The 118015-nt window shown below is 37.4% G+C and overlaps 3 protein-coding genes across 9 annotated transcripts; 2 read left to right on the top strand and 1 right to left on the bottom strand.

Annotated features, from left to right (window-relative positions):
- Nucleotides 1-359: 359 nt before the first annotated feature.
- On the bottom strand, nucleotides 360-16855 carry KCTD18 (potassium channel tetramerization domain containing 18). Of its 4 annotated transcripts, none has more exons than XM_016131121.2 (7): nucleotides 16734-16855; nucleotides 14135-14370; nucleotides 12542-12753; nucleotides 10139-10332; nucleotides 9020-9114; nucleotides 4448-4550; nucleotides 360-2249 (listed from the first exon to the last, which is right to left on the bottom strand). In XM_016131121.2, the coding sequence occupies exons 2-7, from the start codon at nucleotides 14292-14294 to the stop codon at nucleotides 1757-1759; spliced, it is 1257 nt and encodes a 418-aa protein (XP_015986607.1). In that variant the 5' UTR covers nucleotides 14295-14370; nucleotides 16734-16855; the 3' UTR covers nucleotides 360-1756. The 4 variants fall into 4 exon arrangements, with proteins under 4 accessions (XP_015986607.1, XP_015986606.1, XP_036092873.1 ...); XM_016131120.2 differs by having other exon boundaries at nucleotides 16678-16836; XM_036236980.1 differs by lacking the exons at nucleotides 12542-12753; nucleotides 16734-16855 and having other exon boundaries at nucleotides 14135-14249.
- Nucleotides 16856-27405: 10550 nt separating this feature from the next.
- SGO2 (shugoshin 2) lies at nucleotides 27406-60347 on the top strand. 4 transcript variants are annotated; one of them, XR_004955713.1, is made up of 10 exons: nucleotides 27406-27522; nucleotides 33965-34099; nucleotides 35920-36095; nucleotides 36970-37047; nucleotides 41772-41857; nucleotides 45364-45611; nucleotides 46588-49779; nucleotides 51877-52027; nucleotides 59995-60121; nucleotides 60248-60347. XR_004955713.1 is itself a non-coding variant. In XM_016131124.2 (9 exons), the coding sequence occupies exons 2-9, from the start codon at nucleotides 33967-33969 to the stop codon at nucleotides 60008-60010; spliced, it is 4080 nt and encodes a 1359-aa protein (XP_015986610.2). In that variant the 5' UTR covers nucleotides 27406-27522; nucleotides 33965-33966; the 3' UTR covers nucleotides 60011-60347. The 4 variants fall into 4 exon arrangements, 3 of the variants coding, with proteins under 3 accessions (XP_015986610.2, XP_036092835.1, XP_036092834.1); XM_016131124.2 differs by having other exon boundaries at nucleotides 59995-60347; XM_036236941.1 differs by lacking the exon at nucleotides 27406-27522 and adding an exon at nucleotides 27576-27659 and having other exon boundaries at nucleotides 59995-60347.
- Nucleotides 60348-62126: 1779 nt separating this feature from the next.
- Nucleotides 62127-117545, top strand: LOC107503132 (aldehyde oxidase 1-like). The gene is given in 33 exon segments (XM_036235841.1): nucleotides 62127-62219; nucleotides 63097-63372; nucleotides 73668-73725; nucleotides 75610-75706; nucleotides 78715-78823; nucleotides 80361-80502; nucleotides 80716-80721; nucleotides 80820-80863; nucleotides 81782-81871; nucleotides 82523-82603; nucleotides 83165-83368; nucleotides 84031-84123; nucleotides 87167-87336; nucleotides 87486-87725; nucleotides 87727-87793; nucleotides 90464-90586; nucleotides 92460-92556; nucleotides 97652-97776; nucleotides 99446-99569; nucleotides 100016-100119; nucleotides 102934-103023; nucleotides 103850-104053; nucleotides 105829-106056; nucleotides 107710-107887; nucleotides 111631-111682; nucleotides 112858-112926; nucleotides 112928-112958; nucleotides 114474-114545; nucleotides 115600-115702; nucleotides 115705-115787; nucleotides 116430-116451; nucleotides 116454-116596; nucleotides 117495-117545. Coding segments are annotated over 33 exon segments (3669 nt in total).
- The last annotated feature ends 470 nt before the right edge of the window (nucleotides 117546-118015 follow it).

Raw genomic sequence — 118015 nt, 5'->3', positions numbered from 1 at the left:
GTGCCACAGCCCCATAGTTATTCCAAAGTCTCTTCTTGTAAAGGTTATGTGCACTAAAGAGACGATCTCTTAAACGACCCGATGCAAAGAAATGCAGGCTGTTGACTGAATCACTCATGATAAATCAACATTTCTTTTCCAGATAAATGTTTATTATGTATAAAATACACATTATTTATTAATTGTATAAAATTTTCTTATTGAATCAATTCAAAATATCCTAGATCAAGCAATACTTAATATCTGAATTGGAAGTTCTCAAAATTCACTACGGTCTTTGATTTTCGAAATGCCTGAATTCTTTATATTTTTTCAAATGTAACTGAATATTTTATATATTTGACAGGGGAATGTCATTCATGACTCTTCGGTTAAACATTCATTTTTTTTTTTTTTTTTTTTTTTTTTGGCCAAATAAGCCACCTATTCTAAAAGGCTGCTGGTATTTGGATATCTACCCAAAATTGGTTTAATTATCTCATATATTTCCTCTACAGGAAAGCAATTTTGTAAGCAGAAATAGATAATGTATATAAATTGACAAGTTTTCAAACTATTAAAGAGCTCCGAGGCTTAAGAATAAGTAAAATAACAGAAAGTGTCACTTTTTGTGGAAGTTTTACTTTATTTTGTAAAAAGTAATGTTTTGAATATATTTACTTTACTCTTTCAAAGCAATGAAAGTACAATGATAAGTACTGAGTAAAAAAGTACCCTGCTTTATGAACTTATTTTTAACACATTGAAGGCATAGTTACTCGCTGAAGGCAGAAAAATGTAATCCAATTATAAAACATAACAGTATGAGTAAACACACACAACTGAATAGCTGTGAAAAAATAGAAGATTAATCAAAATATTCTTTTTAAAAATAGTAAATTCAAGTTGTGTGGAAATTTTATGTATAAAAAAATCATACTGTGTTGATCAGAGTAACTCTTTAATGGTCATTTCTGAAAAACAAAATTTAACTCTTCTTTTTCAAAGTACTTTCAAAACTTCACTATTCAAATTAAAATAAAAGATTTTAACAATTTATTCCAAAGACATGTTATATAGCTTTTATCCCAAGAAATCGTCTTGTGATATATAAATAAATCTGTTAATGTAAGGAGTAAGAAAAGCCAATCTAGGAAAGAAAATAGTTCGATTAAGTGAGAGTCAAACAGTGATCTCAAATTATCTTTATTTTCCTCCCCATCATTTCTTTTCATGTTGCCTTTGGAGACTGAGAGAAATCTGAAGGGAGTTTGCCTTGATCTGTGTTTTCTCTCAAATCCCTCTTGGCTCTGGTGTAGCACAGGGAAGCACTGATCTCACCCTCCCTATTTCACCAGACAGGAATATCTAAGCCCGAACTCACTCCTATCCCTGGGCTGCAATGAGTAGTATTAGAAAAGTGCCTAGCCTAATTATTCCAGCAACGAAGTAAACTTCTCTAGTGACGATTCTGCTGTACTGTTTTGTTGCCTTAATAGCAATTAACTACTTGAAAAAAAAAAAAACTATTAAAAATCTGAAATTCAAACTGTCCATAGACAAATTATCATTTAAAAGTTGGGAAAATGAGATGTAAATATAGACCTAACCACCTAAAGTCTCCCCTCCTCCATTCCAATATTTATTTTTCCCATAATTATCCTGAATAGAAACATTAAGTTTTCACCTCAACTGCATCAACGAAGTATCACTTATTCATATCAAACAGACTGGAAGCTCTGGGAGGCAAACGGGACATCTGAGGCCACCGTTTCCATCAATCAGTCTTGCCCTGTCCGTGTTTGGTCCGCACGTTTTCCGGGCTGGGCGGATTCGGGGCCCCCGTGGGCCTCGCCGCTGTGCAGGCGGGCGGGGAAGGGCCAGTGGCGCACAGTGGTGTCCGCTTCAGTTTTATTACTCGGTGCGGCGTGGCCTTCTTGTCCGAGAGCAGAACCTTAGCCGGAAGTGGGTGTGTGGCTCCGTTTTCAGTGCTCCCGGTGCGCCGGGAAGCCAGGGAATGCCCGGGTACCCCAGTGCCCAAGGGGGATGGGGCTTTTGACCCAGCAGAGCGCTGAGCTGTCATTCCACCTGGAGACTGGTTTGCCATTGCCGGGGACCAGGCCTGGAGGGGACTAGCTGGAGACACCCTGATTGAAGCCGAGTTCTTGACTTTAATTTGGGTGCTGGTGGAAGGGCCCAAAAATCTGACGGGCTTAGGACCAATCTTACAGTTCACACCTTCTTCCTCCTCACTGAACGCTATCAGTCGCCTATAAATACAGAAGAACGTCACTGTCAGCAGTTACATTAACTAATGAAAAGTCTCCAAAGTTTACCTTCAAAGTCAACAAAAAGTTTTTCATCAAGAATTTGAGTCAAGAGGTTTATAAGTATCAACATATCTCACCTCTCATCTCTCTCCACGGTCAAAAAGTTAGTTAGCAAATTTACAAAAGATTGTTTCAACTTGAATACAAACTCTTTTAAAATCACACATAATACTAACAAGTTAAAATTTGTAGTTGAGATGTTATATGAGAATTACACAACATATCACTCTTTTCCCAAGAATCCTGATGTGATCCACAATGTGTGTTAAATGCTTAGTTAAGATGAAAAAGGAATTAAATTTGTGGTGGAGGACATGAACAGAAAACATTTTCTACCTGATGGCAACACGTCGTGACAGAAAGCACTGAGCCTATACGAAGACTTCAGCAAAGATCCCCTGAAACGAGTGACACCAAGCCATGTACTACAAGTAATGGATGGTTACACAAATTCAGGAATAGGTCTGCACTGAAAAATATAAGAATTACTATAGAAGCTGCATCTTCCAATGAAGAACTTGCTGCCACATTTCCAGCAGAGTTGAAAAAGTTGATTAAGGAAAAAGGATACTATCTAAAACAAATCTTCCATTACGATGAAACTGTATATATAGGGTTTGGTACTATCTGCGGTTTCAGGCATCCACTAAGTATCTTGAAACATGTCCCCCACAGATAAGGGGAGTCTGTTGTATAATACATTCAACCCTAAAACTATTGAACATAACTAAATTTCTTCTGGTGAGTCAGACAGTTTTGAGACCTCACAGGTGCTTCTAATTCATCATTATCCTGTCAATGCATCAAAAATGATGTTTAATAAAATCCCAGAGGAAAGACGATGAACACAGAGAAGAGTCTCCATAACACCATTCCTGCTGCTTTGTTTTCTGCCCACATCTTCCACTAGACTGTAGATCAAGGTTTCTCAATCTTGGCACTATTGCCATTTTAGGTCGGATAATTCTTTGCTGTGGGGCTGCCCTGTGCATTCTAAGATGTTTAAACAGCATCCCTGGCCTCTACCCACTAGATTCCAGTAGCAATCCCCACTCCACGGTGTGACAACCAAAAATGTCTCCAAAAATTGCAAAATATCCCCTGGGGAACAAAATCACCCCCAGTTGAGGACCATTGCTCTAGACCCAAATAATATTTGCTAACTAGAGGCTCAATGGACAAAATAAATAATGATAACAAAATGAAACCCTTAAAGAAAAAATACCTGTTTGAACAAGAGATCATTAACTACTAAAAACTGAATAAACTTCTTTGCATTTCTATGAAAGACCCAGAGGTCACAGTAAGAGAGCATTCTGAAATTTCACATGGGCATTGAATCAAATTCTAGAGCAGATGATCAAGAAACCAGAATGTCTGAAAGCCATGAATAATATTCAGACAATAAAAATAAAGATGATTTTAAATGTACTTAAAGCATAGTAAAAGACACAGATGTGGAGTGAATTTAAAGCTAACAGTTTTATAGAATGCAAGAAAATACCATTAAACTAAAATGTTATTTGTGGCAATGGGAAGGAGAAAGAAATTAAGAATAAGTCACAGGAAAGGAGGTCAAATATGCGACAGAAAGAAATCTAACTATGAGGTGAAAACACTGTGTAAATAAATAAATATTTAAATAAATATGTGTGTGTGTGTGTGTGTGTGTGTATACATGCGCCTTACTGTTAAAGCATACAGCTGAACCTTACTGAATTTTGTTAACCAATGCCATCATTAAAAAATAAATAAATAAAAAAAGAATAAGTCACAGGAAATTTCAAATACTAAGTCTAATAAAATTTTTGACTATTCCCAATAAAGCCTGGATTTCACTTTTGTGAGGAAAACTACTTACCACAGCATTCCCACTGTGTCCACTAGTAGTTTTAGAATCACACTCTTCCCCCCAAAAATACTGTAAGTCAGTTTTAGAGAATTATTTGTACTTTTTACATAGTTTGGTAACTTTGCATTTGTCGAGATTTACACTTTGATGGCAAGGCAGAATATAGATGATTAATAAGCTTAGTAAGGTCAAGAACTATTATTCACGTCTCCAATAAAGACAATAAAAACATAAGTCAGACAAAGAAAAAGAAGAAGTCAAAAAATATCAACAGAGCACAGATAACCTCTTTCGAATTGGGGCCATGTGACGCAGGCTTCCAAGTAAGGGCCGCTCTTCCAGTGTCCAACACTCTATCAGCTCATGAGGCACCCGCCAGTAGCTAACACCTGAAAGATAAAAAGACATAATTAAGGAGGTCATTATCTACTGCAAAATGGTCAGAAGCACTCTTTCATATAAGACCAGCCAGAAAGAGCCTGAGGTCCTTGCCTCCCATTTGACGAAGTGAGGGGTATACAGAAAATGCTCCCACGAAGAGCCTGGGCAGTAGTGGCACAGCTTATGGCCCGGGTCTAGGAATAGCTGACTAACAGCCCTGGCTCTGCTGCTAACAACCAGCAGGTCACTATGTGGGCCCTGGGCAACTCTGTTTGCTGGTTAAAGGACGCAGACTCTGGCGTCCTTTAGCCTGGCACAGATTAAGCACTCCAGACATATTAGGTGCCTTTATTATAAGTCATAGAGTTGGTAGTAGTGTAAGGATTGGGCAGTGAGGACGAACACTTGCCTTGTCTACCTCATTTGGTTCCTATGATAATCAAATTAGGTAAATTTTATGAACCACTCTGTAAGAGGCAATCACTATACGAATATGAGATACCACTATCCTATCAGCACCTTTGCAAACAAGAATAATCTGAGTTAATGTGTTAGGCTGCAATTCCAGTCAAATTCATTTTAATTTTTAAATCCAGTATGTTCCTGACTAAAAGCTGAAAATATATTCTTACGAACCCTGAAAACAGTATGCTAAGTGAAAGTAGACAGACACAAAGGTCACTTACTATGAACAGGCAAATCCACTGAGAGAGCGGACTGGGGGCCACCGGGCAATGAGAGGAGAGGCAAATGAGAACTGATTCGTGAGGACTGTGGCTCCTTTTGGGGTGATGAAAATGTTTTGGAACTAGTAGAAGTGGTGGTTATACAACACTGAAATGTATAATTTAATTAATTCTTTTATGTGAATTTCACCTCAAAAAAAAATTAAAAGTTATATATAGATATATAAAGGCTTAAAAATGAGGTTAAATAAAAATTGCCTGGCACTAAAACAAAAACAAAAACAGCACTAAGTCCCAAGGACAAACTTGGTGTCTTCTTTTTTGTCATTAAAGGTCTGGTAATAATAACCAACTTAGCAAGCTGGGCATGTAAATTATTATACATAATAAATACTTTCAAAACTCGAAGAACTCTATCAACCTCATTTTAAGACAATAACTTTCTTTAACTGCTTTATAACTCTCCCAAACCTACTTATGCTACAAAAACATTCCCAAATCTCATCCATTAAGTTTTTTTTTAAGTTATTTGTTGATATAATTTACATACAGTAAAATTTACCCTTTTCTAAGTACAGAATTCAATGAGTTTTGACGAATGTACAGTCATGTAACCATGGCTACAATAAAAATAGAACATTTCTATCACCCCAAAAAGGTCCCACTGCTCTATCCCCTAGTTTTGCCTTTTCCACAGTGTCATATAGATGGAATCATACAGTATGTAGCCTTTTGTGTCTGGCTTCTTTAGCATGACGCTTTGAAGATTTATCCATATTGATATATGTATCAATGATCATCTTTTTATTCTTGAGTAGTATTCCACTATATGGATATACCACTATTTGTTTTAAAAACTTTGTTATTTTTCCTGCCTATAAATTAATTCACATTCATTGTACAAGACTTGGAAAATAGAGAAAAGTATATATAAGAAAATCAAAATCACTGCTAAACCAAAAATTAGAAATTATGATTCATGATATTTTGATGTATTTCGTTTTTTTTCTATTCATATGATATACCCATAATTAAAAACACTTTTCTTTCTGCTCTTGATTTTTTTTTTTATCATGGCCATTCACTTATGTAAAAAGTTACTAAAAATAATTTTAACAGTTATGTTATCACATGGATATGCCAAAATGTATTTAACCTTCTATTACAGGCTTTTAGATTGTTTTGCATTTTTTACCTACTGTGAGTAATGCTTAAGTAAACATTTCTAGAGGTTCATAAACCTTTCCCTGAATTTTATGTCCTTAAGGTGGATTCCTAGAGGTAGAATTACTGGGTCACAGAAAATGAACAATTTGATGCTACTGATATGTACTGATAAATTATTTTCCAAACAAGTAATATTAATTTTTACTACTCCTGCCAAAAATGCATGAGATCTTTACTAATCTGGTACCTAAAAAATAGGCCTCATTTAACATATATTTCACTGATAATTGAGTTTGAACTTCCTGCCACATCTTCCTCTTCTGAGAATTTTATGCCCATGAACCTTGCACATCTATTTGTAGTAGGGATGGGGTTTATTTTCTAATTAATTTACATAAACCTTCTCTACCTTCTCTATATAAGGATATTCTTTTTCTAGTTAATATAACATTATTTATCCCAGTTTTTTTATTAGTCTTTTAATTTTATTTATTTTTTGTTTTAAGGTTCTTAAGACTTTAAATATCGTGTAATCAAATTTATTAAGCTTGGTCAATTTATTTTAGGCTTATCATTTCTTCCCTACTAAGAAATCAAATTTTTCCTTATTAGTTTCATTTTTCATTCATAAATCCACCTGTGATTATTTTGATAAATGATGTGAAGTTAAAGTTCTGTTTTTCTTCCAAGCATATGTCTCAATTATTTTTTAAATAATCTTTCCTTTTTTCATTAATATTTTAGTGAATCAACTATGTGACTTTCTTATGATAATACTTTTATTCTTATAATTTTATTGAGCTTTACTCTTGATATCTGCATTTATTCTTATATCAGAAACATGTTTTTTATTATTGTAAATCTACCCCATGTTTTACTATCAAACAGAGTTAGACTCATCCCTTTAAGGACTTCTATTTCCCAGAATGTTCTTGGCTATTTTACCTGTTTATTCTTTTAAAGAAATTTTAAAATCATTTCAAGATTCCCAAAGAGTTCTATTGCTATTGTGGTAGAAATTACGTTAAATTTATAATTTAATCTGAAGAGAACTGATATCTTTATAATATCCATATTTCTTATTCAGGACCATGATATGTCTCAGCATAGTCTTCATGTCTTCTTTTTTATAGGTGGATGAATGGATAAATACATTTTAGCACTTTTCTTCATAAAACACTCAAATATTTCTTGGTAGGGCAGTCTTAGTTATTTTATTTATTGCTACTGTGAATGGGATTCCCCCTATAATTTCTAATTAATTTATCATAAGTAAACTGCTGATCCTCATTTACTTACACTTTGTATCCAGCTAGTTTAGTCTAGTAAACTCATCGTTTAAAATACCCTTATTCTTTTGAGTTTTCTAAAAAAAGTGTAGTCCATAAATAATGTCTTCTTCCTTCCAAGAGGTCTTTCTCTTAGTTGTTTCCTGTCTTATGACTTGCCACAGGCCTTCCAGAGCACTATTAAATAACAATGATACTCCATTACATACTTCCTAAAAAGTTGAAATCAGTCGAATGTCTTGAAAAGCCAGTGATCCCAGCTCTCTGTTCCAGCTTCCTAAGTCAGTGGAAAAAGAAGTCCAGCCATGCCCTCCCAAAGCCTCGTGAGCAACCCACCAGTCCACAGGCACGAAAGGAGACACAGAACACCAAGGGGTTTGTTCCTCAACTTAATCCCAAGTATCTCAAAATCAATTAAATCTAAAATAATAAGCTTAAAGAAAACAGCACTTCTTTCATTATATTTCATCCTCTCTGCTTGAGGAGTATGAAAAGAAAAAGGAGAGAAAATGAGTGGGGCAAAGTTGAGCAAAGAAGGAAGGCTTAGGTACTAGCACCCTGCCTGAAGGAGAAACAGCTAATGTAGTTTTTAAAAGCCTCTTCCTCTCCTTTTATTCATTTTTATGTGACTTGCAATGGCTGTCTCTACCAGCTTTTAAGATCATTTAAAGAATCAGACGTGTCTTATTTATCTTTGGACCAATTTTAGGACTTACTATAGTGCTTGCACTTAACACTCAATAAATGCTTGTTAATTGAGGGGGGAAAAAATTAGGCATAGAACAGTTAACCCTCTGTGATCCTTAAGCCAGAGGCATGGCCCCTCTGAGATTCAGTTTTCTCATGCATAAAATGGAAAATAGCTTAGGGGTTGTTTTAGGACCAAGAAATACCGAATATAAACTATTTATCACACTGGATATTAAATAGCATTATTATTATCAACTCTCAGATAAATATTTCCAAAGTATATATTTAAAGATTATTTTCATTGCTTTATAAGGGCTCTTTAGACATCTTCCCCAGCATTATTTTCATTTCCTCTTTTTTTAAATTATACATTTATGCTTAATTTAGAGATATAATCTACTAGGAAAATGCTGGGTACACAGTAAGTACTAAATAAACTCTTGTTTAATTGAACTAAATAAGCAACTCATGGCATTTAAAGATTTGTAAGTAAAATGTCCCAGTGTTACCATGATGTGACAAATACCTGGTTCCGCACCAAAAAAAAAACTTTCCCAAAAAAAGAAATGCTGTATCTGAGCTTACTTTGTCTTATCAAGGATATAAATCTACCTTCTGTCATGAAATAAAAGAATTATACTGTACCTTTTCCTTCCCAGGCATCAAAGGCATCCATCATTTTCTTCAATTCTGCTACTGAATAATAGCTCCATATGTACTGAACATTATTTCCCGCCTCTCTAGAAATATTGCAAAAGGTAATGAAAATGTTCTACCCAGGTATATACATGTGTATATGTGCAAATATATATATGTATGTATATACTAGACAATAAGTGCTTATTAAGGAAAAAATATGCAGGCATTGAATAGTTGTTCTGTGACCTTTAAATGTATATATATATACTGTATACTATATATGAGTATACTAACCTACATTTGGTCTTTTTACTGTAGTAAAGTACCACAATATAGACTGTGAACAAAAATCAACAAATCTTTAAGATAGTTTTCCAAAAAAAATCACCTAACTCTAGTAAAATTAGAAAAGACTCAACTTTGATTAAAACTTTCCTAGCACTATGCCAGGTACCTATGTATCTTATACAGAAACATTCCTGCCTTTAAAGAATTCAGGAAATGATGACATATTTAATAATTTAAGAAACAAGCTCATATGGTCATACATTAATCACTAATACATGATCCGATCCAATCTCCCAGAGAATTTCTTCAAAATTGTGCTAAATGAATTGACCAGTATCAATAAGATTACAGGGAAAATATTTAAAGAATAACCCTTAAGAATTTAACGTGTTCAAGTTATATAATTTTAAAGCTGGGAGGAGGGACCAGGGAAGTCTTTCATTATTTCTTAAAACAGGACACCAAGGCACAGGCCAGTCTTGGGTCACTCAGTGGGCCTGTTAAGTTCTAGGCCAGTGCTTCTGATCCTAGACTATGGTCAAGGGGAGATACCTAGGCATGTGGCTTTGCTTTTCTTTTTTTTATAAAGCCCCATAAGAGATTCTGATGCTTACTCCCAGTTGAGAACAAATGTTCTAGACCATGTAGATGGCCCATCGCTTATATATATGTGAAATGGTCTTAATTATAATCTCCCCATGAAACAGGTTCCACAGCTCCACAGGTTCATTCAGTCTGTTGGGAGGTGTTGATGGTCTTTTTTAGTCAATCACACATTCCATTCGGTAAGACCAAGACTTTATTTTGTTCCTTTTTCATTCTTAAATATGGACATACCTTTTAAAAATGCTTTTACTGTGAATTCTTCCTCCCAGCTGCTTATCAATAGCATCTGTTCCATCAGTTTTAGTGGAGTATACACCAATAATTCTACTCTCACAGCTTGCACCAGATGTGTTAAGATAGTGGAGAACCCAAACCGTTGGTTTATTGCAAACTAAACCATACGAATCACAGAAGTCTGTTAAAGCCTAGAGCAAAAAAATATATATATATCAAATTTAAATTTAATTCTGAAAAGTAAGTTTTTAATTAAAAAATTAATTTGTTCTGTTACTTTCATGTAAAGCTATAATGTTAGTTGTTCATAAGGGAAATAAAAAGATTATAAATTTCAGCCTAGTCTTTATGCCTTTAAAAACCAAACATACACTTGTTGAATTTGGGGTGAGGGGCAAATCACAGAAAGCACCACCCAAAAATTCAACACCATTTTATCTAGAGAATTCTTTTCCACATGGAAATTATATTTTATTTCTTCCCTCTTTAGCTTCACTACCAACATCATTTTTAATTTGAAAATCTTCATGTAATAACTAAGAGTTAGACTTTCTTACTTTTCCCTTTATTCTCCCCCCAAATTTTTCATTTGACTCAATCTTCCTTTCACTTTCTACCAACTAGCCCCATGGTTGATCCTTGCTTTTAACTCCAAATCCAATCATGGATTAAGCAGATTAACCTGTTCTTTTTTACACTGAAAGATACTACAAATATATGAACTGAATACCTACTGCCTAAACACATTTGGCACCTCTCTACCTATTCTTTCATTTATTTGAATATTAAGTACCTACTATGTGCTGAGCACTGTCTAAGGTCCTGGAGATAACATGGTAAGCAAGAGACAGGACCCCAGCCCTCCTAGAGTTTACAGCTAATGCAGAAGACAGACATTAAATTAGCCATCAGCACACAGTGTAGCAAATGCTACCAGGTGAGCCTACAAGGCACTGAGGGGCACAAAGCAGGAGGGCTTTGCCCAGTAGAGCGGCAAGGGCCCTCCCTGGGAGAGATGGCATTATTGTTATGAGTGTCCTGAGGATAAGCACTTTTGTCAGTTTTGTTTCATATGCCAAGTGCCTGGAATAGTGCCTGATGCAAAGGAGATGCTTAATATTTACTGACTCGGTGAATGAAATGAAGACCCCACCACGTCTTGCATTTTCATTTAATACTGCTACCTAACTCCTGTATTGGTTTTTAACTTTACTTACACATCTATAAGAATTCCCAACTATATTATAAACTTCAAAGGCAAACACTATATGTTGTACTTCTTTCTGTCCCACACAGTCCCTAGAATAGCGCTCCATATGCCAAAAACATTTGAAAAAAATATGTATCAGCAGACAGAATGAACGCACACATGCTATGTCCCTTTTGCGTACTAAAATAAGTATGTGTCGGCGGACAGAATAAATGTAGCATGCTATGTCCTTTTTGCATACAAACCAGGAATAAAAGACTATAGAGATGGGACTTCAGCAGATGAATGTTAACCAACCCCAACCTTCCAGTCAAGCTTTTCTGGCCCCATTCTGCAGATGTGGCAAACAGCACCAAAAGACTAACAACTCAATTTATAAATAACTTCAGTAGCAGAATCCATACAACCACGCAAATTTCTAAAGGGGATCTGGAACCAAATCAACTTTCTCTTCACGCTGCACTAATAGCCATGCCATCAGCTTGCTCTCCTAAACGCTGACATCCAAATTAAAAAATTCAATTAATTCAGATCCGTTTTCACTATTAACAATTATCTAGGAAAAATATTTTCTTTAGATATCCAAAGGTGCTAATAGCAAACCTAATACTTACCAATAAAATAAGACAATGAAGCTTTTTAAGTCATGTAAAGATCTTTAAAATGTGATTTCAAATAGAAGCATATTAAGAGACTTAATAATCTCAAAATGAATTAATCAAACTGACGTTTTAACTTAGTAACAAACTGCTACATTCACTAAATCAGGTAGGAGATTTTATACAATCTTTTATTTATCATGACCATTCTTTTAAAAAATCATTTTTGTAAACGAAATATTACTACACCCTCACATACCACAGTATTGCTCTTAATTTAAACACAACTTCAAGAGAAGAACAGGTCTATAAGACACTCATTAGAAAGTGTTAAATCCTCAATGAGAAATAAAAACTCCATAAACCTTTGAGTGGCAGTATAATACACTTTCCGAGAATATAATTTCGACCTTAAAAATGACTACTAGTAATTTAGAAATGTGCCTTCAAAAATCATAAAAAAATAAAACTATCTCATGTTTGGTTTATGTGACAACATAGGCTATGAAAAATAACACACGTTTTGTGCATAATAAGTAAATATGTGTGTGTGTGTGCATATATATTTTAAAACTTAAGAAAAGCCAAGACCTTTTTAAGTTCTATATTTGACCTTAAAGAATATGTCTCCATTTCATTGGCCAAGTGGTCAGACAGGCTGTACGGGTAAGGGATGCCAAAGTAATCAGCCTCTTCCTGTAGAGCAACACGAGTTTGCTCATCAGTGGGAATGTGAACTTCTCCATGAAGATAATCCAAAAGGTATTTAAAGAGATGTCCATCACGGTCAATAACACAAGCTCCTAGAAAACATGCAGTTCAAAAATGATTGCACAGATAACATATGACCATTAACATATGACCATTTCAACATGTCAAACTAATATCAGACTAAAGTTAGAAATGTTTCTTTCTCACAAGAAAGTTAACATCTTTAGTCAACAAGGTTTAGTTAACAAGGTTTAGTCAAATTTGGTGATCCTTTGCATTCTCACTAACTGTATTTGAAAATGTATTCTGAACTCCATGTGGAATTTTGGATGCAATGACCATATTACCACAACGGCCACTGCAAAAGCCATTGAGACCTTAGACTACTAGTAGGAATGGAAGCGTACCCGTAACCTCAGCCCAGGTGGGCCAGGAAAGGCTTTGGAGTTCCTCTCTAATGAGCATTTGCAGGGTGTTCATTACTATGCCCAATGCTTGTGGTGACATATAAACTCAGGGTTCCTAGCTCTAAGCATGCCATATACTTGGATTTATTAGATTAGTCCCTTTGTACTAGGAGAATCTAAACTTCAAAAAAATAAATGCTATGCTGGTACTACTTGATAATAAGAGACCATTCTTAGATCATTTATCAGAATTAAAAAAAAAAAACACTTCTGTATGAGGTTACTCAACAATTCTTTTTCTCCCTTGATTAATTTAGAAAAGAAGAGATAAAGAAGGTAAAACTTTGGGACAGAGAAAAAAATTCTGTCTCTGCTTATCATCTGTTCACCAGTAACCTTGCTGTCCCGATGGACATCAAGCCCTGGGCACTGACCATCAGTGTTTTCCATTCTTTCAACTGCCATTCAGCTGGCAAAGCAATCTCTCAAGACCGAGGGTTACTAATAGCCCCTCATGCTCAAGACTCCTCAATCCTTCTCTTCTAACACAGAATCAAGAGTGGGTTCTGTGACCCCCAGAACCACTAAGATGTGCAAAAACCCTGCTTGCTGCTAGACTAAGTGACAAGTTTAATGCTCATTCCACACTAACAATGACTGCCCTGTCAGTGATGAGGGCAACTGCTTTCTCCAGATATATATATTTTTTAACTTGAAAATCATAGAAAAGCTAATATATTTAATCAGCCTCCATACCCTTACCCATGGAATTGCATGAATGTAACAACTTTCAATATATAATTAATCCCCATAATTAGGTCGTGATTGGCCTTTATACACTCTAATTTTTTTTTGTCAACTCTTAGCAACAGCATCACAGATTCTAGAAACTGGTATTTAATTTCTCCATTTATTCAATAAATCTCCATGTAGTCCTAATGATCTCACTAATTAGTAAATTAATCTAATATATTCTTTTGTAATTAGGAAAAAAATCAAAGGGAATTTAAAGTAGATTCTTATTTTAATGAATATTCATGATCATGCTTATAGACTAATTATTTACCTGATTCATCTGTTTTTAGAGGGAAACGACCACTGAACATGGATGCCAGCATGGAGTCCTTAAAGCGGCACAAGGACTCACGCCTGGCTGTATAAATACAGCCACCCACGTTCAGTTGAAGAATATCTAACATCTCTTCATCTGCTTTGTGACCTTCCATTGCTCCCGCCAACACTTGAATTTTTGCCTTGAAACACTTTCAGAAGCTGTAAAACAGTGGTGGTCCTGGTGCCCCTCTGTAAAAACAAAGGACTATCACCATTGACATTTCCAACAATACACTAAATAGATAATAAAATAAATACATTTTAACCCAATTTGGCAATATTGAAGGATTTTACATGAGTGGAGTTTAAGATTGCTGAGAAGCTGAAAAACTCTGGCTCAGAGTATTTGTAGATGATAATAAACTATTACTGACCAAATCATAGCTGTTGAGATGACTATTTAAAGAATTAAATAACGGATTGTCTGTCATATATAAAGCAAAGCTAAAGTGTGCTTATGATCTTCAATATTCACATCTTTTTAAACCACAGTAAGTCTGGGGGAGCTGTCTAGAATGCAGAGATCAGTGTACAGCATGGGCTCTAACACTTACTCCCTAGCTCTGGCACCTCATGGCAAATCTTTACCTTCCTCAGCCTGTGTCCTCATCCAAAGTGTTGGTAGGGATGATACCTACCTCAAAGGACTACTGGAGGAATAACTGACAAACATAGAACAGTCTCTGGCTCAAAGTCAGTACTCAATAAGTAATAAATATCACCTATAATGATACATTAACTTTACCATAAGATGTATTCTGAGGGGTTTGATATGGGCTTTGGGGATTTAAAGAAACAAAAGAGCTGAGCTTATTAATAATGGTAATTGCAATTGCAATTCTTAAGTTATATATGATTAAAGAAAATATAATTTATCAACTGAGATCAGAATTCTAAGTAAACCAGTAGCCAGACTGGCATGGAAGAAGAGTAACACCTCTAACTCATCTGGCTTCTTCGCTCTAAAATGGCTGAAGCTTTAGGGTAGTTTCGAGTACATGATTTCTTAATCCATCCTGGGGATTGATGAACCACAGGCAACTGTGGCATTTTTATGGCACCTAAAACAATACTGTGACAAAAAGGGTACTCCCAATATTGAGATCCGCCATATGTGCACATTTCATAGCAAGTGTAAGATTACTGCCAAGAGTTTCAACTGCATCCATAGCAATTTGCTTTGTGATCAACTAAGGTCCTTTTGTAGATGCTCCAATTTAGCCAGTCTCCAATGAAATAAGAGACCATTAGTCTGAGGAAAACCATGTGTCAAACATGACCAGCAGAAAGAAATTATAATGGAACAACAGTCTGGCCTTCAAAAACACTTATGGATGTGTCTTCTTGCACCACCTGTAAGACCTAGGAGCAGGCCCCCAATGATCTGTGTGAGAGAACCACCTCTGAGGCATGGGATGGAACTGGTTCGTGCTGCCCTAGTTACCAGCTCCCTGGAATCGTGTCTATTCCTCAAAGCCCCAGGCAAACCTCATTACTTGCATAACCTTCCCGAGCACCTCCAAGTTAAAATCTTTGCACAGTTCTCCAAATATACTTTGTACCTCTGTCCACATTTTATCCTACTTGGTTAATCCCTAGTTTGGAGGACTAAAAGCCCCTGGAAAGCAGGGCCTGTGTCATTCTTACTAATTCCCATTTCCTATATGCTTACTATGTGCCAGCCACTACTGGAGACACTTGACAGACATGACCTAATTCACACAAAAGCCCTACTGGGTAAGAACTGTGCCTATTTACAGATGGGGATACTGGGGAAAAGAACAGAGATGTGTGCAGGGTCCACACTAAGCCTGCCCTGCTAGTAAGTGATGGAGACAGCCCCAATCCAGTCAGCACAACCAACTCCCAAGTTCTTCCTGTTGCACCCCACACTGCCTTCTTCAGCACTTTTTCGCCCCTGAGGCTCCTGACCCAATCAGGCACTTCGCTGAGCACCTGCCCATCTCAAGACTCCTGTTGGTGGCAAGTGGAACACAGCGCACCCTGAGTGCGGGTATTTAAGAGTCCCCCCTGCCTCGGTCAGTCTCTCCTAAGGCAGAGGACCAATACCATTTCAAGGCCAGTCATGATGCCCCATGCTCAAATGCACCGCTTAGGCTCCCTGCTGTGACGGAAGTGCCCTGCCCTCTGAGGAAGTATCCCTTAAGTGCGGTCCTGTGACCACCTGATTCAAAACCATCGGGAACGCTTGCTGAAATGCAGATGCCCGGGCCACCGCAGAGTCCGGTTCAGAAAGTCTGAGGCGGCGTCAGGAGTCCGCCCAAGGATCTACTTTGAGAAATGCTGCTCTAGGGACTCGCACCCCTCCCACGAGGTGGGAGGAAAGGGGCTGGGACACCACAAAGCCCCACCGGAGTCTCCCCGCAGCCCGGGGACCCGGAATCGGCCCGAGCCAGCAGCCCGGGCCGCCCGAGTTATAGCGCGGCCCCGGCCCTTCCTCGGGCCGCCCCGCCGCCTCCCGGGCCCGCGGCCCACCTGGAGCCCAGTTCCTCCGCACGGGCGGGGCCGGGTAGGCAGGCTCCCCGACTGACCTGCGACCGGCCCGGCCCTCGGCGCGGCCGCCAGACACCGCCCGGCCGGACGCGGAAGTGAGTGCCTCCACGGCCGCTCAGCAACTCCTGAAGCAGCGCGGCCCCAGCGGCGCCCCCGTGCGGCCCGGCTCCGCAGCGGCGACAGGAGGCACAGAGGCTCCGCCCGGGACACGCCCCGCACCACCCCACCCCACCCCTCCCGCGCCCCGCCCCTGGACTGGCCCCGCCCCGCGCTCGGACTGGTCCCGCCACGCCGGTCCTCCTCTGCCTGCCAAGGGAGCCGGCGCAAGTCAGGGTTCTTGGTACTCCTGCAGGTAAAAGAAAGGCCCGCAAAGAGACATGGGTAGGACCCCGAGGGACAGTCTTGTCCTTTCAGAGGCTACTTTTAAATATGAAGAAAAGAAACAATACCGAAGTTGCGATTGTTCAGGGTCATCTAATGAATGGTAAGAGAATAAGTTAGATCTTTGCAACCCAACGTCAGGGCCCGTCCTCCCAAACAGGGCTGCTCAATGTCAAGATTTATTAATATATTGCACTTGGTTAAGTCCATTTGGATATATTTGTGGTTTACAAAGCTGTTTAACACAAAGCATTCTTGTTTGATCTGTGAGACAACCCCGTATTTTTATTTCTTTTACAGCAAGGAAAATTGAGGCAGGAGCAAACATTTACTGAACATTTCTCTACACTCCAGGTTCTGCCAAGTCCTTTGCACGAAGTATTTAATTTCCTCTTAACAATAACCCCAAAAGAGTTCTTTCATTTTCCAGGTGTACTCTACCTTGTGCAAGAGACTTCGTACGTATTTCAAGGAGAATAAAACACAGTCCTATTTTCAAGGTACTTTCCCAGAGTCCATAATAATTGGTTCCTAATTTCTCTGAGTGGGTCTTAGCCAATGAGAGATAAATCCCCTACTGCCTCAGATAATAGCCAGGTGAGAGAAAGGAGGTTTGTTCAACCTGTTTATTGATTATTATGGACTAGGCACTGGGAGTGAAGGATTGAACAAGACAATGTACCTACCTGACCCATGACATAGTTTAATAAAGTCACAATTCACGATGAATATATAACAGTTATGAATTCTATTCACCAAATAATTCAGTAACACATTTATAAAATAGCAAAAATCATAGGACATGCAAAAAAAAACATTGATAGAAATATACCAGTGGCAGGAAACTTTAATATGCCACTTTTAGTACAAACAGACCAAGTAAACAAAAAATAAGCAAAAATATAAATATAAATGTAAATGACATAATTAATAAGATATCTTACGGATATATTCATTTTATACCTTGAAAATAGAGAATACAGTAACAAAGAAGATAAAATGTTTCAGAATAAAGTTACCAAGAAATGTGAAAATCTTATATGAAAATACTTTAAAGCACCCTGAAAGATATAAAAATGGACTTGAGCAAATGGAAAGATATTATATAACATCATAAAGATATGTTTTCTTTAAGTTAATTTATAAATTTAACAAATACCAATAAAAATACCAACAAGATTTTTATGGAGCTAGACAAGTTTATATTAAAATTTGTATGAAAAAATAAGCATGTGAAAATAGCCAGGAAACAATGAAAAAGAAAAGTTTATGAGGAGACACTAGCCCTACCAGTTATTAAAATACACTAAAAAGCTGTTTTGTTTATCTACTCATGGTCCTAGTGGACAAATAGGCCAGTGGAATAAAATACAAAGGCCCTGAAATAGATCCGAATACATGTGGAAATTAATATGTGATAAACATAGTACCTCAAATCGTTTGGGAAAGATGAACAATTTAATGAATATTGATGGAACACCTGGTTTACCTTTTGGAGAAAGATAAATTTAGAACAAAATCTCACACTTTAATAACAAATGTTAGGATGAGGAGAAAAAGGAATTCTCACACACTGCTGGCGGGATTGCAAATTGGTACAGCCACTATGGAAAACAGTGTGGAGGTTCCTCAAAAAAACTAAGAATTGATCTACCATATGATCTAGCAATCCCACTACTGGGTATTTACCCCAAAGACTTAAAAAAACTCATATCCAAAAAGATATTCGTACACTGATGTTCATAGCAGCATTATTCACAGTAGCCAGGACGTGGAAGCAACCGCAGTGTCCTACAATAGATGATTGGCTAAAGAAGCTGTGGTACATATATACAATGGAATATTACTCAGCCATAGGAAGAGATGAAATACTGCCATTTGCAACATGGATGGACCTTGAGATAATCATGCTAAGTGAAATTAGCCAGACAGAAAAAGTTGAAAATCACATGATATCACTTATATGTGGGAAATAAACCTAAAAGCAACAAATGAACAGGACAAACAGAGACTCATGGACATGAACAATAGACTAGTGGTTACCAGAGGGTAGGAGGGAGGAGGAGGTGACAGAAAGAAATCTAACTATGGGAGGTGAACACACAGTGTAAATATATATATGCCTTACTGTGAAAATGCACAGCTGAAACTTACTGGATTTTGTTAACCAATGTCACTGTAAAAAATAAATTAAAAATAAAATTAAAAAAAAAATCTCACACTTTAATCAAGAACGAACTTTCTCTACAACCTAATATAGAAAAAGACTGTCTATGACTCAAAATTCAGACCCGATAAAAAATAATATTGATAAATTTGTTTAAACAATTTTTGAACAACAATAAACAAAGACAAGAAAAATTATTAACCAAAAGACGATCTCCCCCCACCACACACACATTTCTCACATAATTCTCAAAAATATAAAAAGGTATTCAAACTCATTCAAACATGAAATGCAAATTAAATTGACCCTGATGATATTCCTCTAAAAGTATGACAATTCTATGCACAAAGTTAATCATTGTAGTATTGTTTATAATTGCTAAATATCAGGAAAACACTAAATTCCTATGCATAGGAGAGCATGTATATAACCTATAGCACATTCATACAATGGAATACTATAGTGCTATAAAAAAGAATAAGGACATTTTCTATGAACTAATGTAGAGTGACATTCAGGATATTTTGTTAAGTGAAAAATGCAAAATGTAAGAGTGTTAATAGTATGTCACTTTTGTGTAAGAAAGAGTGAGAAGTAAGAAAAATACATGTATCTAATCATTTGTGCAAACAGAAACACAGGAAGCATAAACGAAGAAGCTATTAAGATTAGTTGCCTACAGTTGGCTGAATGACTACCTAAAATATACAGGTCCTAATTCCTGGAACTTGTGAATGTTACCTTATATAGGAAAAAGTTCTTTGTAGATATCATTAAATTAAGCATCTTGAGTTGGAGAGATTACCTGGGATCATAAGGGTGGGTCTCAGATGTAATCACAAATGTCCTTATAAGAGGCAGGCAGAGGGAGATTTGACTACAGGCAGCATAGAGACCATGTAATGGAAACAGAGGGAAGCAGAATCAAAAATATATATATATATATATAATGCTGCTGGTTTTAAATATGAAGGAAGGGACCCTGAGTCAAGGAGTATAAGGAATGCAGCTCTAGTCACCTGGGAAACGGATTCTTAGAGCTTCCAGAGGGAGAACATTGCTGCTGACACCTTGATTTTAGCACTGTAAGACTCATTTCAGACTTCTGGCCTATCACAAGATAAATTTCTGTTGTTTTAAACCACTAAATTTGTGATAATTTGTTTCAGCAGCAATAGGAAGTTAATAGAGCTGGTAAGGAATTAGGAGTGGGAAAGGAAAGAAGAAAGGAAGAGAGAAGTGATGCTTTTGAATACACCAATTTATAAAGCTCTGACTTTTGAAACTAGTTACTGTTTCACATAGTTAAATACGCATCCGAGTATAAATATATATGCACATACAGGTATGGAAAAAGTAAAACTATATACAAACAGACATAAGTAAACCTAAACATAATTCAAATGAATAACATAGTCACACTGAAGGAAAAGGGGAAAATTAATGAAGGCAAGGAACTTTAGATTACAGTATTAAGTGAAAGATATTTTAAAAAATGGTAAATATTCAACTCCAGTTAGTCACATTTTCACAGTTATGGGTTAGCAATTTGGAAGTTACTTTCTGTATGTTCTAAGACTGAGCAAAACTAAATATATTATAGATAATAGGAATCAAATTTCTCAAAGTTGGAGACCTAGTTACATTGAAAAGGAAAATGCTAGAATGAACTCTAGGATTTTGTTTGCAATTGGAAGTATCAGTGTGAATACATAGGTTTTAAGGCAGATAAATGATGAGTAGATGATGGTGGCGATGATGATAATGATGATGATTGATGATAGATAGATAGATAGATAGATAGATAGATAGATAGATAGATAGAGAAAGAGAGAGAGAGAGAGAGATGTTTATATACATGCATGCATGTATATGTAAATGTAAATAGATTTTCAAGCTCTGTCCCCTGAAAGAGCCTAGAAATAATGACACTCCAAAAGCAATGGGAACATCAAGTGCCCAGATTTTGGTTTCTAAACCCATTCTCCCCCACCCCCACCCCATTCTCCAGTGCTTCTTGGTGAAATGGCCGATTAACCAATTCCTGGGCTAAAGCTGAGAAAGTACAAAATGAGCCAGAAATATCCTGCTGTTCCAGAAAGTAGAGAGGTGATCAATGAATGATGAGGACTATCAAAGGGACACAGAAATCATCTTAACAGGACTACCACTGGCCTAATATGGGACAATTTGCTCATCAAAATTAATTCTGATAGTAATAGATTATAATCTATTGATAAAATAAGAATCTATAAGTCCATACTGATAGATACTAATAGATGATGATAAATACTGACAGATGAGTCCATACTGATAAATAGGTAGGTAGGTAAATAAGAGTTAGGAGGAAAGTTCTTGCCAACCAACAAATGTAAAAGAAATGGTAAGATTAGAAAGATCACCTTTTGGCAACTATCACATAAATAATTGATTCAGGAAAGATATATCAATAGATGTTAAAACTAGTGAGTAAAAAATTTGATTAGTAGAAGTTACATACGCTCAACATATCTCCCCATAATATTCTTATTAATTATAAAGGAAATAATAGTAATTCTACAGTGGAGAAACCTGGCAGATACCACCTTAATCAAGTGATCAAAGTTCATATCACCAGTAACGGTACAAACCAACATTATGTGCTCAACTCACATCACTTCCATAGTAATTTTGTCCAAAATCAAAACTTGAATTTCCTCCTGAGGAAACATCAGACAATCCCAAATAGAGTGACAGTGTAACTTAGTTGGCCTATACTCTTAAAAAATGTCAAGGTCATGAAAGAAGAAAAAAGATTTTGTAAATATTCCAGGTTAAAGGAGTCTATAGAATTTGAAATGGTCAAAATAAAAAGTATTATAATAAAAATATAAGGAATTTATTTTATTATATAAAGTAAAACATATATGTAAATACAATTCTATGTTGGGGGCTGTGTAGAATTTATATAGGTTATCTGTAAATTATTCTAGCAAGTCCAGAAGACTTTTCACAAGATTATATATATATATATATATAAAAATATATATATATACACACATACACACATATCATATATATGTATAACCCTGATTATGTCCCTTTTCTGATCAAAAATTTACCTGTGTCCTCATTGCCAAATAACTGCCCCATCCTTCCTTTCTTACGTAGCCCTTTATATTTATATTATACCTGAAATGAGCTATTCATTAGAAAATTTAACCATTTTTTTTCCATTTTATTGCCTTTATCACACCCTTCTCTCCAAACAAAATGCTCCTTTCCACATACTGCAGTTCTCATCTAGTGAAACCTTACTCATCCTTCAAGACCACTGTACTAGTTTTCTGAGGCTACTGTAGCAGATTCCCACAAACTGGTGGCTTAGAAGATAAATTTATCTTCTCACAATTCTGGTAGCTGGAAGTTCAAAATCAAGCTGTGTAGATTTTTACATTGGAAAAAATTTGTTATCTAGCGTATCTATCTTTTCTCTCAAATTCTACAGTGCTTTGGTCAGCAGACACCTCAGTTTGAAAACAATGGTTTTCCTATTTTTTTCTATGACTAACTATATCTTAATAGGCCATAACTTTGTACAATGGTCGATAAAATAACAGCCAAGAGTTTTAGGCACAAGCTAATCATTTCTTTTCATTTACAGAGTTTGAGAAAGTTCGGTTCATGTCTAAATAACGTCTCTGGCCTTAGTTTTTACAAAATTAAAGTATCAAAAAAATTTTTAATGTAGAAATGTTTTTTTTTTTAAGTAAGTAAATGTTTTAAATAAAATGATAGATAATAGTGTGGATTTGAAAGTTTACAAAGCACTTTTGCTTTCGAACTCATCTGTGTCTACAATATCTGGTCTTTCATTCTTTCTTCCTGCCTCAGAGAAAGGAGCAACATTTTAGCCCATGGCTTAGCCCTTGTTCCAACCTCTGTAGCCACAGGACTCTGCTCCACCACTGCTTACTTCTTTCCTATATCATCCACTCTCCCTCTTTACATTTGCCCCAGTCTATTAAAAAAATACAAATCCTCCCACTACCCTATATTCTCTGTAGCTATTGCCACTTCCCTTGCTATTCTCAAAGAAGTGTCTGCTTTCATCTCTGCATCCTCTCTGCTGTGAAATGAATGACTTCCTAACTGTTAACCCCAAGGGCTGTTCTCACTCACATCATCCTGCTGTGTAAGACAAGGTTGGCTGTTCCCTCTTTGAATGAGCTCCTCCCTTGGCCTCCATGGGGCCAGTGTCTCCTCCAACTCTTCAATGCCTCTCTTGCCACCCTTTAATCTTTCCTGCATTGCTGTTCACTAGGGGTCTACAGGAGTCTACCTTGTGCTCTACACACTCTCCCTCCAAAACTTGATCAACCACAGTGATTTTTATTTACTATTCACCTATAACTCCCAAATCCTGACATCTCTTTTGACCTCCCTGTTTTACATCTGTGAGCCTACTGAACATTTCCACCTAGGTATTCCAAAGGAACTTTAAACAGTGGAATTCATTATTTTCCACACTGCTGTTTCTTTGCATTTGCGGTGAGTAGTAGAAGGGAAAAGGGATATATGATGAAGAAAACTACAGATGAAAATCTCTTGGGAGATCTCTCCAGCGGCTAGGGGAACATGTCCATGTGGAAAGAACTCTGGAGATGTGGGTTTCAGGGTCCTGCACTGTTGAATGGTGCATGTAAATATAAGTGTATTAGTAAAGCTAGTGAGCACACAGCTGACTTTTAAGCCTCCACTTTGTTTGGTATGAATATTATCACTGGAAATCTAGTAAAGAAACACTTGAGCCTTTCTGTAATTCTTGCAAAGGTACAGGATAGAAGTTGTAAGGTAGATCCACACAAGTCTCTTAATATAGTTCAGCATGTGGACTAGTGTAGTGTATGTAGGTAAAGGAACTGTAATTAGAACTACTGCTGGAGGATATCCAGCCAGGCAAACAGTAGACCAAGACTCCTGATTATATTTTCCCTCTCTAGGAGAGCTCGGCTTCCACACATACATACCCCTCAGTCAGAGATAAGAATGTTTGGTGTCCCTAGTACATATTCCCTGCCCTTGTCTGGACCAGAGAAACAGTCTTGAATCATTTCAAGTCTCTACTTAATCACAATGCAAGGGAGTAGCTTGTTTGCTTGTCTGCCTTCTCCCTTAAGGAAAGAAGATTTGCCTCATCAGTCTTCTCTCCAAGCATAATGTGAGGTGCAAAAGGAACTCCCCAAAAAATGTATATTGAAGTAAAAGAGAAGGCTAGCAAGCAGGCAACATGGGAAATGCACGTGATGAATCTCATGCCTAGAAAGTGAAGTGACAGATGTCAGGCCACTTCTACTGTCTCAAAGAGGCCCGGGTCAGAATGCCTGGTTTCAAATCCCAGCAGTGCTGCTTACTAAACTTTATAGAAGTTACCTCAATTTTTTGTGCCTTAGTTTCCTCAAATGTTAAAAGGAAATAATAGTACCTACCACATAGGATTACTGTGAGAATTAAAAAGGCATATAAAGGCTTGACACATGGTAAACACTTGATAAATGTTATCTAATGCTATTGTATATATTACCTGTCCCTCACCTGGTACAGTAGGAAGTCTTTTTATCAAAGAAAATAGAAATAGTCATTACAATGAAGTATCATAGAATATTGAAATGGACTTTTGTCATTCTTTTGGTTGTCCAGCTCAAAATTCCTTTCCTGAGTCTAAGTGGGAGGACTCTCTCTAAGAAGCTAATAAAGTCAGACATAGGTTGAAGATTCAGGACTCCTTTGCAGCTAGGGTTTGTAGCCTGTGATCCAGGCCTACCAAAAGGAGTTAGTGATGCCAAGCAGTAGGGATGCGGAAACTGCAACATAGTCATGCCCACTTTTTCCAGAGACAGCAACAATGATGGTTCCAGCAGCAGTAGGCAGGGCCACTGCTGGCACTGCAAGATAAGTGGCATCTTCACAGGCTATACTGGTAGCATAACTATGGTTGGGTCCTTGTCTGCTGCCAATATCCCCATGTTCCCGCCGATTTTGTGGCCCACAACTCTATCCTCTCCAGAAATGCTTCAAACCACCCATTGCCCTTTTCTGCCTATATTAACTTGTTTCCCCCCCCCCCACCCCTTGGTACAATTTAACCTGCCAGATTAATATAGAACATTAGGTCAGATGACTAATAAGATATAAATGTAGTATTTCAACTTTGTTTTATTACTTTTTTGATTCTACTTGGCTCCTTCAGGGATAATTTTTCTTGGATGATTTTTGTTTTAGTAATTCTGAGATGTTAAAGAAATATTTTATTGTTGTGCTGTTTGGCAATTAGCCTTCCTCTTCTCCTTTTCCCTCTACTCTTTAGTTAGTGTGGGGCGTGTGGGTCAGGATAATCAAATTTTAATTGACTAGAATCTACCTTTAGGTAGAAGAAATCAGGCAACTAATGAGTGTAGGAATAAACAAAAACAAAGGGAGAGAAGCATAACCAGTACCATGTGCAAGAGAATATCATAACAGAATTGTAAGTTTATTTAATTTACCTGGCTTACTTTATAAGAGCTTATAACAAAGAACATACAGCCACTGTGTGTTCAAGATACAACTAATTGCATCTTCTCACTTAGTGCAGGGCTCTTGCCTCTATCTATTATACCAAGAAGCAAATGACCCGAAAGCAATCTGAGATCAAGTTAAATTCAACCCAATTAATTATGCTTTTTAAGTTTATGGTTGTGTATGATAATAATTTACATATTCAAGAGCTTTTATAATTTAAAAAGCACTTGGTTCATTAAATTCTCTCAACTTCTCTTAGATAAGATAACACTTTAAAAAGAGAGATGTCGGTATTTAAGTCTTGATAAAATTTTTAACATCCCTCGTATCTCTCTGACTGCCCTGTCTCCCTCTTTTTTGGTTTGCTTTTGATGTTGTAGCTACAAAAAAAGACAGGAAGAAAGCAATATTAATGTATTTGAACAAAAGGGTCTGTTGATTGGAACCATCATAAAAATGTATTGGATGCTGTTACTAACCTCCATTTACAAATGAGGAAACAGAAGCTCAGAGGAATGAAGTGACTTGGAGAATATTAAACAGCCACTAAATGGCAGAACTATGGTTCATTTAAAAATATATATATATATATAAAATATATACTGAGTATTTAATGTGTCAGGCTGGGTAAATAATATATAGTCTAGTTAACCCCTAGATAACCAGAAATTTCTATAACCAGCATATTACATTCTAAACCACTATTATTGAAGTTTTTGCTATACAATATGTTGTAATTTTAGCAGCTGACCATAAATAAATACTTTTCTACTTACACAAGATTCACGCAGCTCGATCTCTTTGGAGACTGATCTTGAAATATATTAGACTAAAAGGTCTAACTCAAAATCACGTTTTACTCATTTCTCTGGATTCTCTAAAGTAAAATATAAAGCTGTGAACAAAATAGTGATGATACGAAGTTGTATCACTGTATAATCAATTATTAAAACCTAGATTTAACAAGTAAGTTATTTTCATTTTCAGGCTAATGGCATATAAAGAGGGTATTTTATTCTCTGCATAGTTTTCCCAGCATATTTGTATGGATTATGAAAATCATTTGTGAAAGGAAACTAATTCTCTTGGAACATAAAGAGAATAATATATATTTTTATGTAGTTTGTATATAGTGGAAAATACCATTCTTGTATATTTCGCTAAAACAGACCATTAGCACAAGACCTAAATATTTATGACATCTAGGGTTTTCAATGAAATTTCACTGCCTCTTTTTCTTCAGAAAGTTGACAGAAAAATGGGGAGAGCTTTTAAATAAAAACTAAATAATGGTGCCGGCATCATTGGGCAAAGACGCAGAAGAAAGGGTAAGATATGGGCGGGCGACCTCACAACAGTGTCATAAACAACAAAAACTTTCTAACAGATTTCAGGAGGCTGTTAAATCTTTTAGACATCTGGTTGATAAAGGTAGTTTTATCAAAGGATCGGCTCCTCTTTCATCAACACGTCAGGCCCCAGCCTAATAACCCCTACTCCAGCCCGCGCCCCTTTCCCCCAGGCTGTGTCAGCTGAGCTCTCCTGGCCACGCCCACTCCCGTCCGTCGCAAGGTCCCGCCCCTTCCACCTCCCACTTCCTGGTAACAGCTCGCGTCTTCTCGGGACCTGATTGGCTGATGTGGCAACCGCCAACGGCTGCGGAGTTTAAACCCGCACCTCGGCCACCGGCGGCTAGCTTCGGAAGCTGGATGGTGGTGCCCCCCCAAGCTGAAAAAGCGGTGAGTGACCTGTAACGTTTGGCATAGCCACCCCCTGTCTGGCGGGATCCGTGCTGAACTTCCTGGCTCTGCCCTCCCGAGCCTTCGGTCCGCCGAGCCCCGCGCGACCGGCGGTCACGCCCACCCTCCGCCTTCAGGTATCCCGAACCGCGGCCCGGCGGCCGGCGCCGACGGCCTTGTTGTGGTAGAACCTGGTTTGCGCTCAAGGCGCTTTCTCTTATCCCGGGTATTTGAACATCCCGCCGGGTGACGGGGACAAGCCGCCAGTTAGAAGGTTGGCTCCTTCGGAGAAGGGATTCTGTCTTTATGACTGCTCTAATCCCTAATTTTAGAACAGTATCTAGCCCGTTGTGAGCACTCAATAAATATCTGCTGAATGAAGGTTAGAGACTGTTTACCCAAGTGCTTGAAGGAGCACCCCCCCCCCCCTTTGGTGCGCTCCTTTAGAAGCGAGTCTGGCCGAAGGTGAACGGGAGATGGGAGGCTGGGAAGGACTTGGAACTCGAACTAGGTCTCGATGTATAGGACGAATTTTTGTAAAGAATAGGGACGATGATTTTTCTAGTTGAGGGATCCAGTTCAGGAAAATTGGACCCAAATCTCACATCCCAATCTACTTTCACAATATATTTAGGATCTGACCATTCCTCAGTATCTCCACTGCTACCAGTTTAGCCCAACGGACTAAAGTGTCTCACCTGAATTACTGCAATAGCCTCTTATCCCCCTGCTTCCACTCCTGCCCTCATTGATTTAAAGATAGCCGAAATGCTGGCCAGAAAAGAGCTGCATAGTAATAATAATAATAGTGTGTTGACTATGTGCCGGATTCAGTACTAGGCTCTGCCTATACAGTAGCTCATTTATTCCCTACAATGAGATGTTAAGATCACATAGGTATTAAATATTGGAAGTGGGACTCCAACACAATCCAACCACTATTTATAATACCTCAATTATGGTAAGCCACTTAGGAATGGTAGTCCAAGGGTCTGGCTTTGGCTCCTAAAGTGTGCTTGGTCACGTTGTTGATGTGGAGGGGTGACATGACAGGAAGCCTCTCTGATTTCTGGCATGTGCATTTGAGTGGGTGGTTGATAGTGCCATTTATTAAGTTAGGGAACTAAGAACCAACTTATTGGGGAGGGTTGTTTAGCTGTGTTTTTCTAATTAGTAAAGTGGGATTTGATCTTCTTGACTGGATTTTTTAGAAATGGACTAGATTTCTATGGTAAGATTCCTTTCAGATGTGTGAGATGCAACAGTTTGCATGGAGTTTCTGTGTGCGCCTTTGTCCTACTACCTACAGAATAGGTAGTGATCTTTGATTTAACTTAAAGTGTCTCTTAGGCAAAACTTTTAGAAGTATTGAGCATTAGTGTTGGAAGATTCCTACTTCAGTTTCTTCACTATTGCAGAAATTTCTTCCAAAGTCATCTTACCATTATTTGCTTGATATTTCTCAACATCTGCTAAACACTTTCAAAGGAGACTCATTCCAATATTGGGCTATTTTTACTATTTAAAATTTATTCCATTTATCCATTGTCATTTCTTCAACAAATGCTTATTCAGTACCTGCTATGTGTGAGGTATTCTTCTAGGCACTGAGGGCACAGAAACAAACATTTGACAAAAATCCATGCCCTCACAGAACTTACATTTTAGTAGAAGAAGATAGACAATAAACTAAATAAGAAAATTATGTAATTCTATGTTAGGCACTAAGTCAATAGAGAAAAAGTGAAATGGAGTCAGGTGTGCAATTTTAAATACTATGGTCTGGGAAAGCTTACTAAGAAAGTGACATTTAAGCAAAGACTTGAAAGAAGTTAGCAAACCCTGTGATTATTTGAAGGAAGAGTTGCTACAAAGGGAAAAATGGAATACAAAGGTTCTGCAGTGGGAGCATACCAAACTGGCCAGTGTGGCTAGGGCTTAGTGAGTAAAAGGGATTAGTGAAGAGGTCAGATAGGTGCTGATGGAGAATTGGGGAAGGGGAGAAATATCAAATTGTGTACCATATAAGCCATTGCAAGGATCACGACTCGACTCTTGAGTGAAATGGAAAGGCACTGGAGGGTTTTTAACAGAAGAGTAACATGAATTTACTTAAGTTTTAAAAGGGTCATTTCAGTTACTGGGTTGAGAATAGATAGTAGACGAGAAGGTAGAAGCAAGGACACCATTTAGGTAGCAGTAGCAATGATGTACATGAGAGAGAATGGCAACTTGGATCAGAGTGGTAGCAGTAGAAATAATGGTAAGTAAACCATATGGCTCTGTTGTGAAAGTCAGAGCAGCAAGACTGATGATAGAGTAGATGTGGGATGTGAGGGAAGAGATTTCTGACCTGAGCAACTAGAAGGATAGAGTTCCATAAGTGAGATGGAAAAGAAATAGTGGAACAGGTTGGGGGGGGGGGGGCAGGGAGGTTAGGGCATGTTAAATTTGAGATTCAGATTAGATATCTAAGTTGGAGATGAGGAGTAGGCATTTGGATGAATAAGTCTGGAGTTGATTGGGAATATAAATTTGCAAGTCATCAGCATTTAGAATTAAAAGCCAGGATACTGAATGATAGCCCCAAGGGAGGATATGTAAATAGAAAATAGATGAAACCCAAGGACTGAGATCTGAGACACTCCAATAGTAAAAGGAAAGAGAGCTGAAGGATAAGCAGCAGAAGAGACTTAGAAGTGGTTAATGAGGAAAGAGAAACCCCAGGAGAATATGGTGTTTTGGAAGCCAGCTGAAGAAAGTATTTCAAGGAGAGAATGATCTGATATTAAGTACTGCTTACAGAGCAAGTAAAATGAGAAATGGACCTTGACTACTGTATTTGATTTAGCAACAGCAATTTAGTGACTTTATCAATTTGGGTATGGTAGTGACGAGAGCAAAACTTAATTGGAGTGGATCAAGAGAGAATGGAAAGGAATGATTTAGAGACAGCAAGTATAGACAACTCTTTAAAGGAATTTTGCTGAAAAGGGAAACAGAAATAGAGTAGTGACAGTCCAGCATCAAGAGAACACCTGAATTTTCTTAAATGTCTATTTTCATGCATTTACACATGCCATGCCTTCGTTCTGGAATACCCTTGCTAATCTTGATACTTAACAAAGTCTTCATTTTTAAGACTTAATTATTCATTTAAAAAATATTCCTTATGGTGATGTTATTTGCCCATGACTTGGGCAATATGTCAAAGACTAAAAAAGACAAAAATCCATGACCTATGAAACATAAATTCTAGTTGGGGAAGACAGACAATAACTAAATTCCCTAGTATATAAAATAATGATATAAATGCTATGGAAAAAAATAGAGAAAGGTAAGAACTATCAGACATACTGGGGGAGGAGCTATAATTTTGAAAGGCCTCACTGAGAAGGTGACGTTTGAACAGAGACTTGAAGGAGGGTGAATGAACCATTTATGTACCTAGAAGAAGAGCTTTCTCTGTAGAGAGAATAACCAACAAAGGGCCTGAGGCTGAAGAGTGCCTGATGTATGCCAGGAGTAGTGAGATCTTGGTGGTGAGTGTGTCCTGAAAGGAATGGTCTAGGAGAGAAGGAGTTCAAATTAGAGAAATGGGAAGAAAGAGTTGGTGGAGGGACTTCTAGACCGTTATAAGGATTTTGGATTTTACTCTGAGAGAAATGGGAACCATTGAAAAGTTTTAGATTGTATAGGCCAATAAATACACTGTAGTGAGGGCAGGAGTGAAAGTAGGGGGATAAGAGGCTATTGCAGTAATTCAGGTGAGACATGTTAGTCCTTTGGGCTAAGCTGATATTAGTGGAAATACTGAGAAGTGGTCAGATCCTAAATATATTGTGAAAGTAGATTGGGATGTGAGATTTGGAGCCAGGGCAACTAAAAGGATGGAGTTACATTAACTGAAATGGGGATGGCTCTGTGAGTGAAGCAGGTTTGGGTAGCTTTAAGTTTCATATATACCTGTTTTTGTCATCCAAGTAGAATTGTGAGTAGACAGCTATATGAATCCAGGGAAGTTCAGGAAAGACATCCAAAGTGAGGACATAAATTTTTGAGTTCTTGGCTAGGTGGTATTTTTGCCATCACTGTGAACTCACCAAAGGAGTGAGTATAGATAAATTGAAGCAATCCAAGGAGATAACCTATGAAAGAATCTGTAAAAGAGATGAGAAGGAACAGCGAGTTAGTTAGGGAGAAAAAAACTCAGGAGTCTGGTATTCTGGAAGCCAAGGATAGAGAGTTTTTGAAGAGGAAGGAGAAATTAACCATGTTAAATGCTACTGACAGATCAAGTTAGGTGAGGACTGAGGAAGGATCATTATCAGATTTAGCAGTATGGAAGTCATTAGAAACCTTGGCAAAAGCAGTTTTGGTGAAGTAGTCAAAGTGAAAATAAAAGAATTGGAAACTGTGATTTTTAGATAATTCTTTCAAGGAGTTTTGCTGTGAAGGACTATGAAAAAAATGAAGTGGTAGTCTTGGGCTAGAGTAGGAACAAGAGAGGGCTTTTTTAAGATGAAGGAGTATTTCTGTATGTTGATGAGACTGATCTAGTGGAGAAGGAAGCAACTGATGATTTAGAGGAAAGAATTGTTGGAGTTATGGCTCTGAGGAGGCAGGAAGGCATGAAATCCAGTACATTGACCTCTATTTAAGTAAGGCAAGTTTGGCCTTAGAAAGATAGATGATTCACCCATAATAATATGAGAAAAGACAAATGCACAAATAACAGATAATAGTGGGTAGGTAATTGTAATGGGAATTTTGACAGAGGCCTCTACAGGTTGCTTCAGTGTTCTCAGAGAGTAACAGTGAGCCGGGATATGAAATTACCAACTTATAAAGAGGAGTGATCCAGGAGTTGGCAGTTGACAATAGCACCGAGGGGTAAGGGATAATAGAGCCAAAAGACATATTCAAGCTGGAGGATGACTTGTCTGCAAGCATGTATGTGGTGGCATCTGTCAGGAGGGCAATGGGAAGAATAAAGGTCATTGCCTGACAGGACTGTAGGAGAATCCACATCCTCCTGGGAGAGGCTAGTTAGGGAAGATTAAGGGAATGTTCAGGGAAGAGGTTTTGATGATGGTGGATTGTAAGGACTTCACAAATTGGGCAAGGGTGAGATATGGAGACTGTATTAATTTCCTGAGGCTGATGTAAACAATTACCACAAACTAGGTGGCTTAAAATAATGAACATTTATTTTCTCATAGTTCTAGAGGCCAAAAGTTCAAACTCAGTATCACTGAGCTGAAATCAAGGTGTCTGAAGGGCTACCATACCTCTGGAGGCTCTAGGGGGATATCCATTCCTTGACTATTTGTTTCTGGTGCCTGTCAGCAGTCCTTGCCTTCTGCCCACATCAGTCCAATCCCTGCCTCTGTTCTATAAGGACACCAATGATGGCATTTGGGGGCCTACCTAGATAATCCAGGATAATCTCCCCATCACAAAATCCTCAATCACGTCTGTGAAGACCCTTTTTTCATTTTAAGTTTAGAATGACATGTATTAGGATCTCTTTGGGGAGTCATTTTTCAGCCTACCACAGGACCAAATGAGGGATGTGCAGAGCTGAAGGGGGATTAGGGTGAGGGAGATAAGGATGACCTGGGAAGCTGGGGATTCTTGTGATTGACGTAAAGAGTATAGTGAGGTTAGTCCTGTGGATTAAAGGTAGATAGTGATGAAGAAGCTGAGTTCTGGGGATTAGGCAGGTACAGGTGACAAGATTTCTTCTAGATCTTTGCAGATGGAGGTAAGGAGGCTTGAGGCATAGGGGCTTGGGAAGTTGGTCTTTTCCAAGTACATGGCTCAACAGCAACTGCACTTTTCTAAGTAAAACCTTTTCTGATCCTTTTCCCCAGCCCAGGAAGAGTTCATCAATTTCTATGCATTGTGTATTATATTCGTTATTTTTGTCATATCATAATATGATTATCTTCTCATTTCCACTATTAGACTTTAAGGTCTAATAGACAAATAGACAAGTTTAAGGTTTTCTGCCTACTGCCCCCCATCCCCGACAAATAAGATTAGATATATCTCTTCTGTGCATATCTCTAAGGTTACACTTTTTACATTGTATCAAAATAGTGCCTGTACGCATACTGGATTATGCATTTCTATACAGCCATATCCTGTTTTCTGTCCCTAATCTAGCCTAGCTCTTGACATGTAGATGTAATAATATAGATTTAAATGAGAAAACAAAGTCATGGAACTTTTTTGGATTCACTTTAAAACCAATTTTGATTATATTCATGCTTTTCAGATTTTATACAACAGGTTTTGTAAGCACATACGAACAAATTATATCACTTAAGTTATGATTGTTACTTTTTAGAATGTATTTCAGTAACCTTTTTCTTTTATTAATCAGTACTGTGATTGATTTCTTTCTTTCTCTCTTTCTCACTCTTTTTTTCTTCAGTGATGGAGTACCCAGTGACAGAAACTGGCTCAACTTTTACCTCAGGAATTAAGAGACATGTGAAAGACAAAAGAATTCCAAGGACTGCTAAATTGAATGTTTCTCTTGCTTCAAAAATCAAAACAAAAATAATAAGTAAGTGCCATTAGTTTTAAAGTATACTCACATTATTACTTTTCCCTGGAGAATTAGTAGAGTATTTGGTACTCTATTTTATCAAATATAGACAATGACTATTTTTGTTAATGATAGTTTTTTTTCCACTCAGTTCTTGCTATCTCCTTTAACTCCTATTGAATGGTTATGATTATTTACCCTCAAATGTGTCAGCTCAGTTTTCAGCAGTGAGGCTGGTATAGCCTAAGGCAGCTACCTCCTATCCTACCAATGTGACATTCCTGGAAAAGAGGTTTAAAAAAGTTACAAATTGTTCTGGCATGCTGTAGCAATTGAAAGATGGATAATCTAGAGGAGGTTGGTCCAGACAAGGTGCTATAGTGGATGATTTTATATAGCCAGAGCTCCTTATGAAGACACTAAGCACTGTAGAGATGGGTTTCACGGATTCTAGAGCTAAGATGTGAGAAGGAAGGGAGGTGGAGGGAGGGGAAAAACTCCTCAAGATAAATTTTCATTACTTTGGAAAATTATCTTACTGGTTCATACCTATCTTAGCAGGAGCAGGAGAGATTTCCTGCTAATATAGCACCTGGGAAAGGTAACTGTGTACGTTGTGAAATAACTGAACCTTCTTAGTACCTTTAAATTATAATGTTGCTCCTACCCAAGCCTTGCGGGCCATGTGATGTATTAGACCACCTCCTATAGTAGCTATTTCCTATTCTCTTTGGTAGAACTATTGCATTCTCACTGTTATGAAAGAATATACTGAGTTTGAGGAATGCAACAGGAAAATGTTATTATTTTTTACTTTCTCTTAAGTCTTAAACTGGTTCTTGTCTCTCTCCATTTGCTATGTTAAAGGTGGTTGGCTGTCTGAAACTACTTTCTGTGTGCCAAAGATAAAGTACTTTTTTAGAAATTGATTTTTAGATGCCAGACTTTCTCTGAATATTTAAAAACATTATTACTTTTAAAACATTTTACATATGCTGTATTTTTATTCAGTGTGGTATGTTATTAAATAGTGGCATATAAATTAAAATTAGGAAAATAAGAGTATGCTCTAAGTGTTCAAAGGGAACACACTATATTTAAGATGAGCTTTACCAAGGAATCCGCAATTAAATTTCTTTCCTAACAACAGAAAAGCATTTCTAATTTAAATTATGTTTACATAGTGCTTATAGAGAGAAGGGGTCAGGTTTAGATTGTATAGATGTCTATATATAAGAGGTAGGATATTGGGAGTGAAGGTAGAATATCGTACAGGGTTTAGATGATCTATCCAGCATCATAGTAAGTATGCTCCCTTTCACTCACAGTCTTGAAAGATGGTCTTTAGGGGCATTAGCTAATTTGTTCAGTTTTGGTGCCACAGAAACTGGCTTTAAGTTTTTCAGATTGCCTACCCTAATTCCCGTGGGACTTCTCCAGTTAGAGCTGCGGGACCAGCTCCTCCATTCTACCTCCTAGTCCAGGGTAGAAAGGAAAGTAGGGTAACAGGTATTAAGATTTAATTTTTGTGACTGATCTAATTATCTAGAATGCTATGTCTTTACTAGAGTCCTTTAATTCCTAACTCTGTATTCACAGACATTATGCATTCCTCACATGTCTTTTATTCATCATCTTCTATCTAGCTTTTATTTCTACATTTCCAAACTCTAAGTACATTTGTTTTAAAACTGCGTCTGTATTGTCATTCTCCTCTTTTCCAACCTTCAATTAAAACTTATAAAGTGAGATACATATTGTCTAAAAGAGCTTTATTAAGGAATAGGAAAATTTATTAAGGTATATGTTTAATATTAACCATTAAAATTTTTTTACAGACAATTCTTCTATTTTCAAAATATCTTTAAAGCACAACAACAGAGCATTAGCTCAAGCTCTTAGTAGAGAGAAAGAGAATTCTCGAAGAATTACAACTGAAAAGATGTTATTGCAAAAAGAAGTGGAGAAACTGAATTTTGAGAACACATTTCTTCGCCTAAAGCTAAATAATTTGGTATGGAAACTATAATGTGCTTGAATTTTAAATTACAACTAAAATCTTAACTAAAATCTTAACTATATTGTTATAGAAGTTCTAAAAATGTTTTTTAAATCTCCAATTATTATAAAAAATATTGTAAGGGTGTGCTATGTGGGAAAACTGTAATAAAATGAGTATCTTAAATCTACATTCTAAATGTGTACTTGTGGCTCTGCAAAACAGTATAATATTTTGATCAACATTTGATTGCTTATCATAAGCAAAGCTTGGTGTAGCAATACATTTTAACAAGTCAGGTGTAATTCCTCTAGTGAATTGAAAAGAAAGGAGTTCCCAGAGTATTTGTATTTGCCTTTAATCCCAGCATTTCACTGCCTGCAAGCCAGCTAGATCAAAGATTGTAGTAGTTGCATTACCTTTCAATTTCCAACTCTGTTCATGAACAGAGCAATAAGAGCCAATGATCAGCTAGGCTGCAACTATAGCTCTAACTCTAAAATGAGTAGAAATTAATTTAAAAATGGAAAAATGACCTACTATACTTTAGGGTTAAAGTCCTGTGGCTGACAAGCTATGTTCACTTGCCATCTCATGTATTATTATAAGAAGGTACAAAAATGTTTATAAGAAAATTTATAATTGATAGTTCAAAAGCATTCGAAATGGAAAAAAGTATTCAAAATGTGGGCATATGTGTGTTTATCTGTGTGTTTATTTGAACTATACAGTATAGCACCTTTTTAGCTCAATGCAATCTCAATTTTTAGCCCAGTGTTATCTCAATTATTTTCTAAGACTTCTCAACTGATGGTATTCGTAAATTTATGATATAAGAAATTTCAAATCTTGATTAAAAAGAGGTCTTTATTTTTTTTAATGCATGTAGAATAAGAAGCTTATAGAAATAGAAGCACTCATGAACAATAACATGATAACTGCAATTGAAATGAGCACTCTTTCTGAGGTAAGTAGAATTTGTAAATAGTGTAATTTTTTAGCATTACTGAGAATAATTGAGATTAGTTAAGTAGCATCAAGATGAGAGATTCAGATCTTAAACTTTGTGCAAAGGAATAATGATAATATTAACTGGTTATTGAAATTTTTATATAAAAATTAGGTTTTGATTACAAGTAACAGAGTTAGACAACTCAGGGGAACATAATGGCCCCAAAACAGACTGAAAAACTTAAGATACATTAGTAGAAAGGTATTTCAAATCAAGAAAGAATTTGTATTATTAGAAAAAGATGGATACAATGGGAAAACTATTTGAGGAAAACAATAGAGGCAGATCCTATTTTATATCATTCTCTAAAGTAATTCTAGATGGATTTAAATGTAAAATAGGAATTATATAAAACAAGAAGAAATTATAAATTAATTCACATTAGGTAGGAAAGGCCTAGAAATAAAGATAGAAACCATAAAGGAAGCTATCGATGGATTTTCTCAAAAAAATTTTTTTAGGCTAAAAATCATGAAAATAAAAGGTAAATTGCAGACTGAGAAAATTAAGCAGATGGCAGATAAAGTATTCACAATAGTTGAAAAGTTATAATCTAGCATGAGCAAAATAAAATCAATATAAAAATCAAAAAGTAAGGACCAAATATTAGTGAAATTATCTCAGTTATCTAAATAGGAAAACAAATTGTTGAAGGAATAACTAATAAGGTAAAATACGTATGATACAGAAACTGAACAAAGGTTAGTGAAGTTCCAAGTGTAGATAAATTTCTCGATAGATTCTAGAAGCAGTTTAGTGCTTCAGAGGGCGGCTTTTTAAATGGAATTGTCTATATTTAGATCGAAGCTCTGCTGCTTCCTGGTTCTGTGACCTTGGCCTAAACTCTTTGAACCTCAGTGGCTTCATCTACATGGTGTGATTTATAAGTCTCTTAAATGCATAGTCATTGTGGTAAGAAGATATGAACTCTTTCAACCTATATGATCAATGTTTAGCTTTTTGTCAGAATTTTTATAAAAGCTAGGCAAAGAGTAGATAACTTCGTTGTCTAACTTAATCCACATTTGGATGAAGAAAGAATTTGTGTAAATGTCCCTATGGAATAATTTTTTCAGGAGGTTTAGTTTCTAGCATTATAAATTTGATTCCTAGGACAACCAGTCTGCAGAGGTGTGCCTTATATAGTTGCTTTTCACTTTCTGGGTAGGTAGCTGAGTCAAGGAGGGGGCTTTGTTTTGCTAATCAGCTTGCAGAGCTGAATTGAATTGCTTTGAATAACTTACTAAGACTAGAATCAGATATAGCAGTCAGTGGAGAATGCAGAGTCACTATGGGAACTGACTTAGAGAGTGAAAGAAAGAAGCTAATTGGCAAGATGTGGACGAGGGGGAAGGAAGGTCATGTCATCAAACTTCAAGGAACTTTGGAAAACAGGTGGCCCTGAAAAACATTGCTCAGATGTTTGTTGTGAGTTACGCGATATAAATCCCCTTTTCTTCTTGGACTCTTTAAAAAATTATTATTAAAGTCAACTGCTCTCAGATGCTTTTTGTATGGTTCTCTTTGGAGAAATTGAAGAGGGCTGAGATCAGCATCTTAATATAGGAAAAATAAAAAACAGGGTCGGTAGATGAAGAAGCTGAAAGGTGAAGGGACAGCATAGAACTTTGGTGTTCACTTTCTTGGACTTCTAATTACTTAACAGACTAACATTTGCATGTCAAGTTTTGAAATTCCAAAAAAAAAAAAAAAAAAAGAAAAGAAAACCTCATACTCCACTTACAGCTCCCACCCCCAGCTACTATCTCATTTTCCTTCTTACCTTTATTGCAAAACTCCTCTTTAGCACCTGTAGTAATGATCATATGGTCTTTCTTTATAGATGTATTAATATGACTTATTTTAGTAGCTTTCCTAATTTTGCAATTCTGGAATAAACTTCAGAAATGATTTATTTTTCTTTAATATGCTGCTGAAATCTTTTTGCTAGGATTTTGTTTAGGAATTTGTTATTGCTATTCATAACTGAGGTTTCTTTGAAGTTTTCTTTTTATACAATCTTTAGGCACTGATAAAAATGTTATATACATTAAACTCATAAAAAGAATTTGGATGTTGTCTGATGCTCTAGAAAAATGACATAGAATTATTTCTTCTTTAAAAGTTTCATAGAATTCTCTTGTAAAACCATCTGGAACTGGGTCTTTCTTGGTTGGGGGTGATTGTTCTTTCTTAACTTAAACTTAAGTAATTAGGAAATTTTCTTTCTCTCTTTTGTGGTTAGTTTTATTCAATTTTATTTTCTTAGAAAGATACTGATTCATCCCTGTTTTCAAAATGATTTGCCTAGGGTTGACCAGTGTAGTCTGTTATTCTTTTAATTTTGTCTGTGTTATATTTTCCCGGTTGACCAATTTCGTGTATTTGAGCTTTCCCTTGTTCCCTCCCACCCCTACTAAATTAAGTGGTGGTGGTTTTTCTTTTTCTTTTCTAAAAGAGCCATCTTTTCGATTTAGTTTGAAGTTTTACTATGTTGGTCTTTCAAACTTATTAATTATTGCTTTTATCTTTAGTAGTAAGTCCTTCTGCTTTTCTGTGGTTAATTTTCTTTTTACCTTTCTAACTTTGAGTCAGAAGCTTATTTCATTTATTTTTCATTCTTAACTGTAGGTAATGTGTTATTTCTCTCACATTGCTCACAAGATTTTTGTCTTTGTGTTTAGTTTTGAGAAGTTTGATCACTATGCTGTGCCTTAGCATGGATTTCTTGGAGTTTATCCTTTTTAGGGTTCACTCAGCTTGAATATACAGATTAATTTCCTTTGCCAAATTTGGGGCATTTTTAACCATTATTTCTCCAAAACTTTTTCAGCCCTGCCCAAGTCTTTCTCCTCGCCTTCTGGGACTCTGATGACATGAATGCTGTACCTTTTGTTATAGTCCCACAAATTCATGATCCTGTGGTAACTTTTTTTCAGTCTCTTCTCTCTTGTTCAGATTTGGGTACTTTCTATTGCTCTGTCTTCAAGTTCATAGGTTATTTTCCCTCTCTGTCCTCTCTATTTTGCTGTTGAATTTTTAATCTATTTTATTTTAGTTATTTTTCAGTTTTAAGTTTTCATTTTTCTTTACATCTTCTATTTATTTGCTGAGACTTTTCTCCTTTGCTGAGATTTTTTGTTGTTTTAAGCATGTTAGTAGTTGCTTATTGAAGCATTTTATGATAGTCGCTTTAAAATCATTGTTTGAGAATTCCAACATCTATATCATCTTGATGTTGGTGTCTGTTGATTATCTTTTTACATTCAAACTTGGTTTTCCTAATTCTTGGTGTGATGAGTTATTTTTTATTGTATTGTGAACATTTTAGGTATTATATTATGAGACTCCAGATCTTATTTAAACTTCTGTTTTAGCAGGTTTCCTCTGACACTGTGCCTGTGATAAAGGGAAGAGCCATGTACCGCCAAGTGGGGATCAAAGTTTAGGTTTCCCACTCAGCCTCTGTTGACACCCTGGTGGTGAGGGGCATCTCCTAAATGATAAATAAGGCTGGGAGGTCAGGCCTCTGTTAACATCATGATTGGGGGAAATTGAAGGGAGAAGTTATTACCTTTGAAGAATAGTGAAAATCCTGGCTTTCTATTAGACCTCTTCTGTCACCCCCAGAGGAGAGGGAGAGGGGCTTCTTGTACTACCAACTTAGAATGTAAGTCTAGAGTCCTCTGTGTTCTTCACTGATACTGCTGAACACTTGTTACCACTGGCTGTCCCAGCTCTCCCCTCAGCCTTTTCTGATAGTACCCCTGGTTTGGAGAAGAGTTTCCTTATTATAGCCTGGTGTGTGTGGAAATCAAGGCTCCCCATTTGATTATTGCACCTTCGTTGAAAATTAATTGAGCAAATATATGGATCTATTTCTGGAACTCTGCTTTATTTTATTGATCTATTTGTCTGTTTTTATGCTAATATTATATTGTTTCGATTACAATAGTCCTCCAACTTTGTTCTTCTTTTTCAAAGTTGTTTTAGCTATTCTAGAACATTTTCATTTTCATATTAATTTTAAAATTAGCTTGTCAATTTGGCCATACCCTGGCTTCTATTGCATGTTAGCACTGTAATAGGAAAACATGGTTGTATGTTGCCTAATTTTGTAGTCTTTATTAAATAATTAAACATGTTTAGAAAATGTGAGAAAATTTAGCAACTATAAACAAAATTTAAAAGATATATTAAAATCATACAAACTTTGAATTTTAAAAGACCACTTAAAAACATATATTATAGAATCCAATAATATATCACGTGTAGACATTAGCATATTGCATATACAGCTGACCTTTGAACAACATGGAGTGCAGGGGTTAGGGGTACCTACCCTCGTACAGTCAATCTACACGTCAGTTAAGTAGGCCCTCTGTTCAACAGTGGATCAAAAACACGGTATATGTAGAGATACCGTGTAGGTATGGGTTCCACGTGTTGTTTATTCGTATGCCTCAGAGAAAGTTTGGGAGGTCATATACCAAAAATAGTGGTGATTATCTTTGAACCTGTGTTTAGCCTGTCATCATATTATTCTCATTGAACTATTGAAGACTAATGTAAGAATTTTTTTATTACTTTTGGTATCCTTGTATAATTTGACACTTTAATAAGAAACATTTAATAGAATTAAAATTTTTGTTCATTTTCTTTATCCTTTTCAAAAATAGTTCCATCAGAGCCCCTTTCTACTGCCAGCTAGCAAGAAGAAACGGGGTAGTAAACAGTGCAAGTCTATGCGTCTTCCATTTGCAAGGTAATCACTTCAAATCTTAGTTAAATATTAACTTGCACACTTCTACTTAAGTTGGGCTTGGAAAGTTTTTATTTGGTTCACTTTCTTGAAACATAGAAAAACACTTAAAAATAAATAATGAAATGCTTGTTAGCATCATACTAGTAAAATAAATTAAAGATGTAATATAATAATATTATTAAGTTTTATATTTTGAAACATAAATCTTTCCCATAGACTTTAGAGAAGAAGGAATCACAGATGGACCTTTAGTTACATGAGATTGAGTTACGCTGGTTTATGGTACTTAGATTTTTATGTAATACAGTAATTATTTGTGTGTGTTATACAACGTTTGGGTTTCATCAGCTTATAACTTCATACTTTGTAGGAATGAGAATGTTTGTACTATCTTGCTACAGGTTGTATCTCCAGGGCTCCAAGGTAACTTACCTTCATTCAATAACCAAGTTCATCTTTAGTATCCTCCTCCTATTTATTTCTTTTCCTTCTTTATCCACAGGTCACCACTAGCCTCATGTTTTCTGCTGGATAAACCTGATACGTTTGTTATGTTGCAGACTGCCCTAAGCTTTAAAATTAATTTCTTCGTTGTTATTCCCCTGACCAAAATTCTCATTTCTTAATTAAATTGATTATAAGTCATAGTAAACACCCTCTTTCGAACCTGTCATTTTAAAGACAGTCTGTGAGGTCCAGAGAGGCAAAATGACTCAGTGAATTCATAGCATTGACCAAAATCCTCTTGTTTTTTTTAGACATGTTCTTTCTGTTATGTAACTTATAGATTTATTGCTTTTATTTAAGTGCACAAGTAAATTCACAAATTTAATTGAAATGCTATTTGTACCATAGTAAAAAATTCTCATATCTACTATCACTCTCTATTCTTTCTAGTTTGTTACATTATTTTGCCTATTATGCTGTGCTAGCACCACATTGCACCAGTACATTTTAATTACTATAGTTTCAAAATAGTACATTTTGTTGTTTTCTAATTCCTTTACTTCTTTTTCATGGCTGTCATTATGTATGCATTGTTTCATATAAACATATGAATCAAGTGTCAACTTGCCTTCTATAATGTTTCATTGTATTTTTCAAGTAGACTTTTGTTTGAAGTATATATACATGTTAGAAAAGTGCAAAAATCTTTAGAGTGTGGTGAATTTTCACAAGTAAACACTGTAGTGTAACCAATATCCAGACCAGCAAAAAAACATTACTAGTACCCTAAATACCCCAGATTCCCCTTTCTAGTGAATGCTCACCACCCATTCAGGGATGAACATCTTGACTTCTAACATCGTTAATTAATTTTGCCTAGTTTTGCATTGCACTTCATATAATGAAATCATACACTATGTATGATTTTTTTCCCTCTGGTTTCTTTTGCTTGGCATTGTGTTTGTGAGATTCATCTGTATTCTCGTTATACAATTGTAGATCAGTTATTTTCATTGCATGATTATACCATGATTTATCCATCCTTTGAATGATTATACCATGATTTATCCATCCTTCTGATGGTGAACAGTTACTTTTTTTCTAATTTTGGCCTATTACAAATATTGCCGCTATGTATATGCTTTTTGTAATGTATGTACAAATTTCTGTTGGGTATATATACTTAGGAGTAGAATTACTAGGTTTACATATAATATTTGGCTTTAGGAGAAATTGTCAGTTTTCTGAAGGGGTATAGCAATTTACTTTCCTATATCTGAGAATTCCTGTTCTTTACCTCCAATAATTGTTATTGTCTGTCTTTTTCATTTTAACCATATTGATGGATGCGTACTGGTATTACATTGAAGTTTTAATTTTAATTTTCCTGACAATTAATGAATTCAAGTATCTGTTTATTTTTCTATTGGGTTGTCTTAATCATTTTTTTTTTTTTTTTTTACAGATTGGCAGGGTTTTTTTTAACACATTATAAATTATTTATGCATTACAAATATCTTTTTCTCTGTAACTTGCTTCATCATTCTCTTAATGGTGTCTTTAGATGAACAGAAGTTCTTTTTAAAATCTGACTTATATATCTATATAGCTGTATTTATTAATTCCCCACTTCCCCTTACAGTTACTACTTTGTGTGTCTTTTTAAGAAAAAATCTTTACTAATTGGAAGGTCAGAGATGCTCTTCTGTGTTGTCTTTTAAAAGCTATATTATTTTGCCTTTCACATTTAGATCTTCAGTCTCCCTAGAATTTGGAGTATAATGTGAGGGAAGGATCGTAATTTTTTTTTTTTTTTTCATTTGGAAATCTTGTTGATCTTGCACCATTTATTTAGGAAAAATAGTCCTTTTCCTACCTCATTGCCATGTCATCTGTATCATAAATCAGATGCCTGGATGTGTTTGGGTCTGTGTCTGAACTCACTGTCGTAAGTCTTGATGTTCGATAGTGTGAATTTCCATTTTATTTATGTTTTTGTTCTTGAATATTATCTTAGCTATTCTTTGCCCTTTTCATTTCCATGTGACTTTTAGAATCAACTTGTCAATTTACATACACATGTGTAAACATACATGTTCTCTTGTGGAATTTTGATTGGTTTTAAAACATTCATTATAGTAAGAGGAAAAAAGAAAAAAGTAGTATTTTCTCAATAGTGACAGAAAAAGTATTTGATTAAATTCAACAGCCATTTATGAAAAAACTTTCAGCAAACTAGGAGTACAAAGGAACTTCTTTAATCTCATAAGGAAAATTACAAAAACCCAAGAGCAAGTATATTAAATAATGGGAACATAATAAGAATTCCCTAAGTTTCTCCTGAAGCCAAATACTATATGTAAACCCATGAATTCTCCAATTAGGTACATACTCAACAGAAGTGTGTACATATATTTCAAAAGGCATATACATAGCAGCCCTATTTGTAATAGACCAAAACTAGAAAATAGCACTGTTACCTGGGTTCATTTGCTGGCATCCTCCCACTTTTCTTTGACATTACTCTTCATTCTTTGAATTCAAAAAGGTCAGTTTATGAAATTATTTCTGTGGGTTTCTATCTTCCCCTCCACAGATTTAACTACTCTAGGAATATGACTTTAATTTACATGGATGCATTTAGAAACAGCAAATTTCATTTTACAAATGACTTTACATAGTTGTACTTGTTTGAAACCAAAGGAAGAGTTTCAGGTACTCTATAGAATTAATTATAGGAAAACTATAAACATTATATATGAGTATTTGTAAGTATGTCTGAACTTTATTCATTTCATTATTATTATCCTAATAGCCCAACCAGTGATTATATCAGTTTTCTCCTTTTGGGGGTCACTGGGGCTATAGAGATAAGCATTCTTGTTTTACTCCAAGTTCTGTAGTATTAGAAACTACCTACTTCCTACTTATAATCGTCCTCATTGAACACAGAGCAGGTTTGTGGTTGGATCTTAAATGCAATATGGAAAGAACTATTCATGTAATTTTCTAAATTTTATAGAATACAAAGTTTTTCATTTATTCCCACTTGTCTTTAGGATTCGATTAACTTCAAATGATGATGATGATGATGGCGACGATGATGATAAAGATAAAGAGAAGATGCAACATGAAAACAATATTCTATCACAGACATCACCGGATGTTCCTTCTTTGGTATCGACAACACAACCTTTATCAGCTCAGGATAATTTGGAATTGTTGTGTCCTAAAGAAAATAATCAGAATTTGTGTGGTTTAGATGATTCAAAATATAATTCTTCTATTATTGATACACTTCCCAAAGGTGAGGTTTTTTAAAAAATTTATTTCAAGTATCAGTATTAAATAGTTACATTTATCAAATTTTCTTCTTGAGGGCCATGGTATATAAACAGTTAATAAGTTAGGTCTCTTATGTTACAGATTTGCTAACTTCTACCATTTTAAATTGCTGATGAAAAATTTAATTTAAAGTAAATATGCTGACAAATGTCAGATCCACAGTGGCCTGATACTGTTACTCAGGGAGTGATATTTAGAAATGAGCCAGCCTGAAGAGCTTTATTCTTGGTATCTTAGCTTATGAATTGAAAGATACAATCTTCTACTATTCATAGATATGGAAATTAGGGGTCTAGATAGGTGTAGTGACTTTTTGAAGATTGTAACTAAATAGTGGTAAAGCAAAAACTTGAGCCTGTATAATGGTTGAGCAAAAGAAAATGATAACACTTACATTTTATTTACATGATATTTCAAAATAATCCTGCTGTGTAGTCTGGCTTATGTATTTGTCATAGATTTTCCAATTGGAATATGAAACTATATATTGAATTTAGAGCTCTTTCTAAAAATTTATGTGAGCATGTATATGTTTAATTTATAGAAACTTTAGATGTCAGCTGATAGCCTTTTGGTAAGAATCCTTATCAGAGTTGTCACTGTTATTTGGGTTCATTTGCTGGCCCCCTCCCATTTTAGAAATATATGTTAATGGCTTTACTGTTGGTTATACTCCTCCATTCTACTGTTGGGACCAAGGAAGAGTGAATTCTCAGTATATATTTTCCATAGATATAAATGTAAAATATGACTTATGAATACTTGATCATTTCTACCTTATTTTTTTATCTGCATAGATTCTTCATAACATAAGTATCTGAACAGAACACATTCTTAAAAATCTTCTCTTTGAAATAGCTTGATTTCTAAATATTTTTTTAATAATAAATTTCTCGTCATTACTTAGTTTTGAATTTTTGTTTCCATTTATTTTATAGAAAGCCATTCCTACTCAGACCAGAGTTCCAAGAGTTCTCTAATGAGTGAGATGAAAAATGCCCAGTCTATCAGCCTCAGAGAAGAGAAACCATCACTTAGTAATGTAACTAAAAGGAAAAGACGTGTATCATTTCCAGAATCAAATAATCCTTCTGCAGATAATCCTTGTGTGACAGATGTAGATCAACAATGGATTTCAAGTCCAGTATTAAATTGGAATAATGACATAAACGATCCTACTAACGAAACGAATATTAAAATGCAAAGAAACATACAATGCCTTCCTAATTCATCTGAGTCTGCAGGTGAACCTACTGCTGAGAGCGTGAATCAAATTCAGGGTAATGATGACTTTCAATTGCAGAAAACTGTGTATGATTCTGACATGGATTTAACTGCTGGTGAAGTAAGCAAAATTGTTATAGTTTCAACAGGCACTAAAAATAAAAGTAATAAAAAAACAAATGACTGTGGAATAAAAACTTTCAGAAAAGTGAAAGATTCAAGTTCTGAAAAAAAGAAAGAAAGATCAAAGAAACAATTTAAAAATAGTTCAGTTTTGAATGTTGAGGAAAAGATTGAAAATGAACCAGAAAAAAGATCTGTTGGCCTGAATAGCAAAGGGGATTCAGAAAATCCAAATGTTATCTTAAACACTGAACAGTTGAAGATACCAGAGACAATAACTCTTCATAATGGTTTTGATCAAGATGACAAACAAAGTACAGAGAATAGTAAGAAAAAGAAAAGAATACATGTAACAAGTGAGCAAGAGGAAACATACTCTTTCTCTCAAAGTTCAGATAAATTCCAGCAGGAGAGTAAATTTAATACAGGTCAGAGTTTTCCAGCTTACAATAAAAATAAAGCTTCCAGACAGACATTTGTGATTCATAAGTTAGAAAAAGGTAACTTTTTTCTAAACCAACAGGATAAAGAAACCATTTCTGAAAACCAGGATGTCATAAATGAATTTCAAACAGCTGATCTTCCCACCAAACATAATGGAAATTTATATGGTTATGAGGTACAAAACATGTTGGATTTGAAAAAGCACGTAACCGATATGCAACCTGCTCAGCAAAATGAATCCAAAATAAATAAGAAGCTTAAGCAGAAAATAAATCGGAAGACAGAAATAATTTCTGAAACAAATCAAATATATAGGAATAACGATAAAGACGTGCATGGCCCAGAGAAAGGTAACTTTTCCTGCCAAACCCAAGAGGATAAGGAAATCTCTGGAGAAAACCTACAAGTTTCAAATGAGTTTCAAAAACCTGCTCTTTGTACTAGTGGTAACAGAAACCTGTGTGATTCTGAGCCCCAGAATGTGCTGGATTTACAAAAGCCAATCACTGATGTGTTCTCTGTTCAGCAAAATGAATCAAAAGTTAATAATCTTACAAAGAAGGTAAATCGTAAGACGATGATGATTTCTGAAGTGAATCATTTATATAACGACAAAAATGTGTGTTGTCCAGAAAAGAGTAACCCTTTCTTCCTAATGAAGAAGGATAAAGAAATCATCCCTGTAAATCTAGAAGACTCAAATGAGTTTCAAACACCTGCCCTCTCTACCAAATATAGTGGAAACCTGTATGATTATGAGACTCAGAATGTTTGGGGGGTGAAAAAGCATGTCTATGATATGCAAACTGCTTGTCAAAATGAATCAAAAATAGATAAGAAGCTTAGGCAAAAGGTATGTCGGAAGACAGAAATAATTTCTAAAATCAACCAAATATGTGAGAATGATGACAAAGATATATGTGGCCTAGAAAAAAATAACTTAATTTCTCTAACCCAAATGGATAAAGAAATTATTCCTGAAAACCTAGAAGATCCAAATGAGTTTCAGATGGCTGATTCTTCCACCAAAGGAAATAAAAACCTCTGTGATTATGATGCTCACAACATTTGGGGGGAGAAAAAACATACTACTGATATGCCACATGCAATGCAAAGTGGATCAAAAATGAATAAAAGGATCAGGCACAAAGGAAATCGGAAGACAGAAGTAATTTTAGAAATGAACCAAATAGATGAGTTTAATAACAAAGGTATGCATGACCCAGAAGAAGGTAACTTCATTTCCCTAACTCAAAAGGATAAAGAAACCATTTCTGAAAACCAGGACATCACAAAAGAATTTCAAACAGCTTATCTTTCCACCAGTGATAATGGAAATTTGTATGATTATGAGACCCTGAATATGTTGGATTTGAAGAAGCATGTCACTGATAGGCAATCTGCTCAGCAAAATGATTCAAAAATGAATAAGCTTAGGCAGAAAGTAAATCGGAAGACAGAAATAATTTCTGAAACAAACCAAATATATGAGGATAATCATAAAGATGGGCATAGCCAAGAAAGCTATACAAAAGATCTTGATTTTAAAATAAATGAATCTAGTCAAAGACATGAATGCCAAGGTTTTATCAGTGGATACTGTATGGAAATCAATAGTAATGAAAAAGAAAATTGTGATCAAATTTCAAATTCTTATAGACAAGTTAAAAAGCATGGGAAAGAATCATCAGGCAAGGCAAAGAACATATTGGCAAAAAGTAAAAACAAACCTATTTTACAATTAACAGATTCTTCACAGACATCTCTCTCCCTGGAATCAGGTTTAAAACATACTATTAATGAAGCAGATTCTGATTCTGGTAACCAAATAGAACCACATAAGAATCCAAAGCAAAGCACTACAACTCTGAATAAAAAGAGAGAGATTCCCTTTGTGGAAGTGCTAAAAGGAGAGCGCAAGGTCAAAAGAGTAAATAAAATGACATCCAAATCCAAGAAAAGGAAGACCTTCATAGATCCTTCTCCAGAGAGCCATGAAGTAATGGAGATGATATCTGACACCAGTCAGGGACTGTCAGTTGAATCTGAGCAAGCCGATGAGAAAAAAAATCTGGAAAATGAAAATATTAAGCCAGACTTTTACACAAAGGTGTTTAGTTCCTTATCTCATATATATTCACCTAACATGCAAGATTCTTCCCTTAACAGTGTTCATGAGGGTTCAAGACTTTCGTGTATTCCTTCTAGTAAAAATCTGATAATAAAAGAAAATTTTGCCCTGGAGAACTCACCAATCTTTCAAGTAAGTGATGATGTGCAGGAGAAGATAACAGGGATGAAATTTCAAGTCACTCAGAGAACGCAAAAATCAGGAATAGGTAGGTAAATACCTAAAGTGATCAAGTTTTAATTAACTTATTTATTTTTTACTTAACCAGTAAAGTATTTTCTGTTATAACTAATGTATTTATGGAATTTAAAAATAAAATTTAACGGTGTAGCCCGATTTATAGAAACAATGTAAAGGAATTTTTTTTTAAAGTTTAATGCTTTGGAAAGATAACAGTGAGAATGTTTTGAACATTTATAACCTAAAAAAACAGATTGGCCTTTACCACAAAATTATCTAGTAATATTATTAGATATATAATTTTCTGTTTCATATGTTTGAAGGAAATTGACTTTTAAATATATATAATAATGAGTTGCCCTGGATTGATTTCACCAAAGACAATTGCAAGTTTCTTTAGGATGGGACTCTCGCCAATAATATGTGTTTACTGTGATCAAAATTTAGAGGATTAAAAAAATAAATGATACTAACTCCCTTTCCTCAAAATACATGTATGTAAAAGTTACAAACTACAGTGGTAAATGTGGTCAATACTTTAAGCACATATATTATACTAAGGGATGTAATAGGGAGTAATTTCGACTAAAGGAACCCACCAAGACATCATGAAATAGGTAGCATTTTAGGCCCTAAAGGATAGGTAGGATTTTTACTTTAATGTTTACTTTTTATTGTCCCCTAGTTATTAAAACCATACTCATTACAGAAAATTGAAAATAGAGAATCAGAAAATAGTAGGAAAAACAATCACCCAAAAGAACTGCAGTCAACATTTTAGCATTTGCATGCAGACCTGACTCAAAGATTTTTAAAATATAACTTGAAATGATACTGTATATAAAGTTATTTATTTCATATTTTCCCTTTAACATTAGATTCTAAGGATGTTCCTTTGTGATTAGAGTCTTTGTAACATTAGATATTCCTATATCAATTGAAGTTTTCTGGGTCTTAACATTTCACCTACATGTATGTAGAACACTAAGATTTTTTCCTCCAATTTTATTGAGAAATAATTGATATACAATACTATTTAAAATGTACGGCACGATGGTTTGATTTACACATATTGTGAAATGATTGCCACAATAGGTTCAGCTAACATTTACCATTTTGTATAGATGCAATAGAAAGAAAAGTAGAAAAAAGAAAAAATTTTTTCTCCTTTTGATGAGAACTCCTAGGATTTACTTACTTACCAGCTTTTCTGTATATCATATGGCAATGTTAACTGTAGTTATCATGCTTTACGTTATTTCTTTAGTACTTTTTTATCGTACCACTGAAAGTTTGTACCTTTTGACCACCTTCCTCCAATTCTCCCGCCCCTCAACCTCTACCACCTCTGGTAACCACAAGCGTGATCTCTTTTTCTGAGGTTTCATTTTTGTTTTTGTTTTTGTTTTTTTAAGATTCTACATATAAGTGAGATCATAAAATATTTGTTTTTCTTTGTCTGACTTATTCCACTTAGCATGTCTTCAAGGTCATCCGCGTTGTTGCAAATAGTCAAATTCCCTCATTTTTTGTTTGGCTAAATCATATTCCATTGTATTTATATACCACAACTTCTTCATTCATTCATCAGTGGACACTTAGGTTGTTTCCATGTCGTGGCTATTGTAAATGATGCAGCTATGAACATCAAGATGCAGAAATCGTTTCAAGTTAGACAACACTAAGATTTTGATGAATAAGACTATGCCAGGTAAAAGGAATACTGAAGCAAAAGAAGGACAAAGGTCTAGAGTTCTGGGACTTGTTAGAGGATATGAGGCATCTTTCATCTCTGTATTGCTCATGGTGCCTTTCACAGAGTTGAGTAGTAGATGACTGTATGTGTAGTAATTTGTGTGATTTTTTGAATTTTTATCAGCATATTTGTGATTCAGAATTAAAATGTGGGCTACCTTGAAAGTGTTTCAAATTTTAAGTTTTTCATTGCTAGAAAAAAATTAAACTGACAAATAATTTTAGTGCTACAATTGTAATATTTTAAATTATAACTTGGTTATTTTTAAGTTTGAAGATTTGCTACCAATTTGCAAACCACTAACTACCCATATCTATTTCCATATCTATGTATTTTTACAAATATTTGTGAAAATAATATTCTTTTCAGGCAGTAGAACACTACAGGACTTGACAAATACCAGTTTTATTTCGAACAACTCTGCTAAATCTGAAAATAAGTCAGAAGATCTATCTTTAGAGCTGCCAAGCCGAAGAAGAAGGTGCACTCCTCTCCATTTCAAAGAACCAAGTCTCAGAGAGTAAGTATTTCAGTGATATTAAAGTGATTTCAATATGATATTATAAAATACATACTTAATAAAATTCCTGCCTGAATTAGTATTTGATGTGTAACAACCTGAGTATTATCTAAGTAAGATTTGAAGAAATGTCTTTTTTTATTCTTTGAATAGGCTTTTAAAAAATGTGTCGCCTATGATTTGCAAACCACTGTTTACATATCTGTTATTCCCATTTATTTTTTAACTTGTTTTCTAGAAGTGGTTTTCAAAGTATATCTGTACTTGACCTCAAAAAATAACGTTCATTTTTTCTTTTTTAAAATTTTACACATACTTCAACTAAGAAAAAGTAGTACTCCCCCCATTTGTTCATCCCCCAAGTTCAACAGGCATTAATATTTTGCCATATTTGCTTCATCTATCTCTTTTTGTTATAGTATTTTTTAAATAAATCCCTGCATTGGGTCATTTGATTCCTAAAACACTTCTGATCACATCTAACAAAATTACCAGTATTTCCTTACTGTCATCTAATAGACAATCCCTATTCAAATTTCCTTGATTATCTCAAAAATGTCCAAATGCCTTTTATATATGTGTTATTCAAAATTTTGTTTTTTAAAAGGAGAAACGAAGTCAACTGTTTCATAGAACCTGATCCATATTTGGGACATATTTTCAGAAAGATAGAGTAAAATGTCCTTAAATTTTTTCTTCTTTGCATTGTTTCACTGTTTGCTTCTTTTATAAAATGAAAAACATGATAGTTGTGACAAGTATTCTAAAACAATAACCAGCACATAGCACTAATGTAAGGGAAGGTGAAAGAGAAGCAAATTAACAGTGAAATAAAAGACCAAGAGCTTTTTTTAGAAATAATCTTATTGAGCTATGGTTCACATACCATACATTTCATCCATTTAAAGTGTGTAGTTCAGTGGTTTTTAGTATATTCACAGATATGCATATCATTATTCTCATACCCCAGCCTAGGCAACCATTTATCTACTTCTTGTCTCTATAGATTTTCTTATTTTGCACATTTCATATGAATAAAGTCATGTAATATGTGGTCTTTCATTTAGCATCTTGCATTTAACATAATGTTTTAAAGGTTTATCCATGTTGTAGTATATATCAGTATTTCATTCCTTTTTTTGACTCAATGGTAATCTATTGTATGGATAGGATATATATATTTTAATATATTTATAATATGTATACCACATTTTATTTATTTGTCAATAGGCATTTGTTGTTTCCACCTTTTAGTTATTATGAATAATGCTGCTATCAGTGTTCTTTTGCAAATTTTTGTGTCTACATATGTTTTCATTTCTCTTGGGTATATGCCTAGTTGTACAGTTGCTGGGTTGTATGGTAACTCTATGTTTAATCATTTGAGAACCTGCTAGACTGTTTTCCAAAGCTGCTGCACCATTTTATATTCCCACCAACAATGTATAGTTTCTGATTTCTCCACATCCTCACCAACAAACTTGCTATTATTTGCCTTTTTGATGATGCTAGCAGTACTAGTGTGTGTGAAGTGGTATCTTATGGTTTTGATTTGTATTTCTCTAATGACTAATGATGTTGAGCATCTTTTCATATGCTTATTGCCATTGGTACATCTTTGGAGAACCTTCTATTTCAGATCCTTTAGCCTTTTTTCAGTCAGGTTGTCCTGCAAGTTCAACTTTTTTTTTTTTTTTGAACTAATTTTAGACTTAGTTAAAAATTATAAAATAATACAGAGCTTCCTCACCCAGCTTTCCCTAATTTTAACATCTTACATACCCACAGTACAATGATCAAAACTAGAAAATTAGCATTGGTACAATACTATTAACTAAACTATATTTAGACTTCCACTCACCTTTTCTGTTTTAGAATCCTATCCAGGATCCCATAGTGCATTCAGTTGTTGTTTCTCCTTAGTCTCCTTCAGCCTGTGACAGTTCTGGAGTCCTTCCCTTTCTTTCATGACTTTGAAGACTATTAGTCAGTTATTTTGTAGAATATCCTTCAGTTTGGTTTGGCTGATGTTTTCTCATGATTACAATGCAGTTTGCATTTTTGGCAAGAATTCCACAGAAATGGTATGTCCTCACTGAATCCTATCGGGGGTTCATCATGTCAATCTGTCTGATTATTAGTAATATTAACCTTGATCACTTGATTAATGCTGGGCTGGGTATTTTTCTCTATAAAGTTATTGTCTTTTTCGTTACGGTTAATGAACATTGGGGGAGATATTTTGAGCCTGTGCGTCCTGTTTCTGCTCATACTTTTCACCCATCATTTTTATCATCCATCAGTGGAGCTGCTCTGTAACAATTACTACTGTGGTGTTTGCCTAGTAATGATTTTCTCTTTTCCTCTTTCCTTCTACATTAATTGTAATTCTTCTGTGACAAAGACCTATTCTCTCTTCCTCATTTATTTCATTGCTCAAATCGTTCTAGCTTTGGCTATTAAAAGTTTTTTCAGATTGGCTTCTGTGTTCTTTCAACAAGATCTCATATTATTTTGAGCACTTCCTTTCTGTGTGTAAGATGATCTAGGCTTATCTTAAGGTTTTCTTTGTATTGGTTAGCTGCAGGTCACAGTTCCTATCCTATGCAAAGAGAGGAGATTATGCAAGGGCATGAACCCATTATGCAGGGATAATATGGGAGTCCTTCTTGACTCTGGCCACCAAAAGGGTGTTGTTGAGCCCTCTTAGGGAATATATGTATGTATGCTAATTCATGCATACATATACTTTTGTATTTCTCTATACATATAGTAAAAACCATGAGTTTATACTGATAACTGATTCCAGTTCAATACCACAGGGTTCATTTTAACTTTGATTTTTCATAATTTATCAGTGAGAAGCCTGGCTCTCATTATTCATAATATATTCATTTATTTGTTCATTTCTAACATACACATAAAGCAGTTTCAAAAATGTTAACCCATATCTCTGTGAGAAACATATTTACTAACTAAAATATAACATTTAAATGTAATTCTTATTGCCCTTAGTTCTTTTCTTACCAACCCCTTAATGTAATTATGTTATTTATGTATAATTCATTTAGATACATTTGCTTGCACTGTTTGTTTATATTATTTGTATTCTCTTTTCTTCTCCCACATCTTAGTAGGTTTTGTTGTTTACTTTGGGATATATGAAACATTTCTTGAATTGTATAAGTCAGAGCTCTACAAAATAGTATTGCAGAATAATGTAGTATGATTTATAGTTGTAAAATATTGGAAACAACTTAAGTATGCATATATAGGAATGTGATTGAATAAACTATAGCACATCTATACACTATTAAGTATTATCTAGCTGTAAAAAAGAATGAGGAAAATCTCTGTGAATTGACATGGAGTGATTTTCAGAATGCACCATTAAATGAAAAAAAAGCAAAGCCCAAAAGAGTAGCTATAGTATGCTACCCAATTCCCATTACCTCTTCTTTCTATCCTATTTTTAATTTCTTTAGTTTCTAGTTTATCCTTTCTCTATTTCTTTTGCACAAATGAAGCAGATATACGTATATCCCCCCTTTTTCTTACATAAAGATAGCATGCTATAGCTACTCTTTTGGACTTTGCTTTTTTTCATTTTAACAGCGTGTTCTGGAAATCACTCCATGTCAATTCACAAAGGTTTATTTTATTTTTTTTTACAGCTGGATAATACTTAATAGTTTATAGATGTGCTGTAGTTTATTCAATCACATTCCTATATATGCATACTTAAGTTGTTTCCAATATTTTGCAATTATAAATAATACTACATTAAATAATCTTGTGCATATATCTTTTCATATTATTGAGGGTGTATCTTCAGGGTAAACTCCTACAAGAGGGACTACAGGGTTGAAAAATAAGGGCATATATAGTTTTATTAGGTATTGTCACAATTCCCTCCAGTCTAGTACCAATTTATATTCCCACCACCAGTGTGTGGCACTGTTTCCCTACAGTCTGATCAAGAGAATATGTTTTTAAAAAGTTTTGCCAGACTGATAGGTGAGAAATGCTATCTCAGTGTTGTTTTATTTGCATTTCTCTATACATATTTTAAGCATTTTTTTCATGCTTTGGAGCCATTATATCATTTATTGGTCTGTTTATATCTTTTTGCTGTTTTTTAATTGGGTTTTTGGTCTTTGTCCCTCATTTATTAAGAATTCTTTATATAGTAGGAATATTAGCCCTTGTGTTATGTGTAGTGAATATTTTTTGAATATATTAGTTATCTTTTGACTTTATTATGTTTCTTAATCATGTAAAATTTTATTTTTAATGTCAAATTTATTTTTTTCATTCCGTTTCTCTGAATTTTATGTAAAGTTCCTATAATATGGTTAAAGAGGAATTCACCCCAATTTTTTTCTAGTATTTTTATAGTTTTATTTCTTACATAAATCCCTGGTCCATTAGAGTTTTTCATCTAGCATGTGGTGTAATATATGAATCTAATTTTATCTATTTTCCAACTGACTACACAGCTGTCCCAGCACCGTTTATTTATTTGCATCTTTTCCTCAAAGATCTGAGATGTTAACCATGTCATATTTTAAATTTCTGTATGTATTTTTGAGGGATCTAATGCTGGACTTTTTTTTATGTTGCAGGGGCCTACTGGTCTAGTGTAGAGGCTTTATGCGATGCTTTAATATCTGGTAGGGCTAGTCCGCTCTCATAATTTTTTTCATTTTTCTTCTGGCTATTATTACATCTTTGTTTTTACAAATGAACTTTAGCATTGACTTGTCTAGCTTAGCATTTCTCAACATCGACACTATTGGGATTTTGGTCTAGATATTTCCTTGTTGTGGAAGGCTGTTCTGTGCATTGTAAGATGTCAGTAACACATATCCATTTATAACAGTCAAAAATGTCTCTAAATGTTGAAAAATGTCACCCGGAAGGCACCGCGCTGAGTTGAAAACCACTGGTTTGGCTTGTTGGTATTTTTATTGGGATTGCATTGAATTTATGCATTAATTTAGGGAGAACTAACATCTTTGTACTGAGTGTGCTATATAAGGAGATGTCTTTCTACTTAAGTCTTCTTTTGTATCTTAAAAACGTTTTTGAAATTTTCCTCATAAGGTTTTACACATTTCTTCTTAAATTTATTTGTAGGTATTTTGTCTTCTTTGTTGCTGTTATAAGTGGACATGTAAATTGGACGTGTAAATCATGCCCTGTATTTATTATTTGTGGGTATGAAAGTTGTTGAATTCTGTGTACATTTTCAACTTGCTACTTATTTTATTCTCTGTCTCATTCTCTGAAGTTTTCCAGTATACTATGATATCTGAAAATAGAGATAGTTTTAATTCTTCTTTACCTATTCATATACCCCTAAAGGATTTCTCTTGTCTGATTGCATTGGCTAATACCTCAAGTATAGTGTCGAATCTTAGCAGGAATTGTGGGCATTCTTGCCTGGTTCCTGATTTGAGTGGAAATACGTCTACTGTCTCCCCATTAAATGAGATACTGACTTTAGGACTTAGGTGTGTATATATATATAATTTATTAAGAAAGTATTCCTCAGTATATATTGAGTGTTTTAGTTATGAATGAGTGTTGAATTTTCTTAAAGGCTTTTTCAGCATCTATAGAAAAATCATTGCTGTATGATAGGTGTTGAACCAATCTTGCATTCCTGGAATAAATCTCACTTGGTCATGGTGTATGTTTTTTTATAATGCCATGTTGAATTTGCTTTTGTTACTGTGCTGTGAGCACTTGAGAAGAATATGTAATCTCTATTATCAGAATGCAGAATTTGATATATAGCCATAAGATTTATCCTATTGATTATGCTGTTTAGATATTCTATCTCCTTATTTATTTTTTGTTCACTTTATCTCTCTTGTACTGAGAATAGTACATTAAAATCTCCTATCATTGTGTTCCTATCTGTCTCTATGCATCTCCTGTAGTTTTTGCTTCATAAAGATAGTTGCTCTGCTATTTGATGCATAAATACCATATATTCATTATGGATTAGAGCTTTTACTCTTAAAAATGTTCCTCCTTGTCATGTTCAGTATTTGGGACTTAAGAGATAAAGGCTTTTAAAACTATATCTGTATTACCTTCCTGACAGCTTCTGCCACTCCTTCCTCAGTGCCTATGATGATCACTCCGTGATATATTGCAAGTAGTTGCAATCAGGATCCACTCTCACTGGGTCTATAAGAAGCTGTGATATGCCTGCTGCATTCCATTCCCAATCCAAAAGGGGAAAAAACCATGATATCTTTGTTATCACTCAGTATTTATACTAATATACATTGTGATTTTTGCTTTAAAAAAAATTTACCAACCACTCTTTACCAAATTATCTACATGCTCAGTAGGTCAAAACTAAAATAGATTACTATTTCTTTACAGGATTTTGCTATGTTTAGTTTAGAATAGGTAGCTCTTTTGAAAGAATTAATTAAATTTTATCTAATTACTCAAGACAGTGGGATCATATTGGCTCTGAAAAGGGGTGCAGAGGAAGAAAAGAGACCTCTCCATTGACTCATTTATACCTTCTAATGTGGGACCATGTATATGTGTTTCATCAAAAAAAAAAATAACATGTATAACATAAAGGACAACTATAACTCCACTTGCAACATGATAACTAGGTGCATAGACCAACACTCTTAGTGAAAAAATAAAATTACTAAACAAAATAGTAAACAAAACAAAACCTAAACCCTTGAATGTGTCAGCTAATAGAGAAATAAGAAAGCTCAGATTAGAGACTGAATGAGGAGAACAGGAAGCCAGAGAGGTTACGAGGAGCCTAAGACTGACTGTTGTCTGAAGACATTGCCTAACAAGGCAAACCTAAGCATTGGATTCATACCCTTATGGAGCCAAGGACAGAAGGCAGATTCTAGGGTTTAGCTAAAAAGAAGAGTCTAATAGTAGATCTCCTTTAGTAAAGTTGAGCTACTCTCTCAAATAGAAGAGCTAACTAAAAATAACTTTCCCAAAAGCTTTTTAAGCCCCAGGAAATAACTCTGTACTGAATTGAGGAGAAAAAAAATCAGAACTCTATCCGAAATGAAACCCTCATGCATCGCCACTGAAATTCACAATATGTGGAAGTGGAAAAAAAAAAAAAAAAAAAAAAACCCTGGCAAGCTGAGGATTTAGTGTCAGCCCGTGACTTGTAGCGCCCCCTGTTGTCTGTTAGAAGCAAATGCAAGTATTTTCTAGAGGATCTTTATCTCAGTCCACATTTTCCACAAATAAAGTTGCAAAGGAAACGAACAGCTAGTTCACAGCAAGGAATACCACTACACGCACGAGGGGAAAAGATACTAGAAGCACCTGATATGGAATCAGAATAGAAAATAAGTATGTTTAATGTTTCAATGAAGGAGAGGTTTGAAAATAAAGGCCTTTAGTGAAAAAAGTTACAGAAAAGCACCAATAGAATAATTCCGTTGATCTTTACATAAAGAGAAAACATAGATAAAACCAAACAATATACTTTTTAGGAGTGTAGTACACATGTGGTAAAAACTGTAAAGAAAAGCAAGATGGTGACTAACAATACAGGACAGTGGTTACTTCTTGGACAAGAGGGCTGTGAACAGAAAGGGGCACACTGGGGGCATCTGAGGTGTAATATTTTGTTTCTTAACTTGGTGGTTGGTACATCAGCATTTATTTGATTGTTTTAAAGTAACACACTTTTATATAGTCTTATGTGTAAAAGTTCATAATTAAAAGGAAATGTGTAGTAACACATGTAATATATAAAATCTTTGTTAATTAATTTCTCTTAAACCTTGTTTATAATTCCCAGTATCACAGTATTTCAGATATATAGCAAAGCTTGTGGGTTGAAGAAACTGCTTTCTACTGGTATGATGTAGCAGTTCTCTCCCTGCTCCACAGCAGAAGCGTTCCTTTTGGGTTATTATTAACCTTCTCTTTTTTCTACTTTGCAGCAAGATGAGAAGATGAGGTGAATTTATGGATTCTGTTTTTTCTGAATTCTGAAACCATAGCAAGTCAAAACAGGGATATAACTAGAATCAAGAAAAGAAGATGCGTAATAAAAAGTTTTTTTTTTCATTTTCTGCCTTTTCATGGAGTATCGATTTATTCATTCTTATGTTTAGACATATGTGCATAAAATAGCTATTTTGTAATGCTAAGTTTTATTACAAAATTTAAAAGCATTTTGGTCATCCTATAACTTATCTTCCTGCTCATTTAAGTTTCTTTCAACCTAATAGCCTTTAACTAAACAATAACTGTTAACCTTTTAAACAAATAAAATCTATTATAAAGACTTTGACATTGGTTATCTTGTTGTATACCAAGCTATTCTGTTTCGTTCTTAAACTAGTCAATATATGTGAACACCTTTAATATTTTAAAAGTCACCTTCTGCCCTGGCTAGTTTTCTCTCACCCCTCATTCTGCTTTCAGAACTGTTTGATTGGTAATCACTTACATATCAGGCTCTATGTTACTTTTATTATGTATAATCTGATAATTTAGCCGAGGGGTTTAACCTTTCAGGCTCTTTTGAATTTGGTATTTATAACTTTATTTTAAAGATCACTTCCTAGTCTAGTAATAAATCCTGTTCATATCTGAGATTAATGGACGTAGCTTACTGTATTCAAATGACTAGTGAAATTCTATTCTGCCTAGGTGGAAAAGCTTTCTTAGACAATATCTGACAACTAAATGCGTGGGCCAGGAAATCTGCATTTTTAGCAAACGTTTCAGAATTCTGGGGCAGATTGTCCTAGGGTCAAAATTGAAGAAAAACTGCTGTAGAAGTACAGAGACTCACAGAACTTAATCGGTATCAACAATGTGGATTAAAATGGGGGCCAGAGGCTTTTTTAAAGGAACAGCTGACAGTGGTTAAAGAGTTTGGCACCAGGGCGGTCTCCGTTCCCTTTCCTGTACTCCTGTTTCTTTTAGCCTTTGGACCTCCTAATTCTCTGGGGTTATATTTTTGTTCCTTTTGCTTATTTCTATTTTTTTTCTTTCTATGAGATTTGTCTTTTTTTTCTTCCTATGGAAATTATTTTCCATTTTATATACTTAAACTTATCAATCCACTGTTGCTGGTGGAATTTGGCCACAGTAAGAAACAATTTTACTATTCCCAGATTATAAACACATTTCCTTGTGGTTTCATTTTGTTTTCACGTTTAAATTTGTGATGCATGTGGAGTTTTTGATTGCATGGTGTGAAATGAATGCACTGACTCCATTAATTGAAAAGTCCATGTTTTCCATTACTGATTTTGAAATGCCGCTTTTTTTAGATTGTATTTCTATGTACACATATTTATTTCTTAATTTTCTATCTAGTTTGTCTTTTTATGTCCCACTACCATATTCTTTAAATTGTAGAGACTGAGAGAGTTTCAAAATTTCCCTCGTAGAGGTTTTATACATTTCTTGATAAATTTATGCTCAGGTATTTTATATTTTTTCTTGGTAAAATATATGGGACTTTCTTTTTGATTCTTCTCATTGATTATTGTTTGCATATATGAAGATGGTTGATTTCTATATGTTAATTACAATGTTATTATTGTATGTAGCATTTGCCATACATATCTCCTGAAACCCAAACTTTCTACCTCTTATTTTCCCCCAGTTCTTATGCTGCTCTTTGCTTTTTCTTATATAATTGCATGGCTGCTGCCTTAAGTAAAATGTTAAATAGTAGTAGGAATAGTGGATATCCTTGTCTTGTTCCTGATTTTCATTGGAATGCCTCTGGTTTTACCACCATTAAATAAGATGCTGGGTTTTGAGCTGGTGATGTATATTTATAGTCACATTAAAATATTATCTATCAATTATTATTTTATTGTTTTTTTAATCATAAATGAGTTTAATTTTGTCAAGTAACTTTAAGCATTGATAGAGATTGTATTAGGTTCCAGCCAAAGGGCAGAAACCACAATTATTTTATAAATTGTTAACCATATACTAGAAAACTGACAGGAACTGAAAAGGCAAAAAAGACCAGTGGACTATCATAAAGGAAGGAACTGTGGGAAGCACCCACTGCCTCTCGGGCTGAGGGTACAAAGAAAAAAGGATGGAATTGAAACTGACAGGCCTAGAGGAAGAGTTCCAGGACTTTGGGATGGTGGTGTTTCCTGAAGGACTAGGAAAAAACTGGCCTGCTAATGTGAGAAAGCTGCCAACTGTAGCCAACTGTTGCCATTGAAGTAATTTTTTCTGCCAGGGTGAACCAATTCTGTGGTGATGCTGACAGGAACAAGAAGCAATCAGGAAGTTGGGACTTTCTCCTTTCTCCTCCATACTTCCAGTATGGAGTATGTACAAACAAGTCTGGAGGATAACTAGTTTGGTTCCATTTGTTTTTCATAGGTGTTATAGTAAAGATTTCAAAAATGAAAAGCTGGAGCCAAAACGTTAACTGGCAAATTCTAAATTGTAGGCTTACAGGTGATTATTTTTGTGCTTTTCAGCACTTTCCAAGTTTTATTTTTTAAAGTTTCCCAAAATGTTGTTTCGTCTTTGTTGATATTTACCAGATAAACTTTGTGGATATTTGCTGGATAAATTGAATTGTAATAAAATTTAAAGTTTGTTTCCATATCAAGGTAGCTCTGGATTTTAAAAATAAATGAATAATTATTTCTAAAACTGAGATAAAGTTGTAAAATCATTCTTTGTCCTTGGGCTCCTTTCATGCAAAGTAAGAATAAATGCGATCGTTTATTACCTATGAAGTGTAGAGGACTGCAGCAGACATGGTGGGAGAAGTACCAAAACAACAATAAAAAAAAAAGCTAAACAATCTAGCTGGGAAGCCACTTAACATATGTAATAAAACCACCAAAGAGGTCACAGGACCTGCAGTCCACTAAGAGGCTGGAGGGTGGCACAGATGCCAAGCGCCACAGGCTAGGAGGTGGAGGGATCTCCCCCAATGATTTCAGCCCGGATATCATGCTCCAGTGACGTCCCAAAGTTCTGGCAAGAGTTCGCCGAACTTTATCTCAATCAGGACTGTTTCCATTGGACTTGGCTGGACTTAGGCTCCAGCAGCCCGGTCTCACTTGCCCCGTCTGCGTCGCCGGGTCCTGCGTGCCGGCGACCCCTCCTCGGGACCCTCGGACCCCAAGCCCCCTGCCGTGGGACCCGTGGGCCATCACCGTGGACAGCGACGCCGAGCTACTCTTCTAAGTGAACGGCCGCAAGGTGTGCGCGCCGGCGGGAAGACCCGGTACCCAGCCACACGTGGAGCGGCAAGGAGGGGTTCCTGCCGCGTCGCCCTGGTGCTTGGAGCGCTGATGCACGCACTAGGGCTTCCGGTTTGTCCCAGATTTGCTTCTGCGCCCCCTCCATCTCCACCCCTCTCCCCACCCGGGGCAGGGAAAGTGTGAGTGTTCAGGGGCTGCCTGAGATCTTTGGGCCCTCACCTTCCTTTCCCCTCTCCGTCCAGGACGCGCAGGCTGATTACCAATCCCACCGTATCCCATAAGCAAGAAGTGAAATAGCTGTTCTTACTCATCGAGGTCAGTCCTCCCGAATCTTCCCTCCCTCAAACCCCACCGAAAAGATTGTCTTTCAATAGACTGAGCGCAATCTGCAGACTGCTGAGTCAGCTCTCGGGAGTTCGGATGAGTTGGGAGCATTTCAGAGTTGGGACAGGACGATATAGTTGAACTAATTCAGACCACTGACATCATTTCTCAGATAACGAAATCATAACTTTCCAAAGTCAGTTTCCGGCAAAGCTGAGCCAATGCTGGGTTCTGGGAACTCGGAGGTCCTCACTGGGCCCACTGCTATAGTGTGGAGTCCTGTTCTCTCAGAAGCCTGGCTCATTCTGCAGTACCTCTGGGACAGTTCCAGGCAGTGTCGAAGGCTGGGGGAAGGAAGCCTCTGGGGATCCTTTAAAAACTTTCTTGATTCTCCCCATCCCCCACCCCCGCCCACACACACACAGCCATAGACTCTGCTCACTCTTAATGTTGATCCAGCATATTGGCACCATTTTGCAAAGGGGAAAACTGAGGCATGAAGGTTACGGGGCTTCCCTAAGAGCTGACAACTAAGCAAGGGCCATGCTATCTGCCTCTCCACAGTGCCAGTACCTTCAGAGCCACCTGTGATCCCTCCTTCAGGGTCACACAAGCCACAGTACTTTCCTTGACTGGCACAAGGAACTCACCAGGAAGCCAAAGAAGGTCAAATATCAGGGCCCCCCACTATGAGACCTGCTCTAAGGTTCTGAACTTAATTTTGCACTTATGGTTTTGCATTATTTTTCTTAAAGAGGACCCCACATACACAAACTGTACAAGTTCTATGCCCTATAAAACTTTCCTCTGCCCCTACCCCCTGGTTTTTATACTGGATAAGATGAGCTTGTTTTTCCTGATTTGTAATGTGGGCTATTAGGATGCCCTGACAGAACCGCTGTGAGAATGACATATGGCAATAGGGTGAAGTGTTAACATGATGTTACTTTTTCTTCTTTTGCATAACTGAATGGTATAATAAACATAACCATGGCCTTTTTATTTAGACAAACAAGGATTCAATTCCTGCTCTAACTCTTCTTGAGACACACTAACCTCTCAGAGCCTCAACTCTTTTGTTAAAAGGGGATAATACTAATTACTTCACAAAGAGTGATAATGAGTATTTAATCAGTTTTTTTTTGTTAAGGGTCTACTCTTTGCCAGGCAGCGTTCCTAGCTCAAAGATTTATGGAAGAGCACAGAAATGACAAGTCCCTGCTTGCATGGAGTTCACAGTGTGCTGGAAAACAGACAAGCACACAAATAAATGCACAATGTCAGGCAGTGATAAGTGCCAGAATAAAAAAATAAAGCAAAGCGAGGGAACAGAGAGTGGGCGGGAGCGGATACTTTAGATGGGATGGATGTTATGGCCTCTCAGAGAAGGTGACATTTGAGTAGTGACTGGTTTGAAGTAAGGAACAAGCCGTGCAAACATTTGGAGTGAGAGCATTTAGATTTTTTTATTTTTATTTATTTTTGTTGTTGTTGTTTAAAAAAAAAAATCATAGTAAGAGCAACAAGAATAACACACTTGTAGAACATTGAAAAGGTACAATAGAACATACATTAAAATCTGAGTTTCCTCCCTTCCCCATTCTTCAGCCTTCCAGATTCTGCCTCTGGATGTAACTGATAAGTTTCTGTATGTACCTCTAGATTTATTAATTGAACATTCATATAGCACTGACAAGCATTTTTCTAAGGACTTTACCTATATTTACTCATTTATTCTTCATTTACCATGAATACCCAGGTGACAGCAGGAAGGAAAGTCTCTGATTCATGCTAACTGTTCTCCAAACTGGGAGTCTGAACCACTGTTTATCACTGCCTATTGAACGCAGTTTCTTCATCAAATGGTTACATTTTTCCTCCTTTTTAAAAAAAATTTTCAATTACAATTGACATTCAATATTATTTTATGTTAGTTTCAGATGTACAGCATAGTGGATAGACATTTATATAATTTAAGAAGTGGTCCACTGATAAGTCTAATACCCACCTAGCACTATACATAGTTATTACAATAGTATTGACTAATTCCCTATGCTGTACATTACATCCCTGTGACTATTTTGTAATTACCAATTTGTGCTCTTTAATCCCTTCATCTTTTTCACCCAACCTCCTAACTCTACTTCCATCTGACAACCATCATTTTGTTCTCCATATCTATGAGTCTGTTCCTGTTTTAGTTGTTCATTTATTTTGTTCTTAACATTCCACTTATAACTGAGATCATATGGTACGATATGGTATGTCTTAACTTTTTCTGACTTACCTCACTTAGCATGATACCCTCTAGGTTCATCCATGTTGTTGCAAATGGTAAGATTTCATTCTTTTTCATGGCCAAGTAATAGTCTATTGTATATATGTACCACTTCTTAATCCAATCATCTACTGATGGGTGCTTAGGTTGCTTCTATATCTTGGCTATTGTAAATAATGCTGCAATGAACATAGAGGTACATATATCTTTTCAAATTAGTGTTTTGGATTTCTTCAAATAAATACATAGAAGTGGAATTGCTGGGTGATAAGGTAGTCTATTTTTAATATTTTGAGGGAATGTCATACTGTTTTCATAGTGGCTGTAACAATTTGCAGTCTCACCAACAATGCACAACCGTTCCCTTTTCTTTACATCCTTGCCAGCACTTTTTGTTTGTTGGCTTAATGATAATAGCCATTCTAAATGTGAGGTGATATTTCATTGGGGTTTTAATTTGCATTTCTCTGATTAGTGACATTGAACATCTTTTCTTATGTCTATTGGTCATTTATATGTCCTCTTTGGAAAAGTATCTATTTAGGTCCTCTGCCCATTTTTTAATTGGATTATTTGGGGTTTTTTTTGGTGTTACACTGTATGAATTTTTTTTTAAATTTTAGATATTAACCCCTTATTGGATGTATAATTGTGAATATCTTCTTCCATTCAATAAGTTGTCTTTTCATTTTGTTGATGGTTTCCTTTGCTCTGCAAAAACTTTTTTGTTTAATGTTATCCCATTTCTTTCTTTTTTCTTTTATTTCCCTTGCCCGAGAAAATATATCAAAAAAATATTCCTAAGAGCAATGTCAGAAAGTTTACTGCCTATGTTTTCTTCTGGGAGTTTTATGGTTTGGGGTCTTATATTTAAGTCATTAATCCATTTTGAGTTTATTCTTGTATATGGTATAAGAAGGTGGTCTAGTTTCTTTTCTTTTCTTTTTTTTTTTTTTTTTGCATGAATTTGTCCAGTTTCTAACACCATTGAATAGACTGTATTGAATATTCTGTCTTCATCCTGTTGTATATTTTTGTTTTCTTTGTCATAGATTAATTAACCATATAGGCATGGGTTTATTTCTGGGCTGTCTTTTATGTACCATTGATCTATGTGTCTGTTTTTATGCCTGTACCATGCCATTTGATTATTATAGCTTTGTAGTATAGTTCAAAATTAGGTACTATGATACTTCCAATGTTGTCCTTCTTTATCAAAATTGCTTTGGTTATTCAGGGTCTTTTGAGGTTTCATATAAATTTTAGATTATTTGTTCCTGTTCTGTGAAAATTGCCGTTGGTATTTTGATAGGGATTGCACTGAATCTATAGATTGCTCTGAGTAGTATGGACATTTTATTAATGTTAATTCTTCCTATCCTTGAGCATAGTATATGCTTCCATTTATTTCCATCTTCTTCAATTTCTTTCTTCAATTATAATTTTTTGAGAGCAGATCTTTTACCTCTTTGGTTAAATTTATTCATAGGTATTTTTTAATGTAGTTGTAAATGAAATTATTTTCTTAATTTCTCTTTCTGATAGTTCATTATTAGTGTATAAAAATGCAACTGATTTGTGAATATTAATTTTGTATCCTGCTACTTTACTGAATTTATCGATCAATTCTAATATTTTTTGGTGGAATCTTTAAGGTTTCTATATATAGTGTTATGTCATCCATGAATGATGACATTTTTACTTCTTTGTTTCCAATTTGGATGACTTTTATTTCTTTTTCTTCTCTGATTGTTGTGTCTAGTACCTCCAATACTATGTTGAATAAAAGTAGTGAAAGTGGACACCCTTGTCTTGTTCTAAATCTTATGGAAAATGTTTTTAGCTTTTCACCATTGAGTATGATCTTAGCTGTGAGTCTGCTTTATACAGCCTTTATTATGTTGAGGTATCTTCCCTCTATTCCCACTTAGCTGAGAGTACTTATCATAAACCAGTGCTGTATTTTGTCAAATGCTTTTTCTGCATCTATTATTATGATCTTATCATTTTCATCCTTCATTTTGCTTATGTGGTGTATCACAGTAATTGTTTTGTGCATAGTGAACCAACCTTGTATCCCAGGAAGAAATCACACTTGATTATGGTGTATGACCTTTTTAATGTATTGCTGAATTTAGTTTGCTAATATTTTGTTGAAGGTTTTTGAAGGTTTTTGTATCTATGTTCAGGGATATTGGCCTATAATTTCCTCTTTTTTTTAAAAAAAAATGTCTTTTTCTGGTTTTGGAATCAGGGTAATGCTGGCTTCATAGAATAAGCTTGAGAGACTTCCTTCCTTTTGAATATTTTAGAGAGGGATAGATGTTAATTCTTCTTTGAATGTTTGATAAAATTCATCTATGAAGTCATTCAGTCCAGGACTATTTTTTGTTGGGAGTTTTTTGATTACTGATTTGATTTTGTTAGTAGTTAGTGGTCTGTTAAGATATTTTGTTTCTTATTGACTAAATCTTGAAAGATTGTATGTTTCTAGGAATTGATCCATCTCTTCTAGATTGTCCAATTTGTTGCCATGTAATGGCTCATAGTATTTTCTTACAATCCTTTCTATTTCTGTGGTCTGTTGTAACTTCTCCCCTTTCATTTCTGATTTTATTTATTTGGGCCTTCTCTCTTTTTTTCTTGATGATTCAGGTTAAAGTTTATCAATTTTGTTTATCTTTCTAAAGAACCATCTCTTGGTTTCATTGATCTTTTACATTGTTTCTTTAGACTCTATTTTGTTTATTTCCACTTTGACTTTTATTATTTCCTTTCTTACTTCCTTTAGTTATAGGAATTCCATTTCATCTAGTCTTCAGATGGTTCTCCAGGTCGAGTGTTTCATAATTTAGTTGTAATTTTGATGTGGTCATGGGAGGAGATGAGCACAGCATTTATCAACTCCATCATCTGGACTGGAACTCTCTGGGGAAAGAGCATTTTAGACAAAGTGGAGGTCCTCAGACATGAGGATTTCTGTGTGCTTAGGGGATGGCAAGGAGATTGGTGAGGCTGAGTGGTGGCAAGGGTGAAATTACTAGGACTTTGTAGGCAATTATAAGGTTTTTGGTTAAATCAGGAAACAGATGTTTGAGTCTAGCTTCTTCTCAGCCAACTGTTTCCCAAACAAACTGCAGCTGGATTTTTAATATAATGACTAATGGTTTGGACTCTATTGGTTTTCAAAAAATAGATAAGCTTGTTTTAATCAATGGGCTTGATTTATGAGCCAAATGTCCTATGACCATTTGGAAAGTACATTGTAGAGATCTTGATTCAGCTTTTGCAACTACCCTGTTAAAACAAATCTTACCATCCCTTCACTTTCCTTCCCCTCCTTTCCAAATTCTGTTAGATATGTGATTCAGTCCTGGCAAGGAAGCCTAATTGCCACATGGACAGAATTAGAATAAACTTTCTGGTTCAGAGAGGAGGGGTTGTTGAGAAAAGTAAGAGAGAGAAACCACCAGGGAAGAGAGGTCTTGAAGTCAAACATAACCTCTGAAATTAAAAACTTGCCTTTGAAAGGAAGCTTGGAAACCAATTAGGATACTCTAGGTGTTATGATTGGCCTGTGGTATCTATTTTTAATAAAATCCCCCAAAGTCTCCACTTGGGTAGGGGTTAAGACTATCTAGATGGGAAGCCAATGCCCATTGGTCAGGTATCTAGTTGCAGAGAACTTTCTGAGGTCTGACTTGTTTCACCACAAGCCCCAGAACAGGTGACCCAGTTAACATGGAGTCTGAGCAGGAAGAGAGCCCGTGAATAAACTACAGCCTAGATGCCACGCTCTAACACAACTCAGGAACTGACGAATGTTCTGAGGCAGTGAGGTGGAGGTATCAAAGGTGTGGGCTTGAGAACTAGTTTGGCATGGATTTGAATCCTGTGCTGTCTGCTCTGCCACTCAGCAAGTCTCGGGCCTTGGACAAGTTGCTTAATATTTCTGAATAACAGTTTTCCCCTCTTCAAAATGGGGCTGATAACAGTACATTCTACTATGGAATTGGAGTAAAGATTAAATTCCATGGAGAAGTTTAGCAAGTTGCTTGGCACACAGTAAACACTTCATAACAATGACTGCTAATATCTGGACTGGAAAATAATCTCTTTCATTAATAGAGCCAGAATCTGCACCAAAGTGCCAAGGATGCCAAAAAGTAGTCATTGAGCATTATTTCCTCAACAAAACAGAGGATCTTGATATCAGTTTAGGAATCTGGACAGAGCTGTTCATTAGCTAACATTTCCTGGGGTTTTGGTTTATAAGGCTGGGAGAGGATGTTTCTGGGCTGCTGGGATGGCTGTAATGATTCATAAAAGGTGAAGAAGGTGGAGGTGGTGTAGGAAGGAAGAACTACAATTAAAATGAAATTTAAAGCGACTGGAAGTTCAGGCAGAAATGTCCTCACCGTCTGTCTCTTTGGGACCTCTTCTCTGCTTTAAGGCTGCTGTGAATCTTCTCTAACCATCTCCCACAATAAATACCTCTTTCTTCCCTTTTCTACCTCTCAGCCTTGTCCTTTCACACATAATTCCCTCTCTTCTTCATTTCCATTTTCACCTCCTTTTTCTCCCCTCCTAATATTTTTCTTCTTTCTGCCTCTATCTTGGATCTAGCAAGGCCCTCTCAGGCATGAGTCACCAGCCCTGCACAGAGGACAGTGATTCCTCAACCTTGAGCAATGTGAACTTGGACTCTCCCAAAGGGCTGGTAGAGAGCTGCAGAGTGACAGACTCTGCCCTTGCAACCCCCAAGGCTGTCCTGAGATGGGAATATGTAATGACCCTGACCCAAGAACTACCATCATCTCTCTGAACCACAGTCAGTGAGGCTAACTCTGCCTCTCATTCCTTCTCCACTCCCACACCCCCAACCGCTATCTTAGTCCTGACCTCCCTGTTTCCCTCCAAAATCTACCAGGATGGGGTGCATGCTACATTCGTGCTCCCACTTCCCTCCTTTGAATACACCATTCACCAAATCGAGAAAAATAAATATATTTCAAGCCAGTAGCACTTTGAGCTAGACTCTTAAAAGATCACTTAAAACATCTCCTGGAATAAATAAGGCCTTCTGCTTCCATTAATTCCTTCCAAAAAATACAAATATCTTTTAAACCTAAAATGTTATTCTTTGCTATCTAGACTACCCAGATTCCATCTCTTCATTAAAATTGGGCTTCTGTGGATTTGCCATCATATATATCAATTAGGATTAGTTTCAACTGCAAATGGCACAAACTCAATACTAACAGTGGTTAAAACACAATACAAGTCATTTTTACTTTTAAAGACTTATCTGGAGGTAGACATTATGGGACTGGTCTAGAAGCTTTATAGCATCATCTGGGACCCAGGTTTCTTCTTTCTTTTTCCTCTGCTGCCATTAATGTATTGCCTTATGGTCTAAAATGGCTGTCGGTGTTTTAACGATTTCATTCCTATTCCAGGCAGCAGGGAGGAAGAAAGGGAGAATGCATGCCAGGATCGACAACCAACACCTTCTGCCACCATTATTGGCATTTCCCTGTTTTACTATCATTTCTTCTGTTCAGATGTCCCAGCTTATGATAAATCATTCCTTCCTCCTGAGTGTCCTCATGACAAATTGTACATATTATGTTCAAGTTTTTCATTTAAGTTAACATTTTTTATGTCCCTATGATATGTCAATAGCACCTGGGTCAGTGTTTCACATGAAGAAGAATAGCAGAAGGTGGTTTCTCTCAGAGATCAAGAGAAGCTTATACATACGCGAATAATTATGATGCAAGGGAAAACATTCTGTGAAAGATGTCTGGACATTGGCCATGGGAGCACAGAGGAGGGTGACTACTTGGAGCAGAGTGGGAAGGATCTATTAGATGGCAGTATCCCCCAATAGAAGAGAACATTTGATCAGGGCTTTGAATGACATACAAAATTCTACCAAGCTATAAGAAAGGGAGGACTTTGAGGACAGAAAGAATCCTATATGGAAAAGTAGTGAAGGATAAAGGTCTGTACACTGCTGTAATTGGCCAGTTCTTCCATATGAACAAGGTTCAAGGTACATGGGTTGAGTGGCAGAATGATGAGCAGTATATCAAAGAGGCCTTGTAAGCCATGACAAGGAATTTGAATTTCTTCTACTCCAGGAACTCTTGAATATAAAGTCACCTAAGACCCACTCAGTGTGCTCATTAAAAATGCACATTATCTGGTTCCCTCTCCCAGAAATCCCAATTCTATAAGGTTTTATTTATCAAGTACCTTGAGTAATTCATGAATCCCTGGCATGGCAGTTTGGCAGCCAGAAGCTTGTGTTGACTTTAGGCAGATACAGAAGATGATCAGACGTGGGTTTTAGAGAGGTTGCCCTGGTAGTGGTGTAGAAGGTGGCATTGTGGGCGCCAAGAATAGAGGCAGGAAACCTGTTAGGCAGCTGTTATAATTGTTTGGTTAAAAGGCACTAAAGGTTATTCAGGGGAGTGACAGTAGAAGCGAAGGGTGTTTAGAGAATCATTTTGGAAGTGTAAGTGGCAGGACTTGGTGACACTGATTATGATAGGTTAAAAGGAAGAAAAAGTAGGAAACAGCTCAAATTTTTAACTTAGATGACCTAGCAGATGGAGCTATTAAATAAGTTAGTGAAAAGAAGGGAAGAAGTGAATTTGGGAGATAAAATAATTTAATCTGAGGGCCATTTAAGTTTGGGATGCCTGGGGGTACTCCACAGTTCTCCTTGTATTTCACTATGTACACACACACACACACACACACACACACACACATCACATTCCCTTACTATATTGCAGACTCCTCTAGGGCACAGACCTGACTGTGGTAATTGGCTCATGCCTCACTTTGCCTGGCATATGGCCACTTAGATTTGAGGGTGAAGCGGTCATAGAATATGCATATGTCCCCTCCTCCTCTACTTCCTAGAAGGAAAAATTAGTATAACGAGGTGAAAGAGGAACTCTACTTGTGAAATTGTGAAGCAAATCACGCTTTTGTTTGTGAATCTAAAAGAAACCCAAATTTTTAATCAAAAAAAGAGACAACTTGATCACTTTGAAAAACATAACCAACCATGACATTTCATAATCATACCATCTCTTGTGTGCTCTGTCCTACTGCTATGCTGTTAGGCTACCCACATAAACTCGCTTCTTAAGGGTGTCCTTGTTTACATGTCTTTGTATCACTTGGCATATGTGTTTTATCTTCTCTGTTTCTTTGACTTGGGGACCATGGTTGGTTGTGATCACTTTCTTAAAACTGTAATTCTTTGAACACGATGAACAAATGAGTCTCTAATATATATAAATTTCTCAGAGGTTACTCTTCCCACAGCTGTCCATTCTCTCTCTCTCTCTCTCTCTCTCTCTCTCTCTCTCTCTCTCTCTCTCTCTCTCTCTCTCTCTCTCTCTCTCTCTCTCTCTCTCTCTCCCCTATTCTGTTCACTAATATCTTTTCTTTCATTTGTTTCAGACTTTCTACAAAATTCTGGACAGAAGTCGCTAGTGTTTCTATTAGTAAAAAGAACCACTGCCTTAGAGAACAGAGAACAGTGAACACTGATAATTCAGGACCAAGGACAGTGGCAAAGTGGTGGGAAGATTTAGACTCTACACTTGAGAGATGATTTGTATATCATAAATGTTCCTTAAACATTAAATTAAGTTGCAAATATGAGTAGAATAGTTAATTAACGTGCATTTCCATCAAATTAACATAAGCCCACTAATGCGAAAATGACACTAGCTTTCTCAACTTTGTGTGCATAACTCTTGTTTTCCTTCTGGTACAGGTGGTAGGAAAAAATGTCGATCCTGAAACAATGCTGTTACCACATCTAAGGAAGAAGCGTATCCTTTTCTTTGTTCTCTCTCTCTCTCTCTCTCTCTCTCTCTCTCTCTCTCTCTCTTTCTGTGCGTGTGTGTGTGTGTGCGCGCGCGTATGTGTTATCCTAGTCAGATGATAGACCCACCCTGAATCATATTCTCTACTACTATAGTTTTATGTCCTTTAAGAAAGCCCTACATCTTTGGTATGTAAGCAGTGCACAATTGTGGTTGTCAGAAGAACCAAGTTTTTTTCTGATCTCTGTTTTGGCACTTAATATATTGTATAAATGAAGAAACTAGCAATGGGAATGAAAACAATAGATGTTAAAAGGGTTTAATTAAGCATCCGTTAGAATTAAGAGTCAGAATATTGACATTCTATCTTCGAGAACTAATCTTGAGAGCTAATCATGATGCCCATTAGGAAAAAGAGAGCACAGAAACCTCCTGACATGAAAGTAAACAGCCGATGGAGAAATTAAACTTCAGAATGTTACCTTAGAAAAACTTTCTAAATAAAAGTCATCCAAGGAATGGATTGTTTGCCTACTATGCATGAATGCCAATGGGCTTCCAGGGTTCTTTAGATCCCACTAAGTTATATGCAAAAGTATAGAACAATGGGAGTTTGTACATTTTTTCCCTGGAGAGAGTGAAATTCTCAAAAAAGTACACAAGTGAAAAAGCATCAATAACTACTTTCTAGAAGTCATTCAAGATCTTTGGACATGAAAAAAGAACACTGATTTCCTAGTTATTTATGGCACCAGTGTGTAATATTTTAGATTTAGTTCACTTGCGAATGACAGAAAATCCCAAATAGCAGTAAACAAGACAGAAGATAAAATGTTTATTCTTTTCTTATTGGGTTAGTTCAGGTTCTCTGGGAAACAGAGACCCAAAAAATGGTATTAAATGTACACAGGTTTTATTACGAAAAATGCCTAAGAAAAAGGAAATAGAGAGCCAGTGAGAACTGGGGTGATAGATTTCAAAGGGCAGCAGCTGGGTCTCTTGGTTAATTACCCCCTCTCCCCATTGAAGAAGGTCTATGAGGCACATTCTCATGGCTGTCGTACTCACATTAAAAAAATCCAAAAGGTAGATATATTAGGGCTAGTAAAGAGGTGTCATGACATAACCAGGAAACTGAGCTCCTTATGTCTTGCTGCCCCACCCTCCTCAGCATGCAGCTTTCTCCTCATGGCCAGAGATGACGAATGAGGTCCAACCATCATGTCTGAACTCCAGCAAATAGGAAGAAATAAAAGATGAAAAAGCAGGCGCCCTCCTCCTTTTGAGAACATTTGCCCCCGGGAATCATGCACAACACTCATGCTTACATCCCATGGGCCAGCATTGTTAATGACCCCATCTAGCTGCAGAGGAGGCTTGGAAATGTATTTTTAATTCTGAGCAACAACGTGTGTAGCTAAAAATTGAGGTTTATATTACCATGGAAGAATGAGAGACCAGACATTGGGGAACAGCTAGCAGTTTCTGCCACCAAGAAGCAGAAAAATGTGCGAATGTGCAAATATTCTAAGAATTACTTACAATTTGATATTTTACTTCATATGTTATCAAAGACACACAAAAGATTGAGAACAAATGTACAAGGTACTCATACTTTCAAATACTCAAGCCCTTACATGTATAGACTCTTCCTTTTCTAGTTTGGCTCCATTTTTGGCAACCTGAAGTCAAGTTGAGTTGAAAAAGAGGAGAGAAATCAAGAATTTACAAGATTCTAAATACTAGCAACTAAGACATACTTCATTTGATAAGTATGTATTGAACTTAACTCTATATTTAAAAGTCTTTGATAGTGCCGTCTCCTAGAATCACTACTATTTTGGAAAGAGAATTACAGAAAACACATTATCTTTAACTGTACTTTTCCAGTCCAGTTCACAGCAACTAAGTATGGCTGTCGAAGGTGAGACTGTGGCATCTGCATAGTGATAATATCACAATACAACCCCATTACCAAGAGGATAAGGTACCTTGCAGCAAAATCCAGATACAGTTGAATTTTTGTAGTTTTGGACTTTTTTTCCTTTATTTGGTAAATATGCATTGAGCACCTACTATATGACTGTGCTGGTGGTACAGTGATGAACAAGACAGACATGGTTCCAGGCATATGAATGGATTTGTTAAAAATGTACCATTAATGAGGATAACATATAGTCATAGAACCCCCTGTTGAAAGATGAAAGCCTGTCTGACTCCTTGTGCCATCTGGAGAAAAAAGTAAGGGCTAAAATGGCAGTGCAGAAAAATGCCTTTATCGCACTCATATTACTACTACAGCCTACTAACTGATCTCTTCACTCTCACCTGTGCCCCCACATTGACCACTCTCCATACGCCAGGCAGAGAGATCTGTTTCAAGTATGAATCAGATCATACACGCTCATACTTAAAAATCACCGATGGCTTCTCATTACATTTAATATCTTCTCTTTCATGTTTGATATTTATCCTTATTCAGGTTTTCCAAGTGTCTTGGATCTATGGATTAATGTCTTCTATTGGCTTTGGAAACTTCTCAAGCCATTATCTCTTCAAATTCTCTCTCTCTCTCTCTCTTCCCCCACCTCTGTCTCCCTCATCCACTCTTGTCTAGGACTCCAATTATGCATGCGTTAGACTATTTTGTATCATACCACAGATGTCAGATGAAAGCAAAGGATATGAGCGCTAGTGAGGTTTCAGAGATCTGCCTGTTCCACAGCCAAGCCACCAGCTTCCTGAACTCTGGGGTATCATCCCTCCCTGCCTTACAGCCCAGCTGCCCACTGTTTTGCTCACCAGGGAGTTCTCTTTGCTTTCCTGTCTCACTTTCTATGCTTTTGGAGCTCTCTTGATTCCATGCCACCTGTCTAACCTCTGGAGAATGGCTATTGCCCTATGATCCGTGAAGCCCGAGTGTCTGTGGTTTACTCTCAGTTCTGCTTTTCCCCAATTTTCCTTGTCTAAGAGCCAATGTGCTCCCTGCCCCCATATTTAGGGTATTACTCTCACTCAGCACTCAGTGACATCTGGTGGGAATCGTTTGGGGATGATGAATCCCTTTGTATTTTAATTTATTACATCATCCCACATGTATCTATTAAAAGTTTGTCAAAAGTTGGTCTGGTTTCTCCTTACTCTTGTTTAAGGCAGATTCCTTCTCCTCTACTCATTTCAGTTAGAGATGAGAACAGTTCTATCTATTTTCTCTTTTGAAGAACTTGTACTTAAATGGAGTTTCATTCATTTTTCTTTCCATACTCAGCATTTCATAATTTTTTTAAAACTATGATTATGAAGCTTCTATGGCTTCTTTGGGTTTTTAGAATGAGAGCGTAAAGGTCTCTTAACAACTTCCTACATCTGTACGGAATGATCTGTTGCCTTTGAATTAATATTCAAACTTCTGACTTAACAATTATCTACCTTGTTCCCGCCTGTCTTTCAACCTCAGAGCCTATCGCTCTCCCTGCATTCATAGTGCGTCAGCCCCACTGGCCTTCTTTCAGTCTGTCTTTCTACTCCTAAACATCCCAGCCTCCTCAGGGCCTGTGTACGTGTTGTCCCTCTACCTGGAGTGTTTTCCCTCACAATCTTTCATGTCTGCTTCCTTCGAATCATTCAGGTTTCAGCAAAAAAGTTACGGTCTCATCCCTCCCTGATCACCCCTTAATTGTAATCCCCGACCTCACCTCTGCAATTTCCTATTTCCTTAGCCTGTATCAATTTATTCACAGCACTTCTTACCATCTCAATTTATGTATGTCTACTATGTACATAGAAAATATCTATGTACATAGAAAATATCTAGTTTTTTTCCATTGGAATATACACTCCTAGCAACTGGAACTCTGCCTGGCACATAGTAGGCACTAAATAAATATTTATAATTATTTATAAATGAACAATATCCTTCTAATATTTTTTTATGTGTGGACATACAAAAGCATCTGTATAACTGTTTAGAAACTTGTATATTTTGCTTAACTTCTCATGAATATCTTTTCAAAATAATAAATATTATTTTAATGATTGTATCTGTTCCATTGTTTGAGTGTATGAAAATCAATCCCCAAATAGTGATCACTTAGATTATCTTTGATTGTCCATTATTATAAGCAATATGTCAGTGATATGTACATAACATATATATATATGGATATATATGGATATATATTTATGTCTGTGACTGTTTATGATAAATCTATAGGGATGGAATTGCAGGGTAGAAGAATGTTGGCATCTTAAAGATTTTTATACCTTCCAGCAAAATGTTGCCCAGAAGAGCTCTGTCAATTTACATTCTTATCCAACAGTACATGAGTTTCATTTTCCCAAAGCTTTGCTAATAACGCATATTATAATTTTTAAAAATCTGTCATTTTCTTTGATAAAAAATGGTGTTTCTCATTGCTTAATTTGAATTGCTCTTGGTTATTTTAAAGTCAAATGTTTGTTTCATGTATTTCTTGGCTATTTGTAGTTCTGTTTGGTGAATGAAAACATTTTAGGAGTCATTTTGAGTCGGACATTTTCAAACGGTAGGTTCATGGGATTGAGGAGTTCTATATTCCACATCCTATTTCTTCTTCTGAAGCACAATTTTAAATTCACTTAATTCCCCAACCAACCTTCCGCTCAGGAGCTGCCTGGAAGATGGAATGTATTCTAGTTGATTAATCACATGTGACTAGAGAGGAGAATGTCAGCCCCTCATTCAAGAGAAAACACAAAGTTAGTGGAAACTGTTCTGAGGTTAGAATTTAGAGGTCCAATGTGAATCCTGTCTCTGACACTCCAGCTGTGTCCCTGAGCAAATCACTCTGACCCTTAGATTCTACTTTTGTAAAATGGGCATGAGCTAAGGATAAAATGTATACAAAGCCTGAGACATTATTTAAAATCAACCATATTGAAGGTGCTCAGTGAATACTCGGTATCTTTTCCCACTGGAAAACAATATAATATGTGCTTCTCTTTTGCATTCTGAAGACATTATCCAGGCCAAGCCTGTCTGACCCCCATCTGTTCTCTGTACGGTGCTGCCATCATGACAGTAAAAGGCATAGAAAGCAACAAGACCAGGATTCATCCTGTTCAGGTGAGGGCGGGCCTCTTCTTCACAGGATTTCTGTGCTTTGAAAACAATTAATGACATGATGAGCCCCTGATAATAGAGTAGAGCAGTCTGGGCCCTGCTGCTTGTCAGCCAAAAGATGAAGCCAAACAAGGGACCAAGAGTGAAACCTGGGCTGCATGGGTATTTTGTGACTGACTTCTTAGAAAGATGCTTTCCGAAGACTAGAAGACTTTTTCTTTTTAAAGAAAACCTTGAGATCACTGGATTTGTTTTCTATGTTCCAATTAGATGGGACCTATCCATCTTACATCTTCCAAACTTATAAAGAAATGAGAGTCATGTGCATTAAGGGATGTAATTTTTTTTTTAATAAAGTGAGAAAAAAAAAAACCATGATTTTAAAGCTGAATGCAAACCTCAGCTACCAAAAAGATTTGTTAAATTTAGGACTTGTTCAGAAAACAGGTAATAAAAGGTGTTAATGAATTTTGAGGCTTTTCTCCTAAGGCAGCACCTTGTTAGAACTTTGCCTCAACTGAAAAGACACCTTGACCCTGAGTCTTTCAATTATATATGCATTGCCCATAAAAATGCTGTTGCTACTTGTTTTTATCTAAGTTGATGAAGGTCACTTGTGAGGGGAGGATAGAAAAAGGAAAAGACAGGGTGACATAGAAAATGGCCAAACTTCAGGTTCTCTGGACTCGAAGGAATCTTGGGTTCTGTTTGTTTTCTCTGCAACAGTATTACCTAGAGGGAGTGTATTCTGTCTGATACCCTTGTAGGCTTGCTTATTCACAGGACTGAAAACACCTTTTCCTTTAGTAGCTGCTGCTAAGCTCCTGGTTGCAATGTAGCCGGAAGACAGCTTCCAAAATGGGGTTGCACCTTTGAAGTTAAGACTTCAAACAGAACATGCTGGATGCGGGGTGCGGGGGGGGGGGGGAGCGCTGGGAGGAGGGAAGATTTGGAAGAGAAATAAAGGCACATTTCCTTCTTGATTGTTTTCTGGATTAACGATGGGAACTTTGTAAACAATCTTCTTTGTGCTAAAAGTATGACGGCAACAGTGAGCATATAAAGTCATTCAGGAAATACTTGGGGTTTTTGGTTTGTTTGTTTGTTTTTCTTTTTTTTCCCTCAACTTGAGAATAATTCATTTTATTTCTCTGAAGGACTTCCAAGGAGCACCTTTATCTCTGTGATTCCCATTCAGGCCTACAAATTGAAACTACCTAGAAATCTTTAAAAAATACATATCTGCACCCCATCCCCAGAGATTCTTGGTCAATTGATTTTGGGTGCTGCTTAAGCCTTGGAAATGTTAAAGCTCCCTAGGTGATTCTGAAGCCTGAGAGTCTTCAACGAAGCTCAAAGTCTGGTGAGGACAAGTAATCGCGTCCTCCCGGCCCAAGAAAACCCTATGATGAGCAGGGTTTTCTGAGGCTTCTCATCCAGCTTCAGTGTGCACACAGACAGCCTGGGAATCTTGTTGGAATGCAGGTTCTGACTCAGTAGATCTGGGGAGGGGCCCAAGATTCTGCATTTCTAAGCACAGGAGAGGATTGCCAAATGCGATGGCACCCAGTGTGGGTTCTGCACCCCTGGGATGGTGATGTCCATGTACACACTGTTCAGGAACCATCCAGAGCCCATTCTGGATCAGTTAACTGATGCCCTTGGTGGTAGGTCATGTGTACGTGCTTTTGTTTTTCGATGATGATGATGATGATGAGCACTAATATTGGACACCTATCTTGTGCCACACATTGTATTAAATGCTATAAAAAGATAATTTCATTTACTCTTAACAACAACTTTCAATATCAATCGAATATCCAAAGTTGCTGATGGAAAAAAATCTGACTTTGTAGTTTAGGTGGACTGAAATGTCAAACAGGGCTTCCTTCTAGGATGCGGTCCTAATTCCCATCATGCATTTGGCAGTCCTTGCCTCTCTCTGGGTTCTTTGATTAACAGAGCTGGGTTTTTCTCCTTTAGGTGACCTGCCATTGAGCTGGATACAGGCCCATAATTGATGCATGAAAGACTTTCTGTAAAGTGAGTTGAAAGGAACATATTATTGAGTATACATTTTTCCAATGAAACAAACTGGTAGGGGTTGTCATGTGCGATTAGGGGAATAGCCATTGTTCCTGATACAGGGCTACTTTTTATCTCAATGTCTGTAATTGTTGTTTGCTATTTGATCTTATCCTCATTCACTGAGTTTGCCCTGGCAGTCACATGATGAGCACCTGAGCACTTTGATATTGGTTATGGGTAATTTTTCCCCAGTGTCTTTCCTGTCCTGTTTGTCTGAGTCGGGTGCCCTGCCCTGATGCTCCTGCAGCCCTCTGTGCATGTCCCCATCATGGCATTGGTCACACTATGCTATAATTGCCCATTTGCTCTTCTATCTGTTCTCCAGACTGCAGTCAGCTTGACAGTAGAAGCTGTGCATCTCCAGGGCTGGTCGCCATTCACTGATTAAGTGACCACTCAGTCAATATTTGCCAAATGAATAGGTGAACAAATAACTTTGAAATGAGGGACATAAGGTTGCCCTTTGGAAGTCAAACTATAATAATATTTGTTAATATTGATTGCTCATGAAATATTAAATATTAATATTAACAATAAATAATTGTTAATATTTACTGCTATGTGCCAGGCTTTGTTATAAAATCTTTACATTATGGTGACAATAGTTAAGAATACTGTGTCATGTACTTGAAATTCGTTAAGAAAATAGATCGACAGTGTTCTTAACCACACATACACAATGGTAACTATGAATGTGTTAATTAATCTGACTTTGGTAATCATTTAAGAAAACATCAGTATGTAAAATCATCACATCGCACACTGTAAATATATACAATTTTATTTATCAATTATACCCCAATAAAGCTGAAAAATTATTAGTAGAATCAACAATAAATTCTTAGTTATTTGTTTTTTCTTTTTACCCACTAGACTTCTGGCTGTTGTCAAAGTAAAGAAAATGGAGTTTGCTGTTTGAATCAAGGAATAAATGAATTACCAGAATTTAAGGAAGGAAATAAGGTCAGTCAAATGTAAATTTTTTATAAAGGTTTCTCAGGACAGGAGCAGAAAACAGCTTACTTTTAAGAAAAATAAATGGCTGCCCAGGTCAATTAATTTGGGATGTGTCAACATGTTCTCTCTCCCATTCTCACTCTATCTCTGTTTCCCCCCAAAATCTATCCTAACAACTTCATTTCTCATTCCAGATATTACCCTTGTTCAAATACAGCTCCCTATTGGAGAAAAAAAACACCTTCATATCTTAATGTCTCTTAGCTTTTTTTTAAAGCCTCCTTCATGTCTTTTTTCAAGGGCCAGAAGCAAAGTGCAGATGTCAGGGAGATGGAAGAGCAGGTAGTGATAGAATAGGTGGCAATTCACGGAGATGTTCTCATTCTCAGCCATGTCTGGTGCTGCTGCCTGCCTCCTCTGCTTTCCCCAGACTCCGAGAGAATGTGCAGGGAGTGCAGAGCGCTGGCGGCTCACTGACGTCTGCTCTGAGTGCTAGGAGCCAGGCCTGCGTTAGAGCCCACGGATTGTAGCTAGCCAGCTGCTTTTTTGTCTCTCTGCTGTACGTCTCTCTTCTTCTAACCTCATTCCACAAATAAGCTAAAGTACTGTAGTTAGAATTGCTTGATGACAATAACTTCTGGTGCTTTCTCTTTTAAGACAAGTCCAAAACTCTTCTCATAAGAGGACTTTCTGCCCCTGGATCCAACTCAGGAATTGATATTTCCTCCCGAGCTAATGGTAAGTAAGGCAAAGTTGAGCTCATCCTGGAGGAATTTATGGGGAAATGGCAGGAAGGGTACTCGCTTATGGAGCCTCTTAAAAGCTGATTGTCAAGTAAGTAATGTTCATCCGTCATCCTTAGCCCAAGGTCTAAGGAGTATAGGACCAAGGTAGAGATGGAGGAATGAGGATGGAGTCATCATGAGGAGATGGTTGAATGTAAGAGGCAGCAGTTAGCATCCATAAAAAATGTCATGAAATGACATCATAACATTTGTAGGTTTAGACACATTTTCTACTTCCAGTTTTGCTGAGTTTTATTCTTCCACAGAATGTTTTGACAAAATTAAGCATATTACAATATCTTCAGATGTTGAAATGAATTCTTTCGAGATATAAAAGCACCAAAAGGAGACATATTGAAACAGTCTCTGAACTCTGATTCCTAGTGAAGCTCTACTTTTAGGTTATTTTTATTTTAAATCTCTATTTCCTTTATCTGTTTGTATAAAGATAGAGCGGAAACAGGCAGAAATGTTGTGATGACATGATTTCAAAGTCTTATTGCTTTTTCAATAGATAATGGCCGAGAAACAACCACAAAGGACCAGGATTTTGGGTGGCGATAGAATGATGTGGATTTCCCCAGTGACACTGAAAGAACTTCTAGAAGCTAAAGTCAAGTATCCCCAGGCCCCTATTGTAATGAGGAACACCTCTGTGGGTATGTGGAAGCCCAGAGGACTCCTTATGAGGAAACAGCTTTGGGGAAAAGAACCCCATGTATGCATTTCTCAATGCAACTTCCGCTATTCAATATTCCTCTATTTTTAAAAATAATAGACTTGGCCAGCTTTAATCTTCTGTTAAAATTTTTTTTAAATATAAAAGATAACCACTAGATACATAGTTTAAAGCCTTGTATAAAGACCCAAATGACCTATTTCTAAGACATGTTCTTTCTGGGACTCCAGAATGCTTCCTCCAGGGGGTTGTGGCCAGGGTGCGGCCTCTGCATTTTCCTTTCTCCCCGGCTGGCCAGGTGATACAGCACAGAGTTTTAATCATACTTAAAATGGTGTGCTTTTGACCTTTTTCTGGCTTACGCATTTCACTTATTTCCATTTTATTTATTTAGCTCCTATCCTCCCGTTTTATTGCTTTGTAAGTCCTCAGGTTATTTAGAAAAGCATGTGAGAGAATCCTAAGAACACAGAGAGGATGAAAGTCAGTGGTCTACTGCACTTGGCTCTTCGTGATATATGACCTTCCAGAGCGAGTGTCGAGAAGTCGGGGAGCTGCGTGTAATTCCAGGGTTCTGAACAAAACGACTGCTTAATAAATGTTATACTTCAGATGAGAGCTGCTTGTTAAAAACCATGCTAGCCTGCCTTCTAAGACCCTCTGGGCACATTCTAAATATTGACAACAGTTCTACTTTTCAGGACCCTGTTCACTATCCTAGCCTTGTAGACAAGTATGAGAGTGCTTTAGAAGATCTTCATTCCAGACATCGCTGGAGTACACTTAAATACCAGGTTAGTGGCTTTTTTTTTTTTTTTTTTAATTCAAAGGGCCTGGGCTGTGACTCCTTCACTGGGACAGTCCCACTCATCTCTCAGTCATTCACAAGCTTGATAAGCCTGAGTTCCCTTTCTGGTAAACTCACAACCTTCTTTTGTGTTAATTAAAACTTCAAAGTCAAAGGATTGTGACTAAAAACTAAGCAAGCAATGGTAATTTTCTTAAAAATGCCTGTCTCGATCTTGAAGGCTGTGTGCTTTGTTCTGTAGCCTTATACCATTGATGTGAATGAGCTGACTTGTTCATCACACTCTTCTGCCCTTGGCCTTGTCAAAGTCCAAGCACAATGTCACATTCTGTGCCGGGGCCATGGGGCTGCTTTGATTTCATTTTCAGAGGAGCAGAAAACACAGCCCCTGGAAGTTGATGAAAATGAAGAAATGCTTTTTTTAAAGAGCCGCTAACTTATTTCGTTTGAATGTGGAGATACTTTGCTCCCCCAGTCCCTATTCACCAAATGGTTTTTCTGTGAGTTACATTTTAGAGTTTAATCCAACATGAGTTCTAAGAGCTATTTTCAAGTGCTTCTAATAAAAACTATCAGAGAGAACAGAATTTCTCATAACTTTCAGATGGAATTTTCCGCCACAACATCATAAAAATATCACCTGAAGTTATCCAGTTGGTAAACTGAATAAGATTCAATGTGTTTGTCCTTGAAATTATTATCAAGAAAATTTACCTTGAGAGTTTTATTAAGTCAAGAACATGAAGAGGGCTTTTAAAGCCTCAGTTCATTGAATCTGTCGTTGGGTTTAGTTATAAAAGCTTACGGTATGTCGTAATGAATATTGAAGTTGATATACACCCTTCAGGTTTTAGGTTCAATGTGTTTAAAAATTTAAATATGTCGAATTCCATGAAAACAGCTGTCATCTTCCCTGGTGTTCTGTAAAATATAGCAGCTTCAACCTTTGGTTTATAAATATCTAACTTTGACCATGGAATAAACTTTACAAAAAACAACAAATTAATAGGCATTCAAATCATCCAAAGAAAAGTGATCATCTTCACATAGTTGATAATCTTAAAGGGGAGTTTGCTATTATAGATCGCAAGACAAGTTTTGGAAGCAATATGTCACACACACACACACACACAGACACACACACACACACACACACACACACATTCACATTGCTAGAGCAACTTCAGTACTCATGATGAGCATTTTTCCCCCAAGTCAATCCATTTGCTTTGAAAGCATTTTGACACAGCTTGAAGAGATGAGCAGTTCGAGGAGACAGTATTCGTTCTTCCATTGTATCTTTAGCCACAGAACAAACAGAAATAGGTATCAAGTACAGCCTCTTTCACTAGTAAATTCATCATGACTAATTGCCAAAAAAAAGTGTCAAATCTTCAACTAAAATAATTAATTTTGTATTTGATTATAGAATAAGACAAAAATATATTTTGGGATTTTTCTTCAATCTTTTGACACAGCAAGGGTTCAAAGCCTTCTTTTTTCAGTGCTATGATGTGTTTCATTATTTACAGTAAAAAGTGTTAATTACGAAAAACTCCAAGAGTCTTTATAGATACCTACATATGTGTTTCCTTAGTGTCTAAGTTTATGAATTATCTGGAGTTTTGCTTTACAGGAAGGAAGAAGCCTTCTAGGATTAAAAAATAATAATAATAAGATACGAATTTTTCACTCAAATATTATTCAAATTGAGAGCCCAGCACAGCATCATAGTGAGGGTATTTTACAGGGGGAGTCAATCTCTACCATCTGAAACATAAAAACCATACCTAATAGAGCCCTCATACATTTATTTTTCTTTTAATCACTATTTCAGCAGCTCAGAGGAGAAAGAAGAGACCCGCTGAGAGCATTCTGTTATGAGGACAAATCTATGAGCTATGTCAACGGAGCTGGTGTGTATTGGGGCTGCTTCAACTGCAGTGTAGGACAACAGATGGGGTGGTAAGGGAGACATCCATAGCTTTTTCCAGGCCTCACTATGGCTGACATACTGTATGCCCCTCACCCCCAAGTCTTCCAGAGAAAGTTTCCAGGAGCCCGGCCTCAGTCCTAGTACCAAATGCGGACCCAGTGAGCTGGGGATGGGGCTGGCCAGCACAGCTTAGCAGGCAGCCCCAGAGGCAGAACTCCAAACCCAGAGCTGCCCACTCATGGCTGTCAGTTTTTCTAGAATTTCTACCTCCCACACTCCCATCATCAGTACCTTAGCAGCCACTGCCTTTACTCCAGTCTCTGAGCTTGGCCTATATCATGTCTCTTAACCCCTTCTTTCTTCATACCTCCAATTCTTCTTCTACTGATAACTAACCAACTAGGAAAGCTAACAATTCTCTCATTTGAAATACTAGGGGTGAGGTCATATTTCTTAATTTGGATAATGAAACATTATGACATTATACTCTGTGGCTCTTAAAGAAAGAATAATATTAATCACTATTCAAAAGGCATCTCCCTCTAGCTTCATTCTTTATTAGGAGTATCTAAGTTATGAGTTTTACCAATTATTTCTTAGACTTCTTCACTCAAAATAAGGGGAAAAAGTCTCTTCTGGATGTATACATGCCCTCAATATTTTCTATAGTCATATTCCTGGGTTCATCACACTCTTCTGCAAAATTTATGTGCCTTGCTTAGATACAGGAAAAGAATTTTGATACTAAAATGTAAAGAAATTTATGAGCATTAGCAAGAAGACATAATTTTTACATTACCAGGAAGATTTATATTTATTTACTTACACAAATGAAATTTGTATTAGAGATGTTTGTGGTCTATATTCAAAAAGGTGGGGGGAAAAAAATAAGAACAATATCATGGCTATCTACCCATCCCACTTTTCCTATTGGATTATTAAAATAGGCTTATTGTCCTGGTGCTACTATTAATAGTGACAGTTTTCATTTTTAAACATATTCTGGTTCAGATGTAAATTATATAGCTACTCTCTTATGGGAGATGTGCATACTATGATCATAAAAATGATATATTGGTTATCGATTAAACAGAAGGTAGACCCAAAACAGCTTCCTCAAGACCCAGTTGGTCATCCCATCATGCATCTGTCTGGTTTTAAGCATGCCACAGGTGAAGCCATTTACTGTGACGACATGCCTGCAGTGGACTGGGAATTTTTCTTGGCTTTTGTAACAAGTTCAAGAACTCATGCTAAGATTACGTAAGTGATAAAGTTCTTACCCAACAGACATTAACAATTGCCTTTTCATCTAAGTCACATTAGTGAAAAATAATGGAATGATGAAGGTAAGCTATTTATTGATGATGCACATTAGAGGTGAAATGGGATCGCAACGTCGGATTTACTAGTTTGTCCCTCCATCTAATAATTTCATTGTCCGAGGAATTTTTTCCCAATGGTCTGACAGAACTACTGGAGGATTCTGCAACATATCCTCCCTCTCTCATATCTTACTCTCCAATTAAGCCCCTTCTCCTTGTTCTTGGGCCTGTGGGGCTGCCGTGTGGAGCTCTGCTCTGTGTGTTCCCATCCGGGTCTCCAGATCTGTCAGAACCCCTAAGCCTGCCAAGTGTGGTAGACGTCGTGACAGGAACATCTTCAGGATGTAAACTCCTGCCTTTTAACCAAACCTGAGAAACTTCTGGGGTCAGATGAGGTACTGCATTGTTGCTTCTGTTTTAAAAATAACTTCCTCCATAATGGCACTTGATGTTTTCTTAAAGACAGCATTGCATTTAACACATTATAAAGGATTCCAATATTCTTTGAATGATTGTTACAAAACACTATATTCTAGCAGAGAATTAATTCAAATATATTCATTTTCCACATAAGTAAAGAAGTTGACTAGTTATATAGAAGATACTTGATTGTTTTATATTTTTTAGTAGCGAGATAGTAGGCTAATAACAATTATTAAAGAGAAGAGCATAGTGATAACTTTTATTTGCTAATTCCTCTCCTGAGAATCTCATGCCATTGCCTCAGTCAGTGTGTCCAAAGTCCAAGTCCAAGTTCAAGTAGTGTCTCTACCATGAAGCCTTTCCATATTCTTTAATCCATGAAATCTCTGAACTCACCTCCATTTATATTGCCATGTATTCAACAAGTATTTTTAAGTAAGCACTTCCTAGGGCCGGTCACTAAAACTGAACAAGACCCATGTGGTCCTTACCCTCACAGAGCTTAGAGTCTAAAGGAAAAGGCAGAGTGGATCTTTAATGCACTCTCTACCTTGTATTAAGCTTATTTCTTTCTTTCTATGTCTTATATGTTTCCCCTACTTAGTAAAAGTCCTTGAGTGAAGCCCCAAGTCTGGTTCATCTGTATATTCCACATGCTGTTTCCCATTAGCAGGGCAAATGAGTAGAGGAACAATGCTAGCATTGTTGCCATTTGAAAGTTCTAAATGATTAAAATGCGTATCTTCAGTTACCAGAAACTGCAGCATAGGCAGTTCAGCAAGTTTTGTGCAGAACTCAGGCTTCTCAATTGCATTTACACAAAAGAGCTTCATCATTTGAAACAGTCTCTACTTCTAGCTCTTGCTGGAAGACTTGATAAAGATAAAAAAAGCTTGATGACTGAGAGTCTCAAGTCAAGGTTGAAACTCCCCCGAGACATTTTAGTATGGCATTGGTGGAAGACAATGGGAATTAAGGCCTTTGCATAAATGTTAACTAATCAAGCAAAACTGTGTTAGCCTGCATGATAGTACCTGCTCTCTGAGGTGTGGGTATGTCGATTATGAGCTTTTAAGGGACCAGGTCTGCGTGCCAGGCCACAGAGTCAAAACCAGGCATCAGTGGAGAGTGGAGAACCAAGCCGTTGTAAATGACTGCCTTTGTTGGTGTCATTCCTTTTTCAACATTTGTCTAGGGTACATTATGCCTTTATAATTTTTTTCCATTGTAGAAATTTTAAACATAAAGAAAATATAGATTCAACAATGAGCAACATTTTGCCATTCATTTCATTTATCTCCCCACTGCCCTCACCCACCCAACAAACAAGCTCGTGTGTGTGTGTGTGTGTGTGTGTGTGTGTGTGTGTTTGTCTGTGTGTGTGTTTGTCTATGTGTGTGTCTGTGTCCGTGCGTGCCGGATTTAAGGTTTTTTTCTAACATTTTTTCTAATGGTAAAACTACTATGTGTTCATTGTAAAAAAGACCTAAAAGTCTAATGGAGATTTTTTAAATGACCAATTAAATTTTAATTGTGATGATGGGAGAGAACTAAACAGTCACGATGACTTCTTCCAGTCCTGACTGTCGTGGTGCGATCAAATTTAAGACCCACGGAGCCAATTGAGATGAATTGTGAGCCTTTATTAGCCGGCTGGCAACTGACTCTCCCCACTAGAGAATCAGCCCCGAGCCTCTAAAAGGAATAGCTTAAAAAGCCCCAAAACCCTCTCTAGCAAGCAAGCAGGTTTACAGAAGCAGAGGCTGGCCATTAACATATCTTTACACAGGATAACTACACCCTTAACATGAGCATATCTTTGCACAGAATATCTCCTAGAACTACACCCTGTTTAACATTAAACAATGGAAGCAGAATTTGGCCATTTGAAAAATTTCCACCCTTAACACCGACTATTTTACCTTTCTTGAGCCTTGGTTTTGTTTTCCGCCCCCTTCCCCGTCAGCTTTCTGCCCTGGTCCCCGTGTGAACTCCTTAGGCCACTTCCCCCACCTGCAAGTAAAAGGACGACTGTTCTGTTCTCGGTCAGATCGTGGCTAGTACGGTCTCACATCTCTTCATGAAAAGCCTGTGTTCCACCACAGTCCGGGGCACAGACTTGTTCACCGGCAGCATTGTGTAATCATCCTCTCCCTCTTTCTCTCTGGAGGAATTAGACTGTGACCTTCTTGCTCTCCTGTCCACGAAGACAGAAACCACCTCTCAGAATGGCCCTGTTCACGGTGTGGCAGCCACAAGTCACGCTGTGGGACCGGCTCTACTAGGCCAGCTGGCCCTTGGTCAGTCCTGTACACTTGGCCTGGAACCTCAGTCTGCTGTAAAAGAGGCAGCAGCACCCCTGTCCCTCCTCAGCCACCACTGCCACCGATGCATCAAAAAGACCTGAGCTTCCCCAGTGCCTGGGGGCGGCAGGCCAACTCTGACAAATGCACTTCCCTACAGAAGCCTTTGTTAAATTAACCACTGCACAGAGGTTAGGACACCTGTAAAGGGGTCATTTACAGTGTGTCTAGCTCTGTGCTGAGAGGGAGGAGAAAAGAGAAAGGAAGGAGAAAAGTGAACGAGGAGCGAGGGCCTGGGGCTTGCCCTCCTGGAGAACAAAGGTCTTTTCCGTATTGTAGGTGTTTCGCGTGGGTCGGCTTGTCTGTGCCGTGATCGCGGGGTCTGAGGTTCAGGCAAAGAGAGCTGCAAAGCGAGTGAAGATTGTCTACCAAGATTTGGAGCTAGTGATTCTAACAATTGAGGTAATTGTTCCAGGGTGGTGCCAGAAGAGCAGATTTCAGTGGTGTATCAGTTAAAATGCTTCATTCAACTACATTAACAGGAAGGAAAATCTCATTCAAAGTGGCTTCCAAAGCACAGGGGCTTTATAGGCCCCAAACTGTATCAGTTTTAGCAAGAAACCTGATTTTCTGCCTTTCCTCCCTGCTACCCACAGTATAGGCTTTATCTCCTATTGTCGCAGGGTGGCAGCCAGGAGCTACCAGTTCCTATCCAAGAAGCAAAAGAGAACACCATTGTCTCAACATCCCATGAGTCCTCGAATCCAGCCTTATCAGGCCACTTAGTCACATATCAAACTCTGAATTAGTGACTAGCCAGAGGAACGGAAGAGCTGTTGGTTACTGCTGGGGGTCAGTCCATGGGCTGTATGGCGGTGGGGAGATCTAAACAGAAACCTGAGCATTGTTTGGAAGGGGACAGGTGAGGGGAATGCTGGATGGGCAACCAACAATGTCCAGGAGAGGGACACACCCTGTAAACCTATTCAGTGGGTCCTTGAATAATGCCATTTCCTTCAACATTGGTTCAATAGGACGTTAATGAGATGGCTTAGGCAACTACTTCTTGTTTCTATCAATTAGCCTATAGTAAAATTAGTTTTGTTATACATCATTTCGCTATGGGTCTAAGAACCTATCAATGTGAAGTGAGGACTTGCTATATTCGCCTTCACCCTGACTCTTTCAGACACACAGTGAAAACCAACGAGATGCTCTAGGAAGCAAATATTGGAGACACTACTTTTAGATCCCTTCAGATATAACTTAAATGAGTCTGAGAAATAGATCCTATGATGCCTACTAGGATTTAGGCAACTTAAACAAATAGAAGATTTGCATTTCCTATCCTATTTCTTAGAAAGGAATTTGAAATTTATAAAAGTTTTAAGACTCACCTCCAGGCAATGGCAGAGTATTCTTCTGCATAAATTTCGTTGGTTCTTATAATTTACTAATTAATAAAAGCCTAAAAGTTGGGAAGGCAGCATGGATAGATCAGATCCAGCACATGCACTCTGAGAATAGAATATTATCTTCACAGCGTAATGAATAAGTCATTCTCTAGGCAACTACATGCCCTGAGGAAGAAAAGGAGGAAATGACTTGGCCAAGATTAGTGTCTCCAAGAGAACTTGGCCTTGAGTGTGTCTCCTGTCACACTGCTTGATGCCTAGTTGCTCAAAGTTTGTTTCTGGACAGTGTCCTCAGTGTTTTAAAATTAAATTCAAGTCAAGAAGCCAAAAATATAGGAGTTTAATTGGAATCAAAGAGTGATTAGGCCTTCTAAATTTTCCTGACCAGTTTCAAATTCAAACATTCTGTTCTCTTTATGACTCTTTTCATTTATAGTTTGCATGCTATGCTTTCTTACTTTAATATATTCCTTCCCCAACATTTTGTTTGGGAGTTAGACAAATGCGGCTCAGAGACGTGAAGTAGCAGACCAACTGTCAAACAGCTAGAAAACAGACACAACTCTGACTCGGTCCAAGCTCTGTGTGGCCTTGGCTGCATCAAATGGGCTATGGAATGAAGAGAATAGTCTGCCTGGAAAATACTAGTGCCTTTCCGGGACCACTCACGTGTCAGGTTTTTTCTGAGCGTACAGTCGTTTGTTTTGACTCAATGAGGACATTTGCATTTGCTCCGTGGAGAGTCTCTGCAGCCTGGTTCTTAGCTCAGCTCATGGGGTTATGCCAAAAGTTCATGGGATTTGGGGTGAAAGGAAGAATGCTGCCCAGACTCATATGGTGCCCCATGGTCCATGGCGCGTCTACTGCCATAGGGCTGGCTCTCACGCCCAGGTGACCTCACTTTTCTATTCTCTTCCTAGGAAGTTATACAACAAAACTCCTTCTTTGAGCAAGAGAGGAAACTGGAATATGGAAATGTTGATGAAATATTTAAAGTGATTGATCAAATTCTTGAAAGTAAAATTATCTGAAAAAAAAAAAAAATGATGAGAGAAGAAGCAATCCCGGAAGGCTTCTAAAAATGTCTAGTGTAATGCTACCTTTGCCTTCTAGAAACCGGCCTAGGTGGGTGTTGCTCCTTGGAAACAGGCAGCTCATTCACAAATGCATTCCCGTGTGTGTGTGTGTGTGTGTGTGTGTGTGTGTGTGTGTGTGTGTGTGTGAGAAGAGCACAGCAGGGAGGCAAAGTGGGAGGCCCAGGTGTTGTCCATGGCAGCCCCCATGTGGTGACCACTTGCTCTGGAAGGGAACTGAAATATGAAAATGTTAATGAAGCATTTAAATTGGCTGATCAAATTCTTGAAGGTAAAACTACCTGAAAAACATGATGAGAGGGGAAGCAGCTGTGGCCCTAGTTGTTATATGGATGTCTTTTTTCCTGTTCACAATCACCCTGCAGCTTGAGAAACTGAGGCTCAGAGCGTTAAGGAGCAAGACCATGGTCATACAACAGCTACAAAGTAACAATGCTGGGGGTGGGATTGATAGCCTTTTTTAGGATTTCCGGAGCCTGTGTTTCTTTCTCTCTCATCCTTTCTCTCTCTGACTTTTCCCTCCCTTCCTTCCCTGCTTTCTCCTTCCTTCCAGGCTTCCTTCCATCATGTATACAGGCATACCTCAGAAATAGGGCTGGTTTGTTTCCAGGTCATTGCACTAAAATGAATTGTAATCTTTTTGCTGGTGGAGGTTCTCGCCTTCAATTTGTAGAACAATGCAACATCTGTGAAGCACAATAAAGCAAAGCATAATAATGCAAGGTATGCCTGTGTATGCGTAAAATAATGCTGATCTCAAATATCCATTATGAAGATTATAAGAGATAATATCATGTGTGCTTGGCACAGAGCTTGGTACATAGTAAGAGATCCATAAATGTGAGCAAAAATAATTATTAGCTTTATATGTTTTCGATCTTCTCTAGAAAAGGTTGTCTGTGATTGAGCTAACACGCTGGCGGGCGAGCATTTATCGAACCCAGTGCATCCCAGTTTTGCTCACTGCAAGATGCTTAGGAGACCTGCCTGGAGGTTCACGTGCCCCTTTCTTAGGATTCTGGAGTTGGAGAATCCAGGGTACCCCAGGAATCTGTTTTTGACCTGTTTTAACAGGGTTCTAGGTGATTCTTAGGACTGATAAAATGTGGCAAACACTCGAAAGGTGAATTCGTTTTTTGGGAGAAGAGGGAATATTTTTAGTGTGGAAAATTTATGGGGTGGCCATCTTGGAAATATCAATAGTTAAGGAGGCGGGGCGGGGGGGGGGGGGGGCTCCTCCACTTGTGCCATAGTAAATCCTAGCCTCTGTTCTTGAAACAACGTTTTTTATGTGAGAATTTAATTATTGCATTTTTCTTGACATTGTATTTAATTGTTTAATTCAGTTAGGTAATTTATTCAATCTGTCTCTTACTTGAATTTTAACTTGCTACATGCATCATCCCCTATTAAAAAGTATAAAAATGATACAGGAAACTTTATAAGGGAAATACATATTACTTTTAAGTTTACATTCTCTTAACTCAAACTGAAATATTTTCCTTTCTTACTCTGTGATTAAGAATTGTTGACTACTAGTTTCAATGTGAGATAATTGGAGGTAATAATCATAACAGCACTTTATCTGCCCCTTAGGAAAATAGTTGCTCCAAGAAAAAAGAATATTTAAAAGATAAAATATGTGGAGCATTACATCAATTCTTAGACTGTGTTCTCGAAGGGAGTGATATTATTGTTTGTTTTTACCAGCTGTGAAGAAGTCAGCCCTACCTAACCCCCCGTGTCATAGTACTAGAGAAGCATTAAAGAACACCATTTACAAATGAGCCAGCTGAGGCCAGGGAGGCATGTGATGGACCAGCAATCAAATCTATCTAAGTTTCCCAGCTCTGAAGTTATCACGTTCTCTCCTCTACTTTAAGCTGCTTCTCATTTATCTCTTTAAAATTTCGTTAGCCGGGATGGGTTTTACACTGGAGAGGTAGATGACAATCTCTGTAGCAGGATTTTCAAGAGACCTGGAAGCCTCGAAACTGAGATTATCTTCCCCGCAACCTGTCCTGTTGGGCAGGTTACAGATAAACTCCTTCATATCTTAATGGCTTTACCGTCTTTAAGGGCCACTTATTAAAATGTAAATATGTCTGGAGGAATCACTCCTGCACCCATACAGGGATAAAGTTTCATCTCAGGGATTAGTTGAACAAATTGGTTTCCCACCTAGAGAGTTGAGAGCAATACCCTCAGGTGAAAAGAGGGCACCGCGGAGCCGGTGGGGGCAGAGTCGGTGGGGGCGGGGGGCTGGGGGGGGCGCGGTTTGACAGTAGCACACGAAACAGGGCTCTAGAAGCTTGCCTGCCGTACAGGTTTAAATAGAAACAGCTTTGCCCAATATGTCTTTGCTCTCCATTTTTTAGACGAGGTAGAGGTTTAACAAAATAAATTCTAAATGGATCAGTCTAATCATCAGTATTGCAAACCACAACCTATCCTGTTGGGGAGGGGGCGGGTACAGATAAACGCCTTCATATCTTAATGGCTTTATCATCGTTAAGGCCACTTTGAGCCTACTGACAAGTGGGTTTTCCAATGTACAGTCTTTGATAAAGCTTAAATTGAAATTGAGATCTGAGTTCTTGACATTTCAATTTTTGTGTTTTATAAATGAAGCAGAATCTGTCCATTCGTCCACACTCTTTCTGTACTCAGATTTTAAATCAGATAGGAAGTCCAGACTGCAATACAAAAGATTTCCTTGGGAATCTCCTTCAAACAATGTATAAATCTCATTATTGGGTACATTTTTAATTTTTAAGAGTTCTGCCTTCCACCTAACATGATGATTATCATCGTTGTATTGTTTTTTTTTTAACCTCCGTTTTTAGTTTTTTTCCCTGACTTTCAATGTGTTACTTGAACATTTTTTAGAATTCTATTTTGATTTATCTGTAGTAGGGTGTTTTTTTGTTTGTATGTGTTGTGTGTGTGTATGTGAGTATGTGGTTCTATAACTTTGACAATCAGTAGTTAGTTCTCGTCCATGTTAAATGTAGATTTTTGAAAGGGATGACACATACAGAGGTAACCAACATATAGAATTTGTTTGGTGGACACTCATTCTAATTTTGTTTTTTAGACAACCACACTCAAATACAGTGTGGGACATTCCTCATTCCTTTGGCCCAGGCATACTCTCCCTCATTTATAATTGTCTTTAAATGTTTTCTGCACACATTAAGAACCCCCTGAAGCAATGTTATAATTTTGCTTCAAATTTAGAAAACTCAAGAGGAAAGGAAGTCTATTGTGTTTACCTGCATTTTAATTCTTTCTCTTGTCTTCCTGATGTTCCAAGATCTTTTAAAATCATTTCTTGTCTATTTCAATAACTTTTCTTAGCAGTTCATTATTTTAGGATAGGTCTGTTGAAGACAAGCTCTCTTACTTTTCCTTCATCTGAGAATGTCTTGATTTCTTTTTCATTCTTGAAGGATATTTTTTTACTCAATATAGAAATCCAAGTAGACAGGTCTTTTAGTACTTGAAGAAAGATGTACCAGTTCCTCTGGCCTCCATGGCTTCTCATGAGAAATGTACTTTCTTTCTTATGAGAAATCTCTGCTTCTTGAATCTGTAGGTTTGCATCTTTTACCAAGTTTGAGAATGGAATTTTTCAGCTATTATTTCTTGAAGTACTTGACTTCGATGACACAAATTTTTTATCTTTTATTTTAGTCATACAAATTCCTGATGTTCTATTCATTTTCTTTTTAGTTTATTGTCTCTCTGTTGTTCAGGTGGGAAATTTCTGTTGTTCTATATTTTTATTCACAGATAATTTCCTCTGTTCTCTTTATTCTGTTCTCGAGCTCATTCATTGAGCCTCTTATATTTTCGTTGTATTTCTTAGTTCTGAAATTTTTCATTTGGTTATTTTTATATCTTCTGTTTCTCTGTTGAGATTTTCTATTTTTTTTTCCATTTATTTTAAGTGTTTATGTCAGAGCTCATTAAAGAATTTTTATGATAGCGGCTTTAAAATCCTTATTGTATAATTTCAAGATCTATGTCATCTCAGTGTTGGCTTCTGCTATTTATCTATTCTCATTCAGGTTGAGTTCTTGGTATAATGAGTGATTTGTGATTATATCCTGGTCATTTGGGGTATTATGTTATAAGCCTCTAAATCTTGCTTAAATCTTCTATTTTACCAGAACTCTTCTGACCCAGTGTTTGGGGGTGGGGGGTAAGGGTGGGAGATGGAGAAATGATGGAGGGTGGAAGTCTAGATTCCCCATATGGCCTCTGCTGACACCACCTCAGCAGAGGATTGGGGTACCTCATTACAACCTGATAATGGGGAAGTCCAGTTCTCCATTTGACTTTTGCAAATAAAGATAGGGCCATGGTTGTTTTTTCTGTACTGTTTGACTAGGTAGAATAGTTTTTATATAAAAGCTTTCTGTCTTGCTAGACTTCCCTTTTCTTTGTCCTTTACAAAATAGGCTTTTCTTGGGACGTTTTTCCCCTGTCTTTGCCTACTATGTTTTTGGATTTCTGGCTTCTCTAGCAAAATTATGTGCTATACAAAGCGAACAACAACAAAACCCACTAAATTCACCATTTTGTCTTTCCCTGGGTCCCAAAGTCCGTAGCTGGTTTGCTTTCTCCTCCCTTCCTCCCTACCTTTCAGAGTCTATATATATATATAATGTATAATGTATAATGTATAATGTTCAGGATTGTTAGATGTACTTAGCAGAGGGAACAGGGAGAAATGCATCTACTCCAACTTGTCTTGGAACTGGAAATCTCCTTGCCATACTATTTCTGTTCTATAAAGTTACACACCTTTCCCGAGGACTCTGTAATCTACTGTATTGTCAGACATGACATAGTCCTCTACAGACTCTTCTTCAAATATGAAAGTATAATCAAAGCTAAATATTGTTGTTTGTTGCCCTTTACCATGGAGCCTGATACAGGAGATGACAGCTGGAAAATGCTTCTTGTCATATCTGACTGCCTTTTGATTCTGGTGTATTTTCCTCTAACAGGTGAAGTACGTATGGAAGATCAAGAACATTTTTCTATGGAAAACCAAAACATGCTTGCTGTTCCCAAAGGTGAGGATTGAGAAATGGACGTCTACGTGTCCACATAGTTTCCCAAAGACATACAGGTGAGGTGGGGCCATTGTAGAGGGAAGATGGCTAAATGGTTTCTGCCAGCAAAATATACCAGGAGAAATTAGAAACAAAAATGTCATTTCAGAGACTGACAGAATTTGGAGTACTAATAACCATATCCATTTGGGTATTAATAACCATACAATTTAAAGGTTTTAAGTTAGTATTATAAAAGTAGAGGCCTTCTTTTTGTAGATCTGTAACTTTAAAACAATTGTGGAATCAGCAGGTCTCTTTTGCTTTGCTCCTGGCACTGTTAAGAATACAATATAAATGATAACTATCACTTAAACTGCTGAATAATGATAGAGGAAAGTGGTTAAGGAGTAAATCCTAAGAATTCTCATCACAAGGAGACTTTTTTTCTTTTTTTCTTTTTCCTATAGTATCTATATGAGATGATGGATGTCAACTAAACTTATTGTGGTAATCACTTCACAATATATGTAAAACAAACCATCATACTGTACATCTTAAACTTATACAGTGACAGATGTCCATTGTTTCTCAATAAAACTGGAACAAAAGAATAAAAAATAAAAAAGGCCGCCTGCCTTCCAAAGCCTATAGTACCCAACTCACATGAAGCAGTTAGGAAACCATATCAGGCAGAATGCAACCTAGTATAAATCACCTAAGTTAGAATTTTCATATGGGGAAGAATTAAGAGAAAAAAGGGCCACTAAGGGCTAGAATCATTGGGGAAGTTCCATGAAAATGAAGTCTTAAGTTTAGATTTATACTGAGAGTGAGGTTTGTCTAGATGATGAGAAGAGATGCCATTCCTAGGCAATTCCACACCAAGATAAAATACCACTCATTTATGCATTCATTCACCCATCCCTTCTGCAAACGTGTATTGCCCATATGTGTGCCCAAGCTGGAAAGGAGGATGCACTGAGGGGCGGCTAGTCTAAACATCAGGGTGAGAGCAAGGAGAACAAAGCAGAGGGGTCTTGATTCAGTAGGTCGTAAGGAGCAGTGTTGTTTACCAGAGCAAGTAGGAATGTGGGAATGTGGAGAATGACATCTTTTTAAAATGTGGAGAATGTAGAACACCTAGAAGGGTGAGGCAACCTCCATTCCAGTCCTGTTCCGCTCCTTCCTTCTTGTGTGTCCTTCAGCCTATCACTTTATCCCTCTTAGCTTCCGGTCTATAAACACCAGTGGTTAGGACTAAATGACCTCTAAACATTAGAGGCATGGAAGGAAGAGCTAGACCTGCATCCAGAAAAGAAACATTGGCCAACTGTAACAGTTATCCAAACGGGAGGTGAGATGTGTGCATTCTCCAGTGGAGAACAGTAGAGTACAGGGGAAAGACCCAACCCGAGGGAGGTTTGGAAGGCCACGAAACCTCACTGCTTCAGGAAACATATCCCTGGGGATTAGTGAGAAAAGGATACTTTAGGTATAGTTTATGGGGAATTTTATGTTGATTATTAATACAGAAATACTTCATTGCTATTGAAAAGACTACTTGATATTGACGATAGATTTGACGTCATTATAGCCAAATACCACTGAGGGCGGCATGGACGCATGCCTAAGTTATTGGAAATCATCCTGTTATTTAGTATAACCACACAGTTTGTGTATCATGTACAACATTATGGAATCAAAATGTGTTAGGGCTGTCGCTTTCCCTGTCAGATTAATGAGAACTGTTATCACTCAGCTAACAAGGTCATATGTCACATAAAGTGTGTTGGCGGGGCATTCGGCGAGGGGAGGGAGGTGATAAAAGCTGGCATCATGGCGCCATCACTGCGTTTGCTGCAAACAAGTAAGCGGAGAAAATCTCCTCAATAGACTAAAATTAAAATGAGGTCATGCTGCATATTAGCAATATTGGAATTAAAGAGGAAATCTCTGAGTTAAGATTATTTAAAATCACTTATAAATATATACAAACAAGCTGCCAGCTTATCACTTTTTTTTATATTAAATTGTCAAACTAAGTGCTATAAGAACTAAAATGAGAATCAATTAATGAAAAGAATAAAAACCACAGTGAAAATACTATAATACTTGGAGCATAGACAGAAATAGGTTCTGAAAGAGTGGGAGTTACTTGTCCTTAGCACTGTGTGTGCTTGCGATCAGCACAGCCTGGCCTCAGGGAATAGTTCTGTTGTCCTGTAATGTGTGTAGGTGCCACTCAGCTTATAAACCCCAGAAAATACCTACTTGATAAAAGTGTTTACCTCTCTTGCTTTTATTCTGTTTTAGACATACATGGTCATGCAGTCCGCTGCATTCTGGAACGAGAAGACATACTAATACCTGGAGGTCGCCACCCTTACCTTGGAAAGTACAAAATGAGTAGAAGAAGGGTGGGCGAGGGTTTGTGTTGCAAATGCGACAGTAAAAGCAGAGGGCAGCTTTTGGCTCCTTTCTAATAGGGAATAACAATGAGCAGATCAACAAATTATGCTTCTCTTTAACTTTCTAGTCCTTGTGCTAATTGTTTGATTACTGGCCGGCTCAATGAAACTTTTCTGCTTTGCTCAAAGAAGGCAGTTTGTGAAAAAGTGCTAGCTGGTACTGGCTGCTGCAGAGTGAATAACTGGAAAGTATATGAGTATATAGGTCCATGAAAGTAGATTTGATAACCGTACTATTCTCATATATAAAAGAGGTAAAAGTAGAATATTCCTATAACAATAGCATCTATGAAATTACAATTATTATTTGCCAATAGTTTCCTCATGTTTAAGTATACCAAGGGTATTTTTGTAAAACTCTGTCCCAGAAATTCCTAGAAAAGTTTTCATAGCAGGAAATAATTATGATTTTGCTTTTTAAGAAATAAATTTACTTGTCAGAGTGGCTAATGGCTCTAACAAACAACTCAAAACTCCCAGGGACTTAAATCTTTATTGTGTTAATTCTTGCTCAAGTCAAAGCCCAAATGCAATCGGTGGGAGTTGAGGTCAGGCAGAGAAGAGGAGTCTGCCCCACAGAATCGTTCAGGGGATCAAGCTTCCATCTAGGAGCCACCCTCATCCCTCTGGCCTGCACTGTCGGGTGTGAAACCCCCTCGGCACATCTGGCTATATTTAAATTTGAATTTACTAAATTAGATAAAATTAAAAATTTAGCCCCACAGTTGCATTAGTTATATTTCAAGTGCTCAGTAACTACATGTGTCATATTGGACACCCCAAAGTAGAACATCACAGAAGGCTCTATTGGATAGTACTGCCCTAGGACTCTGAGTCCTCCACTGGATCTTCTGCAGAGGACAGCAGACGAGAGAAGAAAGAGAGTACGCAGTGTCATGTGGGCAGTATTAAAAGGACTGGATTATAGTTACAGAAACCATCAGCCAGTGGAGATTAAAGCTCTGAGAAAATAATGTTTTCTGATGGAGGGTAGTGCAAGGACAGGAGATGATATTTATACTATTTACAATAGTAATGCTAATAATTTATATTTAGAATACTTGCTATGTTTCGGTCACTTGCCTATGATTTCCAACACATTACCTTTTTATTGCCATTTCACAGATAGAGGTTATAAAGCTTGCCTAAGATTACAGAGCGGGTTAATTGGCAGAGCCAGGACTCAAACACAAACTGCCGGAAGTCATAAGCCATACTACTTTGGTGTTGATTTGGTTCCATTAAGCAAAAATCATTAAAATGAACTTTAATAAATTCAGAGATATTGAAGCAGTGTGCAGACAGAAAACAGGAATATCGAAAACATCCTGAGAGAGTTCAAAGATACGTATTTAAAAGACCTCCAGCAGCACCAAATGCTGCTGGGAGTTTTCACTGAATTGGGCCTTATGAGAAAAATGTGCAGAGTACATTATGAGCAGGCCAGAAGATTTGGGGAAAGTTCTGGCAGAAATATAAGGATAGGAGCCAGAATTCAAGGACTTATGGCAAGAATGAGAGGCCCAGAAATTACAGTTGATTCACTCTATGAGGAGAAAAAAAGGATTGATTGAACAGTAACGGTGAATTAAACGGGAGGGGTTTTGTTTGTTTTGCCTTATATCTTTCCCTACCCTCTCTATTTTGTTTCCTTTTAATTATTATTTTTAGCATGGCAAAATACACATAACAAAATTTACTATTTTAACCATTTTTAAGTGTACACATTGTTGTATAATCATCACCACTATCCATCTCTGGGATTCTTTTCAGCTTGTAAAATTGAAAGCCTTTGTCCATCAAGCAATAACTCATCATTCTTTCCTCTTCCAGCCCCTGGAAACCAGCACTCTGTATCTATGAATTTAACTACTCACATAAATGGAATCACATGGCATTTATCTTTTTGAGACTTGCCTATTTCACTTAACATAATGTCCTCAAAGTTCATCTATATTGTAGCATGTGTCAGAATTTTTCTTCCTTTTTAAAGCTAAATAATATTCCATTGCATGTATATGCCACATTTTGTTTATCCATTCATCCATTGATAGACATATGAGTTACTACTACCCCTTGGCTATTATAAATAATGTTGCTATGAACATAAGTGTACAAATATCTTTTTGAGACCCTACCTTCCATTCTTTTGGATAAATACACAGGTGTGGATCATATGGTAGTTCTAGTTTTAATTTTTTTGAGGGCCTGCCATATCATTTTCCATAGCTGCTACTCTATTTTATGTTACATCCATGGTGCACAAGGGTTCCAATTTCTCCACGTCCTCACCAAAACTTATTATTTTCTGTTTCTATTTTTTTTTTCTGTAGTAACCATTCTAATGGATATGAGGTAGTATCTTATGGTTTTGATTTGTATTTCCTTAGTGATTAGTAATGTACATCTTTTCACGTGCTTATCTTCTTTGGAGAAATGTCTGTCTAGACAAGTCTTTTGTCTACTTTTTAAGCAGGTCATTTGTTTTTTTTTTTGTCTTCGAGTGGAGGGAGTTCTTTATACTTCCTAAATATTAACCCCTTACAGGTATGCCATTTGCAAATATTTTATCCCATCCTCTGAGTTATTTTTTCGCTCTGTTGGTTGTGTCCTTCGATACATGAAAGTTTTAAATTTTGATGTAGTTCAACTTATCTATTTTTTGTTGTTGTTGCTTGTGCTTTTGGTGTGAAATTCAGTAAATGATAGCTACATCCACTTGGCCCCCAACACCAGTATCAAAGGTCAATTCTCCTTCCCCAGGCTGGATTCACGAATGATGGCAGGATGTTGGCCCTGGATATGGAACGTTATAGTAATAATGGAGGCGCCACTCTGGATGAGTCATTACTTGTAAGTGTTTTAAGGAGCAAGTTCCCATTCTGGAAAATGTTACATAAAATGATTTGATTCAGAAAATTTTCAGCAGTTAAATAATATTTCATTATAAAGGCATAAAGGCCCTCATTGTAAGGATAGCCCTATGTTACTGTGCCCACAAAATGAGCCCACAGATATCGGCTACGTCTGCATCTGTGTGTTATCTCCCTCCAGGTTTCCTATACTTAGTGCTCTTTTCCCAGATGCATTAGACTGCAACCTCAGCCCTATTGGCCTTCTGAACTGGATAATTTTTTGTTTGGGGGGCTGTCTTCTGCATTATAGGATAGTTAGCAGTATTCTTGGCCTATACCCAGCAGATGTCAGTAGTATAGCTACCCTCCAGTCTTAACTAAAAATGTCTCTAGACATTGCCAAATCTCCCAGGGGATAAAAGAGAAAATTTCCCACTGCTCGAGAACCAACATCTTAGATCAAAGCCAAATTTTTTTTTTTTCTGTTTTCTAGGATATTATATTCACTACATTCTGTAGATTCAATGTTTATGGCCTATGAATGCTTCTAAGGCTCTTGGAAATGTTTGAAACCTAGAAAAAAAATGCATTTACTCTAAAATGTGAAAACAAAAAATGATTTCCAAAGAAAAATGATTCGAATCCTTAAATATTATTTTACAGTAAAAATGCATTTAATTTAAGATATGGGTCTATGTTTCTATGCTTGATGTGATGCAGATAGGGTAGATCATTTCCAGCCCAGTTTTGGTCTGAGGTCATAGGATGGTTAAACAGGTACAGAAGGATGAGGTCCTCATCACTTTAACTCTATATTTCCCTAGGTAATAGAAATGGGACTTCTGAAAATGGAAAATGCGTACAAGTTTCCTGACATGCGCTGCTGGGCATGAGCGTTCAGGGGATCATGCAAAACCACCCTTCCATCCAAAATGACTTTGCATGGGTTTGGCCTTTCCCAAGCAGGGTTGATCACTGAATCTTGTATCATGGAAGTTGCAGCCAAATGTGGGCTGCCCCCTGAGAAGGTAACACTAAATTAGTCTCACATATAAAAACTATCAAATTTTAGAGGTGGAAGGGCCATTGGGGGGTCATTCATGTTGAGGAATTTAAGATTAATAGGGACTAAATGATGTGCCCAAAGTAACCCAATGAACTGGCTGATACAGAGCCAACACCCCAAAGTTCAGTGATGCTTTTCTTACCCAGGCTTTTTCTCAAAGTTCCCGGAGACAGAAAGATGTTGAAGAGTGAGTATTGAAGTCTAACTTATTTAGTGAGAAGCCTCCATTGGTTAGGGGTATAACTGCTGCTGATGGGTTTGGACGTACCCCTCTTGCCCCTGCTTCCTCAATATTTCAGGCGACAGTCACTTCAGTCACTAAAATGGCATCCTTTTGGTTCTTTAAGTCTAAGTCCCAGCTTCATCATTAGCAAGCTCTGTTTCCTTCCTTGTGCCTCTTCTATCCAGGATCCTGGAGTTAGGGTTGGGGGACTCAGTGTGCTCTCCCATCCTTCTTCCTCCCCTGTGCCTTCTGTTATAGTGTTGATGCAAGAAGAGTAGGATCAGAAAAATCAAGCAGCATCTCCCTGTGTGACTTTTCCCAGCAAGGACTCTGTCATCTTTTGGCTAGATGTAGTCACTTTTCAAGGATGTTGTCTGTGGGCTCCATTTCTGCCAGCTCTCTTGGAAATCATCAGTCCCCTGGGAGGGGGGCTTAAATTTCCAACTGACCCTCAACTGGTATCTCATGCAGCCTTCTCCTTATGCCCATGCCTCTTTGCCCCACGCTGCAGCAGTTTATGGAAAGCCCCAGTCTCCAATTTATCTACCTTCTTTCTCCTCAGCATAAGAATCTGTGGCCATAGGCAGCAACCATCTTCTTTGTCACTTGAACTTGCAGAGGTCAGGGGGTGGTCATTGTCCCTCCTTCCTGTCCATCTCACCAAAGACTTTGTCACATTCGGTAGCACTAGGGAGGAAAATCAGATAATGACCTCCCTTCATCCCCAGGGAAGTTGGAAGAGAGAAAAGCCATGCTTAAAAACACTGCCTTCCCCCAAATGGCAGTGATTATAACAGCTTACTAATTTCCAGTCATCCTTTTATAGTGATCTGAGGGGTTTTTTTAGGGTAATGGGGTGAGCGAGTGTATGTCTTTAATGGTCCCTGTCAGCCTGAGGAGATGGTTAGCCTCAACTGCTGAGTTTTCTCAACTGAGAATGTGTGGCATTTGATCTTTTGTTCTCAGCTGGGGTCCTTGGTCGCCAATTCTGGGAATCCAGGAATAATTCTACTCAGTGCTTCAGATATTCTGGGATGAAATATGTTCATTTGTTCTTCATCCTAGTTATGGGCTATATTTAAACAAACTTTCATATTTTCCCATTTGGAAGTAAGTACTCTTATCCTGCCACAGCATCTGAATAATCTAAATCATGTAGATTATGTAGCCTGGAATTTAAATTTCGGATTACCTTGCAATATCTATTCACAAAGTCACCTAGAATTAAGAGTCTGCCATGTACCTAGACTGTGTTGAGTTGTATTAGAAACCTGAGGAAAGGATTCCTTCCTTTGAACTTACACAGGAGCAGCATGGAAAGCATGTAAGTGCTAATATTTGATAGAGGCTCCAAGTTGAAAAAGAGAATGTCATGCGTTGGCTTCAACAAGGCATAAGTTGAACTCGGTCTGGGCCTTATTCGATGAGCAAATTTTGACTAAGAAGACAAGAGATGGAAGAGACCATATCTGCAGAGCTCACCCCAAACCTTTTTATCTCCTTTCTTTTTATAGGTCCAAACAATAAATATGTATAAGGAACTTGATCAAACACCGTACAAACAAGAAATTCATGCCAAGAACCTGATCCAGTATTGGAAAGAATGTATGGCCATATCTTCCTACTCCCTGAGGAAAGCAGCCGTGGAAAGATTCAACTCAGAGAATTACTGGAAGAAGAAGGGGCTGGCCGTGGTCCCCCTGAAGTATCCAGTTGGCTTTGGCTCATGTGCTGCTGGTCAGGTCAGTTCTCCGAACAGACAAATCAAAATGTGTTGAGGAAACTTTCTGTTAAGGTGAATTAGCCATATGATCGTAATACCTGATTGTTAAACTTCACCAAAATTGTGCTTAATCGAACTAAGTTTTCTCCAGAGAGGACAAGAGCATCTTTGCCCACACTTTCGGGGGTGTTGGCATGCATTCTTGTTACGAAATTGGGAGACCCAGTATCTATACCTGGCCCTGGCATTAAGCAGATGCATCAACTCACTCTGGGCCCCAAAATGTTCAAGTATAAAGTAAGAGGGTGAGACTGATGGCCACCAAGACTCCTAGCTACCGTTTGATTCTGTGTCATAGAAATGTGAAGTTACGAGGTATTTGGTGCTCCTCCCCTTCTTGGTGGGTGGGGGTAAAATAAACCCAGAAAAGTAAATAATTTTTTAAAACACAATTTTAGGAGCTTGTTCATTTCACAGCCATTAAAAGTGAAGCGGACACTGAAAATCTGTTCTTGTCATTTAACGGATTAAATAATTTTCTTATTGGTTGCTAAATTCCACTTGTTGTTTCCTCCTCTTCATTCTTGAATGAAACATAACCTGAATAGCTGGTGAAGGACTTCTCTCTTCTAGCTCATTGTGTGGCAGTGATTTGGGACCACTATTATCTATGTCCTTACATATACGTGTATTTATATAGATACACATATACATGTCTTGAGTGCAAGACAGTTGTCTCTCCCCTTTGCAGAATTCACACTTTTGGCTGAGCCATGACAAAGATGTGGCAGATATGTTGGGTCATGACAAAACAGGGATAAATGGCGGTAGAACTGTGAGGGGCATTAGCATGTACGCTGGATGCGAGGGAGCAGAGGACGCCAGGAAAAGTGGATAGGAAGGTCCTTCCTTCATTCCCGTAGCCATCCATGAACCCATTCCCACAGGTGAACAGATGTTCACCCACCAATCCTAGCTCAGCTTTGCTGTAATCATTAGAACATTTTCGTGCAGTTATGAGTGTAGATAGATTAGCTCAGAGGAGTATTACAACAATACAGGTAGCGATCTTATTGCCGCTTTGCCTGTTTTTGATAGCAAAAACAACACAGAGCCATTTAGTCATCTGCACACAAATTTCCCAGATGAGGAGACAGTCAAAAGGCTGTGGCTGAGGAATAAAGGCAGAAACAAGGATATTCAAAAGGAAAGGAGAGGGGGAAACCAGCACAAGAAAGGGATCAGTGAGCGAAGAATCTTGGCATACAGTTTGGAGGTAAACTGATTAGCTGACAGCCAACGAAGAGGTCAGTCTGGGCCTTCTGTCCTTGAGCAGACTGGCCAGGATCACGGAGAAAACAGTCTCCGTTGTTTATGGATCATATCGAAATCTCTAAGCATATGCTGTGATAGATATGACAGCTCTCGCTATTTAATGGTTGTCATTACTTAAAATCTAGGCTCTAGTAGATCAGATCTGTCCCATTTCCCTCATCAGATATTTCTCCAAAAGGAGATTTTAAAAATATTGATGATAACTGAGCACCCACTATAAGTTCTTCTAGATTTTATCTCATTCAACCCTCAGGGCAACCTATATGATTTGTATTCTTATCTTAGTGATGAGAAACTGAGGCTCAGACACCTTAAATAACTTGCCCGTGTCCCACAGCTGGTGGGAGGAGGAGCTGGAACAGAACTCAGGTCTGAGCGGCCCCAGAAGCTGTGCTTTCTCAGCTACCTCAAGCTGCCCCTTCATGGAGCCTTTCAGTGGGAACTGAGGTGGGATTCAGCTCAGGGGGAAGAAACCAGACAGCAGCCAGCAGTACAACTTCATTCTCAAAAGCTATGTAGAAGCTCCCACCACCCACTGCTGCTCCCATCCTCCTTCCCCGTATCGGACACTAACCAGCTTCTCTGCTTAAAACATTTGCTTAGGGCCAAATCAAGGAACTTGAGATCAATCAAGCTGCTTCCTGGATGCTCCGTGCTGTAAGACTATTTTGAAGCAAACCAGATAGAGGAGGGAACTAGAAATGATATTTGAGCACTTTCTTTGTACAAGGCCCTGGGCTGGGTGATTTATAAGTTCTCACTTGACGGAACCCCGATCTGTTGGGCAGGCGAGAGTCTATTTTACAGAGGGGAAAACTGAAGCAGATAGAAGTTCACTCTCCTGCCTAAGGACACCCCGCTAGTGAGGAACAGAACGAGGATTTGACTTCAGAACTATCTGGACACAGATCCCACGTGCCTTTGTCATTCCACGCCGTCTTCCTGAGCAGCAGTAGCCCCCGTGCTCGCAACGGCTGAGGGGTCAAGCACATTTCATCTACATTATATTTAATTCCTAAATTGTGAATCCCGAAGGGCACACAGTATCTAACTAGCTTGTGTATTCCTGGTGTCTTAGCATGGAACTTGGCACAGAGTAGGAGCTCAAGCATTTGAATGGCAGAGACACCTTGGGAATCTATGCGACCTAAGCAGACCTCTCACCAGTACCAGCGTTGATCGCCAGAAGGTTCAGATTTCACAGACTAAGCCCCAAGTTTATTATTGGAGAACCATCTGTTCTACTGTTCCAGTTGTGCCGATTTCATAGATAAAGCTTTGTGAAATTATCTTTTGTGGCGCTAACACTGAACCATCCTGTGGTGCCACTTAGCTGAGCCAGATTTGACATTTTAAATGGCCTGAGGAGATTACAGCAGCACATGGAACAAATTACTCAGTAGTCTCTGACAGAAATGCTGTCCTGGCCATGCAGGCAAAGTGCTGCTGCCGGCAGGGTCACACGGTGTGAGAAGTGCACAATCCACTGTAACTGTCACTCGATCATATGTGACGGCTATGAATTTCACTCGCAAGAAACTTCTGGGCCAAAAAGACCAAATACAGAGTCTACAAGGCTTAAGAAACAGATTGAATGGCTATGCAGTTGCAAACTCATTTATCAAACTTTTACTGAGCACTTACTCTGTGTGAGACACTACGTTGCATTCCAAGAAATGCTTTAGGACATGATTCTTCTTTCAAGGGCTCGCATTCTAGCGGAGTACAATGACGTGCCATAGAACGGAGCTCAGGAGCAGCCACTGCAACTGGCATCAACTGGCATCTGACGTGCAACCCCAGGGCAGCGGGCTCTGGACTCTCTGTGGGGGATGCCACTCCACATCTTTATTATCTTGAGAATAGTTGGCCAGGTGCACAAGATAGTGTTTCTGGGACTGATGTGTCAACAGATAGTAAAACATGCTGATAAGGCCCTTTGATGATTATTATGGATAGGATGCTTTTCTCAAGGTTCTAAAATTCTCTCTTGGGGTTGTGTATGTATATGCCTTTGTGCCCGGAGCAAGGGTACCCCTGTGTCCCTGTTTTCCCAATACATTTCTAGTTTACACCTGCTGACCAGCTAAATAGAGCCCATTTTCACTGTCAAAAGTCTCTCTTTTGGAATGATAAAGGCTTCTGCTTGTCGTTTGCTGAAATAATGCAAATTTTTGGACACCAAGTGTGGCCAAAGGTGGCTATGAAGTTCCTTCTGGTGGGCAGAGAATCCATCTAGGAATGGAGTCCTTTCCTTGGGCTTAGCTGGTGATTGACATGTGAATCCATTGACTTTCACTTATGACTAAGGTTGTTTATAAGTAATCTCAGTGAATAATAAAAGCTTTTTAAAATTTTAGCTTTACAAAATGGAAATTAGCTTGTTACCAGAATTTCTGAAGATCCTGCCTTTACAAATCCTATATAATCATGCCACTCTGCATCGAAACTTAGATATTAAGAAATCTCAGAGCTTTAAGTGACCCCTGGCTGGCCTGGCCTGCATCTCTGGGGTTGGCACTTTCCAGTCGAGCAGTTACAAAGGTGTTCCTTGCAGGCCTTCCTGAACCACAGTGTTGGAAGCATTTTCTTAAGACCATGTGCTGTTACTATTGCTCTTACCCTGGAGACTCAAAGCAAAGAAGCCATCCTTGTTTTCCAGTTTCCTGAGATATCTCCATGGCCCCGTAGTTTAGCATAAGCAGACTTGCAATGTGACATATTCTTATTAATTGCAAAACATTAGTTTAGCTTAGAGTTTGATGTTTCTGATTACAGCAGCCTTTAATTCTGTTAGCAGTTTGGTTTCTTCTGGATCTCTGTGGGGAGCTGTCTAGTTAGAGAAGATTACTTCCAAGTTCCCTTCCAACTAAAGCTCTGTATGTCTGTGCCAAGATGATTTAGAATGGTCTTAGCTCATTCTGTGGCAAAAAACATTGTCTGTCTGTTTCATCTAACTTGGATTTTCATTTTTGATTCTCTGTATCATACCTACAACTAGGGGACTATGCATTCAAGTAAACGATTCTTCTCTTTATTCCCCAAACTATCCATACTAAACTTTGCATGTTAAAACTAACACCTCCTCGCCAAAAACAAAAAAAAACACACAAAAAAAAACCAAAGCTAAATTGTTGCTCCACCCATGTCTGGGTATCCTTGAAGGTAGCAGTGCACTCAAATGTCCTAATGAGAAAGTAGTAGCTTAAGGAACATAGTCCTGGCCCAGACACTCAATGCAATGGAAATATTGACATACTTCTTTTGATCTACTTATGATCTAGTTGGAAGAGAAGACACATTCTAAAGTAAATTAGCAAGTTTTTCAGGGTAATAGATTCTAAAGTATCAGATGGTAGAAATGGTATTGATAAAGGCTGGGAATATGTGTTGTGCTGACTGTTCTAGAATGTCACATTAAAAACATCGATCTGTAGATAACATTTGAGAAGTCTCACTTAGAAATGGTCCCTGCTTTCCTATAGAGTTAGGACTTATTCTATAATTCATATTTATGGGCGCTCTCAATCCTTTCTGGGTATATTTTTTCCTGCCCTCTGTCCTGTGCTGCCTGGGCTCAGGAAGGCTGAGAGAGCCTCGTTGGAGAAAGCTGGGGCGGGATGCAGTGCATGCAAGTCAGTCATCTATCATCTTGAAATGCTGCTATTTAGCCCACCTTCTTATGTAATGGTTGCACTTCTTGCCTTTTTCTTTCTCAGACTTGAGAACTTGGACCTAAACTCTATTTTTCCATTTATGAGTCAACTGTGTGCACTGCAGAGTCAGGAGAACTTCAGGTGTAAATGGTACAATTTAGCAAAATTATACCCCTCTCCTAAGACCATTATGAACACGTGATATGAAATTTAAACATCCGACCACCCACTGTTTACTGAAATGTCTCATGTTAATAGGCTAAGTGTTTCCAGATGACTGAGTAAAAGTCTTCGTAAGCAGAATATGCATTGCCTACTGAAGTCCAGACTATAAGTGTAACATATGATGGCATCATTTATTATGGTCCTATGCATTTGAACAAATGCAGTGAACCATGATTGCCTGTGGAGATGGAGAATGCTGAAAGGAATAAATTAATCTTGGTCCTTCCTAGTTAATATAATCTTGGTCCTTCCTAGGTCCTTCCTAGTTAGTACTACTGGCAACTTTATTTAACACATAGTAAAATTTAAATTTAAATTACGAGTGGTTCTTATTTTAAACATTCTTATTGTATCATGTGATATTCTCCTTTCACAAGCACAGGTGGCTTTTGACAAAAGCATTAGCCTCTCAGCTATTGGATACTATAGGTAAATAGTCCTTTCAATTACATGCTATGGAAAATAGCAGTGGTATCTCGAGGAGAGTTTCATTTCTGTTTGCAATTTTGGCAAAACTTAATTTTGTACTTTGTATTAACCCACTATTATAAAGAATATTTAGCTTCTCCCTAATCCAGCTGTCCAAACAGGGTAGTTCTAGAGGGATCTCTGGGGGTTAGTACAAAGCACTAATAGAAACCCATAACAGTGGTTGACCTTTGGTTGAAAACTCAGTGTATTACTTAAGAAACAAAGAAAAGGAAATGCAAATTAACCCCATAATGAGATAAACACTACACTTTCTAGACTGGCAACAATAAGAGATCTGACAATAACTATGAGTTGTCAAAATGTGGGACAACTGAAACTCACATACTTTGGAAAACAGTTTGTCTAATTGCTTTAATGGGAGTGAAAGCCATCAGAGAGCAGGGTGATACAGAGAGTAGTGCCTGATTTTAGCATTTTGCCAGTTGTCAAGGGTGTCCCCACGGCACTGACTGGCTACGAGAAGCACGCACTGGAAGCATTTTCAATGGCCACCTTGGTCTGGGGGGAGCAGAAGAGTAAAGGGTAAAAAGTGCTGGCAAGCTGCTGGCCGATGCCTCTCTTTTACCATGACATTCATTTGGTGTCCTTAAAGAATCGCCAGGAACAGACAAGGCCGTGGAGCCTGAGGGTGGGAGACCAGAGTAGCCACAGAGCCCGAGAGCCCGGGGGCCTGATCCCTCACACGGGAGGCTGAATCCTAGACCCCAAAAGACAAATGTGCTGGTGTGAGCCTTTTAAGTAGTGTGTGGTGTAAAATGCAGGTGGAATTCCCCAGATCCGATGACAACAGGATTGCATGAGCCTCTATTAGCCCAAAGCATTAGGACAGATGATCATACAGTCGGCAGTTAACTTCTAAGCGTAAGGAGTCATTGGTGGGGAGTGATTGGATGTTTTTGTCAGACAAAGTAAGTAAATAAGAAAGAAGTAAACATTTATTCAACACATTTATCAAATTATCATGCACTAGCACCTCATTGCACAAGTATACCTCTCTGGTTTGCGGTGCCTACAAATCGAGCCCAGCTCCTAACAGTTCTGTTTGACCATCACGTTCTGCAGTTAGGAGATGATCACCTAACGACACTCCTCAAGAATTCTGTTTCGTCCAGGGGTTATGAATCAAACATGAACTGCAAGGCAGGCGAAGGCCACCCTTTTGAATACTTCATTTATGGAGCCCCCAAAAGACTGCCTGACAAGTGCTCATAAGGTCAGTGCCAACAGGGAGGGTCTTTAAGTTGCACCCTTAGATACACCTAAATTCCACATATTCTATTTATCTGAGCATCATGAAGGGCCATGTATTTGTCCTCAGGATAATTTCTTTTCATTGCCAGAAGAAAATAGAAGCTGAGCAATTGCCTTGGTGCTATGGCTGCTTCCATGCAAAACAACCAGTGGCCTCTCTTCTCTATTTCCCTGGCCTTTTTAAATGGAATCGGTGGGTGGGGGGGGGGGGCAGGAAACTTCAAAGAGGAAACACAACCGAAAGGGGGCTTCCATGTAGACTACTAATACAACTGGCAATCCTAACCACTTACGTGAAATGTCATCATATGACATTCTCAAAGGATTTCACTAACATCCACAATCCACTAAAAAGACAGAAGCTACTGTCTTTTATAACCTAATATCAGGGTGACATACTATTACTCTACCATCTCCTATTGTTCACGTAACCCAACACTGGTAAAGTGTAGGAGGGGACTACATAAGGCTTGACCCTCGTGGTCCAGGAGGTGGGGATCTTTGAGGGCCACCTTGGAGGCTGGCAACCACAACCTACCAGCACTCTCTCCAAACCTACCGAAAAACAGTGAGCTACAGCAGTAAACCCATAGCTTTGAAAGCAAAACCTTCACTAACACTACAGACCTGAGAGCACCTCCCACACTTCCAGCTGAGGCCAGTTGTTCCCTGGAAACCCTGCCTTGCTAACTGGTGTCAAAGAGAATTTTACATTTCATTGTGTCTTTAAATAAGAGAGTCCCTGAGGTTTTATTATAGCAGAACATTCTAGATCACTATCTAATTTTCACAAGAAAAATGTTAATGAAAGTTCCCCATCAAATAAGGGCACTCTTGGGTTTCCTTTGTTCCATTAATAATTATAAATAGAATCTGTTTGTCATGACCATTAGGAGACCATTATGTCACATAAAAGAAGGCACAGACCTGTTGGAGAGCAAAGGCGTTATTACAACTTCTGCTCTAAAAATGAAAAATCTAGAACAGCAGATAACAATTAAAAGACACTTTGTTGATACAACCTGAATTCTGTGCTTCAATAAACATCACACAGCCAGTTGGACTCTGGATGTTGGGTTGTGTGGTAGCCACAAAGTTTTGCAACAAGGATCATGAGGGCTATATACATTTTCTGTTTTCTGTGTCGTATCTTATGCCTGTTGCAGTAGATTAAACTCACTGCGTTACCTCACTCAGCTGGAACCAAAGTCAAGTAAATATTTTTCAAGTAAATATTTTCTCTCCTATTGTTTCTAATAAAAAGTGATCAGTGCTTAAGCTGGTTAAGAGTATTTGTATAACTCTGAAATTTTTACATGATAAACTTTGCAACATAATGAAATATTGCTTCTTTCTCTTGAAATATAATAAGTTCTATACCAATGCCATCCAGGCAGAAACTGTTTCTCAGCTTTCTCTCTCTAAGTTGTATTCATCACAGTAAACATTTTTACTTTTTTTTTTTTTTAACTACTAGAACACCAGAACGGACATTGTCATGGATGTTGGCTGCAGTATAAACCCAGCCCTTGACATAGGCCAGATATGTGTAATTGATTTGCCTCACTTCCTATTTATAAAAGCCAAAACTGCTTTGGAGATCTGCAGGGAAAACGTGGCATCCATGTTTTCATCTTATTTTTCTATGCCTTTAGTCAGAATCTATCTATTCAGGCCAGCCACAGAACTCAAATCCCTTATTGTTTAAAAGAGGGAAGAAAAATGAATGAATGAATGAACGAATGAATAAATGAGAGAAAGAAACAAAGATGTGTTAGGTAGTTTTGAAGAAATATACAGTCTGTGACTGGGGAGCTTGAATGAGGCAGGATTAAGCTTAGAGGTGACAGAATGAGTCCCACATGTCTGGGATAGAAGTAGATGTAGTGCTAAGTGCCAAGACCTGGGCATATGATGGGCTTCAGCTCCAAGGAGCTTGAAATTGGGCTGAGATAACGAATGCCAAGTAACTGCAGCAGTAGTGATTAATAGGTAGCCTATTTTGCCCAGAAGGCTTTTATTTAAATTTGAGATAATTGACAAGATTGTAAAATCACAAGCTGTTTTACCTAAGTAGCCAAATGTCTAGCACATCTCAGACAGCATTTTAAAGCCATCCAGGAAGCTTAGAGAACAGAGAGTTCAAACCCTTTATGTTACAAGGAAGGAAACTGAGTCCAGAGATGTGAGGCCAGCCAGTTCATGTGTGAGGATGGTGGGATGAGATGACAGGGTTCTCAAGCCCTGAGAGCCTGTCCCAGTGTGATAGGGTCGGTGGACCCACCAAACAGAGAAGGCTTCATCTGCCTGGTAGGAAGAAAACTTTAGGGCATTTGCGCTACAGGCTCTCTGAGCTCTCTTCTAGAGCTAAAAATTTAATGCCAAGCTGAGATTTAAACTCAAGACCTTTGACTTAGCACTCAATAACATGTTTAAAAATGCTTTTAGGTAAACTGTGAAGTAAACTTTCACAGGCATGCTCCAAGACATGCCGAAAACCCTCTTACGCTGTATTTTAACAACTCTGACCAACAGCATGAAGTTGAAATGCTACTGTTGTTTTATCATACATGGAAATTCTAATTATTTTCTTTTTGCCTCAGATTGAAGGTGCATTTATTCAAGGCATGGGACTTTATATAATTGAGGAACTGAATTACTCTCCTCGGGGTGTCCCGTACACTCATGGCCCAGACCAATATAAAATCTTGCCATCTGCGACATCCCCGCAGAGTTTCACGTCTCTTTATTTCCTTTGTCTCAAAACTCAAATACCCGGTATTCATCTAAGGTAAGCCATGCTCTGAATAAATGCATACTTATGTGATACCTTTGCAGGGAGGGGCGATGTTCATCTCTTTTTTACCAGACCCTTGAAGGGAAGCAAGTCAACTAGGTTATGACTGTCTGTACGTACCTGTGTATATATGTGTATGTGCAGCTATAGGTGCATATGTGCACGTATAAAATACAAAATATGATATATATATAACTTTTACCTTTAAAAAAGTAAAATTTTTACCAGAATTATAGAAGAAAAAGTCCTATTAAACATTTAAATTATAAAATAATTTAACAACATTATAGTTTTTAAAATACTCCAAATCTTGGAGTCTAACGCAAACTACTATTACCATCGGATTGCCTCTGATTTTTTATCTTGCAATAATCATTTTCATGCCTTTATCTCCTTTCTCCATTTGGCATCATGTCCTTAGGCTGGAATCCTAAGAATGGGAATATTGGGTTTAAATAACGAATTACTTTTTTAAAGGTAAAAGTTATATATATATATATATCTATATATATATATAACTTTTACCTTTAAAAAAGCGTATTTTATATTTTATATGTGCACATATGCACCTATAGCTGCATATATACACAGGTACCTACAGAGGGTCATAACCTAGTTGACTTATTTCCCTTCAAGGGTCTGGGAGAGTCTGGGATGTTCCTGGGTGTTCTGTGATCTTTGCCATCCATGACGCAGTGATTGCAGCACGACAGGAGAGAGGCCTGTTGGGGGCATTGACGCTCAGGAGTCCACTGACCCCGGAGAAGATTAGAATGGCCTGTCAAGATACGTTCACAAAAATGGTACGTTCCACTCATAAAATTCTGAATTTTTGTCCCCTGTCCTTGTGGTCAAGTTGCATTAACCCATCATGATGGTTTCACATGGAAGAACCCTGAGGACATTTGAGCAGAAGAGCTGAGTGGCCCTCGAATTGCATTTTTCCATTAGCCTGGCCCTGCCTGGCTGGCCTGCAGTGGGGCTCAGTTTTATACCACTTGAAAAAGTTCATTTTTTTATTATCAGTTGTATGTTTCTCCTGTGTTTTGTCTTCTTCCTGGAACACACTGCTCAGGAATAGAAGTGCAGTAACTGTGCCCTGACCCTGACACTCAGGCCAAGAACATGGGCCACTCCAACCCAAGCAAGCACTCGGAGTGTGGGCAATTCCAGATTCGAACAGGAGTGCAAAGGGCCCTTTCCCAGCCTCGAGTAGCAGGAACCCCTCCTGCGTCCACACCCCTGCTGAGTAAGCATCTCAGCTATCCGTGGTCATTTTCAGTGATGGGATTTTTAATTGTGGGAGGAACTCGTGTATTTCACAGTGACCCCTCTGACTATAAACAAGTTATTCCTTGTTTATTCCTACATTGAGGGGAGAGCCCCCTCTTAGACCTCCTCTCATGCTGGCTCTTTGTGGCACTCCTTATAGCTTTTCCTAAGCCCCATGAACCACTCTGGAGAAACATAGACTGATTCCACTTTTCACTTGTCCCTCTCCAAGCACAGGTTGATGACTCTCGTAGCTGCCCTGCCCCACCCAGTCCTCTCCTGAATTTCTCCATTCCTCCCGCTGTCCCTGCCAGACTTCTCGCTGCCATGGTTGCCAGAGTGGTTTTTATCCTATTTACATTCTGCTATTTTTCACTTGTCACAAACATTTTCCAAATGCAAACATACAAATCTGTCCCTTTGTTCTAGATCCCAAGGGATAAACCTGGATCCTATGTTCCTTGGAATGTACGCATGTGAATCAAGTACAAACTGCTGGAGAAAATGGAGTGACTCTTCCAACACAGCAATCTTCCCAATCTCTGTGCTCTATGACACTAGGTCTAAAAGACAAATTTTCAAAGTTCAGAGATCATGTCACAGAGTATTGCTTTTATAGGATGCTGATTTTAAACATACCAGTTAGATTTCGATAGATATGCTTAAGCAATTTAGAAACCATATTTTAAATGACATTATTAACTGATTTCCTCTAGAAAGATATTTTCATTGCTCTGTCCCTTAAACCCATCCAGCTGAATGGAATAGTAGATGAAGACTTGTATGATTCATATTTGGCTTATATTGACCAATAGAAATTATACTGTCTAGTGAAAAGCAATTTTCTAAATAATTTTATTCAGAGTATGAACTGTAAAGGATATTCGCTCTTTATATACTTTTGCATTTTTTAGTTTTTAAAAAGCATACATTTTGTAGTTTAAAACAAA

Source organism: Rousettus aegyptiacus, unplaced genomic scaffold, assembly GCF_014176215.1.
Source record: "Rousettus aegyptiacus isolate mRouAeg1 unplaced genomic scaffold, mRouAeg1.p scaffold_m13_p_2, whole genome shotgun sequence".
Classification (NCBI taxonomy): Eukaryota; Metazoa; Chordata; class Mammalia; order Chiroptera; family Pteropodidae; genus Rousettus; species Rousettus aegyptiacus.
Note: the sequence above shows the minus strand (reverse complement) of the source record. Positions and strands in the feature narration are given on the sequence as shown.

What these genes read in the sequence shown, in the direction of transcription:
- KCTD18 (XM_016131121.2), bottom strand. Translation starts at nt 14,294, where the DNA reads ATGGAAGGTCACAAAGCAGATGAAGAGATGTTAGATATTCTTCAACTG. An exon ending in CAAATATAGAACTTAAAAAG is followed by an intron (nt 10,333 to 12,541) that starts GTCTTGGCTTTT and finishes TTTTTGCTCTAG; the next exon opens with GCTTTAACAGACTTCTGTGA. An exon ending in ATGGCCCCAATTCGAAAGAG is followed by an intron (nt 2,250 to 4,447) that starts GTTATCTGTGCT and finishes CTGTATTTATAG; the next exon opens with GCGACTGATAGCGTTCAGTG.
- SGO2 (XM_016131124.2), top strand. Translation starts at nt 33,967, where the DNA reads ATGGAGTACCCAGTGACAGAAACTGGCTCAACTTTTACCTCAGGAATT. An exon ending in AATCAAAACAAAAATAATAA is followed by an intron (nt 34,100 to 35,919) that starts GTAAGTGCCATT and finishes ATTTTTTTACAG; the next exon opens with ACAATTCTTCTATTTTCAAA. An exon ending in GCCTAAAGCTAAATAATTTG is followed by an intron (nt 36,096 to 36,969) that starts GTATGGAAACTA and finishes TAATGCATGTAG; the next exon opens with AATAAGAAGCTTATAGAAAT.